Source organism: Lutjanus erythropterus, chromosome 9 (assembly GCF_056507025.1).
Source record: "Lutjanus erythropterus isolate fLutEry1 chromosome 9, fLutEry1.hap2, whole genome shotgun sequence".
Classification (NCBI taxonomy): Eukaryota; Metazoa; Chordata; class Actinopteri; order Lutjaniformes; family Lutjanidae; genus Lutjanus; species Lutjanus erythropterus.
The window spans coordinates 16,800,042-16,944,220 of record NC_139325.1 but is presented as its reverse complement, the minus strand read 5'-3'; the positions used below and the strand labels follow the sequence as shown (position 1 = coordinate 16,944,220).

At 38.5% G+C, this 144,179-nt stretch overlaps 1 protein-coding gene and 1 pseudogene across 1 annotated transcript; one reads left to right on the top strand and one right to left on the bottom strand.

Annotated features, from left to right (window-relative positions):
• Positions 1 to 1,542: 1,542 nt before the first annotated feature.
• LOC146321223 (myosin-13-like) lies at positions 1,543 to 5,703 on the bottom strand (annotated as a pseudogene).
• Positions 5,704 to 52,661: 46,958 nt separating this feature from the next.
• On the top strand, positions 52,662 to 106,886 carry LOC146321222 (uncharacterized). Its single transcript, XM_084725833.1, is given in 15 exon segments — positions 52,662 to 53,240; positions 53,324 to 54,032; positions 54,334 to 54,423; positions 56,973 to 57,095; positions 101,620 to 101,905; positions 102,360 to 102,505; positions 102,679 to 102,961; positions 103,414 to 103,559; positions 103,733 to 104,015; positions 104,468 to 104,613; positions 104,787 to 105,069; positions 105,523 to 105,702; positions 105,846 to 106,124; positions 106,579 to 106,594; positions 106,597 to 106,886. Coding segments are annotated over 15 exon segments (3,585 nt in total). The 3' UTR covers positions 106,633 to 106,886.
• Positions 106,887 to 144,179: the final 37,293 nt, after the last annotated feature.

The following is a 144,179-nucleotide window of genomic DNA, read 5'->3' as shown; positions in this document are numbered from 1 at the left end:
ACATACATATGACCATACATACGACCATACATACATACATACATACATACGTACATACATATGAGCATACATACATATGAGCATACATACATATGAAGCTCAGCGTAAGTTCAATCAGGAAGACCTTCTATTACACTGCCTTCATTCATAAATTTCCTTTACTCCAGCTCTCCCCTTCTATTCCCTCTAATCATCTGTTTGTGGGCGTTCACCTTCGTCTTTACTATCCAATCAGATTTTGCCACGGTCGCAATAGCCCGTCAATTTGCTGCTGCCAAACTTTAAATCGCCTCTGTCTTTGCTCCATCAGTTGTCATTCAGTCAGTAGCGCGACCCTCCTCCACCCCTCTCTCCTCCAGTCATTGGACCCAGGTAGCCACAAGATGTTCACCTCGATCCTCCCTGAAGCCCTCTCCTCCAGTCTTCAGGTCCAGGCAGCAGGAGTCTAGAGCCACACGGTGTTCACCTCGATCCTCCCGGACGCCCTCTCCTCCAATCCTCAGGTCCAGGCAGCAGGAGTCCAGAGCCACTTCACCTCACCAGTCTCTGCTTCGCACCTCTTCACCACCACCACCAGTGTCTAGACCCCGGGGGGTTCTCTTCTCTACAGCTTCATCACCCCCATTTATATATATACATATAGTATATACATATTGTTTCACCTCAATGGGGTCTAACCGCCAAAGACTGTTCATGTTTCATATATGTCATGCATGTGCCAATAAACCATTTCCCTTTTACTCTTAGTCTCTCCTGATTGAAATGAGCATACATTCATACATATGGCCAAACGTATGACCATGCATACAAACATACATACATATGACCATACATACATACATACATACATACATACATACATACATACATATGACCATACATACATATGGCCATGCATACATACATACATACATACATACATACATACATATATACATACTTATGACCATACATACATACATACATACATACATACATACATATGAGCATACATACATATGAGCATATATACATACATACATACATACATATGACCATACATACATACATATGAGCATGCATACATAAATATGACCATACATACATACATACATACATACATACATATATATGACCATACATACATACATACATACATACATACATATATATGACCATACATACATACATACATACATACATACATACATACATACATACATACATATATATTTAAATTCTTTTCATAATTCTTTTTAATTTAAAATTTAAAATGAATTGTGACTTCTTGATGTTATTGAATATTTTTGCATATGTTTATGAAATAAACAATGTTCAAATTGGAAAAGGAACGTTCTTTTTCACTTATGCACCATTATGGTACAATGTTGCCTACAGGCAACGAACCCCAAAAACTTCCAAAAATAAAAATAAAAATAAAATTTCTTCAGATTATGTTTATTTAGTCTATTTTGAGACATAAAAACACTCCAAACATTTTTTCCCTCACTGGCATCATAATGTGTACCATAGAGGGTTAACAAATGCATGCAGTTGTTTATCTTAGCCTTTCACTAAAAACAAACAAAAAGCCAACAATCAATACAAAAATAGATAAAATGTTTCACAAATTAGGAATTTTACCTATAAGGATAACCATAACTTGAGCAGTTGGTTGCAACCTCTTGGCTACAGCTGTATTGGATCAATGGTCCATTACCTACTTTGAGCTGCTCCTGGACATAACCGAGCTGTTTCTGGGATGCTGCAGCCTGGCGATTGGCTTTGCTCAGTGGAATCTTCATCTCCTTCATGCCTCCCTCTATCTTCCTCTTGATCCTCACAGCATCATCCCTGCTCTTCACCACAGAGTTGAGCTTTCTCCGCATGGAGTCGATCAACCTTTGCTTATTCCTCTTGATTTGTTCCATCTCCTCATCTTCCTCTGCCAACTTCCTCTCTGTCTCACTCTTGACCTCCACGTTCAGCTGAGGCTTCCTTGGTTTATCAAGAGACTGTAAATATTGCAGACTAATTCAATAAATCAATCTGCCGAAATACATTTGGGAGGCGATACATGCAGTTCATATGTTATGCTTTACTATATTTTCCTACATTTTCTAAATAAAAAAACATTTTTGAGGTTTTCTTTGGAATGTCTTATTTGGCTCACTTGAGATCCATCCACACTTCCTCTTTAGCCCTCATGAGCTCCCTGGTCTTCCTATTTTCACCAATGTATTCAATCATGTCAGAGATTTTCACCTCAAAACAGACAGAACGTGCAGACCTCTGGTTTGGTGCAACAAGCAAAATGTCCTGAGCTGTGCGTTCACACAGAATCACCGGTTTGTATTACACATTACTTTACCAATGCATTTGTTGTGGCAATTGCCATGTGGATGTGTTATGAATATTACACTGACAGTGATAATTTGAATTGTGCATGGCCATCTGTGACAGCAACAGACAAAACCAACAGACAAACAAAAGCAAATATCTTTCCTGTTATGTAAATTCAAGTATTCACTGTCTTATACTCAAACCATTTCAGATAAGTATCATGGACCGTCAACACAGGTGTGTTATGATAACCAAAGACAGATTAAAGTAGATAATTACTATGGCCTGAGTGGATAGACAGTTTTGATTGGCTGGATGCCCATTAATTCCTGAAATGGACACATACTAAGTAGTCTTCTCTGTGCTGTCTCCTGTCCTCTGCATGTTGTCTTCTCTCCTGACCACTGCATACTGTCAATTCTCCTCTCAAGTGCTAATGTCAAGCCCTGAACATGTAATTCATAGTTAGCCTTAATGTTACATTAAGAAGAAGACTATATATGTGTGTGTCAAATTTGAGAAAATTAGAAAGCAAACCACGATCATTGATAAGTTTATTGCCAGCTTCATGTTACCTGCTGTTAGCTGATGTAGTTCTGACACTGAAACGCTGCTTCCGATTCCAGCCAGGGTCCTTGAAGTACACGGCTTCCCATTGGCAAGCTGGTTTGTGGTGTGTTCAGATGCGGTCGTTATTAAGAGCACAGTTCAGAAATGATGTAAAAATGGCGTTAAGGAGTTTCCTCTGATAAAACAAACAACAAACAAACAAAAAAAAAACTTGAATAATTTTGAGACAACCCCCCCACCTTCCACTCTCTCGACACACATTTTGTTACAGTACTTGTTAATAGTGTTTCCCCCAACATAATGTTCGGCTCTAACACACAAACTGAACGAGCAGACTATGCAGTTAATTTATCAAGAGGAGGCATTTTATTTTTCTTATGCCATGGATGGATGCCATCCAAATATCCAAATACTAAAAAGTAAGCAATTTATTTAAGCAGTCCATCTGTGTTAAATCTTCTTCATCTTCTTATTATTTCATATTCAAAGATAGGAATTAATTGCTATGTCACTTTGGAAGCAAAATACTGCAAATAATCCAATATTAAAATGCAGGAAAGAGATTTTCTTTTTAAATTCTGACATAGTTAGACCTGATGTTTTACTTTGAGTTTATTGTCCTCCAGCTAGGCTCAAATAAATGAAAAGACTGTTTGTTTTGCCCAAAAGATGATTAATCCCAACAGTCACATGGAACTTTACTGGTTCATGATAGCAGTAATAACCAAAACAGGATGTAAAACTGGGAACCAAAATTTATCAGATAGTCATGCAAGGTCTTAGAGTTTATTTGGCCACCTACATTTAATCTGCTCATTTAGAGCGGCTGATGTAAGAAGTGAATTTGAGCGTGTTATATTTGCTCAGCCTTGAGACTCCTGCTTGAAATTGAACAGACAGTTAAGTGTGAACCACAGGAAGAACACGCTTGATGTACGGTACACTGCAGGTTCTTGTTCCCCCTCTTCAGTGTCTCTAATTGACCTGCAGCCTCCTTATAGGAGTTTGTTTTAAAGAGCTCAGTGCTCACAGATCTGGCCTCCTCCTGGGCTGCCTCGAGCTCAGCTTGGCCCTCTTCCTACGTGTGCTTCCAATCAGCTAGAACTTGCTGTTATAAATACATCAGTGAAAAGTGAGTAATGACAGGATAGCTTTTGGAAAGTGCAGAGAAGAAGTTGGAAGTCAAGATTGGAGCCTGAAACACCGTAAGTACATGCAGCATATGTATAAGCCTGCTGTGTTACCAGCCACCACTTGGTAGGGGTCATTTTAGTTGTTAAAGTCCATGTAAAGGAAAAAGGGAGTTTTTATTCTAAACACATTACACATGTTAGAACATACTTGCTGAAAACGTGAAAAGTTTTAGACTGTTCTTCATGATTTCTGTGTTCAGGATTTTTTGGGTGGGCCTGGCTTAGTGACATGCCAGAGCCACGGTCCCCCCAACACTATATAAGCCCAATGACTCGACACACAACCACACCTCACCCTTGCGTCACGGTAAGTTACAAACCTCATACATACATACCTCATACCTCAGCGACCTTCTCAGTCCAAATCAGTCCAGCTCCTTACTTCAGTTCCAACGGCCCGACAAAAAAGAAAAATATAATACCATCCTGTCAAACATGTCTGGACATGTCTAATAAAGTGACAGAGTGTCCATGTTTCAGGTCATTTTCAGGTGGTTGTGGTGTTATACACTGAGAGTGAGTGAACAGAGTGAACACACCACCAGAATTTGAGAGCAGAGAAAAGCGCTCATTTTTTCATGGTTTTGTGACTGAATTTGATGTATTTAGCATTTTTGAATTTTTCAGATTTGTCTGGGTGGTGAATAACTTATGTTTCTGTCAGAACACACATTTATGACTTTACAGTATCTTTAATAGTCTACCCACTCACCTACCTACCTACCCATTAAATTTTCACACTTTTCTCTTCTTTGATTAATTGTGCCTGGTATCTCCTGATGGATCACCAGATCTTTTACACAGCAGACATTTTGACTATTGTCTAGCAGGACAAGCACAGGTGAAACAAATTCTATTAATGATGGCTCAGTTCCATTAGGTGTCCCAATAAACCATAACAGTGAGCCAACATGCACAATGCCAGGCCCTGTCTCCTAGGAATTACATTTGTGTATTATTGTTTTAACAAGGTTGTGATGACAGTGCAATTCCTGCCCATGCAGAGACAATGTTTCTTTGAGTGATTGAAACTACATTTATATAGTGAGCTGGATTTGCAAGGAGGTGGTTACGGTAGATGGCAGGTATATGAAGTGCAGACATGCGAAACCAGTGTTTTTGTCTGGAATCCTCCAACAAAAGCACGTGGTTAAGGTTATGGAAAGATCGTAATTTTGGTTAGGTTAAGGAAACAAATGCACTTTGGTTAATGTCATGGAAAGGTTGTGATTTTGGTTAGGTTTAGGCAACAAAAGCATTTTGGTTAAGGTTATGGAGAGACTGTCATAAATAAAAAGCTTATGTCTCAAGTGACTGCCATCCTTTCCATAATGCTGTTGTCACTACAATAGTGTAATACAAAATTACCCATTGTGGAGGCAAACAAATTAATTAAAGATCAACTTTATATGGACATATACAACCATACAATGTATAGATACAGTCATATATTAAGTCTATAAATTTACTCCAGATCTAAGCCAGCACCTTGGGAACAGGTACTGACTGGGTAAATGACCAAGCATACCTGTTTTTGATGGTAGGGGACACCGGAGCACACACAGATGTGGACATAGACAGAATTTGAACCCATGACCTTCTTGGTGTGAGTCGACATACTGACACATTTAGTATCAATATTTTTGTAACTTTCCAGGTAAGATAATTGACAACATTTTATCATTATTTTAATAGAAAATGTAATCTGCTCAGTATTATGTTTCCTCAAAACATATTGCTGTTACAAATTAGCTGTATACAAACATAATGTCAAGGAGACACGGCTACATTCATACCAGGACCATGGAACTAGCTCACCAAACTGGAATACAGTCATTTATGATATTATCAGCTAAACCCTGCAATGACAAGCTGAAATATCTGCTGTGAAAAAGATCTTTTACCTTTTTAATGTACAATCTTTTCTTCTCAACACTATTTACTTTGTCCATATCACTCATTAGGACTGCAAGACTGCAACTGCAAGACGTATTATGTAAAAATCACATCATATCATATCAGATATGATCATACATTATTGTGACTGCAATGTCTTTACTTGAAATGTTCAAAAGGATGTAATAATGAGTAGAACTATACCTACACCATAGGGCCTTTTCCTAAACATATTGTTGCAGTGATACATAATAAACATATCAACCAATCAACGTGTCACTAAGTGACTGAAGCTGAAGCTCAGCATATCAGTAATAGTCTGAATTTCACATTTAAAAAAGGTCATTTGCTGTTTGAGCTCAGTCTGTGGTGTATTGTCTGTGATTCTCAGTATTTGGACAGTGACATATTGTTTGATGTTTTAATTACCTTGGATGTGAAATGACAGTAGTTATTTAATTGTTCACTCCATATGGCTGAATATAACCTCTAATTAAAGCTGCCAATCTTTTACCTCATAATTACTGTGTCATTTCATATTCAGTAAAGTAATAACAGTAGGGAGCCAAAACATCAAACAATGTGTCACAGCCTAAATCCGTAAGGAGCTCAGCAAATTACTTTCCATTGACTTACATCTGTGGCAGTGAGCTCTTCTGTAACATTCAGGAACTTGACAGTGATTTCACCCTGGATGATCATTGGATAGTCATGAGAGTTGGTAGAGAAATCATTCTTAAATTAATATTTTGTGCCAAATTATTGATTTTTTTGGTACATGGTAACCATGTAATAAGTGGGATATTGAGTCAGGATTATACAGAGGGGTCTTAAATCAGGATGATTCCTGCACCACCCTGGTGGGGTTTATTTTGCAATAATGACTTGCTCACATTGCTCATTAGTCTGAAATGGGCCATCCTGCATAATGAGTACTTTTACTTTAAGAAAGTATATTTTGATGCAAATCCTTCGGTTTTTTTACTTCAGTAAACATTTAAATGCACATCTTTTAGGTTATACTTCTAACATTGTATTTGTACACTGTGTTACTACCAGTTTTACTTAAGTAAAAGATCTGTGTACATCTTCCACCACTGCAGTTGCTCAAACGTGGCATGAAGAATGTATGTTTGTTGTTGTTTTGGTGATGCATGGACATGGAAAATCTCATCAGTTTTGTAACATTCTTAAAATCAACTACTGAGATACAATTTTCACACATTTTGAAAAATACATAACTCATAATTCAATTATTATTGTGGCTCACTAATCTTTGACTGGAGTGCTGCATCTATGCCATTCAGTTCAGTTTCTTGCAACATTTCAGTCTAGTTTGATGGTGCTGTACTGACTCCATTAGCGACTGCTGCTCCAGTGTTTTCTCGTCATTTGCTGTCCACAAGCCTTGACGTCAGACAAATGTGTTTTGTTTAGGGGTTAAACTTAATTGATATGAGGAAATGTCATGTTCAGCTGAAAAAGGTTAATGATATCAGTAGCATACACCTCTTATGCAGGCAACTGCAGCAGCTCATTATCTTTTATAAGTTCCACCTTTTCAAGTCCCTCACCGCTGGCTTTTGCCAGTGTCACCACTCTGTCAGCAACTGTACTGCTGATAACATTTAACACCATCGACCCTGTTAATACCTTGTCAGCATAGTGCTATATTGAAACAGGGTTCCAAATTAGGCAATCTAATTTTGTTTACAACTGCATAACATGTGTAGCCATTAACACATCTTTTTAAGGCTGCAGAGCAGACTGGCATGCTGGTGGTGTTATGGAGTGGTCACATACTAAATTCTTCTGACACTAGGCTCTGCATGTTAAACTCTTGTTGTTGTTGTTGTTGTTATTAATATGAATCGAAGATCACACCTTCATTTTGCATTGGTGAATTTTGCTGCCTTCTAGCCTTCAGTTACTGCGATGCTTGCCAAGCATTCAGCATCCTGCTATTGACAGTCTTCACAGCAACAGACACTGGATGATAGAGCTCATCAGTTGTTCCAAAATCTGTGGCCTGTTCCAAGAATCAGGTTTACTGACCTATCTCAATACATTTTCTGAGTAGAATTATGGCATCCCATCAAATCAGGAACATTAATAGATGTTAAAAAAAAACAAAAAAACAAACACTCTTTTTGGATTTATTGAGTACCAGACAACTCAGTAAAACCTACTTCTTGGAACATTTCCCTGATGGCAGCCAATAAAAATTATCCACTGACCAGACTAGTTGGACCTAAAGGACCCAGTTGATCCAAAGCCAAGAATTTCCTCCGTAATTTAAGTTAAACGCCAAATTGGAGTTGAAAAAATATACTTGAATACAGCTGCTGCTGTTATAAAAATTCTGGGCTTGCGTTCAGTATTGGATCATTATAATCCATTAGCCTAAATCAAGCTCAAATAAAAGACGAGGTCAGGTTTCCTGTAGCTCTATAAAGTTTGCAGCCTTGAGGGACTGAGGATCATATTTCTGTTCCTAGAACTGGCTCACCAAAACACAGGTGATTGCTCACAAACAGTGAGGGATTACCAACAAATAAACAAACCTAATGAAGCATGTTCATTGCGTTGATGCCACATTAGCAAATGCAGCATCATTTTATAATCAGAAATCTTTCTTTTATGGGAGACTAAGTTGAAGGAAGCCTTTGAAAACAAAGGCCCATACACTATTAAAGGGACAGTTCACCCCAAAACCAAAAACACATTTTTGTTCTTTGGCCTGCAGTGCTATTTATCCATCTAAATGGTTTTGGTGTGAGTCACTGAGTTTTGGAGATATCAGTCATAGAGATGTCTGCCTTCTTTTGAATATAACTATACGGCACTTGGCTTGTGGTGCTTGGAGTGCCAAAAATGCCACTTTTTCTACAATAGAAAGAAAATAGTTCTTGAGTAAAACTTCATACAACAAGGTCTGTAGATTAACTTGACTAACGGGGTCATGATTTCTGAAAAGAAACATTGCTTTTGAGATTTTCAAATGAATTTTTTGGCACTTTGAGCACCACCAGCCATCTAGCCAGCCATCTAGTTCCATTATATTGGAGAGAAGGCAGGCATGTCTCACACAAAAACTAGCTAGATGGATAAATAACACTACAAGCCTACACTATTAGTAATGGAGTGACTGGAGATGCACTCAATGCAGTCATCATCATCATGAAAATACAATGCAAAGCTGATTTTAGTTATATAACCAGAGGTGGCAAAGTAGGTATATTCTTCACTCAAGTAGAAGTACAAAGATTTATGATAAAAATTAGAATCTGGTAAAAGTAGAAGAAGACTCAACAAAAGTGGAAAAGTACAGGCTCTGAAACATATTCAGTAAGTAAAAAGTAGCCCTATGAAGGAAATTTCTACCAGCTGTTTCTCTGTATAGCTAACAGAACCTCACCTTTTCTCCAAGGTCAAGCCTCCCTCTCATCTGTTTTGTCTTATTATGACTGTCTTGTTATGCCAGTTCCAGTACCTGAATTTGGATGTCTGCTGATACAGATAACAAGTTGCTTGCTTGTCTTGCTTCTCTGTGTTTTGTATTCTGTCTCAAGACTAAATTATCTCCAAAGTAAGAACATGTTGAGTTTGCCAACCCCTAGCTCACTCCGTTGCAGACTGTGTCATGGTTCAGCACAAGCACCGCCTGTACTTCTCTCTGTCACAACTCATTCTGGAAGACATAAAAATATGGGACTACTGGATATCTTTGTCCAACTGTTTAATTACTAATTAATTAATGCGCACTACAACAATTTGGTAATGGGCTTAAAACTGCAATATTAGCAATAAATCAGACTATGATATCTGGATCAGTGAAATCAGTCTGATATCCATTGAGTGAGTTAGATTAGTATTGTACCCAGCACCAGATACCAATATTGGGTCAGATTGGTCCCAGCTGTAAATCGTCTTTTCTAAGTGTTATTGTCTTGATGTTTGCAGTGTGATGTACAGTAATGCATTAAAACTAAAGTAAGGAGTATGTTTTGAAAAGTACAGATATTTGTGTTAAAATGTAGAGAGTAAATGTAAAAAGATGTCAGAAAAGTAAATAGTTGCTTAGAGTACAAGTAGGCTGCCCACTGTTAATGAAGAGCCTGGATCTGCTTGAGGTTTCTGCCTGTAAAAAGTTTTTCCTCACCACAGTTGCTTCAGTATTTGCTCTTGGCTGGTACAATTGAGCTTATAAATTGTAAAGTATTTGCATATCACTATGTTGCTGCCACTTTCCTCCTCCATCTCTTTACAGTCAACAGAATGATCCCATGCAAATAATTTGATGTTGACTTAAGAGGAAAAAAAGTTGGAAATAGATAGGACATATCACTGTTGTCCATCTAGTATTCCAGATGTCGCCTGTGTAACATGGCCATAGGAAGTGCACATGTTTCCTGTTTGTTATCTAAGTGAACCAAGACGAATATGTGGCCAAAGACACAGGACAAACCCTGCCATGCACACTGGCTTGCATGTTCCCATAAACACACACAGGGTGCCAGGAAATAACCAAACCCCAAATAATACTGTAATTGCACCTGCTGTCTCAGATGCGCTCTCCCTCTCTGTCTCTCATAATAAAAGCCTGTTTGACAGGCCACTGCAGTATATGTGCCGCACAGGAGGGAGTCTTCTATTGCTGCTGAACACAAAATTGTATTATTGAAGGCTGCACCCAGCACAGTGCCTTCTTATTCCTCCCCCTGTGCCTGGCCTTATATTAGAAATGTTTTCACTCTCCAATAAAAGCATAATGCGGTCTTATACATGCAGCATTTGCAAGTGAATTGCACTGCCCCATATTGCCTCTGATGGTAATCAGAAAAACATTGTGCTATGAGAAGAAGAATAGCCAGTCCAATATTGAGTGTGATTGTGTTGAATGTTATCTGATGGAGATGTTGGAAATAGGGGCATACTGTATGTAAACTGAATGCCACGCTGCTGGGCTATATGGGTAGCAATAAGACACAGGCATATGAAACAGCAGGAACAAATTATTCTTAAATTATAGGCACTGCACAGCTTGCATGTGAAACCATAAGTAAATGGGACAAGCATATGGTGTGGAATAACTTAAGAGTGTGTTATAAGGGAAATATGGTTAAATTGTTTATGAAGGAATGTGCGTGTGGCATCCTTTGTGTTGTCATTGAACGGCATATCAATTCTCTTCTTCTCTGTCTCATTTGTGTCATCTCATTTTCATCCCAATCAAGCCCTCTATTTCACATTTCATTCTTATCTCTCAGCTGCCTCAGCCTATTATTATTTCCCCTGTTTGTGTTTCTCAGTGTCTCACACTCTCTTTATATTTTACTCTTGATCTCTCTGCCTGTGATTTCTTTTCTTCCCAATACAGTATCGTTGTTTCATCTAGTGCTGTTCTCTCCCTTTTTTTTCTACCCAAAGAATACTCTTAGAAATAACAGTGCCATCTAGAACCATACAGGGTTCTTCAGCTTGTCCCCAGAGGGGAACTCTTTTTGATTCTTGGTAGAACCTTTATAGAGTGTCCACTTGGAACAAAGAGTTCTAGCTAGAGCCCAACATTAAGGGTTATACCTAGAACGATCTGTGAAAGCCTCCACCCAGAACCCCTTATAAGAGATTTTAAATATAATTTGTTCACATTCTAAGGATGCTAACCCAGGGAGAACTCCTTTATATTCCAAGGGTTTCATGAAGAGGGTCTTGTGCAGAACCCACTCACATTATTTTATTGAAAACCCTTTTATATTCCAAGGGTTTCATGCAGAACTCTCCCAGGATGTTTTAATGAGAACCCTTTAATATAATAATCTCTAATATATTTATAAGTATTTCACCTGCAACACTTGTTTTCTGAGGGTTCTAAGAAGAGTCATACTATATTCTACAGATGAGGCAAAAAAAATATTGAACCCCATAGACTGAATATTGTGGCCATCCATCATTTTTAACAATCTCTTCCATTGTTTAAACTGAGAAATGTGTTTATACACCTGTGCTTTGATGAATCATTAAATAACTCTTTCTTCCAAAAAGGGTGCAAATAATTCTGGGTAGAACCTCAGCCCTTCAGGAAGAACCCTTTTGAAACCCTTATTTCTAAGAATGCAGTATATTTAATAGTATATTTTTATTTTGTTTTGCGCAAGCCACTCTTAAAAATGTAGTAATTCAGCTAATGCACCACTCACATTACTCCTCTGCACGTGTTCCTCTAAAATCTAAAGTTCTACAAAACGACTCACCCTTCACCCATTAGGGGCCCATTTTTAGCTCCATCCCAACATCTCAAATACTGACAGTCTGGTGACAGATGTATATATGCTGCCGGCTGACTAAAATAACAGCAAACATAGAACAGTGGGGAAAAAAGAAGTTGCAGAGCTCAGAGAAAAGAGACGTGAAATGAAAAACAAAGATGCAAGACTAGAGAGGGAAAATATGAGCAAAGAGAAAATGGTTTTGTACCAAATGAGGTTCAAAAGAAAAGAAGATAGAAAGCAGAGGGAAATAGGTAAAATTGTGGAAAAATAATTGTGATATTGTGTTGTCAATAAATACTGCATTTAGATTCATAACAAGCTCTAAATCTACACTGTCACACTGTCAGAGATTCCCAAAGTGTTTCACTTTGAACCACCTGGGACCTGATTTTAGAAACAGTGAAGAGTTTTGGCTGGAAGCAACATTTTTATGATGTAAACTCACATAGTAAAAACAGCTCACTGCTCGGAAAACTAATCTGGCAAATATTTTCTGTTTATTTGACTAAATAGTTCTTGTGCATTTTAGGAACTGAAGAGGGAAAACGGATATATTTAGAGCATGACATGAGGAGGTAATGGGGTTTATTGCAATAAAACATTTATTGCAAAGGGGTGAAAAGGGACAGAATGTGAAGCCAAAGAGCAACACAGAGAGATGATGATAAAGAGGAGCTGAATGAGACTGACAGAAACTTTGTGCACAAAGATGGATAAAGCCTGCGAGTAAGCTGAGGAGAGTGAGAATTTGTGACTGGTACTCATTGCACACTCCCTTTTTCCTCCCCTCCTCTATCTAATGTGCACCCTCCTTCTTCTCACATCTGTTTTGACCCAGTAAACTTCACAGTGAACCTGAATCCCTGTTTCTGATTGGCCACGTCACTCATGTGACCACACACGTGCTCTGTCTTTCAGCTCCACCTTCTACGCTGAAGATGCAGTTTTCTGCAAAAAAAAAAAAAAAATCATGGGTCATTTTGCTTTCAGTGATGTGAGTGCTGTGTCTTTTCTCCTCGATCCTGTTTGTGACTCGCCCTCTCCTCTCCTCTCCTCTCCTCTCCTCTCCTCTCCTCTCCTCTCCTCTCCTCTCCTCTCCTCTCCTCTCAGTTTTTTGATTCTCTTCTCTCTATATCCTCTCTCCTTAACAAAAACACTCACCGTTTCTTCACTGGTCAACTCACTGATGTCATAATTCAAACGACTAAGTGATGAGTTGTAAATATGATGCTGGACTGAACATGAACCTCTTTGTTGTTTGCCCTCTCTTTCAATATTAACCAACAAAAATGATCACTGCCACCGGTTGAAGCTGGCTCACTGTCTCCCTCTTTTGCCTCTTCACACACTCTCTTTTTACCTTTTCAGTTCAGTTGTTCAATTGTGCCTCAACTCTTCCTTTCAGTCAGTGTTTCATTGACTCAGTGCTGCTCAGTGGAGTCATTAAAGCTCATGTCATAGTCAATTGATACTGCTGAATGAACTGTGTTCTGGATTGTATTGACCATGTTTCCAAAAAAAAGCAATTCTGCTGATTTTTGTAATAGATTACTCATATAATTTACATCAAACTGAGTTCCTTTGATACAAGACATATAGCTACTGAGACATTTTCACTTTTATGTATAGATATTACCATTATTACATTGTCCTAACATAGTACAGACTGTGATCCTGCATAGTATTTACTATTTATCTTTGTTTAAAAAAAAATAAAAAAAACAGCTCTTAGCAAGATGCATAGTGATGAGGTAATGCATCTATTTGTGGCTGCAATATGGTGAAAAACGGTGAAACAAAGTAAACTGTTTTAGTACCTTCAATAGATTACATGTAAGCCTACAACTAACAGATTCAGTTGTACAGTAACAGTTTGTTGAGAAAGCTGTTAACATAATGTTATGTCTTCATAACAATAATAACAATAATCCTGCATGCCTCCATCTGTTGAAGGTGTTTTATCACAGTCCCTTTCTCTCTTTGTTCAACACGCCCAGGTATCAGACATAACCACAAAATATAGAGTCTAAAATATATATCTCTAAAGAAAAATGCTTCCTGTAACTGGCTGACATGCTTCCCACTGTGAAACTCTACCTGGAAAAACTTAAACATAAAATTCCTTGTAGTATGTTTGAGCTGAATATGCCTGTGTGACAGGTTGGTGGCAGGTCTCCCTCTTACTGCCACTGCCAATTAATTATCATTAGCTGGCTTTTGTTCACTGGTGTCTTTATTATTGGGCATTGCATTTGGCATTGGGCATTGGACTGCTGCTCATCACGTCTCTTACCTGGCTTTTGGCTGTTGTGGTGGCATGCACGACCATATTGGCACTGCTGTGTGTTGCTCTGTCCTTATAAGCAGGTTGTCCACCAAGTGTAAGGTAGCCATCGTTACACTTTTTCATGCTGCATGTTTATTTAGTGATTTTGGCATTATATCTGCCTATGCTCCTGACTTTGCAGTGTTGTTTGGCTCATGGCAGATCCTGGGTGATACTGCTCTGCCTTGAGCTTTGCATAAGGCAGCTTTGCTTTGTTGAGGTAGGCTGGGTCATTTTTGTTGCAACCTTAGCCCGCTTATTTGACCTCTAGTTAATGCAGCTCTTTTCTTGGTCCCCGGGCTGCTGTTAATAGAGATTAAGATTTAGCTTTCAAATTAGCAATTGTTGGTGTTTTCATGCACTTCATTAGCATGCCAGTGGCTGTGCTGTGAGCAGCCAGTCCTCCAGCTTCTCTCTCCAGGTACACCTGCTGTTTTGTCTCTACGAGCTGTATCTACAAGTACCATGGTAGTACCAAACTTCTGTCTTGATACCTACTGTTTCTAAGGTAGGCTTATTGCCCCAACACTTACAGTTGCACAGTTGTGTATCTACAAATTCTACATGTACAGAATTGTCCCTGAGACAGTTTTCGCCCTACATTACTGCATTGATTATTGCTTGTTTATTGATGGGGTTGTAACACCACAACATAGTCAGCCCTGTAGCTTTAGTCCACGTGTGTGTATGTTTTATGGTTGTTTTAGCAGTGTGATTTTATTTGTTTTTCATTTTCAAATTATGTTTTAAAATGTTATTTATATTTGGGAATCGTGTCTAATTGTCTTGTGTACACAAACCTGTGTGACCTTTATGGTGTCCTAAGTATTACATTGTTTGTATTTCCTGGGGTGCAGTTGCCCAAGTGGCATTGTTGTCAACCTAAACTAAACCAAACCAGTTTCCCAGTTTGGCTACACCTGGTCCCAAGGAGAAACTTATGGGACACAAGATGTGAAGGCTGATACCACCTTTTGAGTCTAAGGTAAATACTAAGCTACAGCCAACTTGCTTCGCTTAGAATAAAACTTAAGCTAAGCTAACCATAAAAAACGGCAACTTGACGTTTTTGTACATAAGTACAACATGTTAATTACTGAGTTTTATTGTTGCCGGAAGGCTGGTAACTTTATTTAATGCCAAACTAGCTTCATATTTTCCATACAGACACATAAAGGGTAAGAAAAGTGATATGATTTTTCTCATCTAAATGTCAAAAACTTTTGTTTTCAAAGGAACTGTAGCTACTATATTCAATATACTGAAATGCTTTTTTACTTCCCTTTGCATTCTTTATAATCTGCTATTGAACAAAACTACTGTTTCATTAAATAATTCAAGAATAATAATAAATAAAACAACTGAAAGAAGCTTTAAATGCTTGTATTTTCTTCTTGTTTTGTTTCTTCTATAGCCAGTTTATTTATTCATCTCTTTGCTGTGGTAGTGGTGATATAAGAAATATGGGAATAATAATTCTATGTATATTTTATACCATATAATCAGCATTCTGTATTGTATTCCAGGATGCTGCTGGCTTTACAAGCCAATGAGCAGACTGATGCTGCAAAGCCAACCTGCCCTGTCATGGGAAGCAGATCTTTATTTACTGCCCCCACGCATGTCAGTTTAACAACGGCTGGACACACAGCAAGCTCAATTCCACTTTCCCACAATACAGATGACTTCTGTCTCTTTTTTCCTTCCTTTCTTTCTTTCTTTCTTACTTGTATCAGTCTACCTTTTCCCCTACATCTCCTCCTCCTGGTGTTTTCCCATGCTGTCATGCACACAGCTGCAGCAGATCTGAACTCTGTCCTCTCTCCTGTCCCCTCTCTGCCCTGGCCTGCAGTGGAAGGACCTTGGTTCATTTTGTGTTGTGTAACATATTGTAATACAGATGGGGCTCTGCTAAATACAATTCCCTTCCATTCAGAATTGTCCACATAACTCATTTTATTTTTGCTCATGCTCTGCACCACTTTTCCAGCTGAAAGCAATATCATCCATCTGCATTTCTTTCAATGTTGGTGATGTATCTTTGACTTTACAGTCTCTCCTCTGTCTGTCCTTATCTGCATCTATACTGCACCTCACCTCCTTTCTATTTTTCGTGAGACCTAAATGAAAAGGCAGCTTATCTCAGCAAAAACTGCTTTGCAAAGCAACTTTTGACCTGGCAATAATACTTAATTCTCAGTACTGCTGGCTTCGTTTCAAAGCCTTATACAACACAGTAATAGCCGGGCCTAGATTACATTTTTATGGGTTTGTTTTTAGTTCAGATGCTATCTGTCTTTACTTTCCTGTACTTTTCAGTGGTTAAACTGTGGCACAACATACCTGATCTGAATCTGGTAAATGAGGCTTGCAGCTCCAGCTGCTGACGAGGCCAGACACGTATACAGAGAGGTCTGGTGTGGGAGCCCCAGGAAAACAAGAACTGGACATTGTCACCACATCATGATTAAAGTGCAGATCTGGGACTATGATACTGTGGCATGCTTTACCAAATTTGAAATAATAAGTGATTCTACCAGATTAGTGCATACCATGGTATTTGAGCAGGTTTTTTTGTTTTCAAACTATAAGAAGTTTAGCAGTTGACGTAATGGAAGAGTGTGCACTATGTCAGATTTAGCCATTTTTCGTGAAAATGATGGTAGGCTTGCGGCCAGCACATGACAAAGAATTTTCCTATGTTTTTATAATGGTCCTTGACAATGTCTTACAGCTGTTGTATAATGATGATTTGGTAAAACTTTATTTGAAGGCATGTGCATAAGGCTGTCACTAAACAGTCATAACCATGCCATGGCACCTGTCATGAACATGAAGGAAGCTTTATGAATGTTTATGACAGTTGTCATTAACTGTCATTTGGTAAATTATGTCACTTTTATGACACTGTCAAATGCTTTTGTAACAATGTCATGAATAATTCCCTCAACTTCAAGTAAAATGGTACCCTTTGAACGTGTCATAAAGGTGTCATATTATGTTATAAGGCCAGTTTGGTGACAGAGTACAGTAGTGAGTTGATAGCAAATGACAGATAGCAGTTAGCTAGTTTACTTGTTGCTAAACTACTATTGCTGTTATATGTAGCTGGTGTTCTATAAGTTTGATAGTATCAATTTGTCATGACAAAGATATTTTCGGGTTATGTGGTCTTGGTTAATGCCAAGACATTATTGGCTTAATTAATGTTAATTGTCATAACAAAGACGTCTCAAATAATGTCAAATTTGCATTAAAAGTGACATAATTGACCAAATTACACTTAATAACAAGGGTCAGAAAGATTCTTTCATGTTCATAACAGGTGTCGTGACATACTTACAACAGTGTAATCACAGTCTTATGTACGCTCTTTCAAATAAAGTGTTACCATTTTTTCCTTTATTTGTAAATGAACTCTCCATAGCATGTATAGGCCGATTTAATATTATGTAATTTATTACACAGCAAAGATGTCCATATTTCTGACAGTGTTGTCTTAGACGTCATGTGTGGATCAGCCAAACAACTTCAGGAATGTTCACGTAGTCCAACAGGAATTCCCTTTCTAACCATTCTAACCATGTACGTCCTTTACAAAACCACTGTCTCCTCCTGCCCTGCTGCTCTCAGGGCTGGGCTGTAACAGACATGTTTGATATAATCACAGAGGGCCCACAGAGGGACCATGTGAACCAGACTCTAGACGATAAATGATAGCATTCATAAAATGAACATCTGATGTTAGCACTTTTCCCTCAGTAATAAACAAGCCCTGTAACCAAACACCTCAACGTATTTACCTGAAAGCTGGATCTGGTTCAGAATGGTACGGGTATCCCACATCTTAAGTTGATTTAATTTCAACAGGTAGTGAAATTTGTGTTTTATACTCACGGTACACAGCATGACAGACTACCAGTAAATGCACCATGGCATCTATTCTCCGGCTGACCTCTGACCTTTCTGAGGAAGGTGGCAAATGAAGTCTTTTCACATGAAGACAAGGGAAGAAGAATGCAGACAATGGAAGAGAAAAGGGGAAAAAAGCAAAAACACAGAGATTGATAGATGGGGTTTTGAATGAGAGGACAGATGCTCGGATGCAAATAGGTTCTTTCTAAATATGATTAGAGAGAATATTCAGTTGATATGATGAAGCACACGTCCACCCTGCTCACGCCTCTGTGTGATTTTCTGATATGAGAGACGACTGGTGGTGTTAATTGCATTTTAACACAGTGGGGTTTTATCATGCTGTTAATTATACATATGCTGTCTGGGAAGTCACACACACTCAAATCTGGAAAAAAAAATAATACAACCTGACCTGAGCTGAACTGAGCTTGTTAAGGTAAACTAAAAAACACGACTATGAATTAAGAAAATAAAAGAAATGGATTGAAATAAAATCATGCTACAGCATGCACTAATAAACAAAGAAGGAATAAACATAAAACTGTAAATTTAATTTCTACTAAACTGAACCACTGAACACACATGCAAATACACACACAGCACCATTCCAAACTCAAACCACATGAAAGCGCAGCTGGGTGTGTGTGTGTGTGTGTCTGTTTTGTATCATGCAGCTTAATTTTGCCATATGGTGTCTGTCTTGCCCAAAGTCTTAAATTTAGATGTCCTGTCTTTTATTATATTGGCATTAATTATCAAAATGATAGGGATCTGATCTCTTGTATGTGTCTGTGTGTGTGTGTGCGAGAGTGTGTGCGTGTGTCTGAGCATGCCTGCATATGCACTTTCCTAAACTTGCTTAGTAAGATGGTTGAAATGCTAATTATACAGTGACTCTGCAGTCATTTAAGGACTTCATATATCAGCCTGCTTGCTGCGTGAGATTCTCTGGCAGGCTACTTCAGACTGCTATGAATTGAGGATCAATACATCAGCCAAGATGGATCTGATCTAATCGCTGTGTTTTATACATTGCTGTTTTGCAGCACTTCTCATGCACGTATGTTTTGGGGTTTTCACACAAATGAGTGATGATTGCAATGATGATGATCAAATCACTGCACACAAAAAACACATTTTAGCTGCCACCACGTGTCACAGTTTAAAGAGGCTGCATTATGCTTCTAGGTTTTTACCTTTCCTTTATGGTGTTACATAGTTTATTGTGCATCTAAAAGGTCTGCAAAGAAACAGAAAACACTCCTGACCTGTCTGAAATGCCTTGTTTGTAATTGAGCAATTGTTCTGTTACTTACTCACTTTGTAACACGTGTGCATAATGCACAGCTAGTTTGGAAAAAAAAAATTGCAATGGGCTTGTAGCCTTAGGGGCTACATTGACCGTCCGTCCGTTTTTTTTCCTGAGCCCAATATATTTTTTAAATTGTTTCTAAAGGAAACACCATGTATTTCACGCATAAAACGCTGTGATCATCATTGTCACTTTATACGAAGCAGTCCAATCACAGTGGAGGAGGAGCGGGACAATAGGCGACCACAAACTATGTCCTGTTCATAGAGCTTTAATTGGGCCTGAAAAGTTGACTCTGAAAAGGCCCAATTCAAATTATAGCCTGACATTTTTTAAAACAAGCTTCCAGGAACAGTACACTGGGGAAGACTGAATTGGCAATGACAAAAAAAAACATCACCACAACTACTACTACTACTGATGATGATGATAATAATAATAATAATAATAATAATGATAATAATAATAATAATAATAATAATAATAATAATAATGATAATAATAATAATAATAATAATAATAATAATAATAATAATAATAATAATGATTATAATAATAATCATCATCATCATCATCATAATACAGCCCAGACCCAACATAAGTGAGAAATACGGCCCAACCCAAACCTGCTGGGTCCCGTCGTGTCCCGTCAGGTGTGGGCACAGATCTGATCTGTTTGTACTCCTTGAGCCAAGCTCCATCCAACTTAAGCTCTTGAACCCACACAGACCAGCTGGTCCATCCTCTCTCCCTATGTGCTTCAGCCTTCCCCTCATCCATATCAAGGACCAGAATAATTATTCTACCTTGTGGAGACATTTTTACATTTACAAACTATCTGAGAAATTATGTACTTGCAAAACATAAATTAACCACTACATCCAAGGATTTTCCATATCATTACAACTAATTGGCATCTAAAATAATGCTGCACCTTGAAAGCACTCTCAATTTTCTGCAGATTTTCAAATGACTTTTACCTGCCTGTAGATGAATTCTCAAATTGACAACATGATGTTATACTGGAAAACATCACTAAATCAAAAGGTGTCATGGTAAATACAGAGGTGAGCAAACTGCAGTTACCCCATGGTTTGAAAACAGGTGAGTAAACTCTCAGCCTCAAAGAGGTGGATGAAGTGATGTGTCCCTGAGGTAAGTTGTGCTGAAATATATTGACAAAACTAAATTATGTTCTACAGCAAAACGTGGGGTCTGTGTTCTGATATCAATGCCCCAAATGGGCTTACAACCATCAAATATTGCATATTACATGGGTGTATTATTCAGTGTAGTTTGTCTATTTTTCAAGCTGTAGAAATTAGACTTGCACCGATTAATCGGCAATGCTCGGAATCGGGCCGGTTTTCACGGGACTGGCCTTGACCGGTGACCGGCCGGTCAGCGTCACAAATCCGGTTCTGTGCCCGTCATTAGGTGCGTTCGAGATGAGCCAGGCCTGCGCAGAATCGATCAGCGGCGGTCGGCGCACAATGCATGTCGGTTAGATTTGTGTCCGACTTGATCCCGACTTGCTCTGACGTCATGCACACGTGGGCAACGATAACCTCACGAGATCGAGGCGGCCGCAGTTTGTAGAGCCAGGCGCCGCAGCTGCCCTCCACCGACTGCAAACGGCTGGCTGTCACCTGATCGACAAGCTGACAGGCTCTGATTGGTTCTTAACTTTGACAACAAACACCACATGTTGTATAAAATACTAATTTTCTGTGTAATTGTAATATTTAATGCTCGACATATCAGTCTTCTGTTCTGCAATGAAGTTTTAATCTGTCAGCAAGCAGATATTTAGTGTCTGATAATAATAAAGGTTATATATATATGACTTATCAAAAGAACAGTTTAGTGCTTTACAAGGCAGATAAAAGAACAGATGAGTCAAAGGGAGGATCTCTTCTATTTTGACTTCAATCAGCGATCAAGAACACACTTTATTTCTTCAGCTATGATCATGATCTGCAGACTACAGGTAACCTACAGGTGATCTAACAGGATGTTCGTGTCTCTTCCTCTAGTATCTCCTAAGTCTGTTGAAAACTGTCCGACTTGACTGCAGCTTTTTGTCTCCACCTCCTGCTGCGACCGCCTGATCTCGTCTACTCTCCAGGCGAGGCGCAGTTCATCTCGAACGCACCTATTGTCACACACATGTTCTGCACGATGGTCACGTCATGCGCGCAGCAGACAAACTGACCGTGACGTCAACACAGCGCTGATAACAGCTACACACTTTGACACGTCTGCTTGAAGCTGGTGTCAGAGACAGATTCCAAGAACAGAATAAAGAGAAGACAGTCTACAACGAGACAGAGCAGCTGACAAAGTCGCAAAACAGCCGTAAACTCTCTCGCATTTCAGGCTAATGCTAGCAAGCTAGCAGCAGACTGCTGTTCACAGAGGGACAGTTAAAATCTCACCTCCTGTTCTGGCTGAAGAATAAACAACCTGTGTTGATGCGTCTCCTCAAACATTTTCTCATCCAGACTCCTTTAACTTCTGTGTTTGTTTTTCTCACGGCAAAGTTTTACTTCAAACTGCTGCACCACGTTAGTCTCCGGTTTGTTTACATCCGCTTCCACAAAAGATCACGTGAAATCGCGTCCCACGAAATCCCGCGAGATGATATCGCGAGATCACGTTCACCCAATTCATAATCGTAATATAAAATTATAATAAGGCCTGGTTGTAATCTGGATGATTTTGGAGAAAGTATTAAATGAATATTTAATAGTCAGTGTCTTATTATGAACATATTTACAAGAAAAGTTGCAAAAATGTTTGTGAATGCTGTCAATTACAGTTCTTAGAAAGACTGAAAATCGGAACCGGCCAAAATCGGAATCGGTAGGTCAGACCCCTCAAAAATCGGAAATCGAAATCGGCTAAGAAAGTTGAAATCGGTGCAAGTCTAGTAGAAATAAATCTAACCTATACTTTGCCAGTTAGTCCAACTTTTTTGTGTGCACTCAGAGTATGGGCTGAAACGCGCATGGAAATCGCCCATGAGCCCGCAAAACCCTGCACTGTTACATATTGCAAAATCACACCAATATGAGTGAAATATCAATTTTAGTGCTGTGATGTGACACAAAAATATTAAAGCGCAAAATCATTAATTTTAATTAATTTAAATTATTAATTAATTTTCCGTTATCTGGGAAGGGAGATTTTCTTTTTGATGTGATTGTTGTGTCAGATCAGATGATGTCTATTTTTTATTTTTATCATTTATATGAGTGGAAGCAAAGTAGAGGTTCAGATAAACACCTGGCATGAGTTAATAAAAAAAAGCATAAGATCCTCTTTGTCACAATCTTGGTAAAAGTAAACCACATCTAAAAAAATGAGGTCTGGAATACTCACATATGCACGCAGCTTACTTAACATCTTTCACCTCTCTCACTGGTGATGATGTGAACACAGCTCTCACACTGTCTCTCACTCTGTTTTCTCCCTGTTTGTCTCTTGTTCACTTTCCTTGTTCTCTTCCTCTCTACATCTCTCACCTTGCTTTATCCCAATCGCTTTTACAATAAAACAGTTCAGAGGCAGAACTCCAAGGGAAAGGCCATGGTCCTACACACACACACACACTCCAGACACACACACACTCACAGGGAACCTCCGCTGTGTGTTGCTGCTTCCAGAGACTGGAGGGGGTTCTGGGAGCAAAAATAATGAGCTCATCAGTTCAGCCTGGAGGTGGTGTTGGCAACACACACAAACACACACTAACACACACACACACACACACACACGATTTTTCTTTTCTTTCTTTCTATCCTATACACAGACACAGAGGCAATTACCACGATCCATCCTCGGTAGGATATTCCATCTCTCTCCAGCCGACTTCACCGTGACTCACTGTAAAGACTCTGGGCTGCTGAAGAGATTGTTCCCCTGCCCCTCCTCCATCCCCTTTTTGCCTTTCCCCTTTCTTCTAGCAAAGAAACGTATGTAGTTTCAAAAGAGGAGCGCCTGCGCCTGTGCAAATGTGTCAGAGTGAGTGCTCATGTTTGGCACTGTGGCTGTTTGTTAAGACGCAATGTGTGTGTGCATGTGTCTATAAGATCTGCTATTGTGCAGCACTCATATGGAGATCTGCAATTGCATCTGAAAATAAAATTAAGTTTCTGGGTTGCAGGGATAGTGTACACGTGACTGTGTGAATGGATGCATACAGTTGATGAGAGTGAGAATGATGCTGAGGAGGAGCAAGAGGCTGGTGATGGAATGTTTTCAGCTGCTGTCTGCAGTAAGCCTTGCTTCCTTGCCTTGTTTGTTTGAAGTGAGGATTATCATTTGAATGAAGTGCATGAACCCAGAGTTAAAGCGTGGCAGTTTTAAAAACAGAGGTCATGAACTAGTAGATTGAATAATTGCCTTGGTTTTTTTGTGCTCACTGCAAAGTAAAACATCAAGTGGGTGGTCTAAATCCATACAAATGGAGATGAAAAAACATCCATAAAGAAGCTGTGGATTTAGCTGTGAAATTAGTTCTAATAGAATGTTATAATGCTGAGAAAAAATAGGTTATTTCAACAAGTAGGGGAAAGCAAACACATTAATAGAAAACATGTGGCATCACCATGCACTACATTGCTTTGCACTGTTATATTTGTTAAAATGCAGTTCATTAAAATGCAGTTTATTAATTTCTCACAGTCTGCTTTGTACAGTACAGCGATGCTCAGAGGTGTAGTGCTACTGGAGCACTTGTATGAGACACAGACACACACTTAAATTGTGGCTCATTTCAGTTCATTTAAGCACTGTTCATACAGTGGAAAGTTTACATACATAAGTAAACAATAACTGACACAGTCAAATGTTAGACTGGGTTTATGAATAGCTTCATCATGTTGAGAATGTTACAGTCTCTGCTTTCTCTCTCTGCAGCAACTGCAGGTCTGCACCACACTTTTTTCATTGATTAAATGTTAGTATGTCAATGATTCATTCATTCATTGTATCTTATTTGAAATGCAAAGTGCTCAGGCCACTTGCAAATTATTCTGTGGCAAAATTTTGATGTGCCTGCTGATTCACAACAAACATGACACCATTTTGTGAATTAATTATTAAGCTTCTAAAATAAAATGATGGAATCAAAATCAGGGATAATGATGCTCCTTTTATGTAATAAAAAGAAGAACAAACAACATACCTGGGCACAATCAATATTTAGAAAGAGAGGAGAACTTTTCACTGAATGGTTCAGGAGCTGAAAAGTGGACTTAAAGAAACAAAGGAATGATTTCAGGCAGCGAACTGATATAGGTAAGATGCATGATATGATTTGTAAACACAGACATTTTCTGTAGAATGTTGAAGCTTTAGATACACACGATTAATATTAGAAATAATATAGAGTTATATATTACTTTTTCCAATAATGGGCAATTCTAAAATGGTAATTATATTACAGTTATAATTTCAAGTAACCCTGAGTTACTAAGTTACTTTTTCACCTCAGTAGGCTGTCATATAATAACAGGTATATTCAGCAAGTTAGAACAAGTCATGTCAGCTGCTAACCAAAAAGTTAAATGAAGAATGGAGGATGAGGAAAAGCAAATATTGTCATTATTTGACTTTCTTTGTTTCCTCTAGGCCACACTGAGAGAGGTCGACTTAGTTTCCACCACAGCTGACATCTGTAGCTCATCTATAATGAGTAATGTAGCTAATTACTTTTGATAACAAGTAATAAGTAAAGTAATATTGTTGCTGTTTAAAGGAGTAATAAGTAAAAAGAACTTACTACACTTACTAAATAACTTGTCCAACACTCACTCCCATTTACCATTCCTCACTGTCTTTTAAATGGGTGTTGCTGTGTTTTTTTCTGTTTTATCATATATAATAGGAATTCTGTGAAACGGGTGATCCACCATGTTGAAGGTTTTGAATGTGATGTTGTCAGATATGTTTATGTTGGAAGTAAAATGACCCTGGTCTGAAAAAAATTGAAGCTGCAACACTGCTCAGTGAAATTCTGTAGTTGATGTGCAAGCTTGCACTGACTGGATATGGGTTTGAAAAACATTTTTAATGTTCTAATTATTTGTGGTGTGAAAAGGCCTTAAAAGTGCTTTGAAAGCCCTGCGAAAATTATATTTTCTCAATTTTAGAAAGAGAACAGGAGTGTTGTTCTGGTGCACTGCATCTATGATGATGCCACTGAGCTGCCTTGTCTCTCAAATACCACTTAATTTTCAGAAGGCACTACGTTTGACCTAAACAATCTATTCCAGGTTAATAAACACATGGTGGTTTGTTACAGCTCATTAATCATTCTCAGCTTGGGCTCTTTGGTTTGGTGCATTTTGCTCTCATTGCTTTAATTGAGATTTCTTAGTTGGAGTGAAATACAAAGACAGAGGGTGTCTTGTGGATTATTGATTCTGTTTTGTGTGTGTTCTTTTTACTGCCTCTGCTAATCTCTGACAATTTCTGCTTCCTCTTCATGTCCAGACTCTCCTCTCCTCTCTTCTCTTCTCTTCTCTTCTCTTCTCTTCTCTTCTCTTCTCTTCTCTTCTCTTCTCTTCTCTTAATCCTTCTCTATTCCTCCCTCCCACCTCTGTCGTTCCTCTTCCTCTATCCCTCGGTTGCCAGGTGTTTTTTGGCGTAATGATAGCCTGCTATGTGGTCTCACAGCTCTGGGTTATTAGATCCAATATCATTTCTAAAGCAATAAATGGAAGACAGTACTTGTGTGTATTTTATTCTTTGTCTTTATTTTTCATTTCTCCCTGAACATATTAACAAGCTTACTTTTTATCCTTACAGGCTCAAGCTTAATTACATTCAGGGAAACGTCCCTATCAGCCATGGAGCAGAATAAGTAACGAAGGCTTTTTTGATTAAGACCAAAGTTTCTGTTTTGGGTTCCATTTTTTATTAGCTAATATGTGGATTCTCTGTGATATCAGTCATGACTAGAAGATGGAATGCATTTTTCAATAACTTCATGTTCATATGGAAGGTTAAGCTCTCTAAATCCGGGACGGTGAATATTTAGCAAGCAAAATGTCACATAGGAATATGGCATAACCTTTTGATATTGAAGCACTCATTATGCAAGATATCAACATTAACTTTGTCTCTCCAAACTGGAGCCTCTGTATTTTATTTTTGTAAGAAGGGTCAGTTTGCCTCTTCATCAGCTGCATCTTTTTCTCAACACATGCAAACACACAGAAAAAACAATTCTAACATGGTTCCACTTCACTTAGCTTGGTAATATTTACTTAAAAAATTGAAGATCCAGTCCCAAACAAAATGGTATTTCATAAATACTGTATGAAGGCTGACATAAAGTATGCACCAGTCCTCTTGATTATATGTCATGTAGCTGTCATGCAACTGTTAGAGGTGGCAATTGTGTAATTCATCACGATACAAGTACAGAGATGCCAACACATTGATACCATATTTCACATTCGGTGTAATCTTACTTTAAGACAGAGTTTGTGCGACATGAGACAGGACGGCAATTTGAAAGAAGAGGTAATCAATCACATCTTCCACAACTTCCACAATTAAGATGTACTTCTGGAGGTTAAAGGCAAACATAAAACAAAAAAAAAAAAAAACTAATTCTGGATGTGGCCTGGATGTGGCCCTGCCCAGTAGAGGAATGTGAAAACACCTCTTAAGTGAATCACATAAGAAAAACACATTTTTGAATGGGGGAAATCTTTAACTTGAAACTATATCACCAAATCAAGCTGTAGCTTTAAATGCACTCTCATTTTGTGCCAGCATTTTCTAACCCTTCTTCATTTTATGGGCATTTTTTTTCTTAAACTTGCATTTATTTATTTATTGCTATCTGGAGGCAAAAAGCTGTAAAACAACACTAAAATTGCAAAGAGCTGTATATTTACACGTTGGGCTTGTATTTGGAGTAGTACTTCTGGCCACCTGATGAATATTTACATTGTTTTTCGATTCATTTTGGTCTCCACCAGCTACATGGCTCTTTAGCTGCTGGGTAGTCCATTGTAATCATCAGATAGTGAGTTAATCAGAGCTTTATAGCTAACGGTAGTTTGCTGCTGCTGGAAAGGAGCTGAGAGGTAGAAGTGAACCAAGAGTAAAGTTAAGGGGCATAAAACAAAAAAAATGTTAAAATGCTCCATAGAGCTGGTGGAAATGGCAAAGCTCAGTGATAATGCTTTGTGGGTTTATCACAACAAGCCAGAGTCATTTGATCCATATTAAAAATGTAAAAATATACTATATAATAATAGTTATTCTTTGGAGATTAGCAGTCATATAAACCACCTCTCTTTGCTCAACTTTTGGGCAAGTGAGGCATATGTTTAGATATACTCCCAGAGTCATCAGCTTACACAGACTTTACATTCACCACTGACTAATCCACTACCTTTGTACCAGTGGTGTCATATGTTTCTAAAATCTGCATTAGATTACAGATATGAAAGGTACAATGTGGTTGGAACACAGAATCATAGTTTTCCTAGATTCTCTATAGACATATGTTGTCCTTATTAACACGCTGTTAGTTAGCATGATGTCAATAGCTGGCTTAGTGCATGAAAACATTAACGGTGCAGCAGAAAGGAAATGAGTAAGAGGCAGAAAAAGAAGAATTAAAAAAGTGAAAGAAGAAACAGATTAAAAGGGAAAGGATGGAAATTCTGACAATACAAACTTTGAATGAGAAACAGACCCGCAGAAAGACACAGAGAGAAATGGTTTTAATTATCATTATATAAACTCCACCACTTCTTGAAATTCAAACAGTGGCTATGGATAATTAATGCAGTGTTATGATTAATAAATAATTGTCTTAGAGCCACATTTAAAAAGATTATCATACTTATAATGCTGAGGAGGAATTGTTGTTCTGGGAATTGTCTATATCTTGCCATTACAAGGAGAATGCCAAATAGAGGATGTGTAAGCAGAGTATATTCCACTGTTTTGTTTAATCATAATTGATATCAACTCCAGGACAGAAGTGTAGTTAAAATGAATATCATCCTAGTTAATGGCCTGCTGTTTTGCAGAGTGCTACGGTATTCATTTATATATGACTGTAAGCGCAGGGTCTTCATGAACAGATAACACCAATACTTTTACTATTGGTATAATAATATACCATATGCCACTTCTGACTTCATTGAGGGCTGAGCAGCCAATTGTGACATGAGAAAAATGTCATTGTCACCGCTGATCATAGCTGTAATGCTTTGCTGCTTTACTGTAACCTTTTAAGCATTCATCCTATATGCGCTTAATGTACATTTGTATGGATATGGATGATGCTGATCTGATGAATGCATGTGTCCTCGTGGTAATATTGCCACCCCTGCAACACAGATTGAAAATGAAGTGAATGAATCAGTGGTCCGTGAAACCTGGTATCTTAAATCATCAAATATTGTGGAAAAATGGGTCATTTACCCACTAACATCCACACACTTAATATTTTACAACACTGCGTAAAGATTTTACTTGGTCCTTGAGTCTTAAAACTTAATTAAACTATGTTGGAGAAACTGTCAGTGGTCATTTAGAGAACAAGACAAAAATTGAGATACAAGGTTTTTACATAAAACTGACAATGATGAAAAAATACCACAACCCATTCTGAAGCTTACTTTTCTCTTTTCATGAATACTGATGTGAACTACAATCCATTTGCAGCCGCACGTTCGCTCAGTCTGCAATTTATGATTCAAGCTGTAACTACCTCATTTGATCCCATCCTTGTTATGCTAATTTCCTCTCACAATGGTAGCAAATCAGTTTGATTTAACTGTGCAAACTGTGTGAGTACAAACCGTGTGTGTGTGGCGTTAGGGAGGAGTGGTTGCTACCACAGTTGTGTGTCTGAATGAGTGAGCTTACACGCATGGGTGTGCATTTGTGTGTGTGTGTGTGTGTGTGTGTGTGTATGTGTCATCCAGCATACAGTTGTCAGAGAAGTGAGAGGTGTTTTTGTGCCAAAGCCAAAGCTCCCAATCTGCATTTTGATGTCATTAGCTTGCCACATCAAGCTGCTTCAGTGGTACTTTAAACCCAGATTGTGTTTTCAAGAGCACTACACAGAATGTGGAATGAAAGGCTTAAAAAGCACCAAAAAGACCCTCATAATGAAATCATAAATTATTTTAGATATTGGTTGTTTAGTGTTCTAAATTTTGGTGAGAATTGTTTTTCCAAAATCAGTATAGAGAGATACTGAAAAACAAATATTAGTTTATTCGCACTTAGGGCAATCATGGGCACTTTCTTGCAACACACACACACACACACACACACACACACACACACACACACACACTATTACCAGAACAACACAGCACACAGCTTTTATGCAAAACCAAACAGCTTCCAAATGACGTCCACTTACTATTAAAGAATTGACTTGTAAAATAAAAAGAGTAGCGAAAATATAGAGAATAATGAAAGTCAAGAGAGCTCAGTGTTGGTCACCATTTCAATGTTTAGCTCACGCATATCTGGCTGAGGTTCAGTTTGATCTTTCCTTGGTTAGTCACTTTCACATGTTTGCCTGTTTTCTGTCTTTTAAACATTATTACAAAATTACACAGCTGGGTCTTGGCCCATTTCACCATTTTGGGGAACATCAGATCTTTTATTAAAAATGAGGTAGTGCTCCTTTTGTTCAGGTCAGATCACTTCCTTTGCACAGCAATTCAGTCCTGCACAAATCATATCCAGGGAAATATAAACAAGTGATCTAATTCTTCCCAAATTTTACAGTACTATCAAAAGTAATTTGATAGTGACATGCTAATTTAATATCCACGACAAACATGTCCAAAGAACCGCACACTTCATAGCCCAATGTCCTATATAATACAACTCAAAAACACTTGAACTGTAAGTAAAATCAACAAAATAAAGAGGAAACTTACACACATAATATCACACTGATGACTTCTATACAGCATGAGGTCTCAGTCCACAGAGGACGAAGTCTTGCCGTGACCCCTACTAGAAAACAACAGAATCAGCAAAGTAGGAGATAACACACACAATTCACTCTTCCTTTGAGATTCGACCAAAAGGACTGTTGTGGAAAAATCCAGGTAATTTGTTGGAAAAAGAAAGAAAGTAAGAGCAACATCAAAATGGTGCATTTTTCACTGGAGCCTAAGGAGACATTCTTAACAATGGCCACTGCAAAGCTTCAAGAGGGATGCCATAGTTACACACATACACACAAACATCTATTAGCATCTGTGTGGCTAGAGGCTACTAGCCTGTGGTGACCTTTGAACTCTAGTCCTTGTTTTTAAAAGTTGACCCTTGGTGCTGTGAAAGACTTCTGTTCTGAAAAGTGTTTGTGTGTGTGTCAGAGAGAGAAGAAGAACGAGAGAACAGGTGAATCTATTTTACCATCTGCTCCAGTTTTTAAGTGAATATTGTGAATATATTTTGAGGCAATATGGATTGACAGCTCTGACAAATATATAGTTACTACCTGATTTTCCCACTGAATCCAGTAGTGTTCCTTGTTACATGTCCTTTGCCCTGCACCATACACACATTAAATTTAACTATTCAACTATGTATCACAGTGAGACTATTCAGAACAACTGGGGTTGCTCCTTAGAGACATCAGCAACTCTGTCATTGTCTTTTCTTGCCCTCCAAAAAAATGTATCACTTTGTCAGACTATGATCTTATCAGCAGTAGGGAATTAGTTAATTTTTAACAAGGGGGTGGACCCAGGGGGCAGGTTAACAAGAGAGATGCATTTTGGTCATTTTCTTAACAAAAGGGTTAGGGTTAGGTATCCCCTTTAAATCACCTACAGCTCGTCAGGTATTACCCATCCTGCCTTGGCCACTACTGCCAGATCTAGCTTGTGTGATGTGTTAGTCTCTCCTTGTTGCACCCACTATCATCTCTTGTCATCAGCAAGACAAAACCACTGTTGCAACCTGTTGGATCATACCTCCTGGACGGGTTGATAAAAGTGAGGCAGTGTCCCTGCTGGTATTCCCTCTGCTCACTGCCTCAGACGTTAAAAAAATTTAAAGACATCTTCTTGTCTTCCACGACTTAACAAGTGCTACATACCTCTGCCATCCCACCACGTGGGAGTAGTTGAGGAGATCAAGTCTACCATCTCTGGCTTCACAGATGTAACAGACCTGATGCACACTACTTTTACACTTTTCACTTGCAGTTGTTTAGGGAACAGGAAACCTACCCTTGCACAGACCAAGGGCATGACTGGATGTTCAATATGGATACCTGCCAGCCATCCTGGAACTACTGGGTTCATGTCAAAGTTAACAAAAGTTAAGCTATTTCCATCAAAGAGTTGCATCCAATGCTGGGTAAAAGAAGAAGCTCACCAGGAGTGTTGCCCTCACCACACTGGATATCCAGTGTTTGGCTATGCAATGCCACCCTCCATCAAAAATAAATTGCTAGAGTGCAGATTTCCACCAGCTGTGTCTGGGGGCATGTGGGCAGGTGGAACAGTGAGTGCAGAGTATGCTGTGATATGCAGGTTACATTGTCAAGGTATAAACAGAGTGGAAAGGCAATATGCAAAGAAGCGTGGAACAATGTCCAATGTTGTAACATACCACATGAAATTAAACCCTTACCAACCTATCCAGGCAGAGGTTCACTTGCTATCTTGCAGATGTGGCAAAAATGGCAACTGTGCTGGTGTAAGAAAGCAAATCCCCCTGTGCCACCAGTGCAACAGCTTTGTTCCAGGTGTAAGATAGGGCCCATTATGTTTGATATATAATGTGACCTTCCCCATGTATTTGTTTTTACTAACTGTTGTGTTGTTTCTTGTGTTTGGTGAGCCAAAGGCAAAGTTCCACCCCAGGAGACAATAAAGATGTACTCTATTTTTTTCTGTTCTATAGTAGGTATGGAATTAATCTGCAGTAATCTGCAGTCTGCAACAATATGATGACAGTTTTGGAGGCCAAAATGTGGCCTGCAACAGACAAGTCTTGCTTTTAGTCTTGCCAATTGCAGGAAAAATCATAAATTGGCCATAGCAGAGAAAATATTCTAAGGTGAAGCAGTTGTTGATCACTTGCGGCCCATACCACCACAGTCAATGTAGAGCAGTCAATAAAGTTTTTCAACATTTTTCAAAAATTGTCAGTCACCGCAACCATGATAGGTTCTTGAGCATACAGTTACAAATAGAGTAGTAGTATAACATGTACTCCTTTTGTCACTTAAGATAAGGTGTGAATCAGTTAATCAGTTACTTTATTTTACTTAGATAATCCACTGAGTATCAACACTGCTTTTCAGGGAGTCATGGGTGCATGTTAAAGACAACACAGGCCACAAACAATTAGATAATTAAAACCAATCAAACAGTTAAGTGTATTGGTTTAAATGAAAAGATGCCTCTACACAGCCCTGTGCCCGAAAGTGTGTTGACACACTGAAGTACTTCTGTGCAGTACTTGTGTAAGTTATAGATCAGGGCCAGTAACCCTGGTCACTTCACTCTGAACACTTTACTGTACTGTAACTCAAGCAAGAAATCTGTTCTGTCATCCTGAAAGTCAGGTTTAAGGTATTTGCCTCACATGGGGGCTCAAGCACAGGAGCACATCATTCGTGTTACCTGCAAAGCCCCCTTTTGGGTCCAGATCTATAGTCCAAAAACACCCAAAGAAATAAAATAAAACTTGTGACTTGTTAACTTTTACATTAAATGATCATTTGAATCTGTATGCTGTATTTTTGAATTGTCTTACCATGAATCAATAAAGATATGGGTTGATAACGTCGTAATGAGCAAAGCTTAGCTGTGAAATTAAGTTTTGGAATTCAAGGTTGAAATAAACACAACTGAATCATCAAGGGGGGATAGAGCAGCAGGACTTGCTAATCCTTAAATCCTTAAAAGCCTCAAGAAGGAAAAATATGATTTAACAAGGGCCATATTATTTTAACAAGCTTTCAGTTTAGTTGGGCATATGAGGATTTATCCTAAAATCTATTGCGTTCTCTCAGTATCTCTCTGAGTCTGTGTTTCCTACACCCTAAATCTAACTTGTCCCCCCCTCCTCTACTTCTCTGTCTCTCTCACTCTGTAAATCAATTTTGGGCTTGAGGCTGCTGTGCCTTGCAGGCATCTCTCTCTTTGATAGTGTTCCCACCACAACTCTGAGTGCATGTGTGTGTGATAGCACCCACCACAGCTGAACAGAGGAGCCAAGCCAGATTTCAAACTTCTTTGTAGGATTTTGGTTCAAACTCAGCCCTGTTGTAGCCAAAACGACAACTTAAAGACTCAGATAGACACACACGCACAGAAATACACACAAACAGCTCCACGTCTCTGTGCGCTTAGGGCTTTGAACAATGGGGATGTGAAATTAGGAGTTTTGTTCTCCCGCTACACATGTGTAGGCTTAGCATTAAAGAGATCGACAGAGACAGACAGAAGGAGAGAAAAAGAGAGGCAGCGCTTTGAAGGCAGATGTACCTAAAGGCAGTGTCCTTCAAAGAATTTGTTGCACAAAGAATTTTGATGAAAAAGTGTTTACAGACAGACAGAGAAGAGAGGAAATTATGCATAAACATGAGAGATGATGAGCTGATTCCCACATGTTGTAGTTTCTCATAGGTACATACACACGCACATGCACACACATGACCTTCCCCATGTGGCTTCCTCAGTGGAGACAACTTCGGATGAGTCCAAACAGAATCTGTGAAAATAATTAGTTTGATTAGAAAAAAATGCATTTGATGGTGCAAAATGTTCTTTTAAATGTTAGGGAAAAACTTTTTTTTTTAATATCATTATCTCTTTGTCCTTATAGGGATAGTTTGGATTATTTGCTGTAGGCTTGTATGAGGTACTTTATAGTCAGTGTATATTCATCATGCCCACATTTAGGAGAAGCAGAGAGGGGCACCAGCAATGAAGCTAAGCAATGAACAAAAGCAACAAAAGGCATTTTAGCCACTTAAGAAAAGGGTGACCTAAAAAAAATCAATCAGTTTAATTGCATCCTGTATTCAGAATGTCTCTCTAAACCAACCAAACTCCATAGGCAAAATCGATAACTTGACCTTACAGAACAGGGCACTTGATGGTCTACTGCTGCCTTTATCTGTTAGTTTGATTGTGTTATGTAACTTCAGTGAATCCAAACTGACCTTTTAAAACACCAAAGTCACACAATAACATATTCAAACTAATAAATTAAGGCAGCGGCAGACCAGCAACTACAACTGATTTGCAAGGTAAAATGACTGATTTTGCCTTATGGAGCTTGGTGGGTTTGAGGAGACAGATAGTTGGCTTATATAACAGTGATTTCCGATCAAAAAGGGCTTTCTGACTGCAAAATAAAGTGTTGAAAACACAGCATTCTAAATACAGTGTACACTAAAACTGATTACTTTTTTTAAGTGCCCAAAATCCCTATTGCTGCTGACCCTGTCCACAATAGTTCATTGCTTAGCTTCTCACAACTGGGGGCATGCAGATCTGCATCTATTATAGATAATACACTGACTATTGATAAGTACTTCATACAACTCTTTATCTTTTTAATGGGAAGTTAGAATCAGAGTGAACTTTGTGTATAAAACTGATCACCACATTACCAGTGCATCTTCACACAGTTCTGGCTTTATGCAAAGGACTCTATGGCAGGTATTTGAGCACCTACTTTTTACAGCTAGAAAACTATACTTGATTTTCTCCTGTTTTTCTCAGGCCTGTCTTCTCTGTACTCCAGGTCACTGTTATAGCTGTAGGAGACTGCACCACATACTCTTTTGATGGAACAAATTTCCACTTGACTTGAGCATAATTCATACCCTAAGGTTATCTGTGCCACACAGTTGTCACTCAAGTCCTGGGCCTCAAAAACAACTGGCTCCACCAGGTTGTGTATGCACTGGGAAAGTGCTGCCAACACACCTCTCAAAGCCTTGTACTAAACCCTCAGTGCTATTCTAAACTGCAACTGTAAACAAATGTATGGAAAACTCTGCAATAACTGAGCATGGAATGTAACACATGAGCCGGCATCGTGGCCACCTGTCTTGCAAGTGATCCCAGACTTTGACTCACATTGGCAGACTGCAGCCAAGACCTCACAGTGGGTCATGCTTGGGTAACTGTGTACGGTCCAACTCATGAGGAATAGCTCCACCTGTTGACTGATGACTGCATAGCTGGAGAAAGGTTTACTGTTGGACATACTCAGACTACACAGTCTTGTGCAGTAATACAGTTTTAAAGTGGTAAAGTGAAACCTGGCCACATTTGCAGACTGACTTATAAATTACAGTGCTAACAGAAGGAAAAAGTGATATTTCCTCCAAAGTGGGTACATTTGAGCACAAATGTATTCAACTGCAATCTGCTAACTAAATTACTATAGCTGCATTTACCAAGAGATAAAATTCTGGTTCTTTGTGAGACTTACTATTTCATGGCATTGACAATTATCTCACTGACAGGGGGAGACTGGGGATGGTAGTAACACCTTTTGTTTGAGCATCAGTAACTCAGTGCTTGTTTGTGCTAGATCCCTCAAACTCTGATAAACAGTACCCATATTTGTCTAATAATACTCACTTGTACTCACTTATCTATTCAATTACAGATTATGTAGGTTAATGTCAAATGCACAGAGTTGTCTTGTTGCAATCTGCCCCACCAGTGGGGTGAGATAATACTCTTGCTTGGGATAGGTGTAACAATGTAGATGGCTGCCTCTGGGACGCAGGCTTTGTGGGCTCAGAAATGAACTACTACAACTACAACTATCCCCACCCCAAGCAGCCCCTACATCACTAACTGTTTGAGCACTTCGGCTTGAAGGTATCATTAATGCAAATCCTCAAATTAAACTTCTGCTTTAGGTTATGTAAGTCAAACCATTGTATCTACAGTACAATGAATGCTATGCAAAAATAATCTTGATTTAAAAAAAAGATATTACTTTCTTACCCAAAAATTAGTTTTTTTGGTCATAAACTCCACGATGTTGGTCACAGAGACATGACAAACAGAGTTTATTATACACATGATATCACTGCAGCACTTTTCTAGTAAAACTGACAGCGTTATAACTAACCTGGGGCTACAACATTCCCCAGTCTCCCCTATTCATACTTTTCCTAGTTTGGAAACAGCCAAGATCAGATCAGGTGATTTGTGTCGTCTATAGTCATCTGAGGATAATGTAACAGTCCATTTTATCCACTCCCTGCAGGAGTGATACCTCCTCTGTAACCTCTGTACATCTGTGACGTACTGTTCAGGCACATTACTGCATCAAACTGGTTCTCTATCTGTAATAGAGCACAATACATTTTCTACATTTTTAAAGGGGTTAATGATGTTTTTTAGTGTACCAGATAAACTCTAAATTAGATTTGAATGTAAGATTGTAGCGATGCCCCAAGCTGCACATTGTCAGATCATGTTGCCTGATTGTTGAGAAGACAAGTAGGGGCTTTTTAGATTTTGTAAAACATAATGTATTATTGATGAGGAATTAAAAGATTCTACCTTCACTTTGGATTTCATAAATATTCCAGTGCAATACCCAACCAAACCATTATTTATTTTCTTTCCAATTCAACATGAAGAAGCAATGAGCAAAATGATCAAAACTCTATTTTTAAAAGCCATCCTGGATTAGTTGACAAAGTGCAATACACTCCGATTTTTTTTCAGCCCTTTATTCCCATTTGCCACTGCCTTCCCTGAAGAGATGTGTCTGCTAGTGAGACAATGAGATGAATTAAAGCTGCTATAAAATGTAACGACCCATGTGCTTCTGATGATTTTCTACTGAGATTATGAAATATAAACTTTGAAGTTGTAACATTAAGTCAAAGCATGACATCATGACATGCTCTGGCAGGCGTTGATGTCAGATTTTCTGCCACAGTGTTTAAAGTCGGCGAGCCCCAGAGGGTAAAAGTGATTTCACGAGATTGCCTGAATATAATGAGCTGATATATCTTTGAGTAGATTTGATCTTTTCCTTAAAATATCATTCTAATGATAGTTTTTCCTTTTTCATACAGTGTACAGAGGAGAATAACTGGAAAGTTTAAGAAGACAGAAAATATTAAGTAGCACAGCTTGTGATTTATGTCAAAATGCTGCACCATGACATGTATACATGGCATCCATTTTTAGCCTGACAAACTACAATAATGGGATGTTCTTCAAATATCTTTCTGCAGTATTATAACCTGGCAAGCAGGGATGTAAACATAGACAGTCCAGGCAGTGCGGTTGTTCTGGGCCCACGGTGTGGGTAGGGGGCAACAGGCAGTTGCAAGTGATCCAGATCGCCACCTTGGAAAGCGAATGCCTGGGTTCAAAGAACACACATTAAATTTAAAAAAGTGCCATTTGCTATATGTGCCCTTGAAAAGGCGAAACCATTTAGTCATATGTTTTTTTTTCTTTTCTTCACTTTTGGTAAACTAGTTAGGAGCAATATATAACAAAATCATACCGTTGGTGATCTCTGGGTAAATTGTATGTTGATGCAACCTCTATTTAATCATCTGACTTAATGTCAAAGCACTATTCATGGTTCTGATAGCTTTCTCTTTGGTTTCTCCTTCTGATACAATTGCCTATGTACTGCATTCAACTGTAAAATCAAAGGCAGTATTGGTAAAATATACGTTTATACATCCACTTCATAAGTAGTAACTAGACTGCACTAGGACCCATCATAATACCATGCACTGTGGCCCGCCTGTACACTGCTGGCAAGCCTCTATTGCAAATACACCTTATGATCCTTAGAAGGCTCTTTAACAAAGACCTCCCAGACAAGTGGTAGGCACTGAAATCCTCCATGTGTTTGGGAGCTCCATCTGTTTTGCTGTCTCATTAGACCTACTGCTTTGTTAATGTTAAATACTCACAGATGAGTTGTATAAAATCGTTTTAGCTACTTGGACCACAGATATCAGCTAGTTAATAGTTTTATTACTTTAATGATGCAATAATTAGTAAGGGGTTACTCTTTCAATTCTTTTATTTGATTATAATGCATGTCAAATACACCTAGACTATTTTTGAAATACACATGCATACAGTACTTATTTCCATGGAAAATAAGTACTTAATTAAACACTTTCCTCAAGAATTCAAGAGCACTTTTTGTCATCTTTCCCATGTTCTCTTACTGAGTCATTTGGCCCCTGCTGCTTTACTGAATCTGCATGTAAATGCTCACAGCTGAGAGTGTTAAACTGAACCATACAGATTAATAATGTGTTCTGTTATGAGTAAGTTTTCATTGTGTATGTTAAAAAAAATCTAACAAAACCTCTGAAATAACGTTTCTATATTAAAAAAAACACCTTTCTAAGGTTTGAAAATCCAACAAACAACAAACATGAACCTGGATTTAAAAGTTGGTTTTGCAGAGCTAACAGCAAGGAGGAAATGGATTTGTCAATGGTAGGGCCACATCAAAGGCTAACACCACTCCCTAACATACAGCAAGCAAACAAACTCAAGTAGATGAAACACAGAAAAATTTACTGATATACTCTGAGCAATGTTGCACCGGTGCCACTTGTGATTTCTCCCTCTGCAAATGAGTGAAGTGTCTGAGTTATTTATTCATACCCAACATCACTTTCTTAAGTCAAAAATAACAACAATAGAGTATCAAATATTAATTGAAAATTAAATTATGTATTATATATTAAAATATGAAATGTATGTAAGTGATACACAGAAACAATCTGATGCTCACTTCCTCACTCGTTCACATTTCTCATAGTGTTCAAATAAGATTTATAAAAGCTGTGGGTAAAAACAAAAGAAAAGAAAAGAAAAAAAACCCCACTGAATTAACCCGAGACTAAAATGTACTTCAGCTGTCTGACAGCAACCTACAGATCTTAGTCAGTCCACTGCTGTGTTTCATAACTTCATGTCCAAAGACTTAAGGGCTGCAGCATAACTCTTTATGATTCAGCTCCGAGCCTGCAGTTCAGACATAGCAGGGTCAGAAACTATCAGCAGCCTGTTATAACTCATTGAGCTGTACAGATCTTTCTGCATTTCTCTGTCTCAGGCTCACTCACCTACAGCTTTCTCTCTTTCTTGTTCATTCCCTTTTTATCATCATCTGACATGGCAAAGACGAAAAGGGCCTTTTTATTATATGCTTTTCATTTCAGCTGTAATGTATTTCAAACTGAATCTGTTATCAATTTATTTACAGATCTGTTACTTACAGATATTTATTGACAGATTATGGATAATGGAATATAATATAAAGAAGTATGCTTTCATTAGTGTATGATCACCTCAAAATAAGAATAGTGATGCTTTGGTTTACTTAGAATGAGCTGTTTATATTTACTGCAGGCACGGGTCCTCTTTCATGGAGACTGCCAGGTCCTTTTTTTTTTCTTTTTTACAGTAGCCTTAAGTGTTTTGTATGAGTCTCACGACCTCCATAGTTTCTCTTACACGATGGATGGAGATGGTCAGAGAAAGTGTTAGCACTCGTTTTCTCAACAGCCATCTTGCAACCCCCAGAAACTATCTTGCGACCTCCCTGGGGGTCCCGACCTCCAGATTGAAAACCACTGCTTTAAATGCTGGCCACAAACTTCAAAACTACACATTTAGGAGCCTACATGGTATGAAAGCAGATATAGATGAGTTTTTTTCTTTTAAATGAATGATGGTTTTCAAACTGACAATTTAAGCTGCGCAAAAGTTTTTTTTACAAAAGGCTTAAAGGAAATAACTCAAATGCAAACTCTTATAACTCCACACAGAATATGTACAATCATATGCCTATAATTTTATGAACCAGAAAATAAGGGTGTCTGAAGAAAAAATTACATGAAAATCAAAGGATGTACAAAAAGTGGATAAGTGGGCTCAAGTTTCCACCTAACCAAGCTTCTGAAATTTCACTGAAAATTTCAATAAGAAAAACTAACTGTAAACCACATGTTGCTGTGCATGACTTGAAGTCTCATTCCTCTAACACACTTTCTCACACATATAGATGCAGGTAGCTTTGGGGGGTGTTTCAATTATCCAGATGTGGTGCCGTGTGCAGTAGAGGGTCCAATGGGACAGAAAGGAATGTACAGTTGGCTTTGGGTGTACAGTGGGGCCTCTGTGCTGTTTGACTTCCCCCAACCCTGCAGTGTGTAGATGGAAATACCTATGTCTAAGTGTCTGTGTGAACTGTATGTGCATGTGTGCTTGCATGCATACACACACAGACAACCCCTCTCTTTCATGTATGTACACACACATGCCCCTACGTATGACCCTTAGTGACCTGTGAAGGGATTATACCACAGCAGGGTGCTGTGGCTGTCAACCTGTCCTCAATGCCTAATATGCACACACACACTCCCACAAACACGCAAGCACAAATACGCATGCACACACACACACACAGAGCGGTTGTCATCCTGTCCTCCACCTCTGTAACCTCTTCCACAGGCTTGCAGATGTTTCCTGCAACTAAAATCTATGGGAACTGAAGCAAGAAATGTACCTTTTGTTTGAATTGTTCTGTCCTGTTCAATGCCACTATGTATGCTAAAAAAATCTTTTGACTCAGCTATTAGATCTTGTAGGGTTTTATTTAGGGCTTTCTCATCTGGCCTTTATGTCTTTACAGTAAGACACTCATCTTGTGTTGGGTTCTTTTTCTGTAGTCCTTTTTTGTTATTGGGAGGCTGTAAGAAAAGTATTTTCAGTATTTTCAGATTCTAATCACATGATTATTGCTGCTGTTGTAACTCTGCATCACAGCTATCCAACCCAACTCAGCTTCACACATGATGACGGTGCCACCTAGAGGTGCATTTGCATGCTCTTGATGAATGGGCCTGCACAGATCACATAGCAAGTTTACTACCACACAGTGTTGCTAGTATATAACATATAATAAAAAAGACTTTGATCACTCTTTACAGGGGAAACAGAGGCATTATTAAAATTTTAAGTGCTTAATAAAATTCTGCAACTTGATGGTAAATCTACCTGGGGAAAACAACAAAAAATAATGGCTATTTATTCTAATGTTACATTCACAATCCAATATTTATATTTAAAGTTAAAATCTATATGGAAACTTAAATTATATGTGAAATCTGTAATTACTGAAGAAGTAAAACTCAAATCTATTTGTCATCAAACACATTCTCAGGAATTCATACCCCTTGAAACTCCTCAGATCAATACTAGCTTGTTAAAGTAGCTTTATTGCACCAGATACATGAAATTAACTACACAAGGTATTTAAATTGGACAGATATGTGTCAGTAGATCATTTTACATGTCTACTAGATGATATGGTTGTTTTACAGTGTCCCTGCTTTGGATGATTGTACACATGGTTGCTATTTATTTTTTTATTGAATTTTCTACCTTTTATTATTTTTTATTGTTGCTGTATATACTTTTTTCTTATTTATTTATTTCCCCTTTTCAATATTTTCACTGTTTTTAGTGCTTTGTATCACTCTTCTACCTGTGCTATGTGACTTTTTCATAATTACATTTTTTTTTATTAATGTTATTATTATACATTGCATATTCTTTTAGTCTGTATGAGTGTGAACCTTGAGAACCGCTGCTAAAGAGCTTAGGGCTCAGTCAGTTTTCCCTGAATAAACATTGGTTGATGAAATCATGAGATGATTTCTGTTATTTTTCTCCCACTACAGCAGACACATACCACATACTGAGTTAACAAATTAGAGGGCTGTCGTCAGTCCTAATTTACCTTTTAATTTTAGTTAGCGATATAACTCTCTAACACGCACACACCTTGTCTTCCTCGTCCACTGTCTCTCTGGGCTCCAGCAAGAGGATGACCCTCCTAGTGTGTAACAATGTGTGTTTGCACTAACAGCACCTCCGGGGGTTGCTGTTGTGTGTGTGCACATATGTGTATGTGTGTGTGTGTGTGTGTGTGTGTGTGCATGTGATGTATGACTGAATATGCGTGTGTGTGTGTGTTTTCATGCATCTCTTGGGGTACCCCAGCTGAAGCCAGCTGTATATCACAGCAGTCTCCCATGTGTAACTTCAAAGTCGCAGCATGCTCGGTTCAGGCTATTTATGACACAGTCACAGGAAGGACACATGTGTTTATGCTGGGCTTTGTGTAACAAAACCTGGACATATATAAAAATACTGCTCACCTTCCTACTGTCTCTGTGTTATTCTTTCAAGGATAGCATGTCAGTAAGTTTTCTCACTGAGTTCTGGATCTAAGAGGACTGCAGAGAAATCTCTCCGGCCCTGGACAGCAGAGGCATACATGCGTGCCATGTGTCCTTCACACAGCTTAAAACTGAAATAACCATGCTTTGAAAACTGTCTTGCCATAGAGAATTTGACTCTTTTCATTGTGTTCTGACTTTGTTTTGCAGTACTGCCTGAAAACTTTTGGATTGCCATGACTTGGGAGAGGATGAGATGAACAAAAGAGAGGACAAAGGGAACTGGATAAAAAACATATGGGGGGAAAAGAACAAAAGGAATCTGTAAATAAACATAAAGCAAAGTGCTTTGCATCTCTACAGAATAGACTTCCTCAAGAACACGGCAACGGTTCCCCATAGGCAGTACCAGGAGTTGCAGACCACTGCTTCATCTTGTGTTTTGTTTACATTGTTCGCACTGCAGTTTTTTTCTTCTTCTTCTTTCTTGAGATGTCAGGACCAGTCTAGTATGAGAATTGAGGCATGGCCTGTAGATTTAGATATTGGTATGGTAGCATCTGCTTGACTCAGGACCAGTCCTTGACTATACAGTAATTAAAGTAGTTTTTGATCACTAGTCGCGCTGTGGGGCAATCTAAAAAAGAAAAGTTTGTTGTTTTGTTTGAATTGCATGAATGCAAGCACATGAGCAGCTTGACACAAATCTTGCCTGCTTCACTCTATTCTGCTCGTTCACAGTTGGTGGCGACATTGTGGCAGCAAATGAGCACAGAAGTAGCCTGCAAGTAAACAGCGTGGATATACTATACAGAAATTACCAGATGCAAAGATGGCACCTAGCTAGCCCAGTAGGAGTTGTTCACCTGGAACATGTCTATTTTATAATGGTGTATTACGGAGAAAATTTGTTTTAGCCTGCTTGGGAACTTTTTGCTGAAATACAGTAAGTGGCCACTGGGAAAAAACTGGACGCAAGGCTGAGTGGTAAGGTTGTATCTGGGTTTTCCATTATGCGTCTATGGTAAACATGCATCTAGACAATGCATTTAGATTTTAAAACATTTAGGGGGAAAAGCGGCTTCGGAAAAAGTCTTTTGAGGAAAGAAAAACATTCAGCACATTTGTTAGACCTCAAGGATACACACAGTGTGGTTTGGTGAGAAACAATGAATGTAAACATACTTTTGCTTATTTACGAAAAAGCTTTACAGGGCACCTTTAATGTCAGAGCCAAGTGAGCGCAAAAGAAAAGAGTTTCACTCAGTGGCAAGAGGGTTATGTGAAGCCCTTCAAGAAGAGTTTACTTGCTTTTTTGATTTCTCAGAGCATACAGGGAATGCAGATCAAGGCTGATGCTATGTTTGGAGTAGAGGTTTCCAAATCTGAGACTGTTGGCCTTCCCTTAGACAAAGCCTGGGAAAAAGGTGCCTCTCCTAAGTTTACTTGCTTAGTTTAACTGAATTTCTGGATGTCTATGGAATGGTATGTTATTTGATCCCATAGACACTTAAGCCAAAATAGCCTAATATTTACTTCTTTACAACTTAAGACTATACCACATACATAAAAAAAGGCCAGTCCAAAAGTATTTATTAGTTTCTGACTTTATTAGTGGGAAAAACGTCCTTTAAACTACTGAATCTCTGAACATATTTTCAAAACATTCACTGACAGTGTATTCTGTTATTGTTTTCCTGCATTTCCAACAATATACTCTTAGTAATACAATATCTGCTTCTGAAAAGCTAAATAAATGTTTTTATGTTTATATTTAGAAACTCCAAGTACTTGGGAGGGACTCAAGATGCGTCAGAAGCCTTGTCTCTGGTGGCAAAATCAGCTGACCATCCACCCAGACCACCTCCATACTACATCTGTTAAAATAATATGGAACTTTCTGGACTGGAAAAATGTTGCCAGCGAACTTAATCCAATACATAATCATAATTTCTAGGAGAAAAGTGTGAATTTGAAGAAGTGCCCACCAGCAGTCAGTGGGTTGGGACATTTTAGGACGCTGTCAACAAACTGATTGCAGTGTTTAGTGTGAGCTACCTGGGCTGAAGGGATGTTTTATGTTGGGATGTTTAACAACTTCCACATCAAGAGTGACTTGTAACGGTTATACAGAGGAATGTTTTATTTTAATTTCTTTTCTTTCTTTCTTTACTTAGAGAGCAGTCTCATTTCTTCAAAACGAGCTCTTTACATAAGCCGCAGCAGCACATTCATTGTTGCATTTGCAAACTCTCAAATCTTACACGCTACTCTCAAGCTCTCACATTCTCTCCCCCTCCCACCCTCTGTCTCTCCTTCTGTCTGTTCCTGTGTGACAGAGTCAGTAACACCACAGCAGGAGGTGAAAGGGGGAGAGCTGGAAGCAGGAAGAGAGAGGTGGAGGGGGGGGAGAGGGTGCAAAAGTGCAGCACAGAATCACGCCTGACAGTTGAGAGAAGTGCAGAAACGTGTGACACCGCAAAAAGGAGACGAAGGAAGAAATTTCGTCTGTGTGCATCTGAATGCGCGACAGGGTGCGAGTCTATTCCAATAACTGCATGCATGTGTGTGAGTCATTGTGTGTGAATATGTGTGTGTCTGTGTTTATTTGTGTGCGTGTGTGTGTGTGTGTGTGTGTGTGTGTGTGTGTGAGTGTGGGCACACTGAGCGGGGTGCCAGGCAGCAGCAGCTGGGAAGGCCTTCCTCTGTTCTCCTGTCATCAATAAATGATCAGAGTGGGCCATCTGGAGAGAGGGAACCACCAACCACCAGGACCTGGCACTGAACGAAAGACAGGGAGAAAGACAGTGAGCATGAGGATGGATGGAGGGAGAAGTAGGGGAAAGAGGTAAATGGGACAGAAAAGGAGTGAAGGGGAGAAAAGAGTGAAATTAAAACTACACAAGAAGACAACTAAAGAAAAATAATTTTAGTTTGAAAGACAGAGTTGATGGCTGGGAGAATGTAATGCAAAAAAACAAAGAGTATGATGAAACTGATTTATCTTAGCAAATCCTTTGTTTTAAAAGCTGGACATGTCATATATAATGCTGATTTATGTATGTCTTCTTGTCTGATGTTCAGTCCTGTCCACAATCAACCTCAAACTGTTTACATGAGTCATGGGATTAGATATAGTACATGCAAAAACCCTGTGTGTAAATGTTTTGATTAATTCATTATCAGAATAGTTTGATAATTTAGTTCATTTTATCACTTGAGCTCCCAGATTTACTTGCCCAATTGATTTCTTAGAACATTTTATGTTATAAAGGAGACTTTTATGAAACATTTATCAGATTATTGTAATTTGTGTGATGTTCCCTTTTTTCTCACAAAATCAAAACTTTTCCTTCATATGATTCCTTAAGACTTTTGTTTTATCTCTCATTCAGACCACATTTGGTCATATTTGGGATATGGACCTCTGTATGTATGATTCTAAATGTATCCAGGTTGGTGTTTACAGAGTACTCGAAGTTGCATGTCCAGGTTTCTCAAAACTGGGATAAGGCCTTGTCCGTGTTTCTGAAACCAGGATATAACATCTGCAGGCACAACACATAACCAGGATACTCCAAAAGCCTGATCATGACCAGGATACTAGCACACATGAAAGATAGATACACATTTGAAGTGGCCAATCCAGATATCTTGGACATGGAAAGCTGCGAATTGAGGGATGCATGCTGGGTGGTTTCAGCCATATAGGTTGCCTGTGCAAGCAGCTTATTTATGATTATTGTGGGTGAGAAAGCCCAGTAGGGAGTAGGGTTTAATCCTGTGAAACGGGATTCCTGGGGATGCCCCTCCAAACCATTTCCCATTTCCTGGGAAATTTAAAATGGGGCATGAAAAGCTTTTTTTTTTTTTTTTTTTTTTTTTAAATATGGGGATATATTCAGAAAACACATAAGCATAGTTTACTTTTTCAAACATATTCAGCAGCTGTGTGTATACGCAGGTAGAGCACACTGAGCCTTTTAACTATTTCATTAACAAGTATAAAACACCATGAATTCAAGCTTCTCTGACCATTAGTGCAGTCACAACTTGTGGCTGTACCATCTGGAGGCCTCATTGTCAAACAGTCTCTCTCTCTCTGCATGTCACAACAGAATGTCTTCATTGCAATGCAGACTATTTCATAATTAGTGTATGTGCTGTAGTTGTACTGTTGTATTAGCATTTTTTTCTCACCAGCAAAATGCAAATTTCAAAATGCTCCAGTTATTAAATACGTGTTACATATATTTTCTTGAAACAGTGCTCAACTCTGTATGTGAACATGAGGTAACAAATAAATATTTAAAAACAATAAAGTCAACAGTGTAGGACTTACAGTAAGAATGCTACTAAGGAGACAGACAAGGATTGGGGCATACAACTGCAAAGAGAAGCGGAAAAGGGGAGAAGAAGACAGGCAAGAGAGGATGCCATGAGATGTCAGGAAATGCTCAGAGCAACATCCTGATGTTGAACCTAAAGGCATACACTAATGCACACACACACACACACACACACACACACACACACACACACACACACACACACACACACACACACACACACACACACAAAAGACAATAGATTTATTTTGACTTGTCCCTGAACTTAAAAAGAACAAAAATAAAAGACAGTTTATTAAAGTGTTATCCAAACACTCCATCCACAATTGATTTTATTTCTTCTTCAAAGCACAGCCTACTACCATAAGGTAAGTGGAGGACAGTTTCTGGGTTCATTTGGAGAAAAAAATATGTTAAAATTTAATTCTCACCAAAACCAAAGGGCGGAACAAGATTTTTATGAAGCTCCAGTATTTGATTTTTAATATCCACATATGTTTTATCCAGTCATTATATTATTAATTCATTCATTTTCTATATTCACTTATTCTTACCCAGGGTCATTGGGAGGCTATTGGCTATTCCAGCATGCACTGAGCTGCTGCTCAAACACATTCATGCAAATTCACACCTGTAGGCGATTTACAGCCTTCAGTTCACCTGACTTGCATTTTTGTGGACGATGGGAGGAAACTGGAGCACCTGAAGGAAAACAACACAGTGATGTTGCTGTATGTCTGGTGTCATTTCCCGTGTAGCCTCTGGTGTTTTGTAGATAACCTGGCAGCTATGAGCAACTGATGCATTAGGCCCATCTACCAGACATCTTTTAACCACCACCCTAACAAGCTCCCTAACTCTTTGACGGGCCAACAACGATCTTCTTGCTGGAAGGTGACAATCTTCCACAGTTAGCCAGTGTCATTAAATGTAAATTGCATGTTTATCCTTCCTTGTCGCTCAGTCCAAAAACTTGATCATTCCCCTTTTATGTATGGAGAGGCACTTAACTTTACTGTCCTGTAACATCATCAGATGTTTTTTGTTTCTGGCTTTGGATTATTTATGAGCTACTTTATATATCTAAAGGTGTAATTTAATGACTTCCAATGTCAGTTTACAAACACCAACTGACAAATCCTGCTTATTCTACCTTTAAGAAATCACAAATATAATACATACACTAATTATGAAATAGTCTGCACTGCAATCAAGGCATTCTGTTGTGACACATAGAGAGGTGCATTTCTGTTTGACGGTGAGGCATCTGCATATGTTTAAAAATGTACATTTTTTAATGTCCAGCTAATTAAATCCTTGCAGTATATTCTAAAACAATGACAGCTTCTAAGCCACAGACCAGTTATGCTTTCGTATTTGTGTGTGAATATGTGCAGCACACACAAATATGTGATTGTATTCTGAATGCATTTATTTGCGTGAACATGTCACTAAAACTGTGCGTGTGTCCCTGAGAAGAACACTTTTCCTTTAGACAATCTGTCAACTCTAAAAGTAGCTCATCTCAGTGAAACATGGTCAATAGGACATGAATCAACACAGTCGGACTGCTATATGATATATAAGAACATTGCATTGCAATTTTCTAATGATATATAAACACTGCAGTCAGTATTTAATACATTAATTATGTAATATCAAAGCATTACCTTAACAGTAAATTTAAATGTGTGTTTATGCTAATGCACAGTCCTAAAAATCCTGCAAATCCGGTAAAATCCTTATAATACCAAAATTAATGAATCTATAGCAGCTGCATTTCCTGAGTTTTCACTTTTCTGGGAACTGGTTGGGTGAAGACTTACTGGGATGAATTTCTAAGCTCCAGTATCCAAAGTGACTGTGAGCAAGCTTTATCATGTCTTTTATCTTGCCATTTTTTCATACACTGCCATGATTTCACACAATGAATTGTGTATTTCACACAATTCAAATCAACAATTGTATCATGTGTAGTGTTGCAAGTTTTAATCTGTCACTGTTCGCATTTTGACTCACCATGTCCTGGAAAAAATAACAGTAGATGTTTCTCATCAACACAAGCTATAAAGATGATGGTAATATGTGTACCTGAAACATCAAATTATAGAATTTCTAGGTGTTAAAGAGGGAATTATTCATCGAGGAAAAGTGGGAGTAGTGTATGTTTGCAGCTCCACCACTAAATACTGTATACATGCATACATGTGTCTAAGACAAGGACACCAGGTGGGATGTCATGCAATGAAATGTTTTGACAGTTACCACAGCATTCACTCTCTGTTAGCAGAAAGGCTTCATCTAGTCTCCATAGCAACAGAGCCAGATTTATCAGTGGCCTTACATTTTGGAGTTTGGTGGTTCAATGTATGCTAGAAGAACACAACATGTATTCAGCTCACTGCATCTCTTACAGTACATTTACTTTAGTCACATATCTTTCTGACCATTTTTTTCTCACACTCTTCACTATCACCCCATTTTGCAGACAGTGACTTATTCCATCGTGGCCTAATGTATCTAAGAAGCTAAAAGACTGATTGAAATCTGATAGTTCAGACCATCTAGGGAGGTGGCATCAGTCTGTCCAAGACACAAAATCTTTACTCCTCCTGAATGTAACCACTGGTACATCTGTAAGCCATCAAGGGACGTGTGGCTCATCTGAATATTATATTGTCTCTTATAAGTGTCTCTCTTTGTTTCGTTAAACAATAGGAAATAAAGCAGCAGCAATAATTTTGTACAAAACCAGAGTTGAAGGCATAGGTGCTGCTCTAGGAATGTTTATGTGACACCTGATCAGTGCAATCATTGATTTGTATGTCGTTAGTGAGAGCCATCCACCAGTAGGAGCCATGACTAAACAGTGTCAGCAGCATTATCACTACACTCTGGACTAGTGTCTAGTTTACGCTGATTTGCATGTTTTCCAAGAAAACCAGGGCAGACACACAACAACAGACACACATATGTGTGGCTCAATGTAAAAGAAAAAGCACAATGAAAGAATGGTGGGTTGAGACACTTGAAACGACATCTGTAAATGGGGCCTATGACTTAAAATTTCTGTAATTATGACTTGAAAGGTCAAAATCATCATATGCAGTTTTGACTTACTAAATCTTATAGCCTTATTACTAATTCTACCTCTCTACCTTATTGCCAGATGCCCAATATGAGAAAAAAACATTAGAAAAAAAAAAAGTTTTTCAGATGACCATTCTGAATTTTTAATGCTGTTGATTTAGCATCACTTTAATATCGAAATTAGCCAGTGATCTGTTTCACAATTTTGGATGGTTATGGCTGTGTTCAGTTCCATTTAACAAATTATTAAAGTCATAAATCCATATTTATTTTACAATAATGCCATGTTGTATGTTCTATTTCCCATAACTTTGTTATTTTATCTCTTTCATATGCATATTGAAAATTCACATGGCCAAGCAAATTATTATGTTTTAATATTGAAATGTGGATATTTGTTCACCACATTTTCATTTTAACATAATAATTTACAGTGGGCTACTTCTTACCCCGGAGTTAAAACACTAAATTAAGAATTCATATTAAACACCCCCCAGCTATACTTACCAATGAACCACTCTCTCTGAATGTGTGTCTGCGTGTTTGTATGTGTACATGTATGTCTAAATGCAGCTCTAATTTGAATATGCATGGTCATTTCAGATTTAATTTGCCTCAGCGTGTCACTAATTTGTGCTCCAATGAGTAACATATACCCCAGGCCATATAACCTAGCCATTCTTAGGTTCTAAATAAGCTTTTATAATTCTTAGATGCTAAAAATGTGGGCAATAATTAGCCACTTTTATTTAATTAACCCATTAGAGAAAAGCCAACGATAGGTGAGCTACACAGCACGCAAGAAGCAGTTACTATGAGATTGAATCAGGCAGAAAATGGCATCATTATGTGCTGCCATTCTGTTAAAGTCTGGTAATCTTTTTTTTATTATTATTCTTGAAAGATCAAACACAGTAAATGAAGGCTGAGTTTGAATGAAGTGGTCACTTTATTACTACACCCGCTAGCATTTCATATAGGTCCATCCTCCCCTTAAGAATTACCAGTACTCTTCAAAACATAGACTGCTGAAAAACTGTAAATATTTTGTAGAAGTTTTGGTCTACGCAGCATTTACATTAATTCTGCCGTCCATTTACACCACTGCAAATGAACGGTGTGTTAATGGATGAAACTTCTCAAGCCACTGAACAGAATAAATTTGTCTCTGCCCTCAAACAGAAAAGATTAATTAGTCCTTTGCAACATGGTGCATTGTTATGATGTGCCATAGACCTCAGATGTCATACAGTGTCTCTGATATGCAAAATTCTTATGTGGTGTTTAGGGACTTTGGGCATTTGACAGTGTTACGGCCATAGATACTGTGGTACAACGTGGTTCATTTTTATGTGTGTCCCTGAAGGTGCAGTGCATTCTGAATGTACCGACAGAGTCTTAGGCGGTATCCTTACTTCAAATAGATTTTTCCATGTATGCAGGTGATATAATATTTTTTTACAACTGCAGACAAAAATTCAGCACTCTTACATGTCATTTCAGCCTTTCATTTAAAGTTTTATTTAAATGTGATACATGGTTGCAGGTATGTTAGCATGTTGTATAGTATGCAGTATGTAGTATGCATTTTATAGTATATGTGACATTTCTTTAATCTCAAATTCTGTGGCTTTTTTCTGTTGAGACAGAAAGTGTGAACTGAAAGTCTTGCAGTACTAGACAATCTGATATTGTGCTACCTGCTGATCGCTTGGGGATTCTAAATGCAAGATGGTTACTTGAATGGCAGTGAGTAACCTTGTGTCTTTTTTTTCAAAGCCACAAGGTTTAGAGGTGTGCGATTTGGTTATGAAGAGATAGTTCAGAGATACAATTCTGGGGAATTTTATTGTTTGTTCCCACTTTTCCAGAGCCAGAAACTAATGAATATCTTTGGACATAGTTTTTTGTTTATTTGGTGTTGTCTGTTTTATGTAAACATAAAACATAAACATAAAACGTTCTGTCAGCGTTTTATCTCTCCGCTGTATAGCTCGGGCATAAACTGCCCTTTTTATCTAGTTTTAGCCATATTTACGTTACACTCTAAACATCCTTGATGATTTTAAGTATATATTTTAATCGGAGTTAAGGATTTTAGCAATCGGACACCTGGATCTTAAGCTATCTGAGACACAAGCTGAACACACGCTAAAATGGCCATGGCCCCACTTACCTCGCCATCCGGCTGCAAGAGCTGTGTCTACTTCGGCAAAAAGATCCTTGAGCTGGAGCAGAGGATATCCACGCTTTACAAAATCCAGGAAGCTGAGAGACACTTGGATACTATCCTCTTTGGCCCCGCACAAGGCTCGGTCAACAATGAAGAACTGGAGGCTACTGCTCCGTATTTGCCCGACGCCCTCGGTGCTCCGGCCGCAGGGCCTTTTCGGCCCCTCGACAACACTGTTTCCGCTGCCACTGGTCCGTCCGCTGGCTTCACTTCACCGGCTGCTGCTGATGGTGCCCCGGCCGCTGGCGTCACTCCGCCGGCTGCTGCGGCTGCTGCTCCGCCCGCTGGCTCCACTCCGCCGGCTGCCGCAGCTGCTGCTCCGGCTACTGGCTCCACTCCGCCGGTTGCTGCAGCTGCTGCTCCGGCCGCTGGCTCCACTCCGCCGGCTAACACTGATGCTACGCCGGCCACTAGCTCCACTCCTCCTGCTGCTGCTGGTGTTTCCGACCGCGGCTTCGGATTCTTCGGATTCAGTGGCTGTTCCGGAGGATTCCTGGCTTCGGCTCGGGGCAAAGCCCAAAGCCCAAAGTCAGCTCAACGCCATCACACCCGGAGCCCTGGGTCGCTGTCGGTTTCCGCAAAAAGGGGAGGCTCTCCTCTCGCACCCCTGCTGCCAATGGCATCCAGCTGGAGAACCGATTTGATGTTCTCGACCTGCATGATTTTCCACCTCTGCCCGAGAACCAGCAGTCTCTTCCTCCTCCCATCATATCATCCGGGCCCAGCGGTTCTCCGTTTCCCTCGGTGAACATACCTGGGCAAGCCTCTCGCCCCACGCCACGCCGGTCAATGCCGAACTTCTCTCCAGCTCCGCGGGGCCGTCACCCCACAAATTCCTCTCTCCAGCCCCCGTCCTATGCTGCCTTACCGAAGGCGAGATCTTCAGCTCCACCGGCTGCTTCACCCAACACGCTGGTTATCGGCGATTCAACAATAAGGCACGTCAGAAGAAGGTCAGCTGAGACATACTGTTTCCCAGGTGCTAAGGTAGTGGATATCATGTGCAAGATTCCCAGCCTCCTAGCAAAGCACACCTGTGCTAAGAATGTAATTATCCATGTCGGCTGCAATCACGTCTCTGACCAAACCTCTGAAACATTAAAACGACATTTTAACAAGCTTCTCCACTTGCTGGACGGCTGTGGAAAGCGTGTTTTTATCTCCAGCCCCATACCTCCGTTTGGCCGAAGTGTCGGTCGTTTTAGCCGGATTCTTAGTCTTCACACATGGCTCCAGTCTGCTTGCACAGTGCACAACATGGTTTTTATTGACAATTTTAACCTCTTCTGGAACCGTCAGTCTTTTTATTTAAAGGACCGCATGCACCCTAGCAGGCTGGGTGCTCGTATTTTAACGCACAACATTTTCCATTCAGTTGTTAATGCTCCAGCTATCTGACTCTGTCCTGCTTCAAGTTCATGTGAACAAAGGGGCTCTGCTGCGACACCAGTCACTTCCGGTCAGGACGACTTTTTCCCCGCCCCGCCCTCATCTTCACCTCATCAAGGTGCAGGCTCAATAGCACCCCCTTGTGCCCAGACACAATGCTCCCCCTATCGACCTCACCCGTGTTTTACAATTCCTGTCATCTGCAGCAACAGACCTCACTACCCGGGTAGACCTCGGGGAGGAGCTAATACCTCCAATCTCCGCCCACTCAGCCGGAAATCTGCTCCTCTCTCAAGGCTGGATTCTTTGAGTAATAAAATTGGCCTCTTGAATGCAAGGTCTCTTTGTAATAAGTCCTTCATAATCAATGATATGATTGTTGCTAACAATTTTGACTTTTTTTTGGTGACTGAGACCTGGCTGACCCCAGCAGACTCTGCTGCTTTAATAGAGGCTACTCCCCCAGATTTTAAACATTTCCATCTCCCTCGTCCCTCTGGGAGAGGTGGTGGATTAGCTGTCTTTCATAAGAATTGCTTTAAGTGCCCTATTGTTTCTTTTGGGAACTTTGTTTCTTTTGAGGTTTTAAGTTTTATTATCACTGGCCCTGCTCCTCTTGTATGTATCTTAATTTACAGACCGCCAGGATATAACAATTTTATTTCAGAATTCGCTGAACTCCTATCTATAGTTCTTTCTAAATATGACAGAGTGCTTATCCTGGGTGACTTTAACATTCATGTATGTTGCCCCTCCCGGCCCATGTCTCATGATTTTGTAGATTTAATTGAATCTTTCAATCTGTTGCAATCAGTTGATAAGCCAACTCATTCCAAAGGTCATATCCTGGATCTGGTATTGTCCTCCGGCTTTTGCCCTGACAACGTGGAAGTAGTGGAAGTTTTTATATCAGACCACAAAGCTGTCATTTTTAATGCTCCTCTACCCTCTTTGTTGTCTCCTAAACCTCAACCCTCAACACGATCACGCATATTTACTGCTGATTCTGCTGACAAATTTAGGGACATTTTCTCAAATTCATTGGGTACGAATACTCTCGCACAATCTTCAGATGAACTGTTATCTGTGCTTAACAGCCACTGTCTCTCTATTTTGGACCTCACTGCTCCCCTGAAAAATAGAAAGCCAAAATCAAGAATTCTCCCTTGGCTTAATGATCATACCCGCTCTATAAAACGACAATGCAGAAAATATAAGCGTAAATGGAAACAAACTAAATCACCTGTCATTCTTACCACCTTGAAAGAACTCATGATAAGCTATCAGTCAGCTGTGAGTGATGCAAGATCAGCTTATTTCTCTCAAATTATATCAAAAAACTCTCATAACCCCAAAATATTATTCAAAGTCATTGATTCTGTTCTAAATCTTCCAACCACTGTGGATTTTGAACCTGGAAATGCTTGGGTAGAGAAATTTGCTTCGCATTTCACTGGTAAGATAATAGCTATTCGGTCCAAGATTGTACCAAATTCGCAGCATCTAGCCATCGCCTACAATAGTCCTGCCTCCCTCACCCAGTTTGACTCTACTGATATCACTGAGCTCAGTAAAATAATTAGCCAAATGAACTCTTCCACTTGTGTTTTAGACTGTTTACCAACTAAGTTTTTAAAGCAGGTCCTTCCCACCATTGCTCCTCTTATTGTACAAATTATTAACTGCTCTCTGACCACTGGCAACTTTCCTAACAGTCTTAAACATGCAATAATTCAACCACTACTGAAAAAACCAAGCCTGGACCCACTAGTATTAGACAATTATAGACCCATTTCTAAATTACCTTTCCTATCGAAAGTACTGGAAAAAGTTATCTCAATCCAATTAATCTCATTTATGCATAACAACAATATTTTTAGCAGTTTTCAGTCTGGTTTTAGAGCTCGCCACAGCACAGAGACAGCCTTGGTGAAGGTCTGTAATGATCTACTTTTAACAGCAGACAGAGGTGACTGCTCTGTCCTCGTGCTCTTAGATTTGAGTGCCGCATTCGATACAATTGATCACGCCATCCTTTTGCACCGTTTAGAAGCTTGGGTTGGTATTAAGGGAACTGCCCTTCAACTGCTGCACTCTTATCTGTCTAATAGAACCAGTTCAGTCATGATATCAAATGTTTGTTCCTCTGTCACTCAGATTAACTGTGGTGTTCCGCAAGGGTCCATCCTTGGCCCTCTGCTGTTTTCAATCTACATGCTCCCTCTGAGCCAGATCATTGAAAACCATGGTCTCTCCCATCACTGCTATGCGGATGACACACAGTTATATGTCCCCCTACAATCCAATAACTCCAGTGCTTTAGATAATCTTTATGCCTGCCTCAATGATATAAAATGCTGGATGTCACAAAATCTTTTAAAACTTAATGATGATAAATCAGAGGTCTTAATAGTAGGTCAAATACACCCCACAAGCCCACCTCTCAGCAAACTTGGCTCTCTTAATCAAAATGTTAAGCAGACAACAAAAAATCTTGGTGTGATTTTTGATGCAGACCTTGGTTTTGAGGCTCATGTTAAAAGTGTGGTCCAGTCTTGCTTTTATCAGCTCAAAAAAATCTCAAAGATAAGATCGTTCTTGTCCTCTACTGATTTGCACAAAATTATTCACACTTTTATTTTTTCTAGATTAGATTACTGCAATGCACTTTATGCTGGGATCAACCTGAGCTCCATCCATCGTCTCCAATTAGTTCAAAACGCTGCTGCTCGAATTTTAACAGGCACAAAAAAATTTGGACACATTACTCCAGTGCTTGCCAACTTACACTGGCTTCCAGTTTTATTTCGTATTGACTTTAAAATTCTTCTGTTAACTTTTAAAGCATTAAACGGCCTTGCTCCGAATTATTTGAAGGACCTTTTGATCCACTATGTGCCTCAGCGGTCACTGAGGTCTATGGATGCTGCTCTCCTGGTTGTCCCCAGATCCCGGCTCGTGTCCAAAGGTGACCGGGCATTTGCTGTCAGAACCCCACAGCTTTGGAACAGTCTCCCTATCGAAATTAGGCAGGCTACTTCATTAGCTTCTTTTAAATCTTTGCTGAAAACCTTCCTTTATAGGAAAGCTTTTGCAAACTGCTGATCCAAGTCATGTGGTTTTCCCACACTGCTCAGCTTGGTTAATTTATTTATTTATTTTTATTTATATCACTTATTTTTTTTAAACCAGTTTTTATCTCTGTACTTGTGATGTGATTTCACCTTCTGCATTTTTAACTCCTTGTGCTTTTATGGTGTGTTGCTTTACTTGCTGTTTCTTTCTTTGTTTTGGCTGCTCATATTTTTTATTTTTTCTGTACAGCACTTTGTAACCTTGTTAAGAAAAGTGCTATATAAATAAAGTTTATTATTATTATTATTATTATAAAACAGCAATATTTGGGCTTTCTTGGCTCAATTGTTGGATATCTATGTTATCAAATAACAGAACCATGATCTGATAGACATCTAGGAATTGTGCAAAACTAGTAAACTAAGGGGGGTGCCTTTTTCCAAGCTTTGTCTGAGGGAAGGCCCACTTTGAAAACCCCTGTCCTAAAGCTGACTTGACTGAATTTAGCTTCTCCCAGTATTAACTAGTGTGTTGTCATTGGTAGTTGTTGTATTCCTCATGTATTGTACTTATATTGTATTTCATCAACTCATCGTCTTTCTTGAATTATGGTTAAAATATAGACAACACAATGTACCACAATTTTTCAGTGTGATTGTGACTGTCACTGTTAAATAAGAGCATGGTAAATGTGTCAAATCTTAATTACTTCACCTCATTTCATATTTCATAAATAGTTAAGCTCTTTCAACACTGGAATAATTTCCTGTCTCTTCACTGCAAAGGCAACCTCTCTCTCTCTCTCTTTCTCCCTCTCTCTCTCCATCTCTCTCTCTCCCTCTCTCTCACATACACACACAGACATGGTAGTCTGTCACTCATCCAGGTACCAGCAATGACATGATGAACTGTCTTCATCCCTTAGTCTCCAGATTGGGTAATACAAACACAGATGCCTATCCACCAGGGATGAGCTTCATATAATTTAATCCTCTGTGGCTACTTAACCTGTCATTGCTGCTCTGCACTGTGTGGGTGGAACATTGTGAAGTCCTCTAACCTTGTACTCAGGTGTGAAAGTCCATGAAGACTGTTGAAAATGTACGGCATTGTTAAGCTCTCTTTGAAGTACATTGATAAATCACTGAACATGACATTACCGATTCAAGGTAGCATGTCTAAAAGAGCCGGTAACCAGCTTAGCGTCTCCAAGTTAGTGCATAAGAGAAGAGGTTTGTAATGAAACAATGACATATGAACATCAACATATGATATGCAGTGTATTTAATAATCATTTTCATGCAGTCATTTTCATGTGTGCGTGCATGATCATCAGACCTTTAGGACCCTATCTTGCAATGGATTTAATTTATTCAAGGTGTGTCCAAATAAACCTTTGCCGGCTGGCACCAGGGATGCACGGGTATCCTGTCCTGTTCCATCCCTTGCACCAGCAGCACAAAGTGGGACACACCTATCAGCTGTGCCTAAGTACCTTGATTAATTCACAAGCAAGTTTAGGCAAAACATGTAGTAAAGTCTAGAAAGTCGGCTCTCATCACCTTTAAAAGGCAGGTGCACCAGTGGAGGCAGCATGATGGTGGATTTACCAGGAGGGAACAAAGAGAAAAGATTTTTAAACAAGGAGACAGATTTCCTGGTTTGAGAAGTGAAAGCGTGAGAGCATGCAACATATGGAGATGACAGGACGCCTCCAAAGTAGGTTCATGTGTAAATAGTTTCCTTTACATGCATGCCTACAAAAAATAATACAATACATGACAATACAATACAGTACATTTACATTAAAGTACCTTGAAATTATATATTTTTATAATCCATTATCATGCAGCTACACTTGCTGAAGCTCCCGAAGAAGGAGCCGGTGGGCCGGAGTGGGGAAGAGGAGAGACTGGCCACAAAGCTGCACCTCAACCTGAATCAGACTCTGACAGAACTATGCATACCATTCTTCCACGTCTTGTTGTGTGTTATAGATCATAACTGTTCAATCCTCGTTTTTCTGGATCCCAAAAAACACACAGACACAAACACTACAACTGCTCCAGCAGTCATGTGACTGATCTGAGAGCTGTGATCCCGTCCTGTGCGCACTTTGCAGGTCTTTTGAAATTTATTGGGCTATATAATTATAAGAATAATTCCTGATTCCTTATTAGTGAGAATAATTTTACATACACGTGTACAAAAGACAGCATGCTGTTTAACATTAATGAAAGCTGTTTCGTGATTGTGGAGATTGAAAGTGCGAGCCATACACACCTGTATGCTTTTAACTTCAATATTTACACTTTTTACACTAATTAGACTGCTGATAGAAAATTTGTTCAAAGGAAACTTTACTAATCCAGACTCCTGTGCAGGGAAAAGACTGAACATAAATGAAGGTGTTTTGTGATTGTGGAATATTACAACTTACAAAAAATTAATTACAAACATGGTGAAAATGGCAACTGTGCTGGTGTAAGATTGCAAAGCCACCTGCGCCACCAGTGCAACAGCTTTGCATTAGTTGTAAGATAGAGCCACTAGCCTGTCAGCTAATCTCTAATACTCCTGACCTGATCAGCTAATTTTTTGTGCACATTCTTAACTGTATGCTAAAGGACCTCTGTGATTCAGAAACCTTGGAAAACCACGCCAGCGACAGCCGTGGCTACAGGCAATGTGTTTTTAGCTAATCCCATTTTCATGAACATTATATCTCAGAGGTAATTTCTTCAAACTTGGCACAAATGACCAGTTGAACTCAAGGATGAAGTGGGTAGATTTTGGTGTCCAAATGTCAAAGTCACTATGACCTCACTAAAACCCTTTTAGTCCATAGCTCAAGAATTCATATGTTAATTGTGACGAAATTACACTAAAATATCTAATTGGATGAAATGAAACTGGTGGAAACTGGCGTGTTTTAAGGGAATTATTAAAACAGAAGAAAAATCTGCGCAGGATCACAAAAAGCATCACAAAATGAAAATTAAAGAAGGAGTGGGGTATGTTTAATGTGATATTTACACTGGTGATTATATCATGTGCTATTGTCTGATGTGTAAAGAAAGCCATTCATGTTCTTGCTTCTCACTTTGCATTTCCAGCTCTCTCATCATCCATCTTTCATTGCATTCATCCCCCCCATCCTCCTCCTCTATCTTTCTCTCATAAACACACTTCAGAAACATGCCATATGCACCAGCAGAAGATGCTGCCATTGCGTATACAGTCATAAATCTCCTCACAGCAGGAGGGCCAACTGTACTGTATGTTTATTAGTGAGTGCACATCACCTCAATAATAAATTCATTATTTACATAAACCCACTGCCTCCAAAACTATCTGCTAACTCCTGCTGCAGCAGCGCCACTTGTAAGGTTTTGAGAAACTCTTTGAACAATGTTGTGGTGAAGGTATCGTGTTTTTAATTTTTTTTTCTTTTTTCCCTCGCTCACCTTGCCGGTTGTGATCACTGACAGAAAACGTCAGCTTTTTGGGTATTCACATGTGCTAGAGACCACCTGCCGTGAGAGCTGCTGCTGACTCCTTCATGCACACACACACACACACGCACACACACACACACACACACACACATCGTAGAATGCCTGTGATGTAACCTCTACCCCTCCTTGTCAAGGAAAAGTATTTTATACAAATGTTTATGCAGGATAGACAGGGTTACCACCACCCCCTGTTTCTCTTCTCTTTCAATAGAACAAAATCCAGGACATTTAGAGTAAATCAAACTGCTTCATTCTTCTTCAGATGTTTATTTCAGTCCTCTCTGCTCTCAGGGGTATTTGGTAGACTTTCAAAATAGTCTTTGATTAAATTCATTTAAAACATTGCCTGGGTATGACAATGTGTAACAGTACTTCCACAGAAAAAGGGCTAATTTTGTTACAATCAAGAGATTAACTTATTATTGATTAATCTATTTTAAATGGTAAAAATCTAACCTACTTCAGAAATTGCAGCCTCATTCAGGAAAGTATTTACTTGGAATTCAACTGTGAAAGTTACCCAGCAGAAGCCCAGAAAACAAGAAGGCATGATGCTGAGACTGTGCCTGACAAGACAGTCAGCAGGTCAAGGTAGACTTTGTAGGCTTTTATTCCTATGGTTAGCTAGTAGTTCATCACACCAGCTTAGGCCATATCCATCAAGGCTATCTTCAAATTCAAAGTCAAATTCCTTTATAAGGCACATTTAAAAACAACCCACACTGACAAAGTGTTGCTACAGACCATATATTAAAATCTTTGTTAGTGAGGACTTCTCCATTGCCAAGATAATCTATCCACCTGACAGGTGTGGCAAAAAACAAAAAGCACTGAACTACGACTCTTTCACATAGGGCCACGAATGTTTTTTTTTTTCCTAGCAAGGGAAAGTCATGGCCTGCCCTGCTCTCCCTCTGATTGTCTGGTATGCGTTGGTATGGGTTGGTTAGGTTTAGGCATGAGGAGAGTAATGATATGAGGATAAGCCAATCAGAGGCTGATTGTGGCAGGTCGTGACTTTCCCCTCCTGGGGTAAAAAAAAAATGGTATCTGTCTTGTGACATTGCCTACCTTACCCTCATAATCTAACCCCAACCCTTACCCTAACCAATCATTCCTCAAGCCAGGGGGATTCTTTTCCACAGACTAGAGGCTGCAACTAGATCACTGGACAGCAAGGAGCCACAAGTCAACCAACCTGAGGGACATGGAACTAAAATAAAGGGTTAGGAGGTCTGCAATATAGGATGGGCCCAACCCATTCAGGGCTTTTAAAACAAACAGGAGAACGTTAAATTCACTTCTGAAGCCTACTACCAGCCAGTGCAGATTGGCCAGAATATGAATAATATGGTCCCTCTTCCAAGTACCTGTCAGAAGCCTGACTGTGGCATGTGGGACCAGTTGTAGACGAGACAGAGACAAGTGTCTAATCTCAGGGCACAGAGAGTTGCAGTAGTCCAAGCAGGAGGTTATAACGGCATGGATGGCTTTCTCAAGGTGTCTGAAAGAGAGAAACAACTTGAACTGAGAATATGGCAAGTTTACTCAACCCAACAACTAGAGAGCCACCTACTGGCTGCATGAGGATGTCTAAAAGACAAGCTGTCCCTGTTGTCTTCACTGCTGGAGAAACTCAAGGGACACTCTCAACCTCTAACATGGGGTTATGGGGTTGATGAGGATATCTTTCAAAGCCTTGTTTCTTCCCGTTCTGTTGAGATTGGAAGTACAATAGTTGTTGCATATATCAGGTGGCAGATGCAGCTATACAAGATTCAAAGGCTGGTACGCAGCATATGATTGTAGAGCAGTTATCATCTCCTTTTGTTGCACACAATGCACATATTGTCAACATTGAAAACAGGAGGTAATCTTTTCTGTAGAGGGAATTCTCTAGACAGGGAAAGAAAATCAAACACGCAGGTCTTCAGCTAGATTTGGAAGAGACGGGCTGCCATCATCTTTGAACTACACGTAAATTTACTGTGTCCACTGTTCTGTCTCTTGCAAACAGCAAAACTTATTTTTGAGAAAGGCCAATCTCACACACTTGTGAACAGACATATGGCCTAACAGACTCTCACTACCATAAGCCTGAGATTGTGACCGTAGCCAGTTTAAGAAGTTGCAAGTCAAAATAATAGAAACTCAGCTCACCCAGATTATTATTCCTAGCATCTTCTGTGATTACTCACTCTAAAGTGCTTTCCTGTATACAAAGTAAATTTATCATCTACATTTGAGAGTGTAACCCTCCTTCAGGAGGCTCAGTTCTCTGTGTTCCATGATGTTTTTGAGAAAAGGCCTGTGAGAGTGCTGTTACACATGAAGCTTGCAGAATTTATCAATAAGTGTCATCAAGTAATCTAACGTGTGACAAGAAATTTGTGTTTTAGATTATTTTTTGTGGATTTGATAACTTTTTCCCTACGAGACTAAAGCTACATACACTATACAATTTTAGGAATGATGTTTAATTCCAGCTTCTACTGTGTGAGTAAACTGCCTGTATTGTAAAACCAAAGCTCATGATTTATGTGCTCACACTTGTCAAGCCATAACTGGCTTTATATTTAAAATAGAGAATAAAACAGCCTGTCAACCCTTGCGTACTATTTTGGCTATTGACAGTAGTCAAACATTATTTTGAATGCTCCAGGGCAAGTAGAAGTTTCTTTGCTATAGGCCTGTTGGTCATCCTCTTCAGAATAAACTCCATAAGAACCCGATATCCAAGAATTTTCTATTTATCTTTTTCTAGTAAGGCAAAAGATTACACTGCCTCCCACACTCTTATATCAAAATGATGCCAAACCACATATCAACCTCTAAATGCAAAGTAACTGAGGCAGTTTTTCCTGAACTTTTTACTCTCCATATATTCAAACAATTTTGGATGGTCTGTTTGCCACAGAAAAAAAAAAACACTGACCCAAGAGAATCAACTCATAGCTCTGCATCAGCCTGACAATGACTGACAAAAGTTTCTGACATGTCAGAAATTCTTTTGAATGGCCATTGGGAAGCAGATGATCAGTCCTTGTTCCACTGTGTACACTGCATGATAAATGATTCCTGACGAAACTGAAATGAGCATCACACAGCAACACATTACAGTCAATTAAAACTTGACCAATTTACTACTACCACTACTACTGCTACTAGTACTACTACTAAATTTCCCCAACCCCATTTCCTGTCTATCTGTCCTATCAATAAAGGCTAAAAACAAATAATAATACTAATTCAGGCTCTTTCAGGAGAGTATGTGCTTGATCTCTATGAGCCTGCTGTTCATCCTCTTCAGAATGAATAATCTCACAGTTGCGCACAATTACTGCTGATTTGTTTGTTGTAGTTATTTTACTTGATAGACAAGTTTTTTTTATTTGTATTACAACCAACAAATGGCAGGGTTCATCATGGGGGTAAGCATGCATTTTCCATGGTGCTGCCATATTACTTTCAGCACACAACAACTGAAATGCAGCCTGTGATGTAAATGAAGCCAAAATAAATAAATAAATTCATAAAAATAAAACATCCGTCTTTGCTATGGGCATATTTTTAATAACTAATCCTTAATTGTGTACAGTACGTGTCTTTCATTTTCTTGACATTTAGTCGACCGTCTCAAGCTTGATGGGGCATGAAGACAGAGTAACAAGCACAATAATTTCCCTATTTTTTTTCCTCCCCCTCCTCCCTCTCTCCCTCCTCCCTCTTTCTTTCTCATTCTTTATTTGCAGCGTACATTTTCACTGTTAAATGGAATTATGATCAAAGAGTTTGTGGCTGCGTATTGTGTGTCCTAACGTTAGTCACACATCAGTGAGTTGAATTTTGATCTGCCTGGAGCGCCGCAGACTAAAAAGCAAGGCAGACGGAGGGAGCAGCGAGGAAGTGTGTGGTGGGGGGGGGGGTAGGGAGTAAAGAAAGCGAAAATAGGAAACATGGCAAAGAGCGAAAACAATGTACTCTGGTGCCAGGATCTTTTTTTTCTTCGTATATCACTTCCTCTCTCTACCTCTTCCCCTCTCTCTCTTGCCATCTCTTTTTCTCTGTCTCCCTTGAAGCTTGTCAGTTAGGGCCTTGGCTGCCACCAGGGGAATTGGAGGATAGAGGATGTGTGTGGAGCAGTGGAGGGAGGGTAACAGACAGAGAGAAAATGAGATGAAGAGAAAAGGAGAGAGGAAGAGTCACGGGTGGGTTGAATAATGAGGTAATGTAATAATGCTTGTCTTCTCTTTGTGATGACACTACTGAAACATCTCTCTGCAAATGCTAAAATGTGCAAATTTTCCACTGTCACATGTAAAAATATTGCTAGAAAAATGTCATTTTGTCAACCTTAAAGAAGCTCATGTACAGTATAATATGTAATGTGTATGCAGATTTTTATTTTTCCTCCCAGAAATGCAGTCCTGAAAACATGTATTAACATAATGAAAAGGTTTGTCTTAGACCTACAGTGTACTCATTAATTTTGAGTTTTACAAAAGCATCACTACCCTGTTTATTATTCCGAGAATTTTCTATTTATCTTTTTCTGGTTAAGTAAAAGATTACATTGCCTCCTACACTCATATCAGGATGATGGAAAAATCACATATCCTCCTCTAAATACAAAGATGAGAAACTCAGGCAATTTTTCCTGAACTTCCGTCACATGCTATGTTTTAAGCATACTATATTCAACAAAAATATAAACACAACTCCTTTGTTTTTGCACCCACTTTTTTGAGTTCGACTTCTGTGCACATATAGATTTATTTCTCTCACATTTTGCCCACAAATTTGTTCAAATCTGTTTGTGAAAACTTTTTCTTTGCGAAAATAATCCATACACCTAACCAGTGTGGCATATAGAGATAAGGAGTGGTAGCAATGGGAGTGACCTAATGGGAAGCATCACTGGTCTCAGCAGAGCTCCTGCCTAAATGTTCTGGTTTAGCCACGTCCCTGATACTTTGATCACTCACCTTTTCTAACTCATCACTGGACTTGGCAGACAGTTCTTTTTTTTCCCCTGGTGTGACTTAGTCCCACTACTTATACTTAAGCCACGGAAGTCAAGGGGTTGTGTGTGTGTATGAGTGTGCGTGTCTGTTTGTGTCAATGCATGCGCAAGTGGATGTATGCATGTGTATGGCACGATAGGTCACGGCTATTACAGATTTGTGCTTGTTTTGAGATCAAACTGCACATTTTATAGTGGCCTTTTACAGTGACCAGTCCTTTTATAGTGACCAGTGTGCATTAATCCCACTGTTAAATCCCCATCTCTTTTTGCCAAACCTGTTAGTCGGATAGATAATCTTGGCAAATGAGAAGTGCACACAAACGTTTTGTTTTTTTAAACAAATTTGTTAAAAATAAGAAATAAAACAAACATTTGTGTGCAAATAAGTCTTAAATATTTTCCTACAACTTATGAAATATGGAAGCATGACTAAATATCAATTGGAGTATAGATTTCTGCACTGACAATATTCAAATCAACAGTTTCTATGTGTGTACCATGAAAAAAAATCATGACTCGACTGTCTGTAGGGCCAAATTACACTTTAAGTTGAGTCACAAATGATCCTGTCACTGGCCCCTTTGGCCTTCTAGTATAATTATTATTAGCCTTGCCTCTAGTTTGAAGCCACAGTGCTGCTCAGTTCATAAAATGAGCAGGGTGCTGATTTATTGCATCCACTAAACTGTTCTGTGTTAACACTGCTGCACTGAATTGAATATGAGGTTTGTCTCTGTACAGGAAGTCTTTCAGGAAGTCTAATCCATCGCCTTGTTTTGTGATTTCTTTCTGTTGTCTTTATTCTTGACAAGTTGTCTTACACACTGACACAGCAGATAAGTGCTCAGTTCCTCTAAAGTACTTGTCTTTTGGGGGATTCAAGGGCCGATATGTTACATCAGCAAACCAAAAGCTGTCAGAGAGCTAGTGTTCATATCAAGGCCTGCTAAAAAAGGCTGTAACCAATGCAGATACCATGTACAAATGTATGCAGGCATGCACACACGAAATCATACCCACCACTTCACCTTTGCTTAACTCCCCTGACATTCCCTAGCCCCCAGAGGTTTGACGTTGAACCCCTGGTGAACTCATTAGTTTGCAAATGCTTGTACAATATGCCTATGTTTATGCATGCATGCATGCATGCTTGGATTTGCGTGTGTGTGTACGTGTGTTTGTGTGAACTTGTGTCTACTGGCATTCCACAAGCAGATATAACTGCTGAGTGATGGAAAAATATTTGAGGGATGTGAACGATAGTGTGTGCATGTGTGCTTTTAGTACAAATATTTTTCTACTGCTAACACTGTATTTCCGACCACCACCCTCCCCAGGACTGCGCCTCCATATCTTTTCTCAAGAGGGTCTGGGGGGCTTGGACAGGGAAAGATAATTGGGAGCCATAACACAGGCAGGCAAAGACAGAAATGCCAAGGTAGTGTACCATGGCTCGCGGGGGCCATATCACACACTCACACCAATCCCAACACCAAAAAAGAAACAATTCAAAAAAACAATTCACTGTCAGTTCAGATCACCAAAAATGTACAAAAAAAATAACAAATATTGTGAATGTTGCTCTGATTTGTATTTTCTCTTCCAGGTCTGGTAAAATTGCACCTTCAATATTCAAGGACAACATGTGTCCAGCAGAACAAGTCGGCTTAAAGGGATAATTCTGATTATACTGTATTTAGAATATTTTTACTGCTTTACTGTGCCATCAGGCAGCCTTATTTAGAAAAAAAAAACTGCTGTTTTTAAGCTAAATATCAATATCCAAACCAACCAGACGTCATATGCAAAAACAGTAATTTTACCCTGCAGAACACAGGAGTTGCCAGCCTGCTGCTGCCTTGATCTGTTAGTTTGATTGTGTTATTGTTTGACTTCTATCCTTTCAAAACAGTGAACTCAGACAAACACAACCAAAGCAAACAGGTGGGGAAGCAGTAGACCAGCAGCTCCCATGTCGTACAAGGTAAAATTATTGATTCTGGAGTTTGGTTGTTTTGATGAGAGTAATATTTGGCTCATATTAAAGCACTTTTCCATCAGAAAAGTCTGTCTGGGGGCGGCTCAGTTAGTGGAGTGTCAGCCCCGTGTATGGAGGCTGTTGGTCCTCTGCGGCGGCCACTGGTTCGACTCCCACCTGTGGCCCTTTGCTGCGTGCTGTCCCCCTTCTCTTCACCCAATTTCCTGTCTGCTCTTCAGCTGTCCTATCCAATAAAGGCAAAAAAGCTCAAAAACATAACTTGAAAAAAGAAAAAGGTCTGCCTGATGGCAAAGTAAAGTGGCGAAAATATTCTAAATATCACATATACTTTAACTGATATAGATTTTTTTTTTAACCATTACAGTAATACAATGCTTAGCTTCCATATAGAAATACTTCTCTGGTAGGTGGCTGTTCATACAAATCTTTTGAACAGCCCAAACCCAGCCACAAGCAGGCAGATATCCCCTGCCTCATTGAAGCAGTACTGACCGGGCCAACCTTCAGTGACACAACTACAGCACACATGGGATCTACACGTCTGTCCTGCAGAAGAAGAGAGTTCAGGGGTCCTGGCTTGGGGAAAATAATTGGGTAGCAGACAGACAGGCCATAGTCAGGCCAGGCCAAATTTATCCAAGTCGCAGACAGACAGACATAAACTAGGCAGTTAGTGAGTCCAGTGAGGCCAGAGCAGCACTGACCGGGCCAACCAGTATGTTGACATGTTTTCACACCCAGAACACACCAGGGGATATATGGGCTCTGCTGTGAGATAGAGATGTGAAACTGCTCTGAGGGGGGCTGGCCTTTCTATCACTGACCTTTCACTCATTAGTTTTCTGCAGAAATGTCCAAAGGGGATATTTTTAATGAACTTTTAATGTCATTTATTGTGTACTTTTGTGTTGAGTTAAAATAACAATAATTGCATAATTTTTAATATGATGTCAGCTTCCACTTTGGCTAAAGGAAAGTCTGCTCTTCTGTCCTAAGCAGACTGAGAAATGCAGCTTGGAAGAAAATACATTTTCAAAAAAATTGTGGGGCAATTTTCAACACTGGTTGTCATGGAAATAAGTGCAGCTTCATTTAGAAGTAGCTCAAAGAAACCCTATTAAACTGGAATGTTTAAATTGAATTCTCTGGCCGGTAATGTTTCTCCCAGTTTGTATTTCATGTCCTGTGCAATAAACCAATTTTTAATGCTCTGTTTAGCAAAGAAGTGGAAATACATTTGAATGTTCAACATTACTTACTGCCCTTTAAAAAAAAAGCCAGCCATATTTATATACAGCACGGAGGGTTGATGAAAGTCATTAACAGTCTCCTTATTTAGATTCTGTGGCTCAAAGCCAATGTGCAGAAGCATCCCGGCCAAAACAGCAGTAACTGACCAGGTCAGCCTGCCAGATGACATGCCCTCGCCATGCCTTCACATCCACAAAACACTGGGGATCTATGGGGACAGCTGGGGCAGACAAGGTGAGAGTCTCAGCTCTCGGTGCTCAGAGAGATACAGTAATTGGCCGACAGACAGAGACAGACTGCATAACCTGCCCAACACAGTTTTGACTAGGGTACGGTTACAGCTGAGAAAGTCTCTCGCCATGCATTTATAGCACTGTATCTATCCTGCATTAGACTTCAGAGACACATTCAGATTCCTCTCAGAAAAATATCAGTGGCAAACCAAAAATAACTAAAATAGAGAGGAAGAAGTGCACCGGCAAATTATATAATTCAGTTATTCATTGTAATTCAATTAGTTGGAATGATTGTATGGACTACGCGTTGTTTTTGGTATTTTGTTTTGTTTTTATGATGTGGGCTGGTCAGTCGGTCAGTCTACCACTTTGGTCCAGACCAAAATATCTCAACAACTATGAACTGAGTTGACATGGTCATGGATCATTTATGGTCCACAGAGGATGAATGCTAATTAATTGATGGGATGATATGGAAAGTAAATTTAATTGGCTTTCCATATCATCCACCATCATCATCATCGTGTCTAACTTTAGGGTGAGTTCACAGCAGCCATGTTTAGTTGGGTTGAACCAAACCCTGAACCTTTAACTCTGGTGTGAACCAAACAGCTACTCACTAGTCTGCCTTGACGGGGTGCTCTGCCACTATCAAGTGAACTCTGGAGTGGTTCATTTTTGGTGTGTACACCATTCGAACCAGTCACAGAACTGTACCATTGTATGTGTCATTTCATTGCTTAAAAGAATGTGTTCTTCTCCTGTGTTAGTGACTGGTGAACTAGTAGCATCATGCCATGAACAGAACCTCATGGTGCGCCCTGATGAACAGTACCCAGGTAGTAATTGTGGCATCACTCTGCTTTTTACCCAACAGATAATAGAACAATATTTCCGTCACAAAATCTTTTGAGTTTTTACTTTGTGAATGCAAACTGGACCTTTAGCTGGGAACCCATCTTTAAACTTGTCCAATACTTGCAAATACTTTGTGTTTAGAATTAATGAACCAATTTAGCATGTTAACACACAAAACTAATATGTTGGACAGGGTAAACATTACACCTTCTAAACATCGGTATGATAACATTTGAAATGACGTGCCTAAGTACAGCCTCACAGAGTTCTATCTTGATATTCAACTTGGTCTATGATTTATTGGTTAAACTGTACAAATAGATATTATGGATCAATATGAACTCATTATTATCATTATTATTGTTGTTTTTAATATTATATTTGTGAATCTAAGGTGACATATTAAAAGCAAAACCCAAAATAGATACAGTATGACCTCTACTTGTCATACCAGGCAGGTAATGGAAGATCATTTGTGTTACTTTCAGCTGACATCTGTATCAAGTTCTTGAGATGTGTTCAATTGAACCTTTCAGATGTTTTTTTTTCTTTCTCTCTGATTTGACACTGACACTTGACACTGTTGCATGTGTTTCTTCTTAATGTCCTCCTGAAGAGCATGTCCAAATATAGAGCAGCTGAGGGGATTTGGGCCAGGTTCGAGACAGTGCATGCGGACGAGTGCATACAAGTGTGTGTGAGTGTGTGTTGGGTGAGTGTATGTGTGCTGTTGGCCCCAGGGAGCCCGACTCAGACCAAATTACCTGTCAGGGGTTGACATCACCTACCCCCCAGCCAACCATACGCAGAGGACAACTGGGCCCTGCTCCAAGGCTCCTGTGATCTGTCAGCTCAGCTAGCTTCTCCTTATTCCTCTCTTCATCTATCTGAATGTGTACTTTCTTTCTTTCTTTCCTTCCTTCTTTTTCTCTTTCTTGCATTCTTATTTTTCTTTCTTTTTCCTAGTATAATAGTATAGGTCAAGAAAGTCTGGACAGTCTCTGACAAAAAGGTGCCCAATGTCTCCCTCTGGTGCTGGTTAGTATTGCAGCCTGTTGACAGAGTATGCACATGCCCACACACAAACACGCACCACATAGGGATGCTAGGCACATATAAATGCTGGTGTTTCTCTCTGACACACACACACACACACACACACACCTGGAGGCAGCTGTGTCAGGGGTCTTTGTATCCTTGGGTCCAGGGGCCCCTGGCTGTCTCTCATCATGCCACTATCACCAGTTGTGAATGGATGCCCCAAACATGGATACTCATTCAGACACTGAGACACACTACAAATTGCCCCCAAACAAGTCCATACACACACACACACATATAACTGAAAATGAATGTCACCCATAAGCATAATACCCACCCAGGATGATACACAGTTTCCCCAACACACACTCCTTCTCTGTGTCAGTCTCTGTATCTGTCTTCCACACACACACACCCTCTGACCCCCACAGTCACCAGAGAGTGAGAAAATGGAGCCTGAACCAACATGTCTGATTGGGCTGCACTTGTCAAAACAGCAGTAGGAGGCATGGGATGAAGCTGAATGTTCTTAAGACTGTTTCTCTCAAGGTCACAGATTTTTAAACTACTTCCTACTGGGAAAAGACTTGACTGGCTACACATACAATATGTGATGTGTATAATGCATCTCTAAGGGCTAAAGCTACATACAGCCGTCATGGCTTGTATTGAATGAACATACTTTGGAGGAGATGCAACCCTGTGCCATAATTGTACCCAGTGCTAGTAAAACCAAATCCTAATAGTTGTAATGACATTAATAGCAATTTTGGGCCTTTTTTAAAAAAAGTGTAAGAACATTCAAAGTTGTGTGTGGTGTGCTGGTACAAAATTGAGATTGTTGTTTTTTCTGCATATCACATGATAGTTTAATGTTTTAAAATCTCAAAATAATAAAAATGGTTTAAAGCAATAATATGTAACATTTCTGCATTTAAATGCAGTGTTGTACACAAGATCACCTAAACCAAGATCAAGTCAAGAAAAAGAAGGCAGAGTGTGACCATCACATCTCTGGCTCTCTCGCCCAAATTAGGGAGCAGTACTGCAGCGTGTAGCTTTCATGTTGGATTAGTTAACATTGATATAATGCTTCATCATTATTTATCACCAGTAAGAACATAAGTTAGCTAGCTAGCTGCAGGATTTACACACTGCTATGTGCTTTTTTTGGATGCTGTTTTGCAGATGACATTATGTTGAATGTTTCCAAAAACATTTAAAGACAGAGAAATCTGTAATTTGTTTAAGGTAATGGTGTGTTTCCTGCTACCCATTGCTAGCTAGTTGCTAGTTGCTATAACTGGAAAAACACAGGATACATCATTGGAGAGTGAGCGACTACATGTGACGTGAATAAAACTTCAATATTATCGCCTGACTCATGTCAGACGGATTTTCATCAGCAAACTACATCATACATTACATCATAAAACTGTCTTTTGTAATTGTTTTAATGTGAGAGAGACCCGTAAAAGCAGAATTTATATACTGCGTGTTTAAAGTAGTATGATAAAATGGAAAATAATGCAGGGATTGAAATTCTAGAGGACCACTCACCATGTAGAGCACTTCCATTACTCCTGTGAATGAATAAATTCTACAACTACATGCACTCAAACACGGTTTTTGGCCATGAAAACTAACATACAGCCATTTGTATCACTTCTTGGCATTTTGCATGGCCACTGAAAATCCTGTGGCCCAGAGGTCTAAAATGCATTCACAAAGTCACATTCCTCTTTTTCTTGGTGTAAAATGAAAGCAAATGCCTTAAAATATAATCAAAAAGATTCTTAAAAAAAGAAGTTGCACCATTACATGTTTTCTGTGAAGGGTGGGGAATCTTTAATATTGTTTAGAAATCTTTGCTGACGACTGAGCACTGAGAAAGCATTAAAATGCCTCTTAGTAGCTGAAAGCAGTTGCGGATTCAGGCGTTCTGAGGGGCAAAAAAATTAAAAAGGGCATCAGCTTGCCAAAAATTGTGATGCATTTATGGTTTTCATTAAAGTTGTCTTATAAAGTGAAATTAAGTACATCAGCTGCTACACCTCTATGATAAAAATATAGAGAACTATTAACAATCTAAACATTTTAAGGCACATAGAATCAAATTGTCTAGCATGTTGGGCAGCCTCTATAGCAATGCATTGCATTTTCACCATTGAAAGAGCACCATAGGGGCACTTTATCACATTTTCTTAGACATGGAGGGCAATTTATTGTGTTTTATCCAGCATCAGGGCATCCAAGAGGGCACTTTTGGCACTTTTGTGCACTTTCTTTTGTATACACAGGGACATGAGGTGGAATGATAAGAGATTTTTGTCATTTATGGTTATTTCAGAAACTGTATATGCAATGATATGGTATGTTACTTCCATATATGTAAGCACAGGAGGGTCTGCCTGCTGGGCATTTCTGCCTGACACATCTCTGATGGTGCCATTGTGCCAGCTGCAGGGTCATCTGTTGGGAGCCATGCTTCACTGTGTTTCACTCCTTTAATCCCAGAGCATCTCAACGTGGTGGAGCAGCAGCAAAGACAGCTCCCTACCATCCCCTTAAGCCAGCACTGAGAGCCTTGCTTTCCATCCTTGTGTATATATACACATTTAGAATGTAATGTGTGAAATATTGAAATTCAGTTTTGCTCGCAATCACATGAAACATTGCATATGGAGTGAAGAAACGAATGTAAATACAATACAACAACAAAAAAAAGTCCTGAATTTGAACCTGCAGGACAGCTGGAGCCTTTCTGTGGGGATTTTGCATGTTTTACATGACTGCACTGGTATCATCTACAATTCAAATAAGGAAAACTGTTTGAAAGTGTTTGTCTGCCTGTAAGTGTTGCCCCTGACTAGTGACCTGTCCATGGGGTACCCCAGCTCTTGCCCAATCCATGTTGGAATCAAGTGGAGCTGGAGCACTTGTTACATACGAACAGGGTAAAATACATAAAAAAATGAATATGTAGATATCAAGGTTACTGTATTTTGTCAGCAGGGAAGAGCATAATAACATATTTGCTAAGTTTGTATATGTTTTTTAAATTATTTTTATTATTATTAGTCAGAAATAAGTTGCAACATATGAAACATGTTATGTGAAGCAGTCTAAAAAAGAGGGAGATACTTTTTCAAGGCAGTAGACCAAAGGATAACAAACACCTATAAGCTTAATAAGGGATTTTTGCAACACCACTGATATTGCCTGATAAATCAACTCCTGCATGCACACAGAAATGCATCATCTGATTTATCCAACCACCGTGAAAGACTGAAATTGCTTTTTTCCTGTGCGACAACGCTGCCGCTCCATGCTGAGGGGCTTCTTTTAAGACCTAGGAGCTTCAACCAGTTTTCCGATGTGTCAGGATTTCTATTCATTTGGAGTCTGGGCATGTAAAACCACCACAGGCTCACCCACATGTAAATGCTCTCAGTACAAGTCAACGTAAACCCATTTCCAGTCGGGGACAGCTGGACTTAAAGTTATTTAGTGATGCTGTCAGCCGATTTATTCCTACTTGGTCCAATTTACATGGAGCTTTCTCCGTCTTGAGCTATGCGGCCTCCTTGTTGAGATTGAATGTGTGTGGGGAAGATCCGTCCTTTTAAGCGGACTGGAATTTCAGCATTGAGTCTAAGATTGACTAGCTGTCACCACATATTGATTTCCTCTCGCCTACTTAGTTCACAGCAATAAGCCAAGGGTAAATCCCAGGGTACCGCACAGTCGCTGCATGGACAGGAGTCTGCAATTCACTAATGCAGTGTTTTGGTCTTATTTTTATCCTGTGATATAAAATCCATGTTACACTAAGTAACTTTGAAACATTGCTTCAGCACTCATAACACTCATGACGCCATCATTCAGCTTCTTATCCACTTGCAGTCCGTTAAACTTCAGTTATCAGGATTGAACCAAGTTAGAAAACAATGTGTATATTTTTCTTCCTCCTGATTGAAGAGGAGCCAGGGACATAAAGAAGCTTTATGGCTTAAAGCCGGTAATACATGAACAATTAAAGGGTTACTATTAAAATGCCACCAAGATAAACGTGGCTTAAAAGTTCCTGAATTATGATGTTGTGGTATTCATCAGCTGATTAGTGATCATGATTGCTGCGATCCCGGTAGTTAATCGGCTCTCTAAAAGAATAATGAGAGGACGCTTGTTAGCAAGCCAAACACCTGCAAGGGCAGACGCTCTGTCGGTGTGTGTGTGTAGGTGTGATGTGTGTATAGCTGGATGAGGTCCAAGTGTAGTATTAATACCTGCCCTTGTTGCCACTCTAATAAGAGGATCTGGCACAGACACTGCTGCACTCGTCACCCACAGCATCCTGTACTCTATATCTCTGCTGCATGTTGTTGCTACAATGTCTTCTCCGACGTTTTCTTCTCCAATTTGTTTGTTCTTAACTCTGCCACTTTCTCATCTTTCTCATAAAAACAAAATAACTTTTTTTTTTTTTTCTCTCTAAAACCAATAGTACATAACAGAAAGGATGAGGGGCTGGACACAGAAGTAGTGTGATAACTCAACACTGTGTAGGGGAGAATGTGGGAAATTGTATCAGGGGACAATTGTAAACACACCTACAATGATTCTTCCAATCAGAAACAATCTGGAGTGATGACAATTATTCTGCACATGTTCAGCAGGATTCTCTCTCTGCATGTGGAAAGGGAGCAAGATCATTTCATCTCATCAGATCTGTTTGACAAAAGACAGGTTTAAAAAGAAATGTAATTATATGTTTTTGTTGTAATTTTTGGCTGACTGGTAATTAAAACTTAGCCATTTTATTTTATCTCTATGTTATTGGTTAAAACCATACATACAAAACTTTATCATGGCTGCAAGATTGGGGGCGATTGAGCCACATTTCCCAGTGTAACAGCCTTGCTTGTCTGTGCTGACATACTTTTCAGTTAGTAATTGAACATATTTCACTAAATTTGAATGTAAAATTACTTTGAACCCAATTCCAATGGTTAAAATTTAGTTACCATTAGAATAGTCTGCAAAAATAGAAATAGACTTTTGCTTTGAATGCATATGATGTCTGGCATCTAAAAAAACATGATGCATATAGGGCCCACAGCAATGTGATCAAACTGAGGAGTGCTTTTATTTGAGACAATTAATTAATTTTCAACGTTGTCTCCACCAAAGGGGTAATTGTTACACTCATAGTCTTGTCCTTATTTGTGACAATATATATTTATTGTGTCTGTCATTAGTGCATATATATTTTAAATCTAAAGATGTCCAGTATATAGGAAAATGTAAAAATACAATTGTCCCCGGTGACCATTTTTGTTCTGAATGGGGATTTTTCTTCAGTAACAGGCAAATACATAAAGTTGCTGGTTTATGAGATACATCTGGCTAAATCCAATGGAATTCAACAACACACTTATGAAGCTAACCATATTCAATTTTTTCTAATATTTTTTTCATCCAGATTAACAGAAATGTGGTTGGACAAAATTTGAAATACCTTTTGGTTTACAGCAGCACAAACTGTAGCCCCCAAAACGGAGTGGAATCAGACAGAAAGAGGGAGATAGATAGATACAGGAGATAGAGAGAAATATCGCAAACAGCGTTTTCACTGTTGTGGCAGCTCAGCAGGGGGGCAATATTTTTTCCTGCTAGTGTGAGCCCAGATAACTAATAAATGTTACATACAGTAGTGTTTGTGTGTGTGTGGGGGTGTGTACGTGTAGGTGTGTGTGTGCATGTACAATATGTGTGTGTGTGTGTGCAGCAGGGGGTGATTTGTGTGTCTGTGTGGTGCGGTGATAGTTATGCATGTAGGACCACTAAGTCAGATTAAATAGATGTCCAGCAGCCTCCATATCACCTCGGCCCTCTATGAGATGCCTCTTTCTGTGGAGACCAACAGTAACATATATGCATTGCCCGGGGAGGGACACACAAGTCCCTGTTCACTTATAATTCTCAGGAATTCAATCTCAGCAAACCAGGAATTCCCAAAATTTGTCACTACACACGGTCATTTTAACTGTTCTCATACCTTCACCCAGATAAAACTAAAAAAAAAAAAGTTCAAAGAAATTAACCAAAGTTTACAATATGTATATTTCACTTCCAACACAAGACAAACCTATATATTTCAGTCAACGAAATTGTTCAACTTTAGATGTTTCTTTCTCTGATCCATAATAAAAAAAAAATCTAACAACAAACAAAAAACAAATGCAGTAATTTACCACTTGCCATGTTTTTTCAGTGTTGGTCACTGGATTAGAGCATTGTTGGCACATACTTTCCTAAGGAAAGCCCCTTTCTGCATTGTTTCCCAGCGAATGTCAGACCAGATTAGGGGCAATGCAGAGGGACAGTGGAGGGCGAAGGGGTGCGTTTGACGTGCATCGTGGGTCGAGGCAGGCGGACCCCCTGCCGGGTGGCCTCGGCTGTCGTAACCTTTAATTATAGCTACATTGACAGGGTTGCAGATGGTCCAGCTGAAGAGGGATTAAAGACACAGGGTAGTACACATCCTCTGTGAACCTATATCTATCTTTTTCTCTCTCTCTCTCGCTCCCACTCTCCTTTAGCCTCTGTTTATTTTGCAGTGACTCTTACTCTGTATTTGCCCTTTACTAAACTCTCTCTAGCAGAGCTAGATTTTATGACATTCACAATGTCACAAGTCTCATTTTAAATTATATGATCTTCTTACACAATGTTATATCTTACACCTGGTATCCATCTAACTACAAGCAGGTTATGTTGTATATAAGGGCAGGTGGCCTCATGCAACCTGCATTCTGAAACAGCAGTTATAGGACAGTGTGATGTTAACATTGTAATGTCGATAGATTAAATTTTATTTTCAAACCAGTTAAAGAAAAAACAAAAAACAACTCAAACAACAAAAGGTGTTTCCTCACACTCTCACACATGGGAGCATAAATGAACAGCGTAAGGTATGAAGATTGATTCAATACCTTTGACGTAATATATTATTGCAATTGACTTTAATATTTAAGTTTTGATACCATTTTTTTGTGGCTTCCAGGATAATTCAGTATGTTTTATCACTCCAAGAACTTTCTATTTCTACTGTATCATGAATTTCATTTTACTTAAATTCACTTAATTTATTAGAATCAAACAAGCTCTTTAGTATTTTCAGTTCTTTTCTCATTGTATCCAAAAGTTGTTCCAAAGTCTTTCCACAACATAATACATTTGTGTCATCTGCAAATAGTAGTATTTTAGAGACCTCACATAGGTTAGGAATATATAATATGCTGTATATAGACGTGGTCCCAACACTGAGCCATGGGGAACACCATCCACCAAGTAATCTCTTAGTTGGGATTCGAAGTCATTTGGTTGTTCTGGTACTTATTTATTCTCCAGTATTTAAAAAGTAAGATGCTTTGTGTTGTTTTTAGCACTGGCCTTGTTTTGCATCCCATATTCATTAATATTGATTTTTTTTTCATATTTTACATCTTTTCCCCAAAACGTTTTTGCCCAATAATTTCTTAAACCAGTGGTTCTCAAACTACTTTTACAAATGCACTTCATCTGATTAAATAAGGTTTTAAAACATCACATATGAGCTGAAAAAAACTGAAACTACAATTAAGCATGAGACATGCAATGGATGGGTATTTCTTTTTTTTATTCTTCACTGTGATTTTTTTCCTCCTGTATTAATACAAAACCTTGCATTCATGTTCCTCAAAGCCCCTCTTTACCCATTCATACATTAGTTGTGCTTTTACCTCTGTAGGATGTTCTAAGAAAAAGCTCTCTGTAATTGATGTCATTACCATGCATCACCTGTCATTGCCTCACTAAATGCACAGGGACAGAGATTCACCTAAATGGCAGCGAGGAGCAGTCAGACTCAGGGAAGGTGGAACAAGACAATGGAGTGCACTTGGATAATGGTATGCCTTTGAGTTACATACAGATGTGAATAAGGACAGAGAGAGAATGCAGTAAAGAAAGGAAGAAAAGAGGAGAAAGGGAACAACAGAGGGCAGAAACAGTGAGGCAATGCTAATGAGAGAAAAGGGAGCAATCATTTCTTCAAGTGATTGCATAGATGAGGGATAATTTATTATGAATGTGTGCCTAGCTTCCTTTGACTTAGATGCATTAGCTTTGCCCCACAACTATTTCTCAATAGGTCGCTGGAATCGCAATTTAGTCCTCCAGTATCATGCAAATGGCACTGTTGGCCAGCTCCTAATTCATAGATTGCATTGAGTGGCCCCTCGCCAAACCATTGTCCCATAATTAATGACTCGTTCCCAGTTCTTTCCTCCAGTAACATTATTGCTATTTACAGCTTAAACCTCGGAGGGGGAAAGGAGTGAAGACAGAAGATTTGCACAATCGATAAAACATTCAAAAAGGGGTTCAGCACTTTTAAACATATAAAAGATACATGACAATAATGAATTGTGGATAATAATAAAAGTAACATATAGTTCACGGATTGTTATAGCATTATCTGCTCATAATGAAGAGCCCTGTGTTATAAACACAGAATTAATTCAATACAAATGAATTAGCAGTGAATGAAATGATGCATCCAAGCAAATTGAATTATACCATCTGTGGTTTATGTGGTTTTAGGGCTCAAGGGACGGTTTAGATCGCTATTGACATGTAGCCATTATGGCAGCTACAGTATGTCTGTATTGTTTTGTATCCATTCATCTAAGCACATTAACACATGCACAAAACTCTGGCTTTAAATAATAAAAACACCAAGCATTAGGAATTTTTTTTCAATTTTAGGTACAATATACTTACTAGAGGTGCAAAGACACATCACTATCTGTATCCGTATCTGTTCAAACAACAATATTATCTCTCTCTGTCCCTGTATCTGTATTCGGATACAAGATCGGAGGTGGGAAGTCACATCAAATTGGGAAAATCTGCATATTTTCTAACCTAATATTCATTGGCAATGCAATTGTTGTGCCTTTAACATTAACTTGAATTATTTTGGCATACAATATAATTAAATATGAGATATATTTCCACATCTTCATACTGCACTTTTCAGCTCTCTCTTTTCTTATTTTTAATTAAACCAAGTTTTATGAACTGAACCTCACCGCCACTCCTTTAACTCGGTGACACTGAACAAAATATGTGTGTGTTAATTTTACTGCAATTCACAGTGCCTGAATATTATACATATACATTAATACTCTAATATATTATTATAATGTTAAAATGACTTTCTCATCTAAAATGTATTTAGATAAAATCACATAGTATTCTGAATGTAACTGCGGTACATTTTGGAAATAATTCTCTCCTGAATAATAATAAGAAACTTCAGATAGAAGAAATATCTTTTTCTTTTGTATTATTTGTGCTTTTCTGAATAAGGTGTTTAGGTTTTGGATGCATCTCTAATACTTACTGTCCACGCCAACAGGTTTGTTGTTTGCCATATTGGTAAAACCAGTATTTGTGTGAGCCACTACAAGTGCAACATGCTGATACAAATTCTCCCTTTCTCTATCTGTAACACAAGCTTTCACATTTTCTTTTTTTCCCCAAATAATTACGCCTGCTATGCTTGAAGTACAGTATGTGCATCAGGCCTGGGCCAAAAGCCAGTGCTGTCTCACATATTTGCAGAATCTCACGGGATTAAACAACATGGAGTCTACAGTAGGAAATGGTCCAAGCAGAAATCAAATCTGCCCTTCTGAATAAATATCATCTTGCTGTCTGAGGCACATCCCTCCAAGATAACCTGTCTGCTGCGCACAGCTGCTTGACACACATACACATGGGCACACACATAAAAACAAAAGTTGTTGCCTACATATGCAAGCACACATGCCAAACGCACACACACACACACACACACACACACACACACACACACACACACACACACACACACACACACACACACACACACATTTGAGCTGGGTGAAAAGCAGCCTTGGACATGACAGGAATGCAGACAGACAGCCATGTGTAAAAATGCCTATCCATCCATCCATGCACCCATCCACTTATCCAACCATCCATTTGTTCATCCGTCCATCTGTCTGCCAATTCGTTTATCGGTCCATCGATCCCCCCATCCATCTGTCTGCTCATCCATCCATCAAACTTAGTTCAGAATTAGGGTCTGAGACAGGAACTCCAACCTAGAGGCCCAGGATGATATGAAGGGCTCTTCACATGATTTAACAGATGTGAATAAAGCACAAGTATTGACAGTTCACATTTATTCTGTATTTGTTGTACTAAATGTCTTTAGCATAGTGAAATCATGAGTGATTGCTTTGGTCTCCTATGTTAATTCCACATTGTTAGCATTAGACAGTTAAGATGCTAAACGGTGTGCCCCTGTCATGATCTGAATTGCTATTATTATTATTACTATTGCTATTATCATTATTATTATTATTATTATTAAGGAAAGAGGAAGGAAATTAAAATACAACCTAATATTGTCATTGTATTTTGTCATTTGGACCACTTCCTTTTTGTGTAATTAATGTTTAGACCCAATTGGAGACCTAAGAAAGCTTGACAGATGTCCTTTCAGTATTTATTATAGCATTTCTTGATACAAAACCATTATGATATGAATCATGATGTTGAAAAATTTGCAAAACCATAACTATGTAACAAACAGTATACACGACCAGTGCAGAGTGAAAGTTAACTGCTGTGGAGTTGCTTTTTTTTCTTACTGAGCAAGCTGTGTTCAGATACAGTGTGAAATATTTTTTTTTTGGCTTGTTTTGACTGCTGAAATAATTTTGCAATCTGTAGCTTTTGGCCACAAAGAGTCAATGGACAAGTTGTCTAAATGACAATATGGATATCTGATGTAGTACCAAGCATGGACTGTGTGCAACAGTTCAGACAGACTGATCTCTGATTTTCCTTGAGTCCATGTAGCTGTTCCCATTTCTGTATGTTCACAGGGTAATACAACTTCTGATCGCCACATGTGTTTTATACTCTGGCTGAAACATTTTCAACTCAAGAGGACAGTATCACATAAGCTCATGCTACCTGGCGTAGATCTCTGTTTGCTCTCCTCTGTTTACATTTGAGTAAGCAGTGATTTTGGCCTCCAGCTTGCCAAATCACTTGAGAACTCGAGAAAAGTCAAAATGAGAGTGACACACTCAAACACATTTAAACTGTTTAAGTCACCATCTGTGGTGGCAGAGAGCTGCAGTTGACAGTGACTAAAAAAAGCCAGTTGATATCAGACCACAGTCAGGGTGAGGGCTGATACTGATTAGGACATCCATCTGAATACTGTCAACACTGAATGTATTTCTTCAATAACTTTCAGTAACCACTAACATTAAAAAGTCAATGTCAGTGTGTTAATTAAACAACCAATTCTACATCTTCTTATAAACTGATATTGTTACTAGCTAGTGGCTAAAAAGAACTGTCACATGCTAGGGTTGGACAACTGGACAAATATATCGCCATTCAACAATGGGCTGAATCCATCACTGGCTGTTTTTTGGATGATTTTTTGGGTGATATTTCTCATTTCATTTTGCTGATGTATTCAGCCACTGCTCCATAATGCACTGTCATCCAACGGTGCAGTACACGCCCCCTCATGACCATCAGTTCACTGAGCTGGGTGAGGAGTGACAGGTAAACAGCCTGCAGAGCCGGACTCTCCGCCCTTTTTGCACACAGTGAATTAAGAATTAAATTCAACCAAACCAGAGCTGGTGATTGTTGGAAGAGTGGAGAGATCAAAAAAGATGGTTGAGGTGAGTTTTACATGTTACATTTTTTTTTTTTTTTTTTTGTCAAGTTTGAATGAAGTGTGTTTTCCAAGGCGTTAACGAGCCAGTTAAGCTTAGTTTGGTAAAAAAAGAAAAGAAAAGAGACACTTACTTAAGCAACAACATTGTTATTGGGTTTACAGTCTAATATGATAGACATTTTGAAATAAGGACTAACAGTGACACAACACAGTTCTGAGCTGGAAAAACTGATTTGTTTAAGAGATGTTGTGGTCAATCCAGGTGGCAACCAAGAGTAACTCTGATGAATTTGTGAGTTAAATGTTATTAATTAGAGGTTTTGTAAGCGGCCAGATTTTTGAATGTGAACTCTATATTTCAATTTGCAGCATGAAGAAGAATGACTATATTTATACTAAGATTAACTACTATGAATGTAGTGCCTAAACCATTCACAGAGGTGGCCGGCAATAGCACCAATGACAGGACCTATTAAAAATCGGACAGGTCCAGCCATGGCCCACCTACACATGCACACACACACACACACACACACACATACAAACATAAATGGAGACACACAAATACAGATTTCGGCAGACATGGAATATGTGCACAACCAACCGTGTATGAGTGCCTGCAATAAAACATTTGTTCACTTGTACATCATGTATACTCACACACACATGCACCAGAACTAACCTGCCCACAGCCAAGGTCAAAGGACTGCAATATAGATGAGCATATTTGATCAAACTAAGAGAGGTTATGCAAATAGGATCCACGCAATTAAACCAAATTCATGCATAATACATCAAGCCTAGTCTGTGCGTGCATGTGTGTGTGTGTCTGTGTGTGTGTGGCTGCCTGTAGTTTTATATCCTTGGGGTGTGGTCTCGCACTCCAACTGTGGTATTGACATGTTGGATAAATAATTTGCAAACCTGTCCTGAACAGCATACAGTAGACTATATAGTCTATGTACTTCAAGACCCAGCACTCTAGTATGTTCAAACTGGTCTGTGAATAAGTCAAGCCAAAATATATCAAAAGGTTTAGGTCATTTAGAAAAACTAAAACCAATTATAATAAGAGTAATTATATCATAATAAAACTGTCAGCAGTACCTCACAACCCTCACAGTGTTCTCCTGTTTCAAATATATATATATATATATATATATATATATATCAATTCTGCACCAATCCTAGTAGTATACAAAAAAAACAAAAACAAAAAAACCCCAAACATATATATATATATATATATTTATATAAATTCACAGGTGTAAATATGGGAAAAAATGAACTAGTTGTGGGTGGGCTGCAGGTGAGAACAATATTATAATACAAACAATACAATTGTGTGTGTTTTTCTTGGAAATCAAAAGTAAAAATGACTGTACGGTATTTTTAACTTTTATATTTGCAAATACAGTATTGTCAAGTCTAAGCAGCTGCAAAGATTTTATATGAAAGTTTTTGATCCCACATCCTGCTAAACACTCTTTAATCTGGCTGTGATGAAGGCTTGCTGTTGGCTAAAACTGATGACGTAAAGGTAAAAATAGCCAGTGGAGAATACCAAATTGTGGAAAATAAATAATTGAAGGATGATTCGGATGTCCACATTTGGATTTTGGTGCACTTAAAGCCTGTGAAAATAACGATGATGGCTTTGTCTCTTTTAAAAAATTTCAGAAAGTATTATTGAGGCTCGTGGTCACTATGGAAACACATTGACAGCTGCAGGAGAACAGGCGCTGCGCCAAGTGACAACATAAGTGAGTGACTGTGTATGTTTGTTCAGTCATGGGCCGGGTCACAGAGTTTCTATTCACAGTTTCAGGCGGGTGCAGATTTGACTTGGAAATAATTGCGGGTAACGGGCCACTTCTGGTTCTCAGCTTTGCTGGTGCAGGAGGGGACGGGTTTGCAAAACTGGAGCCACGCAGAATTTTGACATATACCAGAGTGAGTTTAATTCACTTTAGTTCAAAACTTCAAAAAGTAAGTCTTTGTACACTGCTTGACGTACCACAACAACACCAACTTTTTCATCTAAGACAAGGGTAAAAACTTTTTTGTGATTTTTTTTTCATAGTTTTGGTAATTCTACTCAGGTTTGTGTATGCACAAATTTAAAATGCGCATAGAAACAGGTGAATAGAAATCCATCCAGTAAGACTGCTAGGTGCTGATTGCAAATTTAGGAGGAGCTTGGTGGGCATGAGTAGGTCAGGAGATGAGTTTGGATGGATAACTCAATTGTGACAGCTGGTGGACAGGTGCAGAGTAGCAGGTCTGAAAGGACAAGAAGTTGTGTTCATCAGTTCATGACGACATTCATGCAATGACTTAACTCACATGACATTACACATGTAGTTTACGTGGTAAAATGGTTGCAGGTTGGTTATGTTTAAGCACAAAAATACTTGGTTAGGTTTAGGAAAATTTTGGGATTTGAGTTAAAATAACCATGTTATATATGTCACATAACAGAAGTGACATCACTTGCATGACAATAATTTTTTATAGATACTGTTCTTTGATTTCATTTTGATATCCTAACATTAATATTATTATTAATATATATGATTAAACCTAATTCAGTTTTGTTTATGTGGATAAAGTTGTGAAAGGTCCTGCTTTGTTTACATACTCTGCCTATGTGTATGTGTACCTTGTAAGCAAAGCACTTTCTACTGCAAACAGATTCCAAATCAAACAGATGGGACAGATAATAGATGCTTATTTCAGCATAAACATGTCTAGAGATCAATTTCCATTGTTTAATATGGATAGAGTTTTAAAAATACTTGAACATATATTCTACCGTGTGAGTGCTCACAGCAGGCCATATGCTGTGCTTAATCAGCTGAAAATCCATTTCATCACACTGAATGCATGCCAGGTCAAGACAAAAAGACTCTTGTTAGCTGTTTTGTGTGGTTCTTTTTGGCAAAGACCACACCAATAAAAGGACAGATCATATGTATTCATGTAGTGAAGTGACAATGAATGTTTTTTTCTAAAAAACAAACAAACAAACAACTTGATAAGCAAGCTTAGGTGCTTAAGTACAGAAAAATTACTGGTATCCATGTAAGGTGATTGTGAACAGGACGGAAAACAGTGCCTTCCAATAGATTTGTTAAAAGACTGCAATAGAGAGCAGTTATTGTTAATATTTGAAAAAAAAAGAAAAGAAAAAAGAAATAACTTGGATTACATGTTACAGATATCATAACATACAAGAAAAACTAATTTTCAATGGGTATAAAAGATGTTTGTGCTATTAAATTCTAGCCAGACTGTTTACAGTATCTGTCTGGCTGGGACACTTGCTTACAGACCTCACCATTCCCTGACTGCCTGTCTATCTCACTGCAATTATGCTTATCCTCTTTTGGGGTGACCCCCGCTCTCCCAACCCCATTTGCCCCTGAAATCTTTATGGATCCTGAGCCAGTTGTCATGGAAACAAGGAGTACGCCAGGCACATGGTCCCCCCCTTTGAATACAATTAATATGCAGCCTGATTTATCCTCCTTTCTTAGGAGGGGGTGGAGGGAGTGATGGAGGGAGGGGTGGGGGGGGTGGGGGTGTCTGGTAATTGGGGTAAGAAAAAAGGGAGGGATAGGGGAAATGAAATTAGCAGTTTTTTTAAAAACGGATCTGAATTTTTAGGGTGTGAGGATGTGAGGACGGTTGGGTGGATGGATGGACTGATGGGGAGGGATAAAAGAGGATAAGGAAGGGGAATGGAATGATTTAAAATCAGTCTTTAGCTCCCTGCAAAACAGTTTTCCCTCCTTTCATTTTGGAATTGTGACAGTTGTGACAGTGTAAAGATGGGTGGGTGGATGGGGAAAGGACACACTGAAAAGGGAATGATGTGTTGTCATTTGTAGCTTCTAGAAAATGTGACTTTTTATCCATAGCTTTAAATTTTAAATGTGTAGCCACAGAAATATCTGGACACATGCAAATTAAAGCAGACAAAAAGATTTAGTAAGTCAGTTTTACAAGAAGAAAGGTTGAGAAAATGACTGCATAACTTTGCTATGGTAAGGGTGGATATGATAGTGCATTTTTGTCGTTATATGGGAAATTAAAAATTGAAGAAATGTTTGAATGGCAGTATGAGCCACACTTTATTTTTCAGTACATTAATAAGAAATAACAGGCAGAACTAGAACTAATATGGTATTTACTAGACACAATACTCTAATTAGGACCTAAAAAGACATAGCAAGCCATACTTTGTATCAAATTAGACAAAAACTAGAAGTAATATCTTCTTTAATTGACAGCATTAGAGCATTTTATTAGTTCCTTAATAGGCAAAACTGTGCTGTGCTTATTTGGCACTTTTAGACTCATATTAATCTTTATTAGAGGTTAATTTGGGACACACTACAAAAAAAAATCATACTGTAAACTAAAGCGAATTATTTCACATTGTTAGACCCTTACTACAATAATTCATACTGTAAACTAAAGTGAAATTACATATATGTTACTTCACCATTTAAATACAATAAGTTAACCAGATATACCAAATAAAGGTCCAAATTATAGAGGCAGAGGCATATTTTGTGTATGGGTGATAGTGGGAAACAATACACTTTAGTTTTAAAGTGTCCCAAATTAAACTCTTAGAAAGTCTAACAGTGGTAAATAATACACTTTAGTTTTAAAGTGTCCCAAATTAAACTCTTAGAAAGTCTAACAGTGGTAAATAATACACTTTAGTTTGCAGTACAATTCTGTTGTAATGTGTCTCTAATGACCCTCTAATAAAGTCAAATAAGGGTCTAACAAATGGTCTAATATGGTCAAATAAAAATTGTCACATTTAAGGTATCTAATTTAAGGTGTCTAATAACTGCTGTCTAATAAAGAACATTATTTCTAGTTTTTGTTCAATTTTGTACAGCTTGTCACATCTTATTAGTGAACTGTAAATTAAAGTGGAACTCCAGTATGTGTATATTGTATTTCTACATTTGTCTTTTCTCATTCTTCTCTTTCATTTTTTCTGTCCATCTATTCCTCTTCTCTGTCTCCTCCATCAACTACAACAGCACACATTATCCTCTCTCATTAGACACAACGTGAGAGTCCTTCAGCTGCAGCAGAGGGCTTGATCTTACAAGGGGGCCATGACACAGAGAGAGGAGAGAGGGGAGAAAAGAGAAAGAACAGTGGAAGGATAAGAAAAAGGGAACATAAGGAGGAGTGAGAGGGAGCGAAGAGGAAAGATGGGGAGAGACAGAAGGGAGGGGTAAAAAGAAAAAGAGAAGCGGGAGCGAGAGCCAGGTGACAGCCACACAGAAGCAGTCGGGTGGAAAGAGCCAAACGCTGGAGCCAATTAATTCCCTCCACATGTTTTGAGACAAAAGCCTGTACACTTGACCCTCCTGTGTGCTGAGGGAAGAGAGGGATGGGTGTAGGCATTACGGGGAGGTGGGGGAACGGAGGGGGTGACAAACTGTAGAAGGAGTAAGAGGATCAAGGGGTGAGAACAGAACGATAGAAAAGGGAGACAAACAAATGGAGGAGAGAGAAAAAAAGAAGCAGGGGGAGGCAGGGGAAGGGGGGGAGACAAGGTGAAGCAAAGATGGAGAAAACATGAGCATGGAGGAAGAGAAGAGGTATACAAAAAGAAAATGGGGTGGGGGAGAGACAGAAAGACAGCAATAGATAATGTGACGAAATCAGGTGCAACTTGTGCCAGGAATTAGGAAAGGTGTCTTAACTTTTTTTGTATTTTTTTTTTTCTTTCATTGTAAAATGTGTAAACTTGGTTTTATATCAATGGAATGTCTTATTAAAGTAAAAAAAAAAAAAAGATCCACCCTGCAGATCAATGAGGTATTTCTGATTCTGATTCTTATTATTAATGGATAGTTTGGAAAGTCACATATTAACACAAACAAACTAACAGATCGAGGCTCCTGTGTTCTGTGAGGTGAAATTACTTATTTTGCCAGTGGAGTTTGGTTGGTTTGGTGAGACAATATTTGACTTATATAACAGCGGTTTCCAATCAGAAAAGGCAAAGTAAAGCATTTAAAATATCCTAAATATAGCGTATAGCGATTTTTTTTTTATATAGATTCAGGTGGACCTGTTTTTTAAGTAGCTAAATTACCATTAGTTGCTGGCCCTGTCCACAGCAGTACATTACTTAACTTCTGAGCTGGTGCCCCTCTGTGCTTTTTCCAGCAGAGGGCATGTCCAATGGTAAGTAATGTGGTGACGCCTACGAGCTAGTTCAGGCAGACAACTCGAGCTGCATTGCCAATCACACGTGACATGCCTCAGTCTAGATAGTACATACCAAACGCACCCTTCCAATCTGGTAGTCCATTTAATCTGCCAAACCTCCCATTTCCCCCTCTGCCTGCATGCATTGCTGCCCTGCACATTGTTGCTGTCTGCTCTTTTTTTACCCCACCTCCACGCCATCATCCACCTGTAGGCTCCGACGGGAGGGTTTCAAGAATTTGCTGTTACTCCCCTTATATCTCTATGTAACTTAACCTGCAGGGAGTGATGAAGTTGGAGCCTAGACGCCAAACTTAAGTCATGTTCTGCTGCTGAATAAACATTCTTAACGTGAGTTGTATGACTGAACTGTAGCTAAAACACTGTCTATTGAAAAGCATCTCACACAGCCCCGCTTCAAATAACCCAAACTACCCTTTAAGACAGTGTGCATGCATAACAGCTGGACATGGTAATGTGTCTCTGAAAAGTTGAAAGTTGTCACTCTATGCCAGCTAAAACCTTGGACAACATGGTGTTCTATTCTGGCAGCTATAGACACTGGACAGCCTTCACCAAGAGACACCTCCATTTCCAGGCAAAAACTCAGCTAGCCTTCAGACAGAGAGTCTGGACTCCCAGGATGTTTTAAAAGAGTAAATATTCCATCAAATGGATTTGACCATGACAATTGCAGTAAACTGAAACAGTATACTGTACTGTAGTTTATAGAGCACTGTTTGTAGACAGGGATGGAAGGCTTAAGTCACCACAGTCTCCCTCCTATGTGTACTTAGACACTCTTCAATGTCATGGTAATGACTTTCCTGTGCTGCAAAATGAGTCATATTACTGTGAGAGTGCTTTTTGTGTTTGCCTATGAAAACATGTTTATTTTGATCATTTGAAATTACTTATGCTGTTATTTTTGTTGGGGGACAGTTTCACTGTTATGATGCAATTAAAGAGCAGAGCTGGAAGCAACAAATTACAACTACTATATTTATATTGGTATTTTAGTATTTCATATTTCAGTATGTTTTCAAGTTTATAATTCTGCTCTGCTTTAGTATACATTACACTATGTAATCTACTTCACTACTTTTATAGTAGGTTCACAACCCTCCCAGGGTTTATTCACAATATTGACCTGCTCACTGTATATTATTCTGCTTATTACATAATACCATATATAACAAAGAAGTGCATTTTGCTCAAATGGAAACATTTAATTTGTTCAAACAAATATCAAATGACACACTATAACTGGATCAATGCACTTACACTTTAAAAAAATAAAGGGGAAATCTTCTTGAGAACATGGTGCAAAAAATAGTGCGAAATCTTGCAATTAAACTTTTGAAAAAGGAAATTGTGCAGTGCAACCTGAATGATTCTGTCATGGTGCAGAGATGCAGTGATGAGTATTTTCAGAGGTGTAGATTAGATTTGCCTCTGCTTAGATAACTGCTGAAAACTGTCCAGTTTACTTATGGTATGGCTCATGGTCAGGTGACAGCAGACAATTCACAGATCAATTGACCATTAAGATGAAAATCAGCTGAGGATCTAGGATCTAGTTGTGGTCACACTGGCAAGCTGTGCTTTGGGAGTAATGGGTTCTCCTGAGCATCCCACACTGCAGTAGTGCATTGATCCAGTTAAGTTACAAGTTGAACTTTGGCTGGAGTAAAAGTTGTAACCTGGCAACAGCTCAAGCATTGAGACCAGGTGTAGAGAGGTGGTGCTGTAAGGGTAAGTCCTACATGCCAAGAACATTTGTGCTAGGTCAGTTCTCCAGTCAGTAACACTGAGCAAGGCGCTTGCTTACATCTGGAATTGGTCCCTGGGCACTGTAGAGTAGCCGCCCCCTGCTCCTGATACACTGCTGTAATCTGACTGTATAATACTGTGTATGATTGTATGATCATAATAAAGTTAGCCTTTACCTTTACATTTATATGTGCTAAAATTGTATTAAATCAACCCCTTCAAAATGTGTGTACTTGTAAAACAAAACAAAAATCAGTCTCACATGATATATCATGATATATTCGGGATTGGAAATTACATTATGACTATATCCCTGTATTACTGTAACACTTTTTGGGGATTTTAGGCTGGTGATTTGGATGACTGATTGCTGCCACCAGGCTTGTGTGCATGGAACAGCACCCAGAGTGATAAGGAGAGTGAGGCAGAGAGAAGCAGAAGAGGTTTAAAAGAAAAAAAAGATGTAGTATAAGGCTCATCTTGGTTACAATTAGTGTTGCTTTATTTAACAGTACAATACACATCCATGATGCTGCGCAGAGGAGTGCAAGTGTAAAGTTCTGTGGTCCTGAGTCTTGAGACTTTGTACTACTTGAAATGATGCTGTGGAACCTAAGCACAAAAACACAGCTCAGTTTACCTCATTTCCCTTCTCTCCTCCTCTCCTGTGCATTTATTTTGTCATGGCGTATGTCTTCGATGCCAGCAGTGGGAACAGAGAAATTCCTGCAACAAAGATGCTGGAGAAGTCATTGCCGGCAGGATTTCTAAATTAATTCACAGTTTCATGGAGGTTTCAGCAGGTGAAAAGTGCTCCCTAATGATATATTTACAGGCACGGCTACATTCTGCCACATTTTTTAGGCAGCATCACTTTTTCTGCACTCTGAGAGAGGAGAGGGAGGAGCAACTATCCTCAGGAGTGGGATCGCTCTCTCACCATTTTGTGTTCAGTATTTTTCTGCTCGCGCATTTCGTCTGGAGACATTAGGAAACATCAGATATGAGACATTTCTGCTCAACTGACTTTTTTTTTAACATTTCCTTTTTTTAAGTTTTTTTTTAAAAGAATTTTAGGGAAGCTGTAAGAGCAACCTTGTACATATAACAGTACCATAGTCAGCTGAGCCACCAAGCTTTGCAGGTTGTGGATGAGAAGAAGCAGAGAGCATTTGTATTCAGATCTGTGGGAAGGAGAAATGAAAGACAACAACTTGAAAATTACTAATCTTAAGAAAAGAAGGACAAATGATTGTCGTGGACCTGATGACAAAGGACACAAGGACGAATTCAGTGTTTTTCTTTTAATCTCTTTACTTTCCCTTCTTTTTGTCGCACCAGAAGCCAGAGGAGAGGAAAGACACACGCTATCAAAAATGATTGGAAGAGAAAATCCTATCATTTGATTGTCTGAGAGACTGCCTCCCCCCCCACATCCACATGCTCAACACCCCATTTTAGGAACATCTCTCTGGAAAAATAGACTGAAACAAGTACTGTAGCGGGGGGAGGCAATCTGGTGCTAGAGATGTCATTAGAGGGGACCTAAGAGCAAGCGATTGAGCAGAGAGTGCTTCCCTGGAGAGCCGGTGTAGAGTCTGTTCTTTCACTGAGATTCCCTCTTAACACCCCTCTTTATCCTTCTTTCTTTTTTCTTGCTTCTGTCAAATATGTGATGTCTTCACAGATTTAACAAATACATTTTTGCAGCATTAGTGTACACTGTAAGACTGTATCTCTTTGGGAAATGAGGATCTCATGTTTTCTGCAACAGGGATGGGCGACACCAAACTTTTTTTTAACTTGATACGATAGCAGCACTTTTTATAAGAATTTTACCAATACTGATTAATTTTTTAGATGGGCATGTAATTTTTCAAAATCATGACCATTTAAAAAAAAGATTGGGAAATTGCATACACATCTTATACATGACAAGTGTAAAAAATACTTTATTTTACAGAAATATAATAAAAATGATAAAATAAATGAATAGCTTCTTGTTTTTGTATGGCCTCATTATAACTTTGTGTGTGTTGTTTTTATATGTTGGAAGAGGCTACTCATGTTGCTGTTGTGCAGCACTTTCGTGTCACAAATATCTTGCTGTATTTTTATCTACTGGTGAGAAGTATCACCATGCCTAGGTCATGTGACGCAAGCTAGCTGAATAAAAACATAAGTGGTTTATTGGCACAAACGTTGTACAAAAGTGCTGAAAAGATATTTATTGTTTAAATATTGTTTGAGGTTTTGATTTCGTTTACTGTATGCATGCATGTATAATCCTCTGTTATAGATAGCTAGCTATATGATGTTAGTACAGCTAACACAGGACCACAAGTGACGAATCAAAACAGTGGAGGCATCCGCCACTGTCTATTCCCTCCAAAGTCTCAAAAGTCAACTTCATGAGTGAGTAAGTCTTGAGGACAACAGGACAACATTTGTGTTTGTGGAGCAGAATTTTCCACCCGTGGATACTGTTCTGTGTGCTCATATCACATGCATGCAAGTTTTTAAGTGTACAGGTTTTACAGATAATTACATACTATATTAATCCTTGAATATACATGGTATCAGTGCTGGAATGGTACTGGACATTTTCCCAGGGGGCTGTTGCACCTTAGTGCCGAAATCATTACAATGTTTGATTTTTAATACTAATCATTCAAGAATGAGATACCTGTTTTGAGAAATAAAGCTGTAGCCAGAGTATATAGGTTACATTTACATTTTATAAACAACATTAATTATATAACATTATAAGGACTGGACTAATTACCAGGCAGCAGAGCTAAAGCTCAGTGTTATATTTTATTATTTTCTACATTTTATATATTCTACACTTTCACTTTACTTATTATAGGCTAATATTCAACAGAAAATATTGTTTTTCTTTTAAAAAATACTTATTCTGTACAGGTCTACTTATTCTTAGATGAACAGATGGAGCACACTGTTTTAAAGAATGGTTGATTGGGAATACGGGGGTGTCAGGTGTAAATGGGAAATGGTTTACATGGCTTACAAGTCAGGTAGGAGGGTCACAGCAGAATTTTGCATAGGGCCCCAGGGGGGTCAGGACCAGTACTGACTTTGTGGTGGTTTTGTGGAATGTTATCTTATCCAAAAATATATATTTTTTTGCTCCAGTCCAGCTCTGCATGGTATAGATGGTTTTGCCCTCAAGCTTAACCATAGAAGATCTTTATTGCCCATGGGCCATTACATTCCATGCCAGTGCAAAGCCAGCAAGAGTGCAAGCACAGCAACAAAGCTAATGTGTTTTTGTGCTTGCACCTGTTTGATTTTTGAAGACACGTTTGCAACAAGATAGGTCACAATTCCTCAGGAACAGCACTGCGTTGTGTTTTGATTTTAGCATAGTGGCCACAGTCAGAATTGCAGGTCACATGATGTGCTTGGGCTCAGAATTAACAAAAAAACAAAAAAAAAAAACAAAGGCAGTTTTTTCAGTCATTTGCCCTGTTATTATTGAGTATTTTTTTCTTTTGTTTGTTCATTTGTTTGGTTTTTATTTGATTTGTGTGTGGGGAGCTGAAGCTTGGAGAAACACACTGGAACATATTGTTTTGTTGTCTTGGAACAGGAATTCAGTTATCTTAATATCATTCATACATGCTTAATCCTGATTTTAGCTTAAACTTACTCTTATTGCAAGTGATGAGCAATTTGAGATTTTATTACCATATTAACTGTACTTTTGTGTCAGTCATTTCCTAATTTGCTTGTCACATCAAATAATATCCCTGTATTATACCTTAAATCATACTTATCCTTAACTAAAGTTTAAAATACATGTCAGGATATACACATCACCATCAATTTCCAGTGCCATGTGATAATTCCTATGCAATAATGTTTCTAAATGGTAGCCCTGGTTTTGAACAGGGACCAGACATACATTAACCATATCACACACCATTTTATTACTGTCCCCTCTTCTAACAAGAGGTTAAGTACTTAGAGAGAGCAGTCGCTGTGGAGAGTGTCCCTCATGGCAGACTGTCAGACAGTCTGTGGCCTGAATAATGTCTGGCTGATTTGACTGCTCTCTAACAAGGTACTATGTCAATGTGTCACCAAGAAATTTAGGTTATTATTATTATATGGCTGGGCAAACACTCACTATATGAACAGGAATCACATGTGACAATATGTATGCAAAGAGCAGAATATTGAAAGATATTAACTGTCAGGCATGAGAGACAGAGTAGAAAACAAGACCAATTTATAGAGAGCAATGCAATAATTAACACATACACATCAGACCTAGGATCAAGGCAGGTCATCAGACCGTGGCATCATTAGAAATGCAGGCCTGACCTACTTTGAGTTCCCTTTATAGCGAGCATGTGGCTTGTCACAGACAAACGCATCAATAGACACACACACACATGCAAGAAGAGACATATCATAGAGATTATAGAGCAAGGAAGAGGGTCATGACCAGTAAAAAGGGAAGAAGTTAGGAAGGTGTGTACAGAAGAGTGAATGAATAACAGGAGCAAAGGATGGGAAATAACAGTGCAGAGTAGCGATCATCAACTGCATTTGTTAAAGGGCAAAAAAAATTTAAGCACTTTGGGGGCCACACTTTTAAAAAAGGCCTTATTGGCCGAATAAAATATTTTATTCATTAAATATTTTCAGTTTCTTACAAAATTAATGTTACAATGTTTCATTGTCTTATATCAGAATTAGTTTTTAATGGCAGTAATTTTCTAATGTAACCAGTCAATTTTAAAAGTATACTTCGTATTACAACGTAATTACAGAATTCACTTTGATGCTATTATGCAGTTGCATCCTTATTGTCCACATGACTGTTGTACTGATGGTAACAGGAAATTCTATTAATAGTACAGCTGACAGAATTATGTGGGTAGCAAAACAAAAACTACTGTCTTTTTAATAATAAGTCAGGCAATAATTAGCCTTTTCCCATCATTCTGTGAGCAACCATGGTCTGATTTATGCTGCACACAGCATGATTCTGAAAAAGGCCAAAGTAGTTTTAGGTGCATCAGTAGGAAATGTTTGGTTTGGATTAGCAAGAACTTACACAGTATTCTTTCCATGAATTTTGTCACAGACACCCAGTTTGTGGTACTTAAATATATAGATATTGCAATACTTTCATCAAAGGCCATTCTGCAGGGGTTTGCAGCAGTTGGCAAGAGAAGAAGCATTAAGAATGAGCAAGCAGAAGAGTAGCTGCATGGAAAGGCAAAAGGTAAAATGAATGAAATATAGACAGAGATGAGAAATAATGGAAAGGAACTTGACACAGTGGACCTGGAGAAAGTGAATGATAAAAGCAAGGAAGGTGCAGGGGGGTAGGTGTACACAGAGAGAGAAGGTGGTAAAGTAAGGGGAAAGAATAGGAGGGGAGAATGCAATACGAGTGAGACAGGGTGGGGAGAGAAGGCAGAAAGGGTGTGGAATAGGGCAAAAAAAAAAACCCCAAAAAAACAGCAGAGTCATCGATGGACTCATGCGGTTGCTATGCCACTTTTGTTTTTTTTTTTCTTTCTTTTTAAATTACTAACATGAAAACATTCAGTCATTTGAACCATACGTAATGTCCCTTTTGTTAACTTAAGTTAAACCAATCAAACAAGTTTCTTGATTAGTGTTATCCCTGGTTATTATTTCTAACAGCTCCAAATTTTACAGCCTGAATTAAAATTACTATAATAATGAGGCTGTATTTCAACTCAACAAAACATCAACATAGGATGGGTCTGCAAAACCCATTCTGAGTTTAATGACTACATTATGTAAAGTTTAAAACTGTAACAGACTAATGTGATATTCATTGTTAAAGGTTGGTAATGTAAGGTCTCTCTAACCATCCTATTTTGCTAATCAGGTTTCCCATTCTACTTATTTGTTAGCATTATATTACGAGGTTCACCAGTCCGCTTATTTGGTGACCTGTTTGCAAGAGAGCTATGATGTATATATGTTTCATTTTTATGTAAAGGGCCAAAAATCACATATTATGTAAATTCCATGTATATTATTATGTGTGTATGTGTATGTATATATAGCTGTATTGTGATTTGTAAATGTCAATCTATTGGAAGGAATGAATCATATACGACATATTTTTTGTACTTCATCATATTCTAATAGACCTGCAATACTTTGATTCGTATATTGTGCTCATCTCTCTGTTGTCTATGTACTCCATAGACACAGGTATATTACTCTTTACACTGGAGGATTTACTCTATGAATTACACATCTTAATATATTTGATTGAATCAGTTTGGTCTTAACATGATTAGGTATTGCAGCTTTATATATTTTTTATTTTATTTTTCTATATATTATTAATATATATATTTTTTGTACATGACCGCATACCTCACTCTGATTATAAGTACCTTAGCTGGCAGAAATGTAGTTGCTTTCGGACTTGCTCTGTTGCTATTGGATATGTACCACATGGTTTAATCTAATGCATTGTGAGTATTTAAGATGGCGAAGAGCGTAAAGACTTTTATTGGGGCTATTGTTGGGTTGAGATTGTGAAACTCAGTAATGAGTTTATAAAGAGGATTATGTGCATAAAGAATACAGTCAGAGTACAGTTAAAAACTCATGCATACAGTTAAGTCTGGCAGAAGCGAGGGAATGAAGCGCACAGCCTGCTGCTGTGCTGTCGCCAGAACAAAAACTTTGTCTGTGCCACAGGAAATTTGTATACCGAAAATAAACTCTATCGCATGAGGTGCATAACCTACCCTGCATTGCAGGTATGATCACCTTACAAGAATGTGGAAATGCTGCAACACACTGGCTATGGGCTTATTACATGGTATCCCATACATTATCTCTTCTAAACAGTACTGGTTATTGGGTTAACTGAGGTAAACAACTGAGCACAGATCAGTTTCTTTAGATTTGATTGTCGCTTGTCCTGTCAACAAGCTACTTAAGATAGCTGGATTTTGACAAAAAATATGTATAGAAATAAATAAAATAAAATAAATTAATAGAATAAAATTGTTTAAAACTTTGTACTTCCACCAGGAGGTTATGTTTTCTGTGCCATTTTCTTCTGTTCAGCAGAAGGATTATGGGAAAACTACTGGCCTGGTTTTCATGAAACTTAGTGGAAAGGTGTGGCAATTTAAAAATTCAGTTTTTGCTCCATATGAAACTATGACAGTTTCACTTTACCTCAGTGAACGATGAAATTTGGAAAGAAAAGCAGAGTGTTCTGTGTTGATAGCTGCTAGGCTGTGAGGAAAACAGAAATCTGATCTGATCTACTACTAATACAACAGTCCTGCTGTAAATCCTCCCTTATGGATACATTATTTGAGAAGACTCAGAGATGGTTGGGTGAGGTACAAAAACAAAACTGATATATTTGACCAGGATGTTCCTTAATCAAACATTTGTTTAAACATTTGTTTAATACTAAAACGACCAACATTCCAATGCCCCTAGAACCCCTGCAGGGTCATTTTTAACCCCCTGCAATGGCAAAGAGGTCATTTATAGAAGTTGTTTATTTTGAATAAGTATGATTTGAGAATCTAACCTGTTAAAATTCAGTTTATGAAGCGTACAATTTACAATTATGCTTTATTTAGCTGCAGACAGACAAAGTCAAAACTAAATGGAGCCTGAGCTGGAAAGATGCACCTGTCTCTCTCTCCACCACACACACACACACACACACGCAAATCAGCACACACTCTATCTCTCACTCATGCACACACATGTGCAGCACACACTCCACAAATTAGAGCTTCATCAGGAAAAGATGCACCTGTCTCCCTCTCTTTGCCACACACACACACACACACACACACACACACACACACACACACACACACACACACACACACACACACACACTCCTCCCTCTCTTCACAGCACACTGTAAAAGTGTCCCACAGTGGACCAGCTGCTTGCTCTATTCACAGTAATTATAGGAATCATTATATTGTGATATTTAGTTTATGCTAAAGACAGGATCCTACCTGTCACTGCCTTTTTCTTTTTAATGGGGTGAAGACTCTTCCTCCTCAGATGGAAATGATGGATCAGTCACATCAATATCTCTCCCTAATCAGATTCTCCCTCCTCACTCATGTCCTGAAGCTGTCAGAGTCTCTGACATTTCTGTTTCTTTTGATCTGGCCTGTTTCTCGTTTTAATCTTTTAGTAAGATAGATGTAGCCTACAGTAAGCATAGGCTGCTGTCCAGTCTGAATGAAATGTCTTGAGTAAACAGTGGGCCTTGATGTGGTGCGAATATAGAGTGCAGCCTAAACAGCTGTTTCTGCGGGGTAAAAATTACCCCTTGGAGGTTCAACATATAAGTGGTCACATTTTTTTTTCTTTTTATCCCACACCACTCATAATTCAACACATGATTAATAAATCCATTATATAAGTAATGCAGTCTACTACTAATACAACAGTCATGCTATAAATCCTCCCTTATGGATACGTTATTTGAGATGGTTGGGTGAGGTACAAAAACAAAACTGATATATTTAACCAGGATGTTCCTTAATCAAACAGTTGTTTGTCATGCTCTGCATAAAATTATAAGAGATCTGGTCTCTGTGCACAGATGCACATTGCAGACGCTTCCAGGTTGCTGAGGGAGGTAGGTGTTTGGTAGTATTACTGACTGACTTTAGGTTTCTTTGATTTTCTACAGTATTTAATATTTTGCCTGAAAAAAAAATCTGAGAATGCCAATAATTTTGTGTAACTGATTATTATATGTGTGACGGTATAATCAATTTGAATAGAATATTTGATGCTACTCATTCATCAAAGGTTGAAAAAATAGTAAGTCTGAGAACAGAGATGAGTGACACAGAGGCTGATAAAAATGCATACTATTCCCTGCAAGGATGCTTAAACATATTTCATTGGCTTAATGCACATACAATTTAATACATAGTGTGCAACAATCAATGCTGTGCTTGGGTTATGCTTAATTAGTATTACAGGTGATAAAGCTATGTTCATTTTTAGTGACAGGTATATGCTTCAGACCTAGGGTGAAGTTTTTGTGAGACCATCCTAAACCTTCTTGATATTGATAATGACAAGATACCAGAAATTCTACTTTGCACAATTCAGCTCAAAGCAAGAGAGAAGGAAAGTTTTATTTCAAATGTTAGAATAATGATGCATAAATACACAAAAATAAATGTGACCAACATACAGTAGACTGATAATCAACTGATAGATTTTTTTGGATAATTGATTTGGTAAAGATTGTGGTCATGGTTAAAAAACAAACAAACAAACAAACAAACAAAAAAAAAAACCCCGTTGTTCGTTTTCTTTTGTTGGTGTTCTTGTGGTCATGCCCTTTTTTTCTTTTTCATACTTAATTAATACTTTGTTCTTCATATTTGGGACCTTGATTTTGGGTCCAGAGCACATATTTAGATGTGCACAGATAATGTGCTCTAAACAGAAATGAACAACATCTGAATTTTTCACTGTAAAATAATCATAGTAAGTTAAATGCTCAGTAATTCAGTAACATGCATCCTCAATAACATTTCATCACTTTATCACCAAGTGAAACAAACAAACAAACAAACAAACAAACAAAAAACATCTGGACCTGGGTATCTTACTACTGCAGGCATATTCTCCTGTTTTTTTAAAGGAGGCCTATAATAGTCCAATGCAGTTCTGACGTGTATTTTTCCACAAACTTCTGCTCTGTATTCACTAAGGACTTCCACCCAGACCATAAACAGTTACACGGCTTCAATTTAGACTTATTTTGCTTCAAGAGTGGGATTGAGCATAGCCCATACAAGAAAAAAACTATTAAATGCAGAAAATGTGACCCACTTCTGTTATAATCCAAATACAGAATACATAAACTAATGATTACAAAGACAGAAGCTTTGTGTTACACCCCTTGTCCAGAAATAAACCACGCACTTAATGTCTGGACCCCTTGATGATTTAAGGAGGTGGATGATGTATGGGGCCAGAAAAGTACACAGATACTGGGAGATTTCAGCATGTGTATATAAATATGTAAATATCATTTAATGGTGTGGCTTCCTTCCTGATTCATATGATGAAATTGGTCAAGTACAATTTTTTAAATGTATTTGCATGTATAGTGTGTGTGTGTGTGTGTGTAAATACTGCACAGGTCTTTAAATCAGGGTTTAATAACATTACATCAGTGGTCTATAGAAATGTGACTTTCTCCACAGGATGATGACTCTACCAGTGATATTTGTCTTCTTGGCCATTCTAGGACAGACAAGTGGCCTTACTGGTGAGATTATTCTTTAAACTGGTTTAGTCAAAATATAAACAAATAAAATTTATAGTCATTTCACTAAACATCAACCATAAATGAGCAAAGACACACATACACCCACATACACACAAATAATATTACCTGTAACATGTAGCAGAATAGTTAGAGACTTTTTATGTTTTCTTACTGTAGCAAGTAGTTCTGATAAAAGTTGTTTTCATGGTAGGCAGAGTGAAAGTTAGATAATACACACTGGCTGTTGTTTCTGTAGCGGAATTGGTGAAATTAATATACTAGTGCCTCTCTCTATCTATCTTTAATAACAAATTTTATACTGTTTTCTAGTTATTACAGATATTGCTAAAGGAGGAAAAGTGGCTCAGTCCTCTCGGTTTGGGCCGGCTGTCCCTGAAAGGGCCATTGATGGAAATCGTGCTAGCAACTGGCACCTGGGATCCTGCAGCACCACACAGAGAGATAAAAATCCATGGTGGAGACTGGACCTCCTGAAGACGTACAAAATCAACACTGTGACCGTCACCAACAGAGGAGATTGTTGTCAAAAAAGGATCCTTGGTGCTGAGATCCGCATTGGGAATTCCCTCAATGACAATGGCAACGCTAATCCCAGGTAACAGCACCGTCCAGCTTATATTAGATCTGATCATTCAAAATGTATTGTGTAAATTACAGGAAATTATAGTGCACTGGATATCTACTCAATTTCCCAACGGAAACCTCTATTTCTTTACAACAAATGACCCTTTCAGCAAGTTTGGTACCTTGGTTACCCTTCCCTCTTTCCTGTAAAAGCAACATATGGTCACATCTGTCTTCAACATTTGTTCTTTTTTAAAAAACAAAACAAAACAAAAAATAGACAAGCCTAGCATATATCATAACTACGTATGGAATACGGGAAAGGAGAAAATTGGGGAGATACGAAGCTTGCTCAATTTCATTGGTACATACAGTCAAAAGGGGCATGACTTAGGAAGGGTCAAAAGTATTACACAACTACTGGTGAGATCTATGCATGGTGTTTGTATGGTAACATTGTCTTACTCCTAATTCTTTTTCATCAGATGTGCTGTGATCACGCCCACCCCACGTGGGACTTCCAAAACCTATGTGTGTAATGGAATGGAAGGCCATTATATAAACATTGTGATTCCTGGAAGACAAGAATACCTCACACTGTGTGAGGTGGAAGTCACTGGTCAGCCTTCTGGTGAGTTGCACTATATTAAATCCCCACTAGATGTCTTTGAGCAGATAATCACAGCAAAAGTTCAATTAAATGTGACTGTCTGTTCTTTAGTGACTTTGGTCAGATCAAGACATGTAATACTTCTGTGCCTTCCTCAAACTATCTTTAATTATGAATCTTATGACTTTTTTCAGATACTAATATTGCTAAAGGAGGAAAAGTGGCTCAGTCCTCTCGGTTTGGGCCGGCTGTCCCTGAAAGGGCCATTGATGGAAATCGTGCTAGCAACTGGCACCTGGGATCCTGCAGCACCACACAGAGAGATAAAAATCCATGGTGGAGACTGGACCTCCTGAAGACGTACAAAATCAACACTGTGACCGTCACCAACAGAGGAGATTGTTGTCAAAAAAGGATCCTTGGTGCTGAGATCCGCATTGGGAATTCCCTCAATGACAATGGCAACGCTAATCCCAGGTAACAGCACCGTCCAGCTTATATTAGATCTGATCATTCAAAATGTATTGTGTAAATTACAGGAAATTATAGTGCACTGGATATCTACTCAATTTCCCAACGGAAACCTCTATTTCTTTACAACAAATGACTCTTTCAGCAAGTTTGGTACCTTGGTTACCCTTCCCTCTTTTCTGTAAAAGCAACATATGGTCACATCTGTCTTCAACATTTGTTCTTTTTTAAAAAAAAACAAAACAAAAAATAGACAAGCCTAGCATATATCATAACTACGTATGGAATACGGGAAAGGAGAAAATTGGGGAGATACAAAGCTTGCTCAATTTCATTGGTACATACAGTCAAAAGGGGCATGACTTAGGAAGGGTCAAAAGTATTACACAACTACTGGTGAGATCTATGCATGGTGTTTGTATGGTAACATTGTCTTACTCCTAATTCTTTTTCATCAGATGTGCTGTGATCACGCCCACCCAACGTGGGACTTCCAAAACCTATGTGTGTAATGGAATGGAAGGCCGTTATATAAACATTGTGATTCCTGGAAGACAAGAATACCTCACACTGTGTGAGGTGGAAGTCACTGGTCAGCCTTCTGGTGAGTTGCACTATATTAAATCCCCACTAGATGTCTTTGAGCAGATAATCACAGCAAAAGTTCAATTAAATGTGACTGTCTGTTCCTTAGTGACTTTGGTCAGATCAAGACATGTAATACTTCTGTGCCTTCCTCAAACTATCTTTAATTATGAATCTTATGACTTTTTTCAGATACTAATATTGCTAAAGGAGGAAAAGTGGCTCAGTCCTCTCGGTTTGGGCCGGCTGTCCCTGAAAGGGCCATTGATGGAAATCGTGCTAGCAACTGGCACCTGGGATCCTGCAGCACCACACAGAGAGATAAAAATCCATGGTGGAGACTGGACCTCCTGAAGACGTACAAAATCAACACTGTGACCGTCACCAACAGAGGAGATTGTTGTCAAAAAAGGATCCTTGGTGCTGAGATCCGCATTGGGAATTCCCTCAATGACAATGGCAACGCTAATCCCAGGTAACAGCACCGTCCAGCTTATATTAGATCTGATCATTCAAAATTTATTGTGTAAATTACAGGAAATTATAGTGCACTGGATATCTACTCAATTTCCCAACGGAAACCTCTATTTCTTTACAACAAATGACCCTTTCAGCAAGTTTGGTACCTTGGTTACCCTTCCCTCTTTCCTGTAAAAGCAACATATGGTCACATCTGTCTTCAACATTTGTTCTTTTTTAAAAAAAAACAAAACAAAAAATAGACAAGCCTAGCATATATTATAACTACGTATGGAATACGGGAAAGGAGAAAATTGGGGAGATACAAAGCTTGCTCAATTTCATTGGTACATACAGTCAAAAGGGGCATGACTTAGGAAGGGTCAAAAGTATTACACAACTACTGGTGAGATCTATGCATGGTGTTTGTATGGTAACATTGTCTTACTCCTAATTCTTTTTCATCAGATGTGCTGTGATCACGCCCACCCCACGTGGGACTTCCAAAACCTATGAGTGTAATGGAATGGAAGGCCGTTATATAAACATTGTGATTCCTGGAAGACAAGAATACCTCACACTGTGTGAGGTGGAAGTCACTGGTCAGCCTTCTGGTGAGTTGCACTATATTAAATCCCCACTAGATGTCTTTGAGCAGATAATCACAGCAAAAGTTCAATTAAATGTGACTGTCTGTTCTTTAGTGACTTTGGTCAGATCAAGACATGTAATACTTCTGTGCCTTCCTCAAACTATCTTTAATTATGAATCTTATGACTTTTTTCAGATACTAATATTGCTAAAGGAGGAAAAGTGGCTCAGTCCTCTCGGTTTGGGCCGGCTGTCCCTGAAAGGGCCATTGATGGAAATCGTGCTAGCAACTGGCACCTGGGATCCTGCAGCACCACACAGAGAGATAAAAATCCATGGTGGAGACTGGACCTCCTGAAGACGTACAAAATCAACACTGTGACCGTCACCAACAGAGGAGATTGTTGTCAAAAAAGGATCCTTGGTGCTGAGATCCGCATTGGGAATTCCCTCAATGACAATGGCAACGCTAATCCCAGGTAACAGCACCGTCCAGCTTATATTAGATCTGATCATTCAAAATGTATTGTGTAAATTACAGGAAATTATAGTGCACTGGATATCTACTCAATTTCCCAACGGAAACCTCTATTTCTTTACAACAAATGACCCTTTCAGCAAGTTTGGTACCTTGGTTACCCTTCCCTCTTTTCTGTAAAAGCAACATATGGTCACATCTGTCTTCAACATTTGTTCTTTTTAAAAAAAAAAACAAAACAAAAAATAGACAAGCCTAGCATATATCATAACTACGTATGGAATACGGGAAAGGAGAAAATTGGGGAGATACAAAGCTTGCTCAATTTCATTGGTACATACAGTCAAAAGGGGCATGACTTAGGAAGGGTCAAAAGTATTACACAACTACTGGTGAGATCTATGCATGGTGTTTGTATGGTAACATTGTCTTACTCCTAATTCTTTTTCATCAGATGTGCTGTGATCACGCCCACCCCACGTGGGACTTCCAAAACCTATGAGTGTAATGGAATGGAAGGCCGTTATATAAACATTGTGATTCCTGGAAGACAAGAATACCTCACACTGTGTGAGGTGGAAGTCACTGGTCAGCCTTCCTGTGAGTTGCACTATATTAAATCCCCACTAGATGTCTTTGAGCAGATAATCACAGCAAAAGTTCAATTAAATGTGACTGTCTGTTCTTTAGTGACTTTGGTCAGATCAAGACATGTAATACTTCTGTGCCTTCCTCAAACTATCTTTAATTATGAATCTTATGACTTTTTTCAGATACTAATATTGCTAAAGGAGGAAAAGTGGCTCAGTCCTCTCGGTTTGGGCCGGCTGTCCCTGAAAGGGCCATTGATGGAAATCGTGCTAGCAACTGGCACCTGGGATCCTGCAGCACCACACAGAGAGATAAAAATCCATGGTGGAGACTGGACCTCCTGAAGACGTACAAAATCAACACTGTGACCGTCACCAACAGAGGAGATTGTTGTCAAAAAAGGATCCTTGGTGCTGAGATCCGCATTGGGAATTCCCTCAATGACAATGGCAACGCTAATCCCAGGTAACAGCACCGTCCAGCTTATATTAGATCTGATCATTCAAAATTTATTGTGTAAATTACAGGAAATTATAGTGCACTGGATATCTACTCAATTTCCCAACAGAAACCCTATATTTCTTTACAACAAATGACCCTTTCAGCAAGTTTGGTACCTTGGTTACCCTTCCCTCTTTCCTGTAAAAGCAACATATGGTCACATCTGTCTTCAACATTTGTTCTTTTTTTTAAAAAAAACAAAAACAAAAAATAGACAAGCCTAGCATATATCATAACTACGTATGGAATACGGGAAAGGAGAAAATTGGGGAGATACAAAGCTTGCTCAATTTCATTGGTACATACAGTCAAAAGGGGCATGACTTGAGGGGGTCAAAAGTTTTACACAACTACTGGTGAGATCTATGCATGGTGTTTGTATGGTAACATTGTCTTACTCCTAATTCTTTTTCATCAGATGTGCTGTGATCACGCCCACCCCACGTGGGACTTCCAAAACCTATGTGTGTAATGGAATGGAAGGCCGTTATATAAACATTGTGATTCCTGGAAGACAAGAATACCTCACACTGTGTGAGGTGGAAGTCACTGGTCAGCCTTCTGGAAATGTTTGTGGATGAGATGATACCACTGAATAAGTCTGCAACTTAGTCTCAAACAATTTCTCATACTCATGTGGTCTTGTCCACTTATTTTAAAGCCAATTCATGCATTTTTCTGCTTCTTTTCCTTGAATAAAATATCTCAACTTATGGTCAATCACTATTATGTTAAAGTTTGACTAATTTCAGTTTCAAAATTGTTTCTGAAAATAGTGTTTTGTTTCTTTACGGTGCCAAGAATTGTGGTTCAGTAGTGAAGTAGGTCAGTTAAAATGTAAATTCAAAATGTAATTTTCTGTGAGTAAATGTGATTGTAATAAATTATAAAAGGGAAGGGGGGGGGGGGGGGTAAAAAGTATTGTATATGATGATGATGTTTTATGATAGACCCAAGAAGCAGTACCATGCCACACAAATACTAAAATGGGATGACATAATGCTTCTGGCCACGGCTGTCGCTGGCATGGAAACAAAAAAAAGGTTTTTCGAGAATTCTGAATCACAAAGGTCCTTTGACATACAGTCATGGATGTATACAAAAAATTAGGTTGATGGGTCCAGATTAGCAGTGGACAAGCTTCAGGACACACACAAGTAAAAACATGATACGCTTGTAGGGATGATAAACATCACCAAGGAAGATAATGTGTGTAAGACTTGGAGGGATTTATTAGCAGAATATGGCAGAAATGGAACACAATATCCATAAGTATGTGTCAATGTTATAATCACCTGAAAAAAAGAATGGTTGTATTTTCTTTTAAGATACCCTACTTTTGTCCCAAATTTAATCAACCACTAGTTCATTTTTTTCTGTAGATTTATATTTTTCCTATTCTTCTTTTTTCTTCTCCCACAACTCACCATCTCTTTTGTCTGTCACTCCCTCTCAGTACCTAGTTTCACTACTGTTTTACAGTAGGACATCCATATGTCAGATCTATTCTCTGGGCATTTCTACCACAAGATATGACACATCATCCATCAGTCTCACACACAGCAATACTTCCAACATGGACGCTCCATCACTGGGCCGCTGTCAGGTGGGGGGGTCAGTAGTTGTCCATCCCCAGCCCCACCTCCATTTCACACACACATACACACAGACACACTTTTTTTGCCTGCAGAGGTGTCTTTCTTGGATATAACAACTTGCTGCTGTAAGAAACCTTTCTCCAGCACGGATTGAGGATTCACTGGGGCCAAATAAATCATCTAGTCAACGGGGGGTTGAGGAGCTGGGCTGACAGCCCCACATCCATGCAGCTTCTGATTCTTAAAAAGTTAGAAGACAAGCTGTTCTGCAAGAACAAAGGGAAGTGCAAGAGTGTCATACCATGTTTGTGGAAGATGGTGAATTTTAAATGTACCAAGAGCTGTTTCTGCCATTCTGGTGCCCCGGGACAAATATTCACTGCCACCCCCTGCCTCCAAAGCTCCACAGCACCAATCACAGCTGCCATCATGCTTCACTAACAATCTTTGCTGAACCTATACTCCTTGCTATAGCCAGGACTGATATCTTCTAGACAAAAATATACAATAGTTTCTTTATGATTTCACTTGTTACAATTATTATGTATAAGCAAATAATCACAGAACACAATATTTCACTCAATATAAGGTAAGGCAGTAGTAATAACAGTACATAAAAAAAGTAATCATGCATTAAGATAATATCCCCTTCTTTGTACTGTAGGTCCATTTTACAGCTGCCTGTAATAGTTTGGAGTGTCCACTGCTGCTTTGTTTGATATACAGGGAGAAGAGAGGATTCTTCATTTTGTAACTGCTGCAGAGAAGACTGGATAGGATTTGGACATCCTTTCTTCATCCCCAGTATGAACAAAATACTTAAAATATATTTTCATCCAACTGCACCACTTTAGAGGCACCTTACGTCTGCAAGTTGTTCGCAAAATAGGTGTCAAATAGCACAGTGGCTCAGTGGTTAGCACTGTCTCCTCAAGGCAAGAGGTCTAGGGTCTGAATCCTGGTTGGGGCAGAGCCTTTCTGTGTAGAGTTTGCTACTCCTTGGGCACAGATCCTTCGTCGCAGGTTGTAATAATGATACTACGTAAATGACGTGCTGATTATTATGCTACGGATTACTATAGATGGAAGCAAATCTGTCCACTTGCAAGACTGCCAGGAATAGAGGTATTTTAATATGAATAATTCACATAAATTAAGCTAACCTGCCTTCTAATAATGAGTCTTGTAAACAGCAAAAGGTGGAGTTAAAACCACTGCTCTCATTAAGTTGTAAGGAGATGTGCACCCTTGCTCTACTTGTGTAATATGTAGACTATTAGAGGTTATGTTTTAGTAAAAGGCGGTTGATCGTTTTTGATACATGGTTTGTCAGGAAGGAAAGGACTACAATAATTTAAGGACTTACTGATCAATTAAAAGTTCCTTGATCAGCATATGAGACATCCCCCCTCAATTACCACTAATCCACCTGTCTTTAAGACTGTAGTTTGTCATCAGTGTCAATAAAGACAACTTTAGTATTACTATCATAATCACACATAAATAAATAGATAGATAGCAAATTTTGGCATGACATGGCATCTTCAGCCTCTTAGAGATTACCACCATTGCAGCTTGTGTGCACAATGTCCACCAAGGACATTAAGTCATTACAAATCCATTAAGTAATTACAGCCATCCTTAGTTAGCAGTTAGACCAGTTTGTGTGCCCTCTGCTGCCAATGCTTGTTTCCTTGATGCTGCTTCTCCTCTCTGTGGCAATCCCATTCTACAATGACTTTGCAGCTGACCAAGAGGAGGTATAGATGCTTACCTTGACCCTCACCCAAGATAACACAGCGTCATAGACTAGGTAAAATTATTTTAGAGCCGGCTTTCTGACTTTCTCTCTTCCCATAAAACATTTTGGATACAGGGGTGGGTGCAGAAAGACTTTGGACAATGGTAACTAGATGTGTGGCTTTTCACCAGCCGGTGGTGCATAGGTGATGGGCTGACTTGAAGTACAGTCAGTACATGTTGTATAGTGTTTCATTGGTGTAACCTTCCATCTCGTGTTTTTTTTTTTTTTTTTGATCAACTGAGTGAGGGGATGAGGCACCAGGGGAAATCTCCCCTCGAACCATTAGTGCTTCGTGCTCCACCTAGCATTTAATCACTCTTTGGAAGACTGGACAACAAAATAGATCTTTGTTCTGTACACTTGTCTGTATCCACATGACTGTGCATGTTGGTGTATGGTTTCCTTGGATGTTGGAATTATACATTTTTGCTGTATATTTGTTTGTATGTATTGTTGTACATTCATAAAGTGTCCATAAAAGTTAATTTATGCCCCCCTTACAAAAGAGGTATGTCTGTTCGCACACTTCTAGAGGCTGTAAATCCTGACTGATATTTCCAAGAACAATGCACATCACATGTACATGATGTACCTTGTGCAGCTCATCGAGAAAGTGCAATCATGACATTCTTCAGCCGAGCGGCTCACTTCTGGGTTAGTCTCCACTAACCTGAATGGAATAAAATGATTTAATTGCGTGGCTCTTTTAGACTTTCAGATGTTATTGGACTGAACAGCTTGAACTCTGGTGGTAAAACGAGTAATTTTATGGGGGTAGTAATGCTCAAAAAAATGTATACGCCATTTTTTAGATGCTTCTTTCACAATGTAATATAGGGAAAAAGTCTTTATGAGTTGCAAGCATCAAATTGACTTCAAAGTCGGGCAATCTTCCTGGGGGCTTGGTTAAAGCCAGAGTAGCAGACTAGATAGTAATGTGAAGTCAACAGCTATTACTAGCTTTTCACAGAGCACAGTAAATAGGCCTATATGCCTGAAAGTATAAGCACACATGTTGTCTGTCCCTCACAAATAGCAGTGGTATTGTTTTGTATGTATCTGTTAGCTTTCAGAAAATGTGCACAAATATGGAAAAGTATGGACAAATGGCTCCGTCTGTTTCCAAATACATCCATAAGGTAAAGAAAGAGTAAAACCAATAGAGTCTAACACATGTTGGGTAAGAGGAGACAGGACAGAAAGTGACAGAGAAAGAGAGAGGGATACATGGAGGAAGAAAGCAAGAAAGATGTTCTCTGAAGGGTTAAAGCTCACTACTATTAGTCAGTCACTACACATAATGGTCCCAAAAACACATGCATATAAGCACTTACACTACCTATGCTCACATACATTTGTAAACATACAAAGGACTTACATTCAAGGCGAGACACGCACAAGCACCCAAACGCATTTTCACTACACACAAAACACACAAAAGAAACATGTACTCACACACATAATCAGAGAGAGAGAGACACATACACATGTACACGTCCACAGAGCCATCAGAGCAAGGTCAAGCCTGACAGCAGGCAGATGAAGAGCCACTTAGGAGACCTGTCTCTTGTCTTTATCCTGTGTCTCTCCTTTGAGAGCTCTATGCTCAAAGAGCCTATTGATAGGGAATAAACGATGAAGTCATAGTCACTTGCAACGTCAGGTGGAAGAGAAATGAATGGAGTAAGTGCTAAGGTAGAGTAGAAAAGTAGAACATAATTGTGTGAAATTACCATTAATCAAAGGATTAGTGGAGAATTAATCACATTTGGTATCTTTGGGGGATGCTGTCTCATCAAAGTGTCATAAACCAGCTTGAAGCCGTAAGTAATGCAAGTATGAAGACATGTAATCACATCTAATGTCATGCGGAAAGAGCAGAAAATGGAGGGTGGAAGAGGCGATGACCAGAGGTGGAAGTAACGAATTACAAATACTCAAATTACTGTAATTAAGTAGTGTTTTGGGGTACCTGTACTTTTATAAGTAGATTTTCAAGTCTGTGCTTTTACTTGTACTTCAGTATGCATTACAAGATGTAATCTACTTAGTTACTTTCATAGTTGAGTACAGATTACAATTTAAATTAATATCCAAACCTTTCATCTTTAGAAGCCAATAAGATGATCTGATCACAAACGGGCCAATGAAGACAAAAAGACATACAAATGAAAAACAAAATGCTGAGGCAGCACACATTTAAAGTTAGGATGTTAATGATCAATCATTAATTGATTAATTGCTGTGAAAACTTTGACTTAAAATGACAAAAACATGACCAAAAAAAAAAAGAAAGAAAAAAATGAAGTGAGGAAAAAAAAAACATGTTTTGTATCTTGCCAGTTATTAATGATTAACTGATTGTTAGCATTTTCAACTACAGGTTAAAGGAAAATACACAAAATTTGCAACCCTTATTTGGAGAGGCTAAAAGTAACCAATATTCTGAGTAGTCTTTGTGGCAAATACTTGGTAGTTTTATTTAAGTATATTTCTAAGACCAGTACTTTTATTTGTAACTCAGGAATATTTTAGCAATGTAACAGTACTTGTACTTGAATACAGATTTTCAGTACTCTTTCCACCACTGATAATGATATAAGATGACCAAATAAATTTTATGCTCATGTGCAGAATATTCAAAATACAGCACAATGCAGTGCAGAAATCCATGTTAACTTTGATTTAGAGAATAAAACCGAAAGAGAAAACAGGATAAATAATGTTTGATCACAACATAAAACCCTAAACCAGCCTTCCAAAACACTCAAGGTACATGATGCCCGAACTAACTAGAGTTGGAAATGAATGCTTTATATCATAGGAGCTTAGAGGAGGGATTGGAGAGTCTGCGTGTTCGATATTGTTGATTCTGCTCCACAGAGCAGGCCTATCACCTCTGAAAACACTGGAGACCCACTGGTTCAGTGCAGATTATAAATATGCATGGAAATCAATACATATTTGGCAGTGGGGGAGAGAAAAATTGAGAAAAACACAGGAAGAGAGCAGAGGCCCTGGAATGTTCATCTTCATTTATTACAGTCATTTATTCTCTTTCTCTCTCTTCCCTCGGCTACACATGTGCACACACTCACACACCCCATCTATGCACATGCACACACACGCGCACACACACACACACTCAGGCATAGACACACATATGTATGCACAGCGAGACAGAGGGAGAGGAAGAATATGTCCAGATCAGCAAATTATCCATTCTTTTCTCTCTGACCGTCCCTGTGGGGTTGTGCAGTGTGTAATAGCGAGTGCACTCCTCTGACGATTAGCCAGACTGTATATTTGTCATCTCAGGTCCATAAGGGAGGCCAGGGAGCAGTCTGAGACACAGGTTCATTCATCCATTGACTTCTCTCTTAGATGTTATAGGCAAAATCCACAATTCACCACAATTCAGTTTATTAAGTTAGGCAAAATGCACACTAAAGAATTGATATAAAACCATTAAAAAGTCTCAAATAGGATTTTTTTGTGTGTTTGTGCATATGTCATCTAAAGTATCAGAGCTAACAGGGTCATAGCCAGGGCAAATTTTTAACCAAGGTCCAATGTCAGCCATGGGGTTTGTGAGGAGATCTTTTCCCCTGCCATCAAGGGTAGTAGCTTCCATCTACTCCTAAATACATATTTAATGTGTCTGCTGTCTGTATCATCATACTGTCTCTGTATCTGCTTGTTCCTTCTTTAAGTGAAAGATGACTTTGTGACTCTAAGAGATTTGGCAGAAAAGTTGATTTTTCATTTGCTCTACAATCTCAGATGCTTGAACAAAATAAAGAGTAAAGCCAAATACTAATTAGATATATCACACTAAACTGTATTAAATGTACGACATATTAAATTGGATTAAAATGTTTTGCCTAAAATTAAACAATCACATGAATAACTACACTGTCAAAAAATCACACATGAATTTGGTGGAATTAATTAATCTTTTCTCATTAACTCAACATAAATATAGAAGTTTGATCTATACAAGATAATTGAACTTAAAGTGTTCAGTATTTATTTTCTTCATAACATATGAACATGAGTTCTTCAAACTTGAAGTCGTTTGACTTGAAATGATGAGTTGAATGAATGTACTGTAAAGAGTTCAATCAACTCATTAAATTAAGTTTCTACAGAGACAGGATCAGCCTATTGCAGACTTCCCAGCATGCATTGTTTGAGACTTAAAACTTTCCTTTCTTTTTCATAGTTTGAATAAAACATAACGGACACTTGCTGTCTCTAATACAAATTAAGATAAGTCATGGTTGCATGTTTTCACAGTAATGGAAACACTGTGATCCACTGTGATGGTTAGTATTGAACAAAGTAGCTCCAACAGGACTAATTTCACCTGTGACTTCTTTGAGTGAAAAGAAGAACTGACTTTTCACACTGAGAAACTTTCAAAAGAAATTAATTTTTTTTGTAATGTTCACCAGGGTGAATGAAGAATTGTTTGTTCTCCTTAATATCTTAAGCTTACTGAACATGTTTTCTGAAGTACAAGTAATATCACTATATACAAGTAATATCAAGTTTATTTGATGAAAAAAGTTTGCTTTGAATCATTACAAAATTACCTCAACTTATCTTTTCAAATTCAGTCTGGACACTGACCTGTTCATGTTAAAACATAGTTTACTTTTTATTCATTGTGATAACAATGGACAGATCATATTGAAATTTTGTGTTTAGACCCCTTCATAAGTGAATTCTACAGTATCTCTGATCATACATTGAAATGTGATATTGTGATAATAATGATAATTTTGATATGAACAAGAACATCAGACTAGTTTCTAATTTTTTTAAAAATGTTTTAGCATGATTTGAATTACTAAAAAGCAAATCAGTTCCCGCTGTAATTGTATCTGACTGAAAAAATCAACAAACAGTCAGATTTTTGGAAAATTGTCTCAAACAGTGGCATTGACATGAAGCTTAGTTCATGGACTCTGGCGTGCTGGTTGCCATGGATACAAGCATTTATTGACTTTCTTCATATCTGCCTCAGTCTTCAGCAAAGCTAAATAAAAAGTTTCCAATTTGACTTTAACAGTGAACTGTGAGTTTTTGTTTGTGTAGTAACAGAGATAACACTCTACACATATTTCACTGTAGCTGGTTGTCTACTAATTAATACAAATCAAAAATAATCCCTGAGGAAATTGTTGTTGTCCTACGACTTTATGCACACTGCAGGCCTACACAAACACTTTTACAGCTTTTCTATGACTTGATATCCAGGGTTACTTAAAATGATGTTACGAAGGCTAGAAAAATTGTTTTTTCCTGGCCATTGTCACCACAGTACTTGCTGTTAATGGGAACAACTAGGTTTATAAAAAGTACAGTCTTAAACCTACTCTATTTAAAAACTGACCTTAGCTATGATTTGGCTCTATACAAACAAAATTGAATTGAAAACTTGAATAGAATTCAGAAAATTATTTGATGTTTTTCATTTTTTCTTACAATTTGTCAGAACAACTTGGGATGTGCGTGTCTGCAGTAGACAGTACTGTAAGTCTGCAGAGTATACACATACACTAAAGTACTGTATTTTGTAACTAGGCAGTCCAGGCTTCAAGTTGACATATTGCAGCAGTAGTCTTGGCCCAAAAGGATACATCTTAGCTTCTTATTCCTGTTTTATGACTAATAATAATGGTCCTTCTAGTCTTGCTTCAGCACCTCAGCACCATTCATTCAGTGGGCAATTTGCCGTATTTCCGTCCATCACATGCCTCAACACAGACTCAAAGTGTGCCCAGATGACCTCTATGCAACATTAACATTTGACAACAGACAGTATAAATGCACGTTTGCGATATTACAACTTATCTTTGTTTAGTAATTGGTGACACTGGCTGGCTGTAATATAACCAAAGGGGTCATTTGATACTGTAATGATAGCAGGTTGTCACAGAGGCTGGATCATTGTCACTCTTCCCTATCCGTCATTTCTTAATAGCCTGGAAAGCAGTGCCTTCTTTCATGGTGGGGTAAATGGAACTTCAGTCTGTCTGTACTTTGGTAGATTGGATATTGAATATCTGTTTTTAATATTAGAATGAATTATAATTTGGTTAATAATGAATTGTGGCTAAAAGTAGAAAAAATAGTGTCATTAATGGGGATATTCTGTTATGTATGATCCAAACTTGCTCCCAGTATACTTTAAATACATTTTAAACTTGCATTTTCACTGAAAATTGCATTTTTATTTTTATTTTTTTTTTATCCCTCTGCCATGGCTGGAGACATTATGTTTTCCACCCATAGGTTCATCCGTCCTATTCTTGTGAACGTGATATTGCAACACTTTTTTTCTTAAAATTTAGTACAAACTCCCATTTGGACTCGATTAATGGATTAGAGGTCAAAGCTCAAGGTCACTGTGACTTCACAAAACATTAAACATTTTGGCCATAACTTAGCAATTAATTATTATCATTATTCATTTTTATATAATTTCACACATCTAATAGGATGAGATAATGACATCATGACAGTTTTTATCCAAAAGGTTAAACGTAAGCGTCACTGTGACATCAGAATCTTCCTCTGTAAAAAATAGTCTCAGCATGTTTCTAACTGAAAATGATTGAATGGTATCATACATGTCAATATAGTAATAACTTCCATTTTAATAACTTAATAACTTTTATTAAACTCTTAAATTAAAGTCTTCACTACATATATTATTTGGGCCTGGACAGACACAGATGCAAACTGAGGTGAGGTGGTAATTCTAGTTTTTCAAGATAATACTCATGTGGTACATATTTCTGTGATAAACAGCTGTTTATTGCCTAAACAAGCAGTGAATTTACTTTGATCCTGTTACATTTATATAGATACTATTACTAGATAACAAGGGAACTTGGCTGTTGACATGTCTGTTAATGACAATAGTCATGTCATGTCTTCATGACATTTTGTGAGATAAATACATTCCCTGGTTATACTTCTTTTTCATCTATATTGTGAACCCCGTTCAACACAATGGTCTTTGTGATAATAATATATGCATTGTCGCATCTCTGTACATGTATCTGATTAATTTAGTGTGTTTTCTGGGAGCACTTGGGTATATTCCACTGTCTTATGAACTATTCACTTTCTCTCACTCCATCTCTCTCCTTTCCCATTCTCTCCTGCTGCCTTCTTCTTTCCTTTCACACCTGTGTTTTTTTTCCTTTTCTCTCATCTCCTCTTATCCTCTCTTTTAATTTTCCTCTCCCACTAACCACCTCTCATTGTCTCCATCTCTGGCCTTTTACTATGCTCTAATACATGCAAGCCATTGGCTTTTAATGTGTACTCCATATAGACTAAACAGGTGCATCATTAATCTAAGCCCTTTGCAGCACTAGCTGTGTGTAATGGTAACTGGATAACACATTGTTTCCTGTGTGAGCCAGGGCATCCATATTATCTACTATCACTCCTTAATAAATTACACCTGGAGATGTGGCACTTTGTCTCTGTGCGCCTAAGCATTGTGTTGCTGGACATCCCTGGTGGATGAATGAATACAAGCATGTTCTCTAATTACCCCTTCTTCTCGCTTGTTAACACCCACACATACTTTCTCTCCCTCTCACTCTTAGGCTTTCACCTGGTTAAACATGCGTAACAGACTTTATGAAATGACCTAAATATAATATGAAATTGTGCACTGTTGTAAGATAATTTAGAGCAAACTGATGGACTTAAACACGTTGGACGGGCTAGTTAAGGTATAAGGTAGTTTGTTTGGTAATAGGAATAGGCTAGTGGACAATATTTATCTGCAAAAACTGAATCTTTGGTACAAGGGATAGTCCAAAGTTTTGGGAAATATGTTACCAAATTTCTCATGAAAGACTGGTAAGTTTGGGTTCTGATAATGGGTTACATTTTGGATCCATTCAAAGCTCTGACACAAACAAGTCTCCTACCAAACCTTTTATCTCGTTGCTGTTGCATACTGGCAGAGCTCAGTGTAGAAAACAAGGACAAGACTTCACTGGCAGTAGATTATATCTACTGCATGTTGACGTGAACTCTGTAATGGCTAAAATGAAACTTTGACTGTTGGGTGAGTCCATGTGTGGCAAATCTTCTCTGGAGAAACAATCAAGTGACCGCTTCACATCAATTTCAGGAGCACCTCCCAGTTAAAAGACCAGTGTGGAGAATTTAGTGTCATCTACAGTAGTGGTGAGCTTGCAGATTGCAAACACCTCATCTCACTCTCCCCTTCTAAGCATGTAGGAGAGCGTATTTGATGGTCAAGATACTAAAATTTTGAAATGCCCTCTCTATAGCTAGTTTTTGGCATGTCCTTTCTGGGCTACTATAGAAACAAGAAGTGCAGCACAGCCCTCTGTAGCTATTAATCAGCATAAATCTTACTCACTGGACTTTTAAACCTTTAGGCACATCATGCCACATTTTTAACATAACATGACTGACTTACAAGTTGATAAATGCACCAAGCTCCAATATGAGACAAGTAACTGAAAGTAGAAACTGGAGTGTTTTTGCCTTCTCAGCGGATAAATGTTGCTTACAGTTATTTGAGTTTTAACTTAAGTTCTTATAACTTAAGTTCTTGCAAATGTTGAAAGTCCAACCTAACTAGATTCAGTTGGGGTTTAGAAAGGATTCGGATCTGACAGGTGGATTCCAAACTGGATTTAAACTAGATAAAATTCTATCAAACCCTCATCTTAGTTCAGAATATGTTCAAACTCGGTGACTGGAATCACAGTGAAACGACTGGCCTCTTTCAAAAATACATCACCCAGCAACTCCAACATGTCGAGTCTTGTTTTACAAGCTGTATCTTGGAAGATAATAAGGTAAACACTAATACTTCAGAGAATCATTTTCCAATTTCTCCCTTTGTTGTTCCAGATTCCAAAAAAACAGGATAAAAGTTGAAATACTGTATTCGTCCTTTTTGTTGGGGACCCCCTACAACCAAGCCAAGGACCCCTGCTGGACTCCAGACACCAGTTTAAAAACCACTGAAGTAGGCATTGGCTTGAGTCAGTAAGTACTGAAACTCAGTAGTTAATTGCCCCTGAAACTACAGTGTCTGATTTTTTTTTTATTTTAAAAAGCTCAAGAGCTTTGAGTTGCTGAAGGGCACCCTTGATGTAGACTAACTCTTCAACCCCTATTCCAGCCTTTGCACTAAAGTAGGCTAAACATGTTTTTGACTAGTCTCCCAACTGATATTGATCTTGTCTAACTCTCAGTTAGACAGCAGGCTTACTTCCCAAAATGAGAATTCCTTTAGAAGACACTGAGAAGGACATTATGTTAAAACCTGCAGTGCTAACTAATCTAAGCAGATTGTGAAATGGGCTCTTTAACCTTGCGCTCTTTACAGCGTTTCATTTGTCCCAGGGCACATCACACAAATATTCTCATCAGCCATGTCATCTAACCACATCATTCCCCAGAAGTAAATAAAAAAATATATAAAACACCATCTGGAAAAATTTGGTCCTCAAAGTGACCCCAGTGAAATGGGAAAAAAAAAACTTATTTTATACTTCCATCTGTCTGTCTATTTCTTTCTTCAACAAAAAAAGTCAGATTTTGTTCTTCTGCTCACCCCTTCCTTAATTTCCAGTATGCCAACGATGTGTAAAGAACCTTTTGTCTTTATAAGCAAATGGCACCCTGTGGTTTTATTTATGTGGGCTTTAGTAAAATATAGGGTCTACAGCTCCATGGTAGTCCCAGGATGGGGTTACTGCTTATTAATCTCTGTCAAAAGCACAGTTAGACGTCTAGAATACACACACACAGACTTACATGCATGCCTGAGTGATCACACACACAAACACACACACACACACACGCATGCACACACGCATGCACGCGCACACACACACACACACACACACACACACACACACACACACACACACACACACAGTTCCACACTTTATAGTTCCATAGATGTAGGTTCACATATGCAGACACACCTAGACTAAAATCATTATTGAGCTTCAGTTCCTGTCAGAAAAGAATGAAAGGTGAGATCTGAACCATTTTAAAGTCTTGGATAGTTTAGAATTTTATCAGTTTTTTTTACATGGCATTTCAGTTTATTAATTAGTTGTCAGAGAGGAAGTATGACGTGACATATGAGTCTTTAAAAACCTGTGAGGCCACCAGAGCATTTCTTATGGCTATTTTAGGGAGTAAAGTACACCTACTCTACATATTTTAGTGTTAAAACTAAATTTTCTGTATAAAATGTGAGACAATTCTGAAAAAGGCCTTTCATGTTTTATCAGAACCCCAGATAGTGTCTCTAAAGGGATAGGTAGCAGTATTTGATGTCAGATTGTAAGAGGTACTTATCGATAGTGCATTAGCTACAGTCCACTTTTAAAAAAATCAGTGTACACTATATTTAGAATATTTTCATGACTGTTCTTTGAGGTCAGACAGCCTTTTTTGACATTAAACTACATAAGCCAAATACCACTCTGCCAATCCAACCAAACTCCATAGGTAAAATCAGTAGTTGCTGGTCTACCGCTGCCTCGATCGGTTTGTTTGTTTGAGTTGTGTGACTTTGGTGAATCCATCTTTGTTGAATCTTTTAAAACACAGAAGTCACACAATAGCACAAACTAACTAAGAGATTGAGGCAGCAGTAGATCAGCAACTCACATGGAGGGAGCCATATTTGGCTTATGCTTAAGTGGGTGAAATACTTTTTGTTGCTGACCCCGTCCACAGCAGTGCATTGCTTAGCTTCCATGCTGGTTCCTCTCCCTGTTTCTCCACACTGGGGACATGCCAACCACCATCTACTTTCGATAATCCAAACCATCCGTTTAAATTGCATGTTTTACTGCAGTGTAAATCCGAATTTTACAAATTTATTGAACAGAGAAAAGCAAATCCTGGTAATTGATATGTTTGCCTGCTTGGTTTTTGCTTGATAAATTATTTAAACGACTCGTCATTTATCAAAATTGTATGTTAATTTTCTATCGATTGAATACTTGAAGAATTAACTCACTGTTTTGGCACTTGTAGGGAGATCCACCCAGCATTCATCCACAAGAAACACACATGCATCGACACATATACACATTCTTAAGTCAAGTGCATTACTTTGGACCATTCTATAATATTATTTCATCTCACAAACCCACTTTGTCTGTCTGTGTGGTCCCGCTACAGTGTTCACACAGAGAAACACACACATACACACCACAGTGATACAATTTGTTGTACCCGGGCCAAGTCCAGGGATAGCCTGAGGATGGGGAACAGTTGGCTGCCACATTTGGCTGGTTCCACACTGTTAGTCAGATATGGGCTCGTGTGTACAGGGGGAATAGTCTTTTAAATGATACCTACCCCACTGTCTGTGTCTGAGCACTCACATGTTTGTGCACTGTATGCAAATGTGAAGAAATACACACACACTGTACCTACATGCATGTTTATATGCATATGCACGTGCATGTTTGTGTTCACTTGCATTTGCTTCTGTCATTATTTGACAAGTTTGTCCTGAACATAAGCAAGCTGTCCTGTCCAACTGGTCCATTACACACACACATTTTACTGCAAGTGAAAATGTGTGTGTGTACTCATGCAAGCTTAATTTCTTGATTCTCACATCCTCTCATTCAGAGTCTTTTTTTTGGTAATAGATCTGTTCAGCATTTCAAGGAAAATGAAAATGTGTGTTAATGGTTACTGCTTTGCAACCACCACTATCATTAGTGAAATCTCTAATGTGTTGTTAAAACATTCTTTGGCCCACAGCGTGCTCACATCACCACATTATTACCTTGCTTCATTTGAATATTTTGTTGCAATACACAGGCCTCCTTTGTGTTGGAGCAGACCACAATGTTTTTCTTGCCTTTTATTATCTGTTCTTTGAACTTCTCACCCCTATCTATCCTTGGTCACTGTCACATCTTCAGCACATTCAAAATACATACATATAACATCCAGTCATAACATGAATAAACCATGCATTTTATCTCTTATTTTAGTTTTCTTTAAAGGTTACTACTTAGACAAAGTTGTATTATTTATTTTCCAAATCACCTTAAAAGTGCAGTGAGGTCTCAACATGGCCTCATTACAGACTTCATAGTTCCCTATAAATTGGATTACATGCTGTGATCTGCAAGGTGCAACCTGATGACTGCCCGGCAGAGACAAGACTGGGCTTATGTCTCTGCCATCATACCCAGGTGCTATTTTCACCCGCAGAGAGGAACCATGATCTTTCACTTAACCTTCCCAAGTAATTTTGTTTCCTAAACCTAACCAAGTAGTTTTGGTGCCTAAATCTAGTAGACATTTATTACTTCTTGCAGAGTATTTTATAGCGTTTAAAAGGAGGTAGACTTTAAGTAAAAGAACAAGGTATTCTTCTGAAAAACTATTCAGAGTATTTGTTAGTTTTTAACTGTTGATGTATATGCATGATCAATCATAGCATTCAATCAAAGGAGTCTCTGTTTCACCAAATCTTAAATCTAAATGACTCCCAACTCCTGTTCTTTTCTGCTTACCTGAAGAAACCCAGCCCTGTCTCATTCCCAACTTGTCACATGCTGACGAGTTTTACCACCCTTAAGTGTGTCATACAGACACAGAGGGTACCCCTTTACCATGTGAAAGCAATGCACCAGACTTTTCAAGCAATAAACCCATCCACAGCTATACGAGACAACCCAGACTGATGATGTAGCTTAAAGAGGGAGAAGATCATCACATGGAGAAGGTTGGGTGGATGGATGGATCAGACAAAGAGAGAATGCAGGACTTTCACCCAGGAGACTGGGGTTCGTGTGACACCTAAACCTTATTAAAAGTTGCAAAGTAAGTAATGTTATGTGCATCACATGACTTTTAACGTGTGTCACATGAATGAAGGGACTTTTGTTGCGAGTTGCTTCAGTGACGTCATATGATGTACAAGACATAATGTGTTTTTTTTAACCCCAAATATGGTCTTATCCTAAACCTTATAAAGTAGTTTTACCTCAATCGAACCAAAATGCAACTGTTTCACAGCATTAATGTGTTAAAAAGGCTGTCTGAGCATGTTAGATACAGTCAACACAAGGTATCTTGTGCCTCAGTATGAGATTCACCCCAAGGGGTGTTGACAAATCACCGGTTCTTGGCGAGTTGTGATGAGAACATGTTACCAAACCTGTGTTTGGTAACAGCATTTTGGGGGCATTTTTGGGGTATTTTTTATTTCTATGTCTTGGTTTTTATCTGTCATTGATTCAAATTGTACTCAATTATGATTTTAAAAGTAACTGAAAAGATTACATAGTGTAGTGAATACTTAAGGGGTAAAAGTACAGAATTAAAGCATACTCATAAAAGTACAAGTGCCCGACAAATAATTAATCATGGTAATTTGAGTAGTTGCAATTCATTACTTCAACTGCTATTATGTGTGCGTATTTGTAATTTGTACCTGGGTACAAACAGACATGTAATTTAAAGGAACAAATAGGTATTTAACACAATTACAAAAAACATCCCAAATTAATGGTTAGCAGCTTCTCTGGTCAAAATGAAGACAAAAATTATATTCATGAAAATAGAAGTATAATATTCTTTTTAGTGATGCAGAATGTTCAAAGCATTTTACCTTCTTCTCTGTAGAAACATCTATCTCTTCTCTTTGTTAGGCTTTGTTAGGCTCTTTACAGCACAATACTGTATGAGGAAGGTGCTTAATTGTCCCATTTAGAAAGCTTGACCTTGCTAGAATCTAATTAATTAGTGTGGTATGAAGGTTAATTAGTAACGAAGGATGTCCATGCATCATAAAGCCCCTTGTCTTAACCCACTGTGGCAGTCGGGCAGAAAAACAGTCATCAGTCATCCCCTTGGTGAGGAAAATCTGAAGTGATACTCACACATTTACCTAGGAGTTCATTCCTGTCCAGCTCTTGTTCATTGACCCCTTCTGCCATGAAAGGCAAAGGATCTACCAGGTGGGATTCTGTGTTAGAGTAATCAATGGGTGACTGGGAAGTTCCATTGTATTTGATGGATGAGGTTTGTGACACAGAAGGTGAATCTGACACTTCTGCATCATGAGGAGAAACTGCAATTGGGACTATAAGTGTGTTTATTGGAAATCGTGGGAAGTAAATATGGCCAATAAGACTCTGAATATTCATTTATTTCTGGTTCAAGGCACCACTTTTAAAGTTTAAAAGAAGAACCCTTTTATATTATGGTACAAAGAACTCTTGATAAACCCTTGCCAAAAGCAGATTTAAACCGTTCTTGAAGAACTCTCTTTCAAAAAGGATTCTTTGGATGAAAGGGGTTCTTAATGGAACCCTTATGAACCCTTAAAACTCTCTAAGAGTGTATGCTAAGCTAAGCTAACTGGCCGGTGGCTCCAGCTATGAGTTTACCATATGGACATGAGAGTGGTATTAATCGTCTTATGTACCTCTCAGCAGGAAAATTGTCAGATTATTCTTTTAAATATTAGACATCAGAAAAGGGTGTAAGTATGTAGTAATTTGGCCATTGCTTCTTTAAAGCTCTGTAGTTGTCATTCTTTGTCATACATGGTCAAAGTGGGTTTGGCTTATAAGCAAGGTGGCTTATTGGCAGCATTATACAAATGTAAGTTCTGATTGCTTCATTAGATGAAATAGAGCTAGCGGGATAATGGAAATCAGATGGGGTTCTTTTAATATTTATAACCTCAACCAGCCAGAGTGGTACATCATAAACATTTCTTGTTATTTTTGTACGTTGTGATGTGTAAATAAGCTTGTGAACTGAAAAGGTTATTATGACAAAAGGGGGGATTTCATGGATAGCTACCCGTGGATTTTAAATCATAAGTGAACTTCATGGGTGGTTGTGATGGTGGTTATGGAGGGCTGTGTTGATAGATGCTAACCACACAGGTCTATTCATAAAGCTGTAATTGACTGTCAAGTAGTGAGGAAACAACTGTGTTATGGGCAGGGCTCCAACCTCTTTCTGTGGAATCAATGTCAATTAGGTTTAAATACACAGACCCGCCACTAAAATGTAAATAGGGACAAACAAAACAATGGCAAAGTAATTGACATGGTAATGAATCCTCAGTTTAAGTTAGCCCTCTGGACAGCCATCGAGAGAGTGCTGGAATAGAAATATATTTTATGTGGGCAATAAACTCATGGGTTATTTATTACAATGGCATACAGAAATATACTGTGAACATTGTTTATAGGAGTGGGGAATGTTCATATATATTGTTGTACGGTAAACAAGTTGATGCATTTACCATGGCAGCAGGGATATTTATGATTCTAGTACCCCATTTAACATTTTTTAATGTAGGGGAGACTGGGGATGGTAGTAACACTTTTTGGTAGAGCATCAGGAACTTTGACACATGGTACCCATATTTGTTTACTACAAATCAGTTAAACATCTACCACACAATCACAGATTATGTGAGTTGATGTTGATGATGATGAGTTAAAACCTACATCACTATTGGGGTGAATTGTAACACCAGCAGGGGACAGACGAGGCAATGACAGAAAATTTGCTTTTTTTGAAGAACAAAAAATAAACAATTTTAAATAATGTAAACAACAAGTGTCACTGTGTGTGTGTGTCTGTGTGGACTGTATTCCTAACTGTGCATATGTCACGTAAGGGTTCAATCACTGTTGCAGTGGTGGAAAATGTAGATGGTTCCCCCTGGGATGCAGGCTTTGTGATCCCAGAACTGACAATGTAAACAGTTAAGCCACACCTTTGGCATTAAATCTGCCAAGTGTTCCCATGCACACAACACAGAATGATAATAATTTTGATCAACTGTTACAGCTATCCCCACCCCAAGCAGCAACTGTATATCTAACTGTTTTAGTATGTGGGTTTGAAGCTAGCATGAATGCAGACCATCAAATTCAACTTCAATTCAACTACAGAAACTGCTTTCTAACATTACAATGAACTTATTTAGTTGAAAAATCCACAAGGTTGTTGGTAGATTTTTCCTTACTTTTCCTGTGGCTGCAAAAAAAGAATTGTGAGTGTACTATATTGATGACGCCAACATAGCACTTTTTTTAATTGGTACAATTGACAGAGTAACAATTAACCTGGTGTTACAACACTTCCCTGTCTCCTCAACTAAAGTATTACAATAGTGAAACAATACGTGCTGATAATAAAGTCATTTACAGATCATGTCATATAATCATGGACTTTCTGTTTGTCAAAATGAAGGCAACCAAGTGATTTACTTTTTATTATTTCTTTCTTGTACTTTTTTTTTTAACTAAAGTGCAGCTAATTTATCCTGTGGGTTTGAATGGATTTGCCCTAAAGCTGAGCCATTTACATCCTTTTCCTCTCCCTGTAAGGACAATAAGGATAAAAGTACTGAGTTGAATGAGATTTGACAACAAATCTTTTGCGGTGGGCATACACGTTGTTGTGAAATAATGGTCCTTTTCATTTGAAAAACATTGTGCTGGCAAAATTCCATTTTTAGTCTTAGTTTTTCCAATATAAATGCTTTTTCTTCTTTTCCTCAACTCCAGGGATTTTTTCTAACTCCAGGGCCTTGTTATGTTCAGTTAGGACTTAAAGGCAGCCATTTGTATGCCTTTACATCCCTCAGGGAACCATCCTCAAAAGCCACTACCTCAAGCTTTTCATATGATTTTGCAATCAAAACCTCGGGAAATGCTCAAGTAGAGGTGGCTCTTAAACTGCTGAGATGTGCAGTTTTCTGGCTCTCTGTGGAGTGGTAATTGACAGGAAAGGTAGGTGAGAGTAAAGCAGAAGGGAGGGAGCCTTTTTTTGCTGTCACAGGTGTAGGATTGCACGCCTGTCGCTGAGTCTGCATAGTGCGTCTGTGATTGGGGCAATTCAGTGCGAGGAAGAGAAGATTTGAGGACATGTGGATGGATTGCCTGTCTATCATAGCTTCTGTACTGCACATAGCAATTGGGACGATTCAAATAACACAAAGGATGTGGAGTGTTGTGACAAGGACAATATATTAAGTCACGCAACTGGCTTTAAATTTGGAGCTCTTTGTGCAGTTTGTACATTTTTCTCCCATTTTTTGCGGTATAGACAGCGGCAAAAATACTCTACAGTATCTTTATGCTGTCAACACTTCTGCAACTGATCAAAGAGGCTTCTCCAGGAAGTTTCAAAAAACAGTTGTAATTATAACATATTTTTTATGCCTGAGCTGCTCTTGACTTTTTTATGCCACAAAAGCCAGCTGTTCAATTGGAAAAGGTACGATCAGCAGTGGTGGACAAAGTACTCATTGCCAGTACTTCTGTCTAAGTATATATACTCCTGGTCAAATATTACTCAACTACAAGTGAAAGTTGCTCAGTCAAAATATTCAAAATACATGCTTTTAAAAATACTTTAGTATCAAAAGTACAAATTACAAAAAACATTTTCTAATATCAATACATTGCTGTATTGTTTTCATGATGCATTTACAGAACCTTGTAACTCTGAAACCACCTGATGATGCACTGACTTGCTTGTAGAATCACTCTGCTACACAAAGCCTATAGAAACACCTATAAAAACTTCAGCATAGAAATGCAATCAAAGACAAAAAGGAAAGCTACTATCATTTATTGACGTAACTGTATTAAAATCACTGCATAAAGTTAGATTGAAGCCAAGTGTAAAGAGTTCTCCAAGTCTGTTAAATAACTGAGATTTCTTCCTGGCTTCAGGGGCAGCATATGTATACATTAATTATGAGGTATTTTTCACTCTCATAAAAACAATCCAATATTAAAAGTCTACCTGGAAGTTGCGAGCGGGTACTGTGATTGGTTTCCTTCTGTGAGGAACACAGCGTGTGGCCAAGTGCATTTTAGAATCGAAAAAACAGCAACAGCTGACTTCAAAGCTATGCGTAACCTAAAAGTAACAAGTAACAACAACCATCTTAGAAATGTAAAAGTAAAGAACAGATACTCCAAAATGTACTTAAGTGGAGTACTCAAGTAAATGTACTGTCCACCACTGATGATCAGCATTCACGACTGGGTCACATGTCTCTCCTTTAGCCATGGGTATGTATTATCTCCAGCACTGATCAGCAGTGATGGAAACACGACAGCTGAATGAGCACACTAATTTCGCTCCTTTTCATTGAAGACACTGAAAGCTTGTCATTTTTGTCTGAACTGATACAAGTTTGTCTTAAGTCATGCGGCGGTAAAATGTAGCACATTTCAATACATAACACATTGTCAGTACATTAACATGACTCCCATCCAGCTGAAAGCGAGCAATAAACTATAAAACAAAGCAGAAACCTGAAAGCAAAAAAAAGCAATTAAGGAGAGAAACTAAACTCCAAACCACAGAGATCCAGTTGGAAGCTACAAAAGTACTGAACGCTAAACACATAAACACTGCACACACAAGTTCAGTCTCTGCTTTCCAACATACATCAGAAGACAAAAAAAGGGCAATTCCTCTACTGGTAATGGTAAGGAGTCAATCAATCAATCATTTTAATGGGTTTATCCACCTTTAAAAACAACTGCATATAAGTGCTCATTTTAGTATAAAAACAGCATAAGAATCACTGCAACTTAGCGGTCTTAACAATTTAACTTTTAAAACAGCATGCATGGCAAGAAAATAGTTTGCATTTTTCCATAGATACAGCTATCACCAAGGCCCTATTGAATTATTCAGTCTGATAAAGCTGGGGACAAATTAGAAAATGACTACCAGCCACATCTCTACAGTATTATACTTCTCATTTTCCCTCGATTATATTAAAACGTCCTTGTTGACACTGCATATTTAGTCTCCAAAAACTCCTCTCTTCTTCCTCCTCCGCATCTAAAAACATTATCTTCCTCTGCTCTCCATGGAACAGCAGCCAAGGGAAAATGACTGCAATAAAAACTTTTAGGCCACCAAATTACCATTTATATAAGAATAATAACATGAAAAAATAGATCTTTAATAGAAGAGGAATCCCACTGTCTGTCTTATTTTATTTTCTTCATCAGTTAAATGTCAGGTAACAGGAAATTATAGTTAAACTCTGGCAACAAGATGAGCAGATGGTCTATTCATTAGGAATTCTAATAACATAAAACAAATATTTACCTTTTAAGAGGATTTGCTGTTACCTCTCTTCTCTTTGGAAAAATTCACAGGCAGAAAAAAAATGTTAATGAACAACGTAAGAACCACATAAACAGATGGACGAAACACACTGACATGGGGCAATCATTCAAGCTTTAAAAACACATTGCAAAATAAATGTTTTTTTTTAAATCTGAAATATAAACTTGCTTTTGCCATACTACACTGTAACAGAGTGAGCTCACTACTTAAGCACCCTTTCATAGTGTTTTTTTTTTCCATGGCACCTGTCCATGCCACCCAAGATGCATGCAGTTTACTGTCTTGGTAAATTGTGATGACAATGCACTCCAATTTAGGAGCGCATACTGATGAGGAGCTATGGAGGAGAGCAAGTCAGAGAGGGGCAACAACCACCAGAGCCGGCCTTGACCTCCATTGTGCCCTAAGCAAAATTCTGCTAAGGGGCCGTCTGAACTGACTGGAGAGCCATGTAAACCGTTTGCCACAGTCACACCCCAGTGCTTCCACTACAATCCCACCTACTTTCAAACACTTTGCTCCATCTGTTGCTCAAAGATTAAGCAATCTATAAAGAACAGAATGAGGTACAAAAAACTGAAACTGATATAAAACACAGAACCTTGGGTCTGCTGCCTGGTAATAAGTTAGTTAATTTATTTTAAATTCCATATTTAATCAATCATCAGTCACTGTCAGTCCACCAATTTCCATCTTTCATTAGTCCAGAATTGTAATCAGTGGTGCTACACTACATCCCAGAGGCAAATACTGTACTTTTTAATCCACAAAGATGAAAAAAAGGCTGCTTTCTGACTTTTTAGAGATACATGCTTCTCACAGGACAGTGACGCTGCAGACACTGGATGATCTTATTGACCATGATGCATTGCTGTAGATTAAACTTGATCAAGGGGGTGGCACTATACAAATCATTAGAGGTGATGCCCAGCTCACAGGAGAAGCTGTATGTAGCTAGTTACTGTAATTATCCAGCAAAAGAGAGAGGCCAGGTGCAGCTTTGTAGGGGTAGGATTGGGTGGGGGTGTGGGGTGCATGGAGTGGGTGGGGACTATTTGCATATTCATGAATCCTTGAATAGTAAATGAAAGTAGGGTGTAGAGCTATATGAAAGCCATTTTAGCAAGATATTTTAACTTCTTTTGCAAAAAAAACCCAGATCAGACACAATTTATATATTACATTTCTTATGTCTATTAATTTCTGATAACTGACATCTTGTCACCCATTACTCCTTAAATAGGTAATATTCCACTGTAACAGGAATTCTATCAAATATACAGTAACTTACTGGCAGTAATTAGCTGGTAAGTTGCTGTAAATACACTTCATAGTGTGATTACTATAAATCCTACCATAGTACTGTAATTGTTATTGCAGTAATGTCAGTATGCCTTATCACAACACTAATTCAACTACTGAAAAAGGCATCTATTAATTTTTAAATTTAATTTATTTAATCAATTCATTGAACTTTTTAAATTAAAAAAAATATATTTAGGTATTTAACTGTTTTAGTTTGCCCGTTTCACATGAGTCAGAGTCATACAACTGTGCATATTTTGATTATGGCCACTATGTGTTTCTCCCTCTGATCACAACCGTAAAAATCAACCTTGGTCTGAAAAAAATGAAAGCCACAATATCGCTCTGCGAAAGTCCGCTGTTGATGTGAGAGCTTGCATCGTCTTACCTTTTGGGGGTCTGTGGCGACCAGACCCACTTCAGCACTTGGTCCTCAGGATTCACAGCTGCTAGAAAGAGAAAAAATAAGTCACACGCACAGATATATGTCACACGCTGCTAAATGGAGCAAGCTAGCTCACCAGCACACACATAGAGGCAAGCACACACACACGATTCTGATTTAACTTTTATCCAGAGCCATTCCTGACCTCCATGGGGCCCTAAGCAAAATTCTGCTAAAGGGCCCTCCTAACTGACCGGAGAGCCATGTAAACCATTTGCCACACAGTAACAGCCCAGTGCTTCCATTACAGTCCTCCCTCCACAGTTTGCTCCATCTGTTGGTCAAAGACTAAGATCCAGATAGAACAGAATGTGGTACATCAAAAATAATATTTATTGAATAGACGATTTTGTGTAGAATCTTCAGATAATTGAATATTATCATTAAGACGAATAATAAATCTGAATGAATAAAATATAGAAAATACTAAAACATAACACTGAGCTTTGGGTCTGATGCCTGGTAATTAGTCCAGTTCAATCAGTTAACTGATTTTAAATCCAGTAGTTAATCAGTGATCAGTGAATGTCAGTCCATTAATTTCCATCTTGCATTAGTTGAGAGCTGTAATCAGTGGTGGACTGTAAATAAGTACAGGTACATCAAGTACTGTATTTATTTTGTACTTTACTTGAGTTCCATTTTATCCAACTTAATGCTTCTACACTACATTTCAGAGGCAAATACTACACTTTATAATCCACAAAGCTGAAAAAAGGCTGTTTTCTGACTTTTTCTAGATGCATGATTCTCACAGGACAGTGGTGCTGCTATATGATGGTCGTATAGACCATGATGCATTGCTGTAGATTAAACTAGCCAACAGAGGCCTCTAAAGTAATTAAAATGAGCTCCACCTTAAACATGACACAGCAGAAAACAGCAGTTACATTAAAGCAATAATATTAATCCAAAAACATTAGACATAATAACACTAACAGGGAACACTTTACTGCAACACGAATACTTTTACTTATTTATCTGATAACATTTCTAGACTTTTACTTCAGTAAGGTGTGAATGTGGGACTTTTACTTGTAGTGAAGTATTTTTAAAGCATGATATTAGTACTTTTGCATCAGTAAAGGATCTGAATACTTCACTCTCAGAGGCTTAACATCATGTTCAGACCTACTGATCTCCACAGAGACTGCTGCAGGAAAGTGCGCATGCGCATATGAACGTATGTTCACACGCGACGCGATTATATTCTCTGAGACAGATAATTAACACCGCTGCACGTCGGCGTTCATCAAAATAAAATAGTTTTATTTAATTCTCACTTCTGTCGGACACAAAGTCACAGAACAGCCCTGGCTGTGTCTGTAAGCAGGACACTGTGTCTGTAAGCAGGACACAGACAGACCACAGAGCAGCTAACAGACAGACAGAGGGACGAGGATCAATTTAACGTCACTGTCAATGAATGATATCAAACATGGAGAGGAGGAAACACAAATTTACCAGATTACTGTTCACCTCGTTCACTCTCGATGTCTTATTTTCTCTTTAGTTCTGCTTCATCCTCTTTCAAAGTTGTAAGCAGGGACACCCGCTTTGACACGAGGCAGGTACAAGAGGCGGGGCTCTTGCGTAACTTGCGTAGTGTGCGTATAGGGCCGACCAGCTCTGACCACCACTTTTTATTACTGAGGTCAGGATCTGAACTTTCGGAGATTGGTGGTGTTAAATGCTGTTTGAGTGGATGTGATGCAGAGCATGTGATGCAGAGAGCATATTTATTTCACAGGGCACGTCAACTTGAATTTATTATTTTTATGCATTATATAGGACATTTGCAATGTGTTCAGTTTTAGTAAACTTACCCAAATTCCTATGTTATTGAGAAGAAAGTGATGTGGTGTTCTTTTGGCTCATGGGGCAGTTAAAGGAATACTTCACCCAAAAATGAAAATCCAGTCATTTTCTAGTCACCCTCATGCTGATTGAAGGTTGACTTTAGTTTTCTATTCCACAAACACTGTTGGAGTTTCACAGGAAAACATCATTGCAGAATCTCCCAAACAATGTAAGTGAATGGGGACCATCTTCAAATAGAAAAAAACAAAGAAACGAAACAAATAAATATAACATACCATTCTGCTCATCTGGTGTAATCCAAGTCTCCTAAAGCCATGGCATGCTATTCACACCATCACACCATATACGCCCAGGTCACGCACTCGTGAATGATGCTCAAAGCTAAGGATCTATGGTGAGAATTTAGGCTAAAAACATTGTGTAAATGACATCTTTCAAGTCAACTTGGCATGTTGGGGCTTTATGAGATTTGGATTACACCAGATGATCAGTATGGGGGCACTTTGTTATTTTTTCAGTTGTTTTTTGTTTTGTTTTTTTTCATTTATGTCCACATTAAACACAAAATATGTAAGTTCTGCCGCTAGGGGTAGAAACGTTCGCAATAATGTTAATACATCACTCAACAAAATATAGAACATTTGTATGTGTAGTGATTTGAGACGTTTCAATGCGCAATGTTACATATTACAGCTTGAATTACAAGAGTCGTAAATTGTAAACTAGCAAAAAAAAAAGCAAATGTTACATATCACAGCTTTAACTACAAAGGTTGTTAATAATAAACGGCAAAAAAGCTAAGAACACAGAATAGATCATGATTGCACATGCAGGTGCATACTTGTAGTTGTCGGCCAGTGTGCAATGTCAGTGTGCAATGTCACTTGCAGTATGAGCGCGAGCATGTGTGCATTCACTTCTATTTTTTTAGAGTGCTTTTTTGTCTGTAGCCTTGTGAAATTGCTTGTGTACCTGTTCATGGTCGTGTGTGTGAGAGAGAGAGTGTCGTATGTGTAGGTGTAAAACAGAGGTAAGCTGAGGAATTGCAGAGGACTTGCAAGTCTTGCATGGCAATGAGAAAAGGGACACTAATTCTTTCATTTGATGTTCTGTAATTATGGTGTCCACGGGCCGGTCTGGCACACTCACCAGATTTATGTTCTCCTTAGCTATCTTAGAGAGAGAGAGGGAGAGAGAGGGAGGAGATAAAGCAAGATAGAGAGCAGTGAACGGAGAGCTAACAGGCGAGGGGAGGAAGGGGAGGAAGGAGAGTGAGGCAGAGCAAGAACAAGAAATTTAAAGAGTGTTATAAAACAGAGTCTCCTGTCTTAAATCACAGGCCCTGCCCTGGTGGAGGTAGGCTGTGATTACTATGATATAAGGTGTTAGCTTGAATACATTTACATGTTCTCAAAGACAAATTCACCTTGTTGGAGCTCAAGCCATTGAGATTTTAGTGTTAAGAGGCATTGTACGTACAGTACATATGTTTTGTTCATGTTCATTTTGTCCCCTGAAACAGAGCTCTTTGTTGCATTTCTTCCTGCTCAAGCGATGACGTGTTTGCCTGCAGACCACATCAGGAATAATGATTAGCTTATATTCAATGACTTACAAACCTTAACCAGTTATATTAAACCATTCATCTCAGTCTTTTTATTCATGTCCCATGGATAGAAAATAACGCCCACTTAGATGTTTTAATCATCAATGTTTTTTTCCCCAAACTTTGAAGGCCATCAGCAAATAATTCAGAGACCACATGGGATCTTAAACCAGTAATGTCACTTTGCTAATGGCATTTAGTTGTATTGATTTTCTGTAAAAAACATGATATATCAATTTGACAATGGTATTGACCATACTTTTTCTATTGACAAAATCAGTAGGTCTCTACATGTGGATTCTACACATGGCTGATATTAACCTCTCAATGAAAGAAGTTCTGGTAACCTTTTGGGTGTGCTATAAACAGCTGTGCAAAGAAAAGAGGTCCACCTTTTTTACAGTAGCCATTTTGACATGAAATGTGTTATCAGTGATGTTAATTAGGGTCCTGTTTCATTCAGGTCAGTTAGCATCAGGGTGCTGCCAGCGTACATGTTGGCTCACTGGAAAAGCTCTGCTACACTAAATGGAATGGCATTTTAATTAGCATCATTTGTAACACCTGCGTTTATCTATCTACTCCATATCAATATGGCTGTAGTGGAAAAATGTCTATTATGAAAATGACAAAAAAGTCAAGTTGCAGTTTATGTCCTTGTTTGTCCAAACTCAAACAATAGGAGTAATAAAGATTTTGAAGGAATCTAATAAGCAGTATTACGTGTATTTTTTGGCAAAATGTTACAACATTGTCATGTATGATTCCACTGAATAAAATCCACCACTTTCTAATCAGTTTATCCTTGAGCCCAAGAGGACATTTGTACCAAATTTAAAGAAATTCTGTCCCAGTGCTTCTTAGATATCACTTTCAAGAGAATGAGACAGACGTGAGGTCACAGTGACCTTGACCTCCAAAATCTAATCAGTTCATCCTCAAAGAAAGTGGACATTTGTAACAAACTTAATGAAATTCCATCAAGGCATTCCTGAGATATTGTGTTCACATGTGGATGAGTTGTCTGTCCCGCTGACAACTCAAAAACATAATGCCTCTGACCATGGCTGTCACCGGCACAGAGGCATAAAAACGAAGAGGCTGCATCTCTTTTGGGCTGTGCCACTTTACAATAAACCTACCCTCATAAATGGTTTATAATTAGGTTATTAATTAGGTTGTAAACACTTTATAAAACATCAATAAGCTGTTACAACACATGAAATAAAATAATAGTGGCTTGTTGTTTGCCAAACAGTGAGCCATCGGTACTGTTAATGCCTCAGATCTCATTGCTTACTTGTTTTACTTTGTCTTCTCCATCAACAGCTTTAATACCTGCCAGCTTCAGCACATGCATGTTAATAAGTTACCAGCATTGAACAGCTGTCTAAACAGTCAAAAGTTCCATTTAGGAATGACCTTGACATTTTATCAGTGGTCTTCTTTATTATTGTCACAGGTGTTAATATGAAATATGCTATCATGTTGTTATGCGCAGTGGTGCCATACAGTGATATGTTGTGTGCTTACACTTTACAATAAGCATATATACATTTATACATGGTAATAAGTAACTTTTTTTTTCTGATTTTTTAAAAATATGTTTACAACTTAATTAATAACCAAATTATAAACCATCCATTCCATCCTTTATGATTAGGTTAGTCTAGATGTAAAGTGGCACCTTTTGGGCTCTGACCAAAATTGAAGCCGATCCCAAATTGTTTGGGTAATGTAGTTGACTTCAGAGTGTCAGGGTCTGTCTGATTCAGTGACCTGTGAAGGTGTCTCTTCACACAGTTTGACCACACACTGAGGACAGCAGCTTCTGAGCTACAATAACAAGGTCAGCTAACTCCAGGTGTGTGGCCTCAAAGCTTTACAACATGTTCTCCCAGCATGCACTTGAGGGACTTTTCTGGACTGTACCTCACATTAAGTTCTATTTGTGAGATATTTATTTATGTGACGATTTAATTTTATTTAATTTTGTTTTATTTCTAAAGAAAATCTCCAATATTCATAAATACGGGCAAAAAAAAGTGTGTGTTCCCAGTGCTCTTTAGTCATTTGTATTTTGCATTTTGACTTAATCAGTAACCTTCCAATAATCCATCACTTTGAGGTTTCTATTCTGCGATGGTTCAGTTTCCCTCTCAGTATTTCATGACATCCATTAGGCTCACTTTGGTTGATGTTTCTATGGTGAAAAAATAACAATCGTAAAGGCTGTCCTTTGGTGTCCTTAATGCCTGGGGGATATTACACCCTGTTTGTTGATATTGTAACCCACCTCCCTCGTGACCTGGGAGACTTTTAACCCTTTTAAAGATGATTTATTGCAAATACGCATTCTTTTTAATTATCCCTGCAGCTAGGTGTCCAACAGATTTGTAAAGCCATTACTGAAAATCAATACTCAGCTTTTAGGTGATGAATTAATTAATGAAGTGTGAAGTTTACCCTGAGTGAGGTTCCCATTGATGAAGAGAGAAAGAGACACAGAGAAGGCGAGGCAGAGAGAAAGAAGGAGATGTGGTTGAGGTGACTCCTAATGATTTCATATCAGTTGGTTTGGAGCATTTTAGCACTCCGTTAATTGCACTTAATTTGTGTTTTGATTGAAATAATTTGAGGGCAGGGCTGGGAAACAAACATTTCTCTGCTGGAGACGGGTGAGTAATTTCCCTCCTCATGCCTTTGGCAGCCAATCTCCCAGACTGGCTAAATGGATCATTATCCTAGGACCAATTCAACCGAAAGAATTTAGTCTTTGAAGCTCGACTGATTCTTTTTCCACCCTTTTGTTTTCCTCAATTTGATCTACGTGCTTCGCTTGTGCTGTTTCTCTAAACCCTAAGCCCCCAGTCTGAACAGTCCTTTGACAGAAATGAATGCCACCTATTTCGGTTCACTCTTTAACTTGTGACCTTAAATTAACATTAACATTAACATGAACAAAGGCTGTTTGGTTTGCAGCTATGTGATTCCCTCATGAAGACCACAGAGGGATGGTCAGCTATTCTAGTGTGATGAAACAAACATGATTATTAACATTGAAGCCAACATAAAAGATGAACTTTTACTTTAATAAATTGTGTTATCACTATTCAACAAAAACTGTTTGTGTGTGGGTACAGGACGAGAGTCAGTGGAATTCAGCGTGCACCTGTGGGACAGAGAAAAAGAGCAGGAGAAATATGTGTGTGACCTGCAGTGTGTTCTACATACAAGTCGATATATATTTTTTAACGTATGCAAAACATTTTGTAAAATGTCTCATTGCCACGTCTAAATTAAACAGCCCCGCGGCTGAAATGACTACTTTTCTCAGAGTGCACTACCTTGCACCTAATAGTCCCCATTATTCATGGCCCTACAGCAGAGGTCACTGCCATGGGGTTTACCTTTTTTTTTTTTTTTTTTTACCTCTCTAAATTGGAAGTCAAGAGAAAATGAATCGAGACACCCACACATGGAATGAGCTATAGGTTTGACTTTGACTTGTCCTCAAACTGCAAAGTGAAAAAATAGTTTCATATATGTCATGTGGACTGTTGGAGATTGCGCTGGAGGTCAGTATGGGTGTTGATGTCACAAGGAATATTGGTTGAAATATTGGGATGTTGTCATTTTTTTTCCTCCTTATTCCTCCTCCACCCAGGTTGTCTTTTCTGCTTGACAAATAAAGTATAATTTCATATTTTTAATTTCAATGGAAACATCCATCCCTTGTGCATCATGGTGATTTCCACATTAAATGATAGGCACAGCTTATTTGCAGTACTGTGGATCAGAGTCAAAATGTTCAATAGTATATGCTGTTGTATCACTCAGTGCCCCCTGATTTCTGAGCAGTTTTGCTCGGCAGTGGCTACTTCATCAGGCTAGGAGTCCTACTCAAAATGTCAAACCAAATGCAAAGCTATAGTATGTGGCATTAAATTATATAAAAACATTAAACATATGTTATATATTTTGTTGCATTATGTACTGACATTATCCTAAATGTTTCTAACAGTATTCAAATGCAGCAAAATCCATAAATTATTCACGGTAACGGTGCATTTCCCGCTAGTTGGTACTTGCTATAACTTCTGGGAGAACATGGAATTCGTTAGAAACCAGTGAGGAAGGAAGTCTGTGTACATGATTGAATCAAATGTGAATAAAACTTTGATATCATCTCCTCCATTAACATGATTTGTACCTGAATCATGTGAGATAGATTTTCATCAGCTTCAGTGGTTGTTTAAAAGTGATAACAACTCCCATGATCTCATGTCACATCAAGACGTCATCAGTTTTATTTATTTATTTTTTTTAATGCGAGAGTGACCTCTAGCCTACACCAGTTTTTTGGGGGGGCAGGGTGGGTCCAGCTGTTTTGTCAGGAGGGCACATGTGTCAATGTAGTAATAGTGCACAAAGTAATAAGGCACAAAAAAAACAACATAAAATAACAACATGATTTCTTTCAGCAACATAGTGTGAGCACTATATCATTGCAAGAGAGTGATAATTTTATATCATTTAAGACTCTTGGAGGGAGGGCCACAGGGGGGTTGCAAACTCACTGTTACAGCTGCACTGGCCCCTGTTGGCCATGGAACCGCCCCTCTCCCTAGCAGCAGAATTTACATACTGTACATTTAAAGAGTCAGCTGGAGTTGAAATAAAAACAGTAGACATAAATTTTTAACATTTAACACATTACTATTCTTGGAAATCTAAATCAAGTGTAAGAAAGGGCTGTATGAAATTATAAGAGTCCAATTCTTCCACACTACACAGTTGATGAGCAGATAAGACATGCTTTCACTCTTAAAATCTGATATTTCTGAGGGCCCCAGGAGAAAGCTTCGCAAAGAAATTATTCACTTCAAGCAATATACTGACCACCCAATCCAGAGCTGCATGGTCTTCAATTTTCCACAACTGCCAAGAGCAAGTTATTTCTGATAACACGGACATCTGATAAATTGGTGATTTTAACGACTAGTGGTTGAATTAAGGTGATGGGTTGAGGCCTGGAACTGCTTGTCACCTTGCAAGTTCAAGGTCTGGCTTTTGAAAATTGAGACATTTCTGCCATAAGATTGAAAAATCCTCTATAGCTGATGTTCACTTTGTTGAGCTTGACCTTTTCATCTTCCAGGCAGTAATATTATGTTATTGGGACAGAGCTATTCGACTCTGGTACACGCAAAACTGAAAGATTACACTTTTCATTAACAAGCGCAGTTCGATTTCTGTTTTATGTTTTCTATGTTTTATGATATAGACTTTATTCTAGTCAAACATGTGTTATGTTAAATATAATCTGAATAAAATGTCAGCAGGTTCTGCTGGCCAATTGTACATATTTCTTCTTCTAGGGCATTACATGACTGATGCCACCATGTACACATTACTAACATACATAAGCATGCCATGACTTTATTTAAAAAATAAAAATCAGACAGACACCTTCAGAAGCATAATGCATTGCTCATACTAAACTATCTCACATCAATTAGAATCCCATCCACATTTCCTGGCCTCAATATTATGCACATTTGTCTGTTTCATTATTTTTCTAATTACAGGCGAATGGCGGACTCAGATAGGATTTTATGTCTTTCAGCAGCTCCATTGTCTGTCAGGCAAGATGGATTCCCCCTTGGGGTGAGCAATATATCAGCTTTGCAACTCCATATATTGTCTTAAGCATGAGGTAATGTAGCACTGATCCGTCCAGGTACTCTCTAATATCAGCGTGTTAATTTATGGGGCATTCCGACATTGCAGCTTCGCATTTCCTGTTTATAGGCCTCCAGTCTACTCAATATTTTATGTTTCCTTTTATAAGTGGTTATGATGGTATCCGGGTTTACACAATTCAGATGGGTCACTTCATAATAGAGATACTGTTTCTGGGTTTGTACTAATGTGTTACAATGTTATAACAGGACACATTTAGTCAAGAGAATAAGACATCTAAAATTCAATTTTTTCCAGTACATGTGTTATAGGCCATAGTGTGGGAGGACCTTTTTAAGTTTCAACCACTGCATATTTCACGCTTGTATACTTCTTTTCACAGCACCTTGATTTGACAATATCCTGCCTCTGTTCAGCACAGAGAGATTTAAAGACTGGAATGAATAAGTTAAGGAGGGGAATGTGCTCTTGAGTAAAATCTGTCACAAATCAAATTAGAGAGATTAATGCTGAGAGGTGTGAAGTGTACCATAAAATGTCAGAGAGCGAAAGACCTACATGTAGAGTGGTGTGTCTTTCACTGGAATGCGTCTTTTCTGGAGTTTGTAGTGAGATACTGTAATTTCAAGGTACTGTAGGTCAGCACAGGCAAGGGGGATATTAAATTTCATGAAGCAAAGGTTCACTGACAATGGGGTTTAAACTGTTCAATTTCAAAACAGTAAAATCTTTATACTTCTTTCCTAAAACTACTGCTAAATAAAATCTGATAATATTACTGAAAACCTTATGTTATATTTCATAGTGTCCCATCACTGCAGTGTCATTTTGACAACTGTTTCTGTGCTGTCAAGTGTGATGGAGATATTGAAGAGGGATTTTCAAATCATGGCATTTTCAAAGTGTATGTGATGTAGAGGGAAAGAGACAGTGAGGAGGGGTGGGAGACCTTGGTCTTGATAATATTGGTTGGCTGCATCACAGCAAAGTGGCAACACAGACTGTTCTCAATTAGATTCTCAGGTACGCATTGACCTCACACTTTGTGAGTAATTCAATACTACATTTTCCCCTCGCAAAAAGTCTAATTTCTCTTCATAAAGCTAACTTAAACAACATAAATCCAACCAATAAAGTTTAAAGCAACATTATGTAAGAACTGATATTTTTAGTGATCTGGAGCCCCCAGTTTCACAAGGCAATTCACTTAACAGCTGATGTAAATATGGATATCTGTATGATTACACTAGCGAGTTAGCAGTTAAGCCAATTAGCTGTTACTTTACCATCAGGAAATTCTGTAAATCACCAAGAGCAGGCCAGTCAGAGGACATCAGAAGGAAAACCAGAAAACATTTTCTCTATAAAATATGATCCACTTCCACCAAAATCAATGACATAGTTGGTGGTGTATGAAAAGGCATAAGGGGTGCAGGGTGGGAATGAAATAGGCACCATTCTCCCTGATTTTGAAGCTGTTCAGGTAGAACAGTTATGTAATGCTGCTTCAATATTCAGAACCTTGCCAATGATGAAACAGTTTTAAACATTTCTGTTAAATGAGGGGAGTCATCCAAATTTCCCCATTTCCACATTTTCTGGGTTCTCAGCATGATAGCTTTTCAGATAGATAGATAGATAGATAGATAGACAAACTGACCCAGCTGAATCATTCCCTGGGTTATCCCCTTGTTTAATATCAGCTCTGATTCTAATATATATTTATGAAGCTCCTCTTTGCACACTGACATCCTAGTTACCGCAGCAGCAGGTGTTCGGTCGATGTAGTATACAGCCTCGGTCTCAGACAAGCATGCACACAATGGAACACTGGGATGAAGCCCTAGAATATTACTTCAGGACACACACACACGCACACACACGCACACACACGCACACACACAAACAGGCAAGCATTTCCTGGAGGTTGACGAGCTTCACTTTTGGTGCTTCCAAGGTCAAAAAGAACTCTATGTCTCATTACAATCTACAGGTGCTTGTGGAATCCCAATGCAAGTCTGTGTGTATGTTGTATTTTTGTTATGTGCAGTACGTGAGTTTGTTGTGTGGATGTGTGTGTGTGCTGGAATGGAAATGAGCCCTTCGAGTATGGCTAAAGGGCTCTCACCCTCTCTCACAAGATAGATAGGGTCTTAACAAGCATGAGAGCAGAAGGGAAGTGTGCAAGTTTGTGTGTGCGTGTGTGTTTGTCCTCTGGCTACAACATTTCTCAGATTTCTATTGCATCGAATTACAAAGACAATTCCCTTGATTTTCTGACTTGTGGCATGGCCAGTGGTGAGCTGAACAAGCTCTTCTATCAAATATTTACCAGTATATATCCTGGCTCACATCACAGACACTGTTATTTATGTTTGTGGTGAAAGGACCAGAATTTTACAGACACTGTCACCTAAAATTTCTGTTATTTTATATTTTTAGTAATACAAACAAATTCCTTAAAGGACATAAATAAATACCACAATTTGAATTTATCTTGATGCATGTAGCAAGCATGTAGCTTATATTTCCATAGACCTCCCCAGCTGTGCAGTTGCACTGGATGACATATATTCTATCACTCTGGTATTAGCTGATAGCCATTGTCCTACTGTGATCGGAGCTTTGAAAGGAAAGAGACAATGCATCAGCTACTATCACTTTGGAAAACTTTCACGAAAAAAAGCCTGACTGGGTCTATGTTACAAAGTGCTACAATACTTTGTTTCTGTTGAGCATATGGCACTGACAATGTGTGACTCGTTCATGTGGATTAATGTTTATTGCATTCCATACAAAAACAGATCAAGTGAAGTTTAAAGAGTGACTGAGCCACAACCACATCAGTCAGACTGGTTGTTAAAATGTCTTCATCATTAACGCAAAACAGTATTTTTTCCTATACCTCTATTTAGTTATACATTGGGCTTAGTCTGGCATGAACATGGAATAGCCTGGAACCTTTCAGTTCATTCTTTATTTTCAAGCAGTATTATCAAAACATGCAGAACAAAATGTATTGGGATGCAACGAAATGAGTGACCAAGGAGTGCTTGGTCTGTTTCCCAGCAGGTTATCTGATTACCATTCTTGTATTACAGCTAAACAGTGCACTAGAAACTGTTTCTGAAACTCCATATAGCCCCATATTGGCTAAATGGTTGTGATTGGCCCAACCAGATGCAAGGCTTGTGGAATTCTGTCTCAGTGGAAAGGGGGAGGAGACATATCTGCCAGGACAAATGAAAACATAGCTTGTCGATTTGTCTTGTTCCCAGGCTACATTGGGTAAAATAGCAAACACCAATTATATATTCTAGAACATAGATGTGATTTTACAAATAGTTATTCCAAACCCAAATATGTATCTGGAGAATTTTATTGAATATAATTTTAAAGATTCTAGCTTGTATTAAGGGAATTAAGGGAATTAATCTGACATTGTTCAGTAGTTGCTGATTCACAAAGCATTGGGAATTATATAACCCACTGTCTACCAAGAGTTAAACGAGACATTGTAGGGAAGCAGAACCATCATACAGTCTTGTTTGTAAAACATAAACCAAAAGCACAAGTTGAACATCGGTTTCTATTTATTTTAGTTCCGGTTTAATTTGGATGGTTATGCATGCAAATATTTTGATAGATGCAAGGCTTTTGGTTCATTCACTTTATAAATTTGCAAATGATATAATCCATACCGTGTACACAATTGAATGTACTGTACTTAGTGCAGAATTTTCTCATGTATTAATCAGTGTTGATGGTAGAATTGAGCGGAATAATAGAGAACAGCATTTGGAAAGATACCATGAATGAAACTTGTGATCCAAGAAATTTGTGATAGGCAGCTGCATGTATTCCAAGTTTACAGTGTTATATATTTACCCAGAAAAAAAAAATAGCCCAGCACATCTCTGGTTTTGAAATGGAACTGCACAACGGGATAGTAATCTCACATTCAATTTTGTCTACTAAAGTGAATTTGCAAGAGGGCTACAGCCAAAACAACTCAGTGCACCCTGATGTTCACTGGAGTGGCACAACACAATGTGGATGGTGGTGGTGGGGGATGATGTGATGGAGGGGGATAGTTGGAGAAGGGGGTAGTAGGACAGGAGAGGAGAGCCGATATCCAGGATGTATTCACCCTTCATTTAGCAGGCAAACTCTCACCACCTTACAAGAAAGTATGAACATACTATATCATTTGACTTGCATGAAGTGATTTCTACATGCACAGAAAAAGAGGACTGTATTTTTGGTATTCTGTCCGCTCCACAAATGTCTTGCTACAGTGCTTGTTGAAATTGTGTTATATTTCCCTTGTGCATTAGCTCCATTTCACATTTTTGAGAATTCCACTTGCTGTGTATGTGAGAGCAAATCCTCGCCGGTGGTGAAGTGTGGTGTGATGGCATAGCATTGGTGGTTCATTGCACAGTGAAATAGCAGGGCCATATGACAGCCTGGATTCCAGTTGGGTAGGAATGTGCTGCTGCTGACGCATTCTCACAATCTATTG